At 42.1% G+C, this 122,093-nt stretch overlaps 2 protein-coding genes and 1 non-coding gene across 3 annotated transcripts; 2 read left to right on the forward strand and 1 right to left on the reverse strand.

The window, feature by feature from the left end:
* Nucleotides 1-7,972: 7,972 nt before the first annotated feature.
* Nucleotides 7,973-18,662, forward strand: med7 (mediator complex subunit 7). The gene is made up of 2 exons (XM_039775732.1): nucleotides 7,973-8,120; nucleotides 17,678-18,662. Exon 2 carries the CDS (start codon nucleotides 17,686-17,688, stop codon nucleotides 18,397-18,399), a length of 714 nt encoding a protein of 237 aa, XP_039631666.1. The 5' UTR covers nucleotides 7,973-8,120; nucleotides 17,678-17,685; the 3' UTR covers nucleotides 18,400-18,662.
* An 11,943-nt stretch (nucleotides 18,663-30,605) lies between these two features.
* On the reverse strand, nucleotides 30,606-30,687 carry trnas-uga. Its single transcript has one exon. It is a non-coding gene; the product is annotated as a tRNA-Ser (tRNA).
* A 27,374-nt stretch (nucleotides 30,688-58,061) lies between these two features.
* Nucleotides 58,062-121,693, forward strand: lonrf1 (LON peptidase N-terminal domain and ring finger 1). The gene is made up of 9 exons (XM_039775712.1): nucleotides 58,062-58,730; nucleotides 75,193-75,311; nucleotides 90,556-90,678; nucleotides 93,126-93,290; nucleotides 95,096-95,162; nucleotides 99,145-99,235; nucleotides 114,090-114,204; nucleotides 118,300-118,421; nucleotides 121,424-121,693. Exons 1-9 carry the CDS (start codon nucleotides 58,424-58,426, stop codon nucleotides 121,584-121,586), a joined length of 1,272 nt encoding a protein of 423 aa, XP_039631646.1. The 5' UTR covers nucleotides 58,062-58,423; the 3' UTR covers nucleotides 121,587-121,693.
* The last annotated feature ends 400 nt before the right edge of the window (nucleotides 121,694-122,093 follow it).

Below are 122,093 nucleotides of genomic sequence, written 5' to 3' on the forward strand. Positions count from 1 at the left end.
CTCCGCTCTGCAGCAATATCTACTTGACCTGCCACGCTCTACCACAATCTTATTTAAAGAAGATTTTGAATTAAATTTGGAGTCCACAAGTGTGGAACGTGTTATCCGACAATAAAGTAAATACTGCCGCGTCGGACAATGGATGGATTTTTTACATGTCACTTTGAGACGGCTCGCTATCCTTAAAATGACTGTTTGCCTTTTGCCGCACGAGTTGGAAAAAGCGCGTGTGACTCTGCAGTTGCCGTTTCATAGGCGCTGTGGATGCACCAACGCACCATCAGCGCATGCTCCCAACCTCTCACTCTCTCTCCCCTGCTAATGTAATACCAGCTCATTCTTTTGATGATTCATCCATGGATGATGTTACTTGTCCAGCGCCGTTGCAATACTATTCTTCTGTGCTGGGAACCTACAACGTGTACTGTATTTAATTCCACAGCCTACTGTAATCACATTCTCTAAACTATGTGCTAGGCTCCACAAGCACATTCCCTAAACACAGTTATGATTTTCTTTAACACTTATGGCAACAGTGTGATTGCACCCATTTATAGGGGGAAGGTTTATATTTAGGACTGCTGAAACTACAGTGGGAGCAAGCTGATGTCACACACAATGAAAATATGGGAAAGGGTTATAAAGAGAAGGGTTAGTGAAGAGACCACCATAGGGGAACAGCAATGTGGTTTTATGACAGGGAGAGGAACAACTGATGCTGTCTTAGCATTGAGAGAGCTGACAGAGAAGCATCAAGAAAGAGAGAAAGGTTTGCATATGAAGTTTTATGATTTGGAGAAGACTTATGACAGAGTAGCACAGCAAGAGGTCTGGAGGTGCATTATAGATAGATAGATAGATAGATAGATAGATAGATAGATAGATAGATAGATAGATAGATAGATAGATAGATAGATATGAAAAAGTTTGGGAACCCCTCTTAAATGTTTGGATTTTTGTTTAACATTGGCTGGACTTTCAAAGTAGCAACTTCCTTTTAATATACGACATGCCTTATGGAAACAGTAGGATTTCAGCAGTGACATTAAGTTCATTGGATTAACAGAAAATATGCAATATGCATCATAACAAAATTAGACAGGTGCATAAATATGGGCACCACAACAGAGATATGACATCAATACTTAGTTGAGCCTCCTTTTGTTAATCTAACAGCCTCTAGACGCTGTCCTCCTATAGCCTGTGATGAGTGTCTGGATCTGGATGGAGTTATTTCTGACCATTCTTCATACAAAATCTCTCCAGGTCAGTTCAATTTGATGGACAGCCTGCTTCTAATCATCCCATAGATTTTCCAAGATATTCAAGTCAGGGGACTGTGACGGCCATTCCAGAACATTGTACTTCTCCCTCTGCATGAATGCCTTTGTAGATGTGAACTGTATTTTGGGTCATTGTCTTGTTGGAATATCCAACCCCTGCGTAACTTCAACTTTGTGACTGATGCTTGAACATTATCCTGAAGAATTTGTTGATATTGGGTTGAATTCATCTGACCCTCAACTTTAACAAGGGCCCCAGTCCCTGAACTGGCCACACAGCCCCACAGCATGATGGACCCTCCACCAAATGTGATAGTAGGTAGCAGGTGTTTTTCTTGGAATGTGGTTTTCTTCTTCCGCCATGCAAAGAGTTTTTTGTTATGACCAAATAACTCAATTTTTGTCTCATCAGTCCAAAGCTCTTTCTTCCAAAATAAATCCGGCTTGTCTAAGTGAGCATTTGCATACAACAAGTGACTCAGTTTGTGGCGTGAGTGCAGAAAGGGCTTCTTTCTCTTCACCCTGCCATACAGATGTTCTTTGTGAAAATTGTGATGAATTGTAGAACGATGTACAGATACACCATCTGCAGCAAGATGTTCATGCAGGTCTTTGGAGGTGATCTGTGGTTGTCTGTATCCATTCTCACAATCCTGCTCATATGCCGCTCCTGTATTTTTCTTGGCCTGCCAGACCTGCTGGGTTTAACAGCAACTGTGCCTGTGGCCTTCCATTTCCTGATTCCATTCCTTACAGTTGAAACTGACAGTTTAAACCTCTGAGATGGCTTTTTGTAGCCTTCCCCTAAACCAGGAGACTCAACAATCTTTGTTTTCAGATCTTTTGAGAGTTGCTTTGAGGATCCCATGCTGTCTGTCACTCTTCAGAGGAGATTCAAAGGGAAGGAAGCACAACTTGCAATTGACCACCTTAAATACCTTTAACCACTCATGATTGCACACTCCTGTCTATGAAGTTCAAGGCTTAATGAGCTCATCCAACCAAGGAATCAGCATTGAGCAGTGACAGGCATTCAAATCAGCAAAATGACAAGGGGATCCACATTTGTGCACAGCCAGTTTTTCACATTTGATTTAATTTCATACAACTAAATACTGCTTCACTAAAAATCTTTGTTTGGAAAACACCGCAGTACTCAGATGTTCACAGGAAATGAAAGACATACCACCATTATCTTTTTTGTTGAAAGGAGAGTCAATTATTATGCAGGCTGAGAGGGGTTCCCAAACCTTTTCATATGACTATAGATAGATAGATAGATAGATATACATGAAAGGCACTATATAATACATAGATGCGTATCTGTGAAAAGCACTGTATAATAGATAGATACCCTCAGACCAGACGCCAGACACCAGATAAAAGTCCAATAATTTGACATTTTATTATAATACAGTGCACAACACACCCCACACTCCACAATACCCATACAATAATCACTACAATAAATCAATAACCAATCCTCCTCTCCCAGACACCTGTCCTGTCCCTCTGCCACCAGACTCAGCTCATCCGTCTGGGATCTCTCACAGTCCTTTATAGTCCATGACCCGGAAGAGCTTCTGAACCCTCAGTCCATGTGACTTCCTAGCACTTCCGGGTCAGATCAAAACTCCTCTTCTACATTTCGGGAAGTAAGTCATTTCCCCTGTCGCTGTGCCTAAGACATACTTCCGGGTTATAGGGCAAATAACAGTCCCTGGGCCTCCCTGCAGTATCCTCTGGTGGCCCCCAGGGTATCCAGCAGGGCTGTGAAGGAAAACTCCAATGTCCATGATTCCCTGCTGGCATTCGGGGCACCTCCATGCTGCAGGGAGGGCTCCATCTGGTGGCCTGGGGGTATTGGCCGGGATGATTGGCCGGCCATAGTCCACAACAGACAGATAGATCGATAGATAGATAGATAGATAGATAGATAGATAGATAGTGTGAACGCAGCCTGGACACAGATAGGCGGACATGTTGTTTTCCACCACCACACGTTTATTTATAACAATATATACAATTCAAAGTCAGTGCACAAACCCCAAACACAGTCCTGGCCACACAATGCCTTTCTTCGGGCCGCCTCCACTCTCTCATCTCTTGCCTTGTCCTGCCTCCACCCAACTCCAGCCTCGAATGAAGGGAGACGGCCCCTTTAATATCATCCTGTATGAGCTCCAGTGTGGCGGAAATGCCGGCTGTTCTCCCGGAAGCTCTCCGGGTGTCCTTTTTCTTCTTCCTCCCAGGGGAAGGCATTGGGGTGCCCTCTGGCGGTGACCACGGGTCCCTACAGGGTTGGGCTTCCAAGCCCTCTACCCATGGCTTCCAAAGCAACCAGGAAGGCAGCCCCCACGTGATCCAGGGTGGGCATTGACCCTCTTCCAGCCCCTCAAGGTGTCCCCTGGCATCCCTGACAATAGATAGATAGATAGATAGATAGATAGATAGATAGATAGATAGATAGATAGATAGATAGATAGATAGATAGATAGATCCATGTGGCTGGAGGTTTTTATCATAACTTCTGTTGTAACTGGACCTACACCTTAATTTAGGCAGGCTTTCACAGTATATTTCTGTTTTTATGTTTAGGTGTCTTTCCAAAAATATTAAAGCTAGTTCTGCTGAGGTAAATGGAATGTAGCAAGCAGTTATGTATGTTACATGGGGATCATGTTTTTTATCTTAATCTTTAAGATTTCAAGCATGGTTATTATGATTTCCATTCCACATTTTCAGGTGTTATTTTCTAACAAGCATGCAAGTGGGTTTGACAGTGAAATATTGATAGATTATTAGGATACAACTAAGCTGATGTTACACTACATGGCTTGTAGTTGGAGAAAATATCAAACCTAATGATTACCGTTGTTGATCTCATCACTTGAGGGTATCAAATTGCAAGACTTCACAAATTGCAGCGTATGTCAAATTCGATGGCTCTGTAAAAGCTTTCTAGCACAGTTGCCCACCTCCAAAATATTGCAAACGCACACATTTTTATTAGACAATAATATGCTGCCTGACGGATCCAGTGCCCAGCTGCTATGGATTCAGCCACAATATCATCTAGATAGGTAGGTAGGTAGATAGATAGATAGATAGATAGATAGATAGATAGATAGATAGATAGATAGATAGATAGATAGATAGGAGAGGCACTATATAATAGATAGATAGATAGATAGATAGATAGATAGATAGATAGATAGATAGATAGATAGATAGATAGGAGAGGCACTATATAATAGATAGATAGATAGATAGATAGATAGATAGATAGATAGATAGATAGGAGAGGCACTATATAATAGATAGATAGATAGATAGATAGATAGATAGATAGATAGATAGATAGATAGATAGATAGATAGATAGATAGATAGATAGAATACATTTTATTTATTTGCCCCAGGGGGAAAATTTGGATTTTCATAGAAGCTCTTTAAATAAGCAAATATCTAAATAGCTTGACAAATAAATAAATATACACACACACTTTGGTCTGAACACACACCTGAATGACTAAAAAGTAAGAAAATTAAAAAGAAAGAAAACTTCTGACTTGGCTATCCCAGTCACAGTTTAGATATTATGCAGGTGTGCTGCTGCTGCTATAAAGGAGCTGCAGTCACATTTCTTGCCACACTTCTGTTGAAGTATCAGAGGAGTGTGTGACGATTGTTCAAGTTAAGGAGGAGTGAGGGACTGAGGACTTGTGTTAACAGCAGTGTTGGGTTAACAGACAAGACCCCAGTTAGAGGAGGTCTGCTTCAGGGATCTTCTTGAAGTCCTGACATCTTTGATCTGGTTATGAATGTGTTGAGTTGTGGGATAAAAGGGCAGTGCCCCGGTGCAGTCTTTTGCTGATGACATTGTGTTGTGTGGCACCAGAAAAGTGAAAGTGGAGAGGACATTGGACAAATGGAGGAGGACTTTGGAAGAAAGATAGGAAATAGGAAGAAGAAGACAGAATATCTGAGGGTTAATAATGATCAGGACTCAGAAGTGAGCGTGCAGGGAGAGAAACTGAAAACAGTGGAGAAGTTTACATATCTAGGATCAGTGGTATATTTACATTTATTTATTTGGCTCATGCTTTTATCTAAAGATACAATTGGTTATACTGTATTTCTTTTTGTTTTTTGCAATTGGAGCACAGGCAAGTGAAATGACTTGCTCATTGTCACAGCAGTGTCAGTGGTGGGATTCAAATCCACAATCTCAGGGTTTGAAGTCTAAAGCCTTAACAACCAAGCCACTGCCATGCGGTGCTAGCTCAAGATAGAGAATTCAATGCTGCAATAACCCACAGAGTGCAGTGTGAATGAAACTGTTGGAAGAAGGTATCAGGAGGGCTATGAGTGAAGATTTAAGGTGAGGCTTTTAAGACAGTGGTAAGACCAGCAATGATGACATGGGCAGTAAAGGGGAGTAAAGGAGAAGAAGCTGAATGTGGCAGAAATGAGGATAAGGAGATATGGAGTTAAAAAAAAAGAGACGAATAAAACCGAGATAATCAGAGGTGCAACAAAATTGGGAGAGATATCTAAGAAAGTACAGAAAGTGGCTGGGTGATGAAGAGAGACAATGAAGATGTGGGCAAAAGAGTAACAGGAATGGAAGTGCAGGGGAAGACAAATAAAGGCAGGCCAAAGCAAAAGTGGGTGCGTAAATTAAAAGAAGATCTGAAGGAAAAGGGCTTGACTGGTGAGGAGGTGCAGGACTAAGCTGTGCGGAGAAGGCTGAAAAAGCACATCAACTCCACATAGGAGTAGGAAAAGCTGAAGAGAAGAAGACGATTAATGGAAAAATTGTAATCTTCCATATATCTCACTGCAAAAACCGCCTTGGCGTTATAAAACATAATTATTAATCAGTGGTGGCTTGTAATGTATGGTAACGTCTATCGAAACGCACAACCCGTCAAGCAGTGCTTTTTAAGGTTACTGTGAATGCTCACAACGCATTTACGGCACATTTTCTTGTATTTTTTAACACACCTATGGAATTGTGCTGCCCGAGTTTAGAATTTGCTTATATATATATATATATATATATATATATATATATATATATATATATATATATATATATATATATATGAGTATCAGAGGTGGGTAGTAACAAGCTACATTTACTTGAGTAACTTTTTTTAAAAAAGTGTACTTCTAAGAGCACCATACTTTTTTACTTTTACTTGAGTACATTTGTGAAGAAGAAACGCCACTTTTACTTCGCTACATTGAGCAACACTCGAATCGTTACTTTTTTTCCATTAGATAAAGTCTGACAGACAATTTTCAATCTGCTCTGTAGAGTATGCTGTCAAGTAGCGCACACGCTTTCCATTGCGTCTCAACTGCAACTTTAGTTCCCTCTCCTTTCTCTTTCTCAGATCGCTTTTCGGAAGGAAGTCAGTTTCGTAGTTTTTATGAACAGTTCGAAAGTGCCTTTCCACATTTTCCTTCTTTGGAATAGCAATGATAGAATGACAGATCAGACAAACGCATTTCGATTGTGACATTGTGAGAGAAAAAAATCCTCTTCCAATTCCACATCCAGCCCATAAACAACATTTTTTTTTTTTAATCCCAAACAACATTTTTTTTTTTTAATCCCTTTTTTAGTCGATATGAATTGGGAAAGCTAACTAGATCGCTTAGATAGCCGGAGTTTTGCAGTAGCTGGCGCGTTTGATCGTACGTGCGGGATGACCAGTGTGTTAGAAGAAAAGAGATCTCAGACTGGCCGCCCTGTATGTCAATCAAGTGGCAAATGCCATGGGGAGGATATAGGATAGACGCGATCTACCTGCACTCCGTTTCCGATCTACCAGTCGATCGCGATCGACGCATTGGGCACCCCTGCTTTAGATGTTAACGGCGCTGTCAGGCTCCTTCGGCCTGGGCACGAATCGGCAGTAATACTGGTCGGCACTCCATCATACAATTGAGCAGTTTAGTACCAGCTGCAGGGCGAGGGGGAGTGGGCTATGAAACCGGCCAGCTTGCCAACGTCTCAAAATAATTCCACCTAGTGCGACAGCAGCTAGAGGTTCTTCTAAGGCTATTGGGCTACCTGAAAGAGACACGCAAACAAGAAGTAGCCATTTGACACTTGGCGTAGGTGAGCACCGGCTTGGTGATACAAGTGCAGTATTCATAATGGCAGCAAATGACATCTTGAGGACTAATGATAACATGGTTTTCATAACATCAAAATGAACACACAGAGTGTTCCTGGTATTTTAGCTTTTACGTGCACCTGTCCGATAGTACTTGGGCAGTGTAAACCTCTTGGCAATTATGATTTCTGAAACCCACCACATGTCACTGCAGATGTATTCGAAGCTTCGATTTATTTTACCGGCACAATTAAAAAGATGCTTCAAAAGCTTCACGGGGCTCGACAAGCATCATCTGCCCATCACTATAGCTGACAGATTCACAGTAATTCATCCACCACTCAGCCAGCCCATCACTACTCACCAAATTCCAGATTAGGTTTGTCCCCGCCTATCGTATTATCCCTTTACGGATGGCCCAATCATTTTCAAGAGATTGATTCCTCAGCAATAACGAACACGCACAACGTCAAATAAAAAAATATGTACTTCACGGTGGCCAATAAGATTTTCGCTTCTTTGTCAGTAGCTTTTGGATTGTATTTCCGTTTCCCGTTTTGTGCTAAAGCTGTGAGCCAATCAGTACGCAGTAAAGGTAGCTATCTGAGGAGAGCGGAAAAGGCATTTTCCCGATTTGTTAGAGTTAATGTTAGTCTCACGTTATTGTTTGGACTCCCGCTGGTGGAATACTTAAAGAACAAAAGGTATGCTTTAAAAGTATATTTTGTTTAAGATTATACAAGAAAGCGATTTTTTTCGAGTCTTAGATTTTCTTTTATTGAGTTGGTAAACCTCAGTCGATAGTTGTGCTTCTACGAGTCATTGTAAGAGAAAAGCATCCAAGCGGTTTCCAACGTTGAGTAATTTATCTTTAAACGATTATTAAGTAATTAATCAATAAAACAAATGCCATGTTTAAGGTTTGTGCACTTTATGGTGAGTCGTCCAAATATTTGCGCGGAAAAGCGAAGATTTAAATGAAAGGTAAATATCAGTAAACGCTGAACACTTCGAAAAGGCTCACCAAGTGCGTGTTTGAGGCAGATCACACGAAGAATGCAGTGGAGGAGCAGCCTGTCTTTAATTTAAATACCGAAAATGAATAAATATATAATTTTTTAAAAGGCCGACCACAATTAGACTTAACTATTTGTGTCAGCTTTACTTGCTAAAGTAGAGGGGATCTATAGACTTGTTTACCTCGCTTAATCTGGTTTTATTAATTCCCAAATTTGTAAATTTATCATTTCAGCCATTTTCAAATTTATTTGTAAAAGTAAGACCAAATACGTCAAAAGAAATGAAATGCCTTGGTTAAACGATACTTAGGGGGTGTTTAAGTCCTTGAGTCCTTTTAAGTTTTTTAAATTAATCGAATCAAGAAATGCATCTCAAATGAAAGTGCCTCATGATTTGGATTCGAAAATTATATATTTTTAAAAAACGTTTTTTTATTGTCTTGTAATTTGAAGTTCAGCAAATTACCTACCCAGTTATGTAATGTTTACAAACAAACCCTTGGCTCTTGGAAAATTTAACTTTTATCATTGCTTTTAAAACCACAACTTTTCACTTCACGCGGTTCTCATCTGGAATAATCAATCAATTTTATCTGGGAATATTTTCATACAAGAATATGATAAAGGGATATGCTTTGTGTCTGACCTTTTTATTAAGAGATGTATTTACAGTATTAGAAATTATAGACCAGCATGATGTTATACGAGGTGTGGCAGAAAAGTAATGAGTTTTTATTTTTTTCAAACATCAATGTTATCCTCTTCAAAGTAGTTCCCTTGGGCAGCTACACACCGATGGAGGCGTTGTTCCCACTGTTGGTAGCAGCGCTGGAAGTCTTCAACCGGTATGGTCTTCAGCATGTCTGTTACACTCTTTTGGATGTTTTCTAAAGTCCCAAAATGACGTCCTTTGAGAACATTTTTCAGTTTAGGAAAAAGGAAAAAGTAAGGAAAAAGTCACACAGACTGAGGTCAGGTGAATAAGGGGGCTGGGGAACCACAGGAATGCCTTTTGAGGTCAAAAATTCTGTTATGGAGAGGGCAGTTTTTCGGCACCATTTTGGCACAGACTTTTCACATGTGCAAATGTTCAGTCAAAATTTGATGAACTGTAAATCTGTTCAAATTTAATTGTTCACTCGACATTCTTAATGTTAAACGACGGTCTGATCTCACAAGAGTGTTCACACGTTTGATGTTTTCATTGGTTTTCGAAGTTGAAGTCCTCCTGAACGATGTTCATCTTCAGCGTGTTTTCTGCCTTCCAAAAATGATTTGTGCCAGCGAAAAACTTGAGCTCAGGATAAAGAATGTTCCCCATAGGCCTGTTTTAACTTTTCAAACGTCACACTTGCCGTTTAATGGCACAACATTGCTCCAAATTCCGCTGTTCCATTTTGCGTGACGCACAACCAAAAACACAACTTCGCTAATAGCAGTCACAAAAATCACGTAGTTAACGGAAGGAGTTGAAACTCGCACTGAGCTATGGGAGGGTACTGATACACGTGCTCTATCAAGGACAACAGCGCAGCATTGCCAGATCGCTTGAGTGTTGCCAGTCTCATTACTTTTCTGCCACACCTCGTAGTTAACCTCTGAGAAATCTTTAAGCTTATTTATGCAATTCCCAGTATTTTTTATTGTTATTTATAAAATTCAATTGAGAAAAAGTTACCACTCTTTCAATAACTGGGGTTCCATTTTTAGGCCACAAATATCCCAACTTTCATATCAGGAATGTTGCTCTGATATCGGATAATTTACATCTCTAGTGTTCCTGTAAGTTGGAGTTTCAAGTTAAGTAACGTAAATTGAAAAATTGTCTCTGTTCTCTCTCTCTTATACATACATACATACTCTATCTATCATATAGTGCCATATCTATCTATCTATCTATCTATCTATCTATCTATCTATCTATCTATCTATCTATCTATCTATCTATCTATCTATTATATAGTGCCTTTCATATCTGTCTATCTATCTATCTATCTATAATATAGATTGATTGCATAGTTTACTGTCAAATAATGCAACATGTGTTTCGCCCTCATTTGGGCTCATCAGGCGTACAAACTCTACTGCTTACCTCTCTGGGATCGAACCTCGGATGTCAGCCCCTTTACGCTCCGCCACGGCATGTGGTTCGTTTATTTGACAGCCTGTAGATTTGCTCACCAAGCCCCGGGCTGGCGCCACTTGCTAGCCATTTTAGGGCTCTGCCACTCGCGTAGGGGGATGCGGATGTACAATTTCAACAGATTTTCATTTTCATGGGAATTGTTACATATGCATAATAAAACTATTTTACATTACAGCGAGTAATTAACCATATTAAAAAATAATAAAACGTAATAATTTGACAGTAAATTGTTTCATGTTGCATTAGAGTTTTTCGTTACATTATACAATTTCGTTCTGTTTGGCTTTGAAATTAACACAAATATTTTTTAAACTTTTACTGTAAAACAGTTTTTTTGAAATAAATTTTTGTCAATATCGCATTAAATTTTGATTCTGTGTTTGGACTTTCATCATGACAACGCAACATATAACTGCCTGTGAAAGAATTTCTTTTCTTTCTCTCTAATAAATAAGCAGACTTTTTCGAATGTTTGGCTCTGTGATTTGTTAATTGTCTTTGCAAAAGCTATTCTAACGGGAAACTGTAAATGTTTGTTTTAATACGAATGGCATATCAAGATCTCCTTTGTGGTGTAATGTTATCTACGGAAGATGTACTACATTATCTTTTTCGATACATCCTTCTTTCTACAGTAATTCAGCCGGTGGAAGACAAGACGGTGTTAATGGTTGTAGATATTGTATGGGTATTATAAGGTGATGTTTTCACCAACAACTGTTTCAGGAGAGTCTATTGGTACACATTTAACCAACTTGCTGTGTAACTGATCAACAGTTTTCGCGTTAATTCATTTGACTTCATCCTTTCTCGGTGCTAGGATTGCCCGTGTACTCATTTTTTCTGTTGTTAACCCTTTGGGATGAAATTCTTCAATAAGATTTGGACATAATATTTCTCCTTTAATTGGCAACTTAAAGTGTGGAAAACATAAAAATTTATAAGAGCTGAGAGAGCAGGAACTGTGTCTGACAAAAGCATTCACACGAATGAGAGGTGAGAGGACCGTGTGTGGTTGAGAGAAGGGCGGGACTTGAAAAAAATCTCATGTAAAAAGTCTTGCCTCTGGATTTTTTTTATATAATGTACAGTACAGGTGAAAAGTTTGGACACACCTCGTCATTCAATGTGTTTTATTAATTTTCATGATCAGTTACATTGGTAGATTCTCACTGAAGGCATCAAAACTATGAATGAACACATGTGGAGTTATGTACTTAACAAAAAAAGGTGAAATAACTGAAAACATGTTTTATATTCTAGTTTCTTCAAAATGGCCACCCTTTGTTCTGATTACTGCTTTGCACACTCTTGGCATTCTCTCGATGAGCTTCAACAGGTAGTCACCTGAAATGGTTTTCACTTCACAGGTGTTCAAGAGAATGCCAAGAGAGAGTAATCAGAGCAAAGAGTGACTATTTTGAAGAAACTAGAATATAAAACATGTTTTCAGTTATTTAACCTTTTTTTGTTAAGTACGTAACTCCACATGTGTTCATTCATAGTTTTGATGCCTTCAGTGAGAATCTACCAATGTAAATGGTCATGAAAATAAAGAAAACACATTGAATGAGAAGGTGTGTCCAAACTTTTGGCCTGTACTGTATATAATTTATAATTTTTTTTTTTATACTAAAAATGTTAAGTCCATTTTAATTTAAATATTTTCTAGCTAATCAATTAATTCTGAAGTATCAGATGTCTACTACTGTATATAATAAAACCTTAAAGTCTGTTTGTCCAGTCCCGGTGAACAGTGTGTCAGTTTTTTTTTGGCTTTGGTGATGCAACGAAAGAGGAAGTGTGAGTGTGAGACGCACAAGGAGGAAAAACAGCATGGGGGGGGATGCATGTGAAAAGTCCCCTTCAAAGGCGGCAAGTATAAATCCGGACAGGAGGGGGGAAAGCCGCCTCAAAATAATGACGGAGTCTGAGTAGCAGGCTTTATGGGAACGAGATAGGGAGTGGATGTGAAGAAACATTCACACACAACCCCAAATACTGAGCAAAGTACTTTATAGTGTATGTAGGGCAAGAGATCGCAGATATTTTAAAATTATTCTGTTACCCGTCTAAGGCAGGTAGCGTGGCTAGTAATATATCCCCCATAGTGCTGTTTATGAACAGAATAAAATGAATCTCTTTCACACCTTTTTATTTCGGCGCCTATTCTAAAATATTTTCGAATATTTATATTTTTAGGGATGCTTCAGTTAGCCTCCGGTCTACATCGGCCAATTTTCAGTAAAAAATTACTCGATCGTTAAGTTGGCCAATTGCAAAATCTGATCAACAAAGAGCAGTCAGAGAGCTTAGACTTTAGGTTAAATAAAGTGAGAAAAGAGAATTAGAGAAGTCGTCTGTATTTTTAGACAAATGGCAAGAAAAAAAAACACACTCTGATGAATTCAGGCCTTTTTTATTTTGTCCTTTAAATTAAAACGGATACTATTTCAGTTTGGACAGCAAGATTGTTTTAAGTGCAGCAGCTTACATTTTACATGGATAAAGAAGATGTTGAAATTGCTGCTTCGTAAACAATAGGCATGTTACCTTAACAGCAAAATGTATCTTTTACTTGTTAAGCATGTAAGCCTTGTGACACCTTCTTGACACTGAGGTTCGAACTCTGCAAGGGGAAGCAAAAGTGCGCCAATAAGGGCAGAACACGTCATGTACTCTTTGTATTATTTGGCAGATACAGTACACTATCACTTATCTGTGAGCTGCTTCTCGCCACCAGCGAGGACGTGGCTGATGTTTGCCGACTGGTCGACCAACCGCCAGAGTTACCTGGTAGGTAGGTCAGTCATTATCCAACCTGCTATATCCAAACACAGGGTTACGGGGTCTGCTGGAGCCAATCCCAGATAGCACAGGGCATAAGGCAGGAACAAACCCCTGGCAGGGCGCCACACACGCACACTAGGGACAATTTTAGGATCACCAATGCACCTAACCTGCATGGCTTTAGACTGTGGGAGGAAACCCACGCAGACACGGGGAAAACATGCAAACCCAGGTCTCCATACTGCAAGGCAGCAACGCTACCACTGCGCCACCGTGCCGCCCTACCTGGTAGGTAACCACCTAAATAATCTGATTGTGATTCAGAACTAAGATTGTAATATTTATTTGCACTGTATACTTGCACTGATTGACTGATTGCATTCGGGAAATCAATCATTGGATGACAGAGAATTTTTTTTTATGACTTTAATCCTGATAAAACAGAAATCCTATTGGCTGGTACGTCTCTACCCTTTGTGAGCTAAAAATTGATATTGATGGGATCCTGGTTGAACCCTCAGCATCAGTCTGTAATTTGGGTGTCATCTTTGATCAGCTCCTTGCTTTCCAAGCACACGTTTAGCTCAATAGTACAGACCGCTGTTTTTCTTCCCCACAACATTGCTCATCTGCGTTCTTTCCTCCGTGTGAATGACACTGAAACACTCATTCCTGCTTTCATCACTACCCGTCTGGACTATTGCAGTGCTTTGTTTTATGGCCTCCCGACTAATATGTCAATAGATTACAGTATGTTCAGAATTCTGCTGCTCGTTTACTTACACACACTAAAAAAATCTGCTCCCATCACTCCTGTCCTCTTATGATTTGTATTGGTTACCAGTTTCTTCAAGAATCAAATATAAAATTATTCTCATCACCTTTAAAGCTCTTCATGGTTTAGCCCCTCATTATCTGTCTGAGCTGCTGCTTCCTTAAACTCGTGCCCGTGCATTACGATCATTAGACGCTAAGTTACTCACTCTACCCAAATACTGGTTAGTAACTGTGGGTGGTAGAGCTTTCAGTGTGATAGCCCCTAAAATTTGGAATGCTCTTCCACTCCCATCTTCGCGAGGAAAACTCTTCTTATTCATTTCCAACTCCGGTTAAAAAAACGTCCTATTAACGAGTATCATTCATTTACTTGTATGTAACTTCTACTGTCTTGTTAATGTGTTTTTGTTAAATTGTAAAGTGTCCTTGAGTGTATGATAGGCACTACATAAATAAAACATTATTATTGACCAGTAACGGCGCACTGCATGATAACGTGGAGTGAATCCACTTGACTTACAGTTTCCATCCTCTTTTTCTGTATGTTTTCCATTCATTTGCTCAGAGGTTGACGTGCTTGCTGCTTCCTGAGCAGCTCTTCTTTTCTCCACCCTAGCCGCCCGCTTCTTCTCTTCTTCCGTTGGCATCTTTTCGCGTTAAAACTGATTAAGTCAATGTTTGTGTTGCGATTACTTCGTATGTTTTCTTTAATTTTTTCACTTAAATCCTTCTTCAGGCAGATTGAAGACTTAAGATATGAAGAGTTTGGGGAAGTGACGGAGAAGGTGGTAGGGATGAGAATAGCGCCCATACACACACACACCGCACGGCCACCCTGTTGCCGAGAGTTGATTCTAAAATAAAATAAAAAGAGGAATAACCTTGGGGGTCAATCATCACCCTGAAAACGGATAGTAGACATCACGTAGTATTTGTGTACCAAATTTCAGCTCAATTGGTCAAACGGTTTGCGAGCTACAGGTGATTTTAAAATCCTGGACTGACAAACGGACAGCCATGGTAGCGTATTATAGAAGACTAGCCAACCCGTGGCGTACCATACGCCGCATAATCAGGCCAGTTTTTTAATGATTTTTAAGCATAGGGAGAAAATTAACATTTGAAAAATCGGTAATGTAATAAATCCGAAAGAAAAGCAACATTGTAACAATGCACGGAACAAACCAACACACAATCGTCCATGACTGAAACTGGCGGACCGCCATCGCTCGTGTGCCCACCTCCAACTCGTCACTTGAGTCGTCGTCTTTGCACAGTCCAGATGCACCTGTGACTCACGTAGACTTTCCGTGTTCCCGCAGCAGCATCTAAGAAGACGCATGTTTGTCGCGGATGCGAATTGCTGTATGTAGTGTGTAAAACAGTTTTCTATGGTGCACGCGGTCAGGCGTTGTAACCGAAAACTCAGTTTTTAAAGACTGCTTACTTCATTGTGTTTAACCTCGGTTGTAAAGGATTGTTTTAAGGAGCCCATGGGATACCCCTCACAAACCGTTTTACATGCCGCATATGGCGATTCACCTCCGCAAGAAACATGTCTCTATGAACGTCTGCGGCTTGGTGAATCCACGCCCCTTCCAGCGTGCTTTCCATGGGTTTCTTGCCTTGGTGCCTTGCCTTGGTGAATTATTTATATATAGATGCCATGGAGAACATTATGCTACCTGTAACATCATTCAGCATGAGCAGTTTGGTGGTGGGTTAATGATTGTCTGGGTAGGCATATCCATGGAGGGTCACACAGACCGCTACAGGCTTGACAAAGGCACCTTGGCTGCCATTAGGTATCAGGATGAAATCCTTGGACCCATTGTCAGACCCTATGCTGGTACAGTGGCTCCTGGTGCACGACAGTTCCTGGCCTCATGTGGTGAGAGTATGCAGGCAGTTCCTGGAGGATGAAGGAATTGATACCATTGACTGGCCACCACACTTTCCTGACCTAAATCCAATAGAACACCTCTGGGACATTATGTTTTGGTCCATCCAATGCCACCAGGTTGCACCTCAGACTGTCCAGGAGCTCAGTGATGCCCTGGTCCAGATCTGGGAGGAGATCCCCCACAACACCATCTGTCATCTCATTAGAAGCATGCACCGATGTTGTCAGGCATGTATACAAGAACACAGGGGCCATACAAAGTGCTGCGTACAATTTGGAGTTGCTGCAATTCAATTTTGGCAAAATGGACTAGCCTGCCACATAATGTTTTCACTCTGATTTTTGGGGCGTCTTTGAATTCAGGGCTCTGTAGGTTGATCATTTTCATTTCCATCAAACGATGTGGCATCCTTTCGTTCCTAACACATTACCCAGTCTATATCAGTATAGATATCCAGGAGGATTTCTTTTTCCCATTGAGATCTGTGTTTTCAAAGTGTTCCTTTAATTTTTTGAGCAGTGTTATATATATATATATATATATATATATATATATATATATATATATATATATATATATATATATATATATATATATATATATATATATATATATATATATATATATATATATATATATATATATATATATATATATATATATATATATATTATATTTATTTATTTATTTATTTATATATATATTATATATACACACCCACACTACCAGTCAAAGGTGTAATATTGTCCCAGTAGCACTTCAGAAGGTGTAGTAATACAGTGTGTTTCAACTGTGCTTTAAGTTACAGAAGTTGGGACACCTGTGCAAATTGTTTGCTTTACCTGCTGCAGAACATCTGTAGGTTGTAACCTATTAGTTTTTTTCAGTTTTTGCTAACTTAAATTTTAATGTTAAACGTGTTGCAGTTTACTGCTTGCCTTTTTAGGTCATTCATCGGTTCGGGGTCATGAGGTCACTGGAAAGGGCTGTGTGGTGCTCCTGATATCTATGCAAAAGGACGAAGGTCCAAGTCTTTAGACTCCTGGTGCTTCCTGTTTGTGAGACATGGACGCTATCCAGTGATCTGAGATGAAGACTAGACTCCTTCATGTGTGTCTCTTCAGAGAATCCTTGGGTACCGCTGGTTTGACTTTGTGTTGCTCATGGAGTCCCCAAGGTGGCACTTGACCTGCATTGTGAGGGAGCGTCACTTACGGCACTACAGCCATGTGGCGCGTTTCCCCGAGGGTGATCCGGCTCGTAAGATCCTCGTCATTGGGGACCCGAGTGACTGGAGCAGGCCAAGGGGTCACCCACGTAACACCTGGCTGTGGCAGATAGAGGGTCATTTTCGGAGGGTGGAAGTGGACCACGTGTCTGCCTGGGGGGGTGGCAAACTGGGATCCCGAGTTGTTTCGTCTTGTAGTGGGTGCATGCTCCCCAACTTGACTTGTTCTTTGGGTCAGTATCTGTGTATTGTTTTTACGGTTTGTTCTTTTGGAATTCCCTTTTGGGGATTAATAAAGCATATCTAATTGAATATCTGCCATTTTGTAGTTTAAAAAATTGTCATTTGATCTTTGTGGTGCCCCCACACTCGCTAAATGTATCTGTTCTTTCACCAGATCTTATCATGGCTGAGCCCCAACAAGTCAGTGCCCTGCCCCTGCCGCCAATGCAGTACATCAAGGAATATACGGATGAGAACATTCGCAAAGGTCTTGCCCCCAAACCACCTCCTCCAGTAAAGGACAGCTACATGATGTTCGGCAATCAGTTTCAATGTGATGATCTCATTATCCGTCCCCTCGAAAGTCAGGGCATCGAACGCCTCCACCCGATGCAGTTTGACCACAAGAAAGAACTGAAAAAACTCAACATGTCCATTCTGGTGAATTTCCTGGACCTGTTGGATATCCTTATTAAAAGTCCAGGGAGCATCAAACGAGAGGAAAAGCTGGAGGACCTTAAGCTGCTTTTTGTACACATGCATCACCTGATCAACGAGTATCGTCCCCACCAGGCAAGGGAAACTTTGCGGGTCATGATGGAGGTACAAAAGCGCCAACGCTTGGAGACGGCAGAGCGGTTTCAGAAACATCTAGAAAGAGTCATTGAAATGATCCAGTCCTGTTTGGCTTCTCTGCCGGATGATCTGCCTCAGTCTGGCGGGACCACAGCAGGAGCCTTGAGACTTAAGTCTGAGCCCATGGACATAGAAGACGTCAACGCAAGCTGCATGACGGGACAGTCTGACAAAGAAAAAGAAGTGAATGTTCATTCAAAGAAGGATCAGCCTTTTGATAAGGATGCGGCTATGTGTGCCCTTATTGACGAGATGACATAGGTGGCGGTTTAATGGTGTAATTTTCTTTATTGCCTTAATGCTTTCTTTTCATGAGGATAGAGTCCATTTTTTATTTGGGAGGTTTTGAAGTCTTGAAAGTTGCATACAGTTATGAAGTCACCTCTTATTTATGCAGTATACGTAATATTTAATCTATATAATTCTTGATTGCATTTTTTTTTAATTTATAATGAAGTTTACAATATAATCATTTATCCCACCACTGCATTGAACATTTTTATATATAAAAATGATTGAATTTCTCTTGTGTGCTTGTTCTTGTTATGTTAGTTTGGATATTTTCTTTTGTTTTTCAGAAAATGTTTGGAGAAGAATAGGTAAATGATGTACACGAGGAAGATGTTGACTAATGGCTTTTGAAACAAGATGACAAAAGTATTACCACTCAAAAAAATGAAAGGACCACTTTTTAATGAGAGTATAGCGTCACGTCACTCACAATTGTGGGCTATTGATCTGGTCAGTTAAGTAGCAGAGGGGCTTGTTCATCAGTTTCAACTGTTTTGGTGCACTGGGGAGGGGGGCAACAATGAGACGACCCCCAAAACAGGAATGAATGGTTTAACAGGTGGAGAAAGGCCACTGACATTTTTCACTCCTCGTCTGTTCGGTCACTCATTTTGCGTTTGGCTACGGTCAGTGTCACTACTGGTAGTATGAGGCCATATCTGGACCCTACAGAGGTGACACAGGTAGACCAGCTTCTTCAGGATGGCACATCAATACGTGCCTCCCATTTCCAGAAGGTTTGCTGTGTCTCCCAGCACAGTCTCAGGGGCATGGAGGAGATTCCAGGTTACCCTAGGAGAGCTGGTCAGTGCCCCTCATAGAAGGTCCTTAATCCATCAGCAGGACCCACTGGTATCTGCTCCCTTGGGCAAAGAGGAACGGGATGAGCACTGGCAGAGCCTACAAAATGACCTCCAGCAGGCAGGCAGGTAGGCCACTGGTGTGAATGTCTCTGAGCAAACAATCAGAAACAGACTTCATGAGGGTGGCCTGAGGACCTGATGTCCTCTAATGGGCACCATGGAGCTTGATTGGCATTTGCCATAGAATACCAGAATTGGCAGGTCCACCACTGGCAGGCGCCCTGTGCTTTTCACAGATGAGAGCAGGTTCTCCCTGAGCACATGTGACAGACATGAAAGGGTCTGGAGAAGCTGTGGAGAACGTTATGCTGCCTGTAACCTCGTTCAGCATGACCAGTTTGGTGGCGGGTCAGTGATGGTATCTCTGGGGAGGCATATCCATGGAGGGACACACAGACCTCTACAGACTAGACAACAGCACCTTGATTGCCATTAGGTATCGGGATGAAATCCTTGGACCCCATTGTCGGACCCTATGCTGGTGCAGCGGCTCCTGGGTTCCTCCTGGTGCACGACAATGCCCGGGCTCATGTGGCAAGAGGATGAAGGAATTGATACCATTGACTGGTCCCCATGCTCACGCGCCTGACCTCAATCCAATAGCACACCTCTGGGTGGGACATTATGTTTCGACAGGTTGCACCTCAGACTGTCCAGGAGGTCAGTGATGCCCTGGTCCAGATCTGGGAGGAGATCCCCCAGGACACCATCCGTCGTCTCATTAGGATGTTGTCAGCCACGTTGGGGAGCATACAAACTACTGAGTACGATTTGGAGTTGCTGCAATGACATTTTGCCACAACAGACTCGCCTGCCGCATCATTTTATCCCTTTGATTTTCGGGGTGTCCCTCTGTCAGTTGATCGATTTCAATCCTCACACATCACCATATCAGTAGAGAGAGCCAGCAGGATTTATTTTTCCTGAGATCTGATGTATTTTCAGACTGTTCCTTTAATTGTTTTGAGCAGTTTATTTACAATTTTGAACTGCTTTTACACGTCTGACAGTTACACTGTAAAAGTAAAAAAAAAAAATGTTACATTTACGGTAAAATACTGGCAGCTGGGTTGCCAAAACTTTACTGTAATAAATATGGTGACAATATTTGTAAGTCTACAGTATAATGTTGTAGTAAAAACTATTTGTTCTTTGCAACAAATTCCAACAGAAGGGAGTGTTTAACCATAACCAGAAATTCATGTTGTGTAAGAAATATGACAATCAATAAACAATATGTATTGGCAGGATCAAACCCAAGTATAAAGTAACAACAACCAAATGCAAGCATTTTTTTTTTTTGTGCTAATTGCTTTATTCGATTAAAACCAATTAGTTTTTATTTTCTCTCCCGGTTTCCGTCTGAACTCCACTACTTTTCCATGGCTTCCGTTTTGGATTTACCGGTTTTATAATAAAACATTTCAGATCATTAAAACCCAGTTCATATGTAAAATTTTAAAAAATTTTCACTTACTTTACCTCAGGGATGATCTTCTTTTTCAGGGCCTTGATTCATAAATTTCTGTTTTCTTTGGCCATCTGTAAAACACTTGCAATGTGGAGAAGTTTATCTTTTTTTGTATAAATCTGTCTTCTAACCCAAATTGCTTCCTTTATATAATTTATTCTGACCCATTCTTCCTTACACACATTTTCTTTTTTTGATCTGCCAAACATTACTATTTCTTTATCTATTTGTCCTTTTTTCCCACCCTTACTTTATTCCACACCACTTGTGCCTTTCTACATTCATATAGTACATGCTTGGCAGTTTCGATTTCCTTACACGGTGTGTTAGGGACATTTTGGATTTTTTACTGTTTTTCTTTTGAATAGTTTATTTGTCTGGAGAATATCGTGTGCGGCCTGCCATGCCAAGTGTTTCAAATTATTTGGTAGTTAATTGCAGGACGTAATTTCCCATATTTTCCCTGATTCCACTTTAGTTGTTTCTTTAAGCCACGTGGCCGATTCCTTGCTCTTGCTCTTACCTTCACAACTAGTCTCCAGTTTGCCCACACTTTCCCTGCTTCTTTCCCAAAGTTATTACTTTCTGAGCAGTTAATTACAGGTTTGTAAATTTTAGCAATATTAAAGGCATACGGTCTTGTATATAATTTATATTTTCTTATCGCCCATCCCATCATGTATCTGGCCATGTCCGCAACTTTTCCATTCCCTTCTCTAATTTAATTTAATACAGTATAAGCAAAAGTATACCTGAGTATTAGAAGCTTTCTTAGGTCAGGAAAATCTCTTCCTCCTTTCGTTTTTGTTTTTACCAAGGTTTCTCTTTTTAACCTTTCCCATTTTGATCCCCAGAAAAAATAAAAACATTGTCTTTCTATCTTCTTGAGGATCTCTCTTCTTGGTAGGTATATTTGTTGCCCAAAAAATCAGTTTTGGCAATATGATTGACTTTAGGAGGAGGATTCTCCCCTCATAACTAATGTTCCGTAATTTCCACAGCCCGGTTGTTTGATTTACGTATTTACATGTCCTCTTCCAATCTTTCTCCCCTTTTTTCTTGCTCCCAAACCAGATTCCTAGTATCTTTATAGGTTTTCTATGGGTTTTTATCTTGGAATTTGTGACCTATGACCATTTTCCTTGGACTCGACACTCTGTTTTCTTCCAATTTATTTTCGTACCAGCAGCTTTACAAAACCTCTCCGTTGTTTCTCTACTGATACTCCTTCTCTTGCGACAATTGTAAAGTCGTCTGTACATTATACACTTAATTTCCATTCCTACACTTCCCGGGATTTCTATCCCTTTGATGTCTTTGTTTTTTCTAATCAGTGTTGCTAGGCTTTCTATTGCGAGTACAAATAAAATTGCAGAAAGTGGGCACCCTTGTCGTACGCCTCTCGTGATCTTAATATCCTTTGTAAGATGCCCGTTTATTACTACTTTGCTCGTTATTTCTTCGTAGCATTTCCAAATCACTTTTATAACTTGTTGGGGTATTTCGAATCTTTCCAATGTTTCTCACAAAAATTCATGGTTAATGGAATCGAAAGCCTTCTCCATGTCGATATTCAACAGTCCCACAGATAAATCTCTCTCTTTTGCGTACTCTATAATATCTCTTAACTAAGATCAAATTCAATCAATCAATCAACATTTATTTATATAGCACATATTCATACAAAAAATGTAGCTCAAAGTGCTTTACAAAATGAATAGAAAAATAGAAGACACAATAAAAAATAAACATAAGTCAACATTAATTAACATAGAATAAGTAAGGTCCGATGGCCAGGGTGGACAGAAAAAACATTGTCACTTATGGACCGTCCGGGGACTGCACACACCTGATCTTCTTGAATGATATCACCCAGGACTTCCCTAAAACGATTTGCTACAACCTTAGTTAGCAGTTTGTAGTCCTGACATAAGAGGGTTATTGGCCTCCAATTGGTAATTTCTGTTTTGTCCCCATCTTTTGGGATCAGAGTGATAATGCCGTTCTTCCATGATTTAGGGCCGCCTTCTCCTCTTAATATTTCTTGGAAGATCTCCAACATATCTTCTTTAATTGAAGGCCAGAATGTTGTGTAAAATTCGGCCGTTAATCCGTCTGCACCCGGTGTCTTGTTTTTCTTCATGGTTTTCATTGCTTTTTCAAGTTCGTTCATGTCGAACTCCATTACCATTTCTGTTTGTTGTTGTTTTGTGATCTTCCTATCAATCTCTTTCAGCACTACTTCTTCTTCTTTCTGGATTTCTCTGTTTTTACGGCTGTATAACTCATCCGAAAAAGGTTTCTACAATTTGCTGTTTTTTGTTTTTTTTTTTGTTTCTTCTGTTTGTATGTTCCCTTCTTTGTCTTTCAGGAAGTCAGTACTGCTCTTTTTAATCCTCTGTTTTCTTTTTTTGAAGAAGCAGCGTGTGCACTTCTCATCTTCTTCCAAATACTGGACCCTGCTTTGGAACTTTTAGTTTCTCTTCCTTTCACTTGAAGATGTCCAACCTTTTCTTCCTTTATCTGCTCCACCTGTCTCCCGGTCCCTATCCCTCCATTTTCCAGCCTATATGCTTCTTCCAATTCTTCTTGTAGCAACACTAACTGCTCCTTCTCTCTCATTTTTTTCCTTTCCTTTCCTTTGGGAAAAAAAAGCTTAAATTTAATAATGTCCCACCATTCTCCTCTTGTCCTACACCCATCTTTTAGGGTTTCCCATCTTTTATATTTGTTTTCGAAATCTGCTCTAATTTCTTTGTCTTCTAAAAGTAACGTGTTTAGCTTCCAAAAACCTTTGGCTCTGTTTATTCCTGTTTTCTCCCTCACATTCTGACAAAATAACATTGTGATCAGAAAAACAGGTTGGTTTGATTTGAAAACTTTCAGTTGTATATCTCGCACTACTTAAAATGTAATCTATTCTTGATCTCCAGTTCCCTCCTTCTGCTCTCCATGTATATCCATCTTTATCCTTCTCCATTTCTCTGAAGTGATCTTTTATTTGGAAGTCTTTCATCATATTGATTAAGAACCTAGATGTTTCATCTAAGGATCTTTTCTTTTTAGACTCTATTTGGCAGTTGAAGTCTCCGGCTATTATAGCTTCTTCCATCTCCTGTAGTTCTGTCCTTAACTTCTGGAAGATGTCCATTCTCTCATTAGTTTGTGGGGGTGCATATATATTTACAATAGTATGCTTTCCCCCGTCCATGTTAACAGTTAGGGTGGCTAGTCTTCCCTGGAGAATGATCTCAAATCTTTCGACTTCGATATTTATGTTTTTAATTTAAAAACCCTATCCCCGCACTCTTACTTTCATTTGAACCAGAAAAGAAGGCTTCCCCCTCCTTTCCACGCTTCTTCATATGTTGAATATGACCTCTGAAAGGGGAGGCCACATTTTTGGATACAGATAATGTCTGCTTCTATCTCTTGAAGGGCTCTGAACACAATTTCCCTTTTACTTCCCCTCTTGATGCTTCTGACATTAATTGAAGCAATCCTCATGGGTTTTGGATTATTTAGATGTCGTCTTTCTTTCTTTCTTCTTCTTCTGGTCTCCTCTTCTTGTTTCTATCGCTCTCTAGAGTGCGTGATCTTTTTGTTTTGTTCCTTCATCAGGGTGATTTTCGAGAAGGATTTGACCGATTCTTTTCTTTTCTAAGGAAAGTCGCTTTTGGGTTGGCTATTACCTCTCCGCTATCTTTTAAGTCCGCTTGTTCGTTACTCATTTGATACCAATCCTTGATCCCTGTATTCTCATTGTCTATTGGAGGTATTAGAGGTGAGCTTAATAATATGTTGGTCGTCTCCTCTAGTTCCTGCTGGATATTCCCCAAACTGTTTTGCATTATTTTGTTCTCTGCTACCCAGGGAAGAGAATTTCTCTTCGTCTTCCTTCCTATTCTTCTCTTCCACTGTCTGATTCCCTCTTGGGACCTCACTACCTTCTATTTGACCCTTACGCTTTCCGTCACTTCCAATAGGAGTTTGAAATAGCACAACACTATTTCCCCCTTCGTCTTCGCTTACTTCCTCTTCTTCTTCCTCTTCCTCTCGTCTTAATTGGATATTAACTGTCTCTACCTTTTTGCACTTATTTACATACGACAACGGGCAACTTTTAAATTTCTATTCACCACCTCACCCCTGTTCTCCAGCAGCTCCATTGGCTTCCGGTCAAATATCGCATTGATTTTAAAATACTTCTGTATACATTTAAGGCTATTCATCATCTCTCTCCTCCATATCTCTCTGATTTGGTACAGATCATCATCCCATCTCGGTGTCTCAGATCCTCCTCTTCTCTTTCTCTCTCTGTCTTGCCACTATGGGGAGCAGGGCCTTTCAGTTGCTTTGGAATTCCCTACCTCCAGAAATAAGAAACATCACCTCTTTCTCTCTATTTAAGTCTAGACTAAAAACTCACCTATTCAAAATAGCTTATCCCACATAACCTTCTCCATTTTCCTATCTTGGAACTGTTTTATGTTTTATGATCTTGTAAATTAACTGCTCTTTTGCCTGCTTTTTATTTTCTTACTTTTATTATTATTTTTACCGTGTACAGTGTCCTTGAGTGTTCTGAAAGGCGCTTTAAAATAAAATGTATTATTATTATTATTATTATTATTATTAAAACTGGGGGTGTTTTCCCCACACAGATGGCACATTCTTTTTTTTCTTGGCAGTTCCTTGTCAGGTTTCCCAACTCTCCGCAATGTTTACAGTCAGCCGCTACGTTCCCTTCCTGCTCGCACTTTCTGCACATTTTCGGCTGACCGCTGTAAAATATTATCCCTCTTATAGCGCCAATTTGGATAGTCGGTGGCAGGTGTTTGAGGTCACCTTCCTCACTGGTTCTCAACTGAACTTGAAAGTTTGTAATAGCCGGTTTTAATTCCGTGCTCGTCTCTTCCTGCCATCCCTCTTTTTTCAACTTTACAAAACCTGCCTAAGCAACTGTTGAGTATCTTCTATTCTCATTTTTTCAGATAACATGCCAACAGTGATCGATTTTGTTTCCCGCCGTGCTAGAGACTGCATTGTCATGTCTACTAAAACCAATTCTGTTTCCCTTTTTTTCCTTCCACACCTTAAGACACCTTTCCACCAACATGCTATTTGTAAATACCACCTCGAAGGTTTGTCGATAAATAAAATCAACTTGCCCGGGGAAGAAATCCGAGGATTCCCCAGCAGAATGGTGGTAGTGAACGATTTCCGGTCCATCTTCTTCTCGTTCATCAATTGGAACCGAACTACCTTCTTTCGATCTTCTTCCGGAACCATTCTCGACGTGTGGATTCAGGACCGAGGTTGGGAAACACTGAATGAGGTCATTACCCAAAAAAATAGAAGTCATACATAATCAGAAAACTTTGAACACGATTGGTTACACCCAGTTGCTAACGGGCCATGACAAACGTTGATACCTTAAATGACCACAATGTGTTTAATTCAATTCTTTGTCATGTGTACAAGTTACAAGTACCATGTACAATGAAATGCTTGCTTGCTTGCATATGCCCCCCCAGACAATGAACATAGACGAAAAACACACAATAAAAGAATATAAATAAGTAAATAAATAAAACCAGAATCTTGGGAATAAATGGAGACAGTGGCAGATGTACTGTACATGTGCAGGTAGCAGTGGAGGTGACACAAGGTTACTAATTGTTCATGAGTCTGATTGCAGTTGGGTAGAAACTGTTCCTGAACCTGGAGGTGCCCGTCCAAATGGACTTCAGTCACGTCCCAGAGGGGAGGAGGGTAAAAAGTGACAGTGCAGGGTGGCTGGTGTCCCGCCTGATACGGTTCACTTTCCTGAGACCGTGTGTAGTGTGGATGTCAAGGACCACAGGGAGCTGTGTGCCCGTGATCTGCTGTGCCGGATTCGCCAGTCCTGAACTGAGCAGTTGCTGTACCAGGATGTGATGCCTCCTGTCAGGATGGATTCCACAGTACACCTGTAGAATCTGCACAGGGTTCATCCACTACGTTGATTGATAGTCCTGTTAGCTTAGGGTGTACAGTTGAGGCCAAAATTATTAGCCCCCCTGGAATCATGGAACATTTTCCTAAACGTCTTCCCAAAGTTTGCAACATTGATGAAACTTGATATAATCAAACATCCACCAGTGCTATTTACTAGCCTTTGATACATTTTGTAATATAAAATATATTTTTAGTCTTGCTTTATATCAAATATAGTAAAAAATTAAAATATTAGCCCCATGTTAATGTTTGCTTTCAAAACACGCCTACACTAATTAACCAATCGGCTTTGCTTTCAAAACACGCCTACACTAATTAACCAATCGGCTTTGCTTTCAAAACACGCCTACACTAATTAACCAATCGGCTTTGAAACCAAACCTGTGTAGTCAATTGGCTTCCTACCAACACTCAATCAGCATCAAAAGACTCCCAAGGAACAGGGCTCTTGACCACATGAGAGGGACTTCTGTTACCGACCATGCCAAAGACAAAGGAAATCAGTCTGGAGCTCAGAAAGAAGACAGCAGAGGCTCGTGATAAGGGGCAAGGCTACACTTTTTTTCATGATGCCATGCACCCGAACAAGGCTCGCTGCAAAACAGCCCCACAGCATGATGCTCCCACCACCATGTTTAACTGTGTTCCTAGAAAAATTACGTCTATATAAAACATAAATAGGGTGGCGCAGTGGTAGCGCTGCTGCCTCGCAGTTAGGAGATCCGGGTTCGCTTCCCGGGTCCTCCCTGCATGGAGTTTGCATGTTCTCCCCGGGCGCTCCGGTTTCCTCCCACAATCCAAAGACATGCAGGTTAGGTGGATTGGTGATTCTAAATTGGCCCTAGTGTGTGCTTGGTGTGTTTGTGTGTGCCCTGCGGTGGGTTGGCACCCTGCCCAGGATTGGTTCCTGCCTTGTGCCCTGTGCTGGCTGGGATTGGCTCCAGCAGACCCCCGTGACCCTGTATTTGGATTCAGCGGGTTAGAAAATGGATGGATGGATGGATAAAACATAAATAGTAATAAAATATATGAAACATAAAATAAGATAGATAATAAATAAATAGAAATAATGTTATATGATCACAAAGAGGAAAACATCAGTATTACTGAAGGTCACTGAAAGCAAGTGAAAAGAAGTGAGATTTTAATCTCGTTTTGAACAGTTCAGTTGTAGACGACTCCTTTATATAAAGAGTTGCACAGGCGATGGGCAGCAGCTATAAAAGTCCAGTCTGTCCCCCTTAGTTTTACATTTAGTATGAGGGACAACAAGAGACAACTGACCAGAAGATCTAAGCACTCTGGATGGCTGGTGTAAAACACACAGTTCAGATAAATAGGCAGGAGCGAGCCCATATAAAGATTTAAAAACTAGCAGCAAGATTTTAAAATCAATTCGAAAACTGACAGGCAGCCATTGTAAAGAAGCTAAAATAGGAGAAATTGAGTCTGACTTCCTTGCCCCAACCAGAAAGCGAGCGGCAGCATTTTGGACCAACTGTAACCTGCGTGTCAGAGATTTGTTAATCCCAGCATACAGCGAGTTGTAGTAATTGAGGCGAGAAAAAATAAAAGCATGAGTAGCTTTCTCAAGATCTTTAGAAGATAAAAAAAGGCTAATAGACGAAGTTGGAAAAAGCAACTCTTGACTACAGAATTAACTTGTTTCTCAAAAGAGAGGTTACTGTCAAAGATAACACCAGGATTGCGGACTTGAGGTTTGCAAAAGACAGAGAAAGAGCAGAGAAGTCCAAGACCAGTTTGGGCTTTAGCTGATGGACCCACAATAAGCACCTCTGTTTTATTTTGATTCAGATCAAGAAAATTATTAGCCATCCAGGATCTTAGTTCAGAAAGACAGTTACGGAGTTGATTTGTTGCAGAGTTGCAGACGGGAATATAAACCCGAGTATCATCAGCATAGCAGTGAAAAGAAATGTTAAATTTCCTAAAAATCGCTCCAATATGGTGAAGGTATATAGAGAATAAAATAGGACCCAAAATGGTGGTTTCCTGACTGACTTCTTTCAAACGTCAAAAGTGGTCAGCGACTCGGAGTAACGGTAAGACTAATTACGGCTTGTCCGATACAAGACATCGAACGCTTTACCCGTGGAAAAGCAGCAGGTTTGTCCCAGTAATAGGAGACGATCTACAAGAAATTATCGTAGGGATCCGGGTTCGAATCCCGCTCATAGCACATTGCTTGAATGGAAGAATATATCTCTCAAATTAATTTTAGCACAACGAACGGTGCTTTGAATCCTACATGAATCCAACGTGTAGTTGTTTATTTTTCTTTTTTGATTAAAAAAAACTAATGAATGATTGATTTGTCAAGGAACACATGGGCAACAAGCAAAGTTAAAATCACACTTAAACAAACTCTCTTGCCCATTCTATTGAATCATAATTATAGCAAATAATAATGCATTTCACTTACTTATATAGCACCTTTATCATGGTCTTAGACAGCTGCACAGATAATCAAGATACAACATACAATAAAAATGAAAGCCCAATAAGAATGAACAAATAATAGTGCACAGCCTTGTGTTTGTATGTATTTCCAAAAGTGGGGAAGTACTATAGGAGTGGCGCAGTGGTTAGCGCTGCTGCCTCGCGGTTAGGAGAACCGGGTTCACTTCCCGGGTCCTCCCTGCATGTTCTCCCCGTGTATGCGTGGGTTTCCTCCCTCCAAAGACCTTCAGGTTATGCAATGGCGATCCTTAAATGTCCCTGGGGGTGTGTGTGTGCGTGCCCGGGCTGGGGTTTGTTTGTTTCTTAATATATATACACAGTATTTATTTTTACTGCAGTAATTCATTAAAAATTATTGGTCTTTATATACCAGAAAGACTTTCCTAGGGTCTTTTGTAGGAAATATGTACACATAGTTCATCTGTCTTTTCAGATAAAAAGGAACTCACCCAAACAATGAATTAAAAAAAAAAAGTTTTTAAATTGGCAAAGATGAAGTCAAGAAAAAAAAAGTTTTCACTTTCTATGATTTGTATTTTTATAATTATACAGCACTTTATATAATTATTTTTAAAGCTCGTTCTGTAAAATGAAACTATGATTATACAATTCAATGTTTTATTATATTTATGCGTTATTATATCTTTCTTTACACGTTTTGCACACATATTTAATAAATGTAATAAACTGCACCAAGAATGTTTAAAAAATCATTAAAAAATGTGTACGTGAATGTAAATCTATCTGCACAAACCGACACTCGTGACTAACATTTTTAGAAAGTTCAAAAATAAACGTAAATCGCAAAGCGTCTGTGTGCCGACTCGAATAAACGTTTGCAGAATTGGCCCGCCCTTTCCGAGTTTTGGTAGCCAACAGGAGTCGTGATTCGTCAATTCTTTGTAGCCGGCCGAGCCGTCATTGGCCAATTCTTGGTAGCCGAAAGGGGTTGTGAATGGTCAATTCTTGGTAGACTATTGGTTGCAGAAAGCGATCTGATTGGTTCTCGCTACCAAGACTTGCCTCGACTCATGGCTGCTCGCGGGTAATATATCCTGTGGCTCTGCAAGTGGATGATATTCGGTTTGTTTCACGGATCGCTACTCGTAACACCATGTGAGGTCGCCCGCTGGCACTTTCGTCCTTTTTGTCAAGTAGTTGCATACAGAATTGCCGACAACTGTGCGCCCTCTACTGGAATTCAAAGTATCTTAACTAGCAAAAACTGTATCGTGCGAATAATAGTTAAGAGTTTCAGCGTATCTGTATTTTCTTACGAATCCAGCTGTGCAAGTTTAATAAAGAAGCAAAAAAGAAAACAAGTGAAACACGCATACTGTAAACGAAAAGAAAAAACAATTCGCTGCGAGCAGGGTTCGAACCTGCGCGGGGAGACCCCATTGGATTTCAAGTCCAACGCCTTAACCACTCGGCCATCACAGCTATTACAGATGGGTGCCGTCTTTTTTGCCCAATTCATTTAAATCACTATTTTAAGAGTTTTTTTTTTCTTAGATTCCTATTGTTTTCATTATGGAGTTTTATAACAAAATACTTATAACATTTATAACAAAACCAATGCTGCACTTTTATAAACATTGCGTGGATCTTTGGAACATAAGTCGCTAATATTACCTGCTTTGGGCTTTAGCTGACAATCGCTTATTGACTATCCAAATAAACGATCTTCCCACTGAAAAGTAACTCCTTTATACTACTGAATGAGAAACACGGCGATCATTAGTGTGATTTGAATCGGTATTATATATATTATAACAAAGATCTAGAGATTCAGTTATTTTAAATGTAATATTGCTATCTGTAACCTGAGTAGTTTTTAATAGCAGAGACAAAATGCATTGGTTTTATTTTGGGTAAAGGGTGAGAAAAGGAAGAAGCGATGACATGAGTTGGATGAAATCATTTTTCTTATGTGTGTGTATATAAATATATATACTGTATATATTCTACAGGTATACAGATAGATATGTAAAGGCACTATTAGATAGATAGATCGATAGATAGGAAAGGGACTATATAATAGATGACTGATAGATAGAGTGACAAGCAGGGGGCGCCACTGATCCCTAAACCTTGGGACACAACTACACAGCGCCATCCTGTGTTCAAACAGAAGATATTTTTCATTTACAATACCTTCAGAGACCTCCAAACCCTTTTCCACAACAGCATAATCCAGTGGTTCTCAATCTGTGGGGCGGGCCCCCCTAGGGGGCCATGAAGTAACAAAAAGGGGGGCGCGAATATGTGAAAAAATGGAAACCAGAATCAAAAATATGAAAAATACATCTATTGTAACCAAAACAAATTAACTTAAACTTCATCCTGATACTAGAAAAATATAGAGCTAGATAAATGTCGATAAAAGTTAAGTAGGTATAATAAAATATGCATCTATGATATATCATTAATTAAAAAAGAACAAATTGGTATTAGTGGGCTCCTTTCAAAAAAAGTTACGGGGGGGGGCACGATTAAAACTGTTATGAAAACTTAGGTCGCAAATACCTAAAGGCTGAGAAACGCTGGCATAATCTATATATATATATAATTCACTAAGGCAAGACAACCATGGAAAGCACGCCGGAAGGGGCGTGGATTCACTAAGCCGCCGACAAGTGAGACGCCTATCGCGCACGCAGGGAGGAGCCACGCCCACCAACTCCAAGACCACTGGATACGACGACCACTCGCAGAGCCACGCCCACCAACTCGGACGCGATGACACAGAAAAACCGGCGTCATTTATATTCGTCTGTCGTGAGGCCTCATGTACTTTCGAGCCACGTTGACTGTTCATAGAGGCGTGTTTCTCGCGGAGGTGAGTCGCCATATGCAGCGTGTAAAACGGTTTGCGAGGGGTATCCCATGGGATCTTTAAAACAATCCTTTACAACTGAGGTTAAAACACAATGAAGTGAGCCGTCTTTAAAAAACGAGTTTTCGGTTACGACGTGCACCATAGCAAACTGTTTTACACGCTACATACAGCAATTCGCATCCACGACAAACATGCGTCCTCTTCACTCACGGACAATTATATGTTGCTCTCTCCAGAGTTCCATCTTTTCATTTACTTTCTGTTGTATCCTCAAACCCTCCCTTTTTAGACAACTGTGTCTTTCCAGAAGTGTTCAACCATCAATAAATAATTATGCGGTGTTTGTTATGCCGCGGGTTCACTATTGTGTTGTATTTTGCTCTCTCCAGAGTTCCATCTTGTCATTCACTTACTGTTGTATTCTCACACCAACCTGTTTTAGACAACTGTGTCTTTCCATTGAGCGTGCGTCTACCCGGCGTGGGTAAGCCGTTGAACCCCATTCGTGCGACTCATACGCTCCCACTGGTTGCGTCCCAACCCTTTGTACACACCTCGCTACTACCGTGGTCGGGTGTCTTGGTGGATTACAGTGGTGTGAAAAACTACTTGCCCCCCTCCTGATTTCTTATTCTTTTGCATGTTTGTCACACAAAATGTTTCTGATCATCAAACACATTTAACCATTAGTCAAATATAACACAATTAAACACAAAATGCAGTTTTTAAATGATGGTTTGTATTATTTAGGGAGAAAAAAATCCAAACCTACATGGCCCTGTGTGAAAAACTAATTGCCCCCTTGTTAAAAAATCACCTAACTGTGGTGTATCACACCTGAGTTCAATTTCCGTAGCCACCCCCAGGCCTGATTACTGCCACACCTGTTTCAATCAAGAAATCACTTCAATAGGAGCTGCCTGACACAGAGAAGTAGACCAAAAGCACCTCAAAAGCTAGACATCATGCCAAGATCCAAAGAAATTCAGGAACAAATGAGAACAGAAGTCATTGAGATCTATCAGTCTGGTAAAGGTTATAAAGCCATTTCTAAAGCTTTGGGACTCCAGTGAACCACAGTGAGAGCCATTATCCACAAATGGCAAAAACATGGAACAGTGGTGAACCTTCCCAGGAGTGGCCGGCCGACCAAAATGACCCCAAGAGCGCAGAGGCGACTCATCCGAGAGGTCACAAAAGACCCCAGGACAACGTCTAAAGAACTGCAGGCCTCACTTGCCTCAATTAAGGTCAGTGTTCACGACTCCACCATAAGAAAGAGACTGGCCTGCAAAAACGGCCTGCATGGCAGATTTCCAAGACGCAAACCACTGTTAAGCAAAAAGAACATTAGGGCTCGTCTCAATTTTGCTAAGAAACATCTCAATGATTGCCAAGACTTTTGGGAAAATACCTTGTGGACTGATGAGACAAAAGTTGAACTTTTGGAAGGCAAATGTCCGTTACATCTGGCGTAAAAGGAACACAGCATTTCAGAAAAAGAACATCATACCAACAGTAAAATATGGTGGTGGTAGTGTGATGGTCTGGGGTTGTTTTACTGCATCAGGACCTGGAAGGCTGGCTATGATAGAGGGAACCATGAATTCTACTGTCTACCAAAAAATCCTGAAGGAGAATGTCCGGCCATCTGTTCGTCAACTCAAGCTGAAGCGATCTTGGGTGCTGCAACAGGACAATGACCCAAAACACACCAGCAAATCCACCTCTGAATGGCCGAAGAAAAACAAAATGAAGACTTTGGAGTGGCCTAGTCAAAGTCCTGACATGAATCCAATTGAGATGCTATGGCATGACCTTAAAAAGGCGGTTCATGCTAGAAAACCCTCAAATAAAGCTGAATTACAACAATTCTGCAAAGATGAGTGGGCCAAAACTCCTCCAGAGCGCTGTAAAAGACTCACTGCAAGTTATCGCAAACGCTTGATTGCAGTTATTGCTGCTAAGGGTAGCCCAACCAGTTATTTGGTTCAGGGGGCAATTACTTTTTCACACAGGGCCATGTAGGTTTGGATTTTTTTTCTCCCTAAATAATAAAAACCATCATTTAAAAACTGCATTTTGTGTTTAGTTGTGTTATATCTGACTAATGGTTAAATGTGTTTGATGATCAGAAACATTTTGTGTGACAAACATGCAAAAGAATAAGAAATCAGAAAGGGGGCAAATAGTTTTTCACACCACTGTATATATAGAAAAGCAGCCAAAACCGCACAGAGCAATGAGACGTCTACGTGAATCACATGTGCATCTGGACTGTGCAAAGACGACAACGACTCGAGTGACGAGTTGGAGGTGGGCACATACGTAAGCGGGCAGTGCATACTGAACGAGAAATCAGCAGACTAGCATGACAGAGGAAGCTGAATGGACGTCCTTCTCCTCTCCTCCCGTTCCACACTCCGCGACTGAGTGGCGTGCACCCCCATCCCTCCGTCTGGGAGGAGAAGGCGCGATGGCGGTCGGCCAGTTTTCAGTCACGGACGATTGTGTGTTGGTTCGTTCCGTGCATTGTTACAATGTTGCTTTTCTTGCTGGTTTATTACATTACCGATTTTTCAAATGTTAATTTTCTCCCTGTGCTTAAAAATTATTAAAAAACCGGCCTGATTATGCGGCGTGTGGTACGCCGCGGGTTGGCTAGTCCAATATATTCTCTTGCCTCCTTCCACTCTCCTCCCAGCTCTATCTACTCATTCCAGAATCTCAGGCTTCTTTTCTGCAGGACCCTGGAGTACTTCTGGTGTCACATCATTGCCAATCTGGAAGCTTCCAGGTCAGGTAAAAACCCTTCAAAGAGGGTATAATGATTCCCTGCAGCTCCCCCTGGTGGCACACAAGATCAACAAAATGGCTGTTCCATGGGACTACAATATCTAGACTGCCTTCCCTATGGGAGTTCTAGCAGTGGGATGCTACAATCATGTGCACGTTCGGGTAGTGAGACATAATCCCCTGCAGCACCCAACTTCTCAAAGGAACTGGCACCCATCCTGGTTGGGAACACCTTGTCCTTCCATTATGGTCTCCCATTCTGTTAAGGAACCTGCCTCAGTCCTGTATATACACTGTTCAAAAAGATCATACATCGGATCACAATGAACAAAGTGTTCAAGTGGAAAATCTTTACTGAGTAATACTGTGTAATTCATTGAGAACAAAATATATATATATATATATAATATTGTGGCAGATGGCCAGGGCCCTTGCCTGGCCGGGAAGCCTCCGCAGTGGAAGAAGAGAGTGTGCTCAGGGCATAATCTCTCCAATAGAGGGCAGCCTCACTGGGTTGCTGAACTCTCACAGGGCTTCATGAGAGTTGGAGTTTGGTATAACCCTGTTGGGTCCCATGGGTGCCACCAGGGTGTGATGTAGGAACTGTGGAGCCCTTTGTTGCAGCACTTCCACCACACCTACAAGTGCTGCCAGAAGGAGGCTACAGGACACCTGGAGCACTTCCTATAAAAGGAGCACCCGAGCCAGAGTCAGAAAGAAGAGGGATGACGTCTGCTCGGAGGAGTGGCGGCGGAAAACTGAGAGACAAAGACAGAGAAGTGAAGTGCTTTACAGTGCATTGGTGCTCTGCTGTACTGTGCTGAGAAGGTGGGAAATGAGGGAAGCATTTCCCACAGCCAAACTTAAATAGTGCGTGTTGTTGAAATTGTGTTCTGCATCTGTCTGTGTTAGGTTTGGGGAGCTATATATATATATATAGGAATTTGTATGTTCTCCCCGTGTCTGCGTGGGTTTCCTCCCACCATCTAAGGACATGCAGATCAGGTGCATTGGCGATCCTAAATTGTCTCTAGTGTGTCCTTGGTGTGTGTGTGTGTGTGTGTGTTTGTCCTGTGGTGGGGTTTGTTCCTGCCTTGTGCCCTGTGTTGGCTGGGATTGGCTCCAGCAGACCCCCGTGACCCTGTGTTCGGATTCAGCGGTTTGGAAAATGGATGGATGGATGGATAATGGATGGATGGATGGATATATATATATATATTCTAACAAAAGGCGCTATATTGGCTCCTGACCTGACACAGACTCACACCGGAGGCACGTATAAAAGCCAAATAAACTTTTATTTTTCTTCACCTGTGGGACACGTCTTCCCCGTGTCCCACAGGCAAAACGCAGTCCCAAAACTGACCACAACAACACAAACACTCTTCCTGTTTGCACCACCACTCCTCCTCCAAGCGTAGTCCTCCTCCTCCCGATTCTGGCCATTGACTGGTGGTTGCTGGGCCTTTTTATAGTTCACCCGGAAAGTGCTCCAGGTGGTTGATCGCTGAGTTCCGGCTGCACTTCCGGGTGTGGCGAATACGCTGCCCATACGGGCTCTGGAGTCCCAGCTGCAGCACCCCCTGGCGGTGCCTGCGGGACCCAACAGGGCTGCACCCAACTCCAATTCCCATGGAGCCCTGCGGGAAACCGAGGCACTGCTGCAACCCAGGGGGGGCTGCCATCTAGTGTCCAGGGGGAGGGATTGCACCGTCCAGGGCTGCTCCCCCTGAATATACAGTGAAGGGGTGTCCCGGCTGGTCGTGGACCCCAGCCGTCTGCCACAATATATATATATATATATATATATATATATATATATTGTGAACGGAACCCGGGCACAGACAGGCAGACATGTTGTTTTCCACCACCACACGTTTATTTACACAACTATTTACAATATTTACAAGTGCACACAAACCCCCACAAAGTCCTGGCCACACAAAGCCTTCTTCTTCGGGCCGCCTCCACACTCTCTTCTGCTTCGTCCTGCTTCCACCCGACTCCAGCCTCGAATGAAGGGAGGCGGCCCCTTTTATCCTCACCCGGATGTGCTCCAGGTGCTCCCCGGCAATCACCCGCCGACACGCCCCAGTGTGGTGGAAGTGCTGAAGCATTGTCCCTGCTTCTCTTCCCCCCAGCACTTCCTGGTGTGGCGGAAGTGCTGAGTTCCAGGGCTCCAAAGGCATCAGGCGCCCGGCGTGACCACGGCCCTACAGGGTTGGGCTTCCAAGCCCTCAACCCGTGGCCCCCAAAGCAACCAGGGTGGCGGCCCCCATGTGATCCTAGGTGGGTGCACGCACTCTTCCGGTCCTTCATGGCATCCCGGCCGGGTCGTCGCCCCTGGCATCCCTGACAATATATATATACTGTATATAGTAAGAGACAGGATATGGAAGGAAGGGAGAGGACAATTTCTTTAGAGCACTGCCTCCCCCAAGACGCTAGATGGCAGCTCCTCAGGATTACAGCGGTGCTCCGGATTCCCAAAGGGTAATATGGGACTTGGAGTTCTTTATCTCAGCCCTTTTGGGTGCGGCCAGGGGTTGCTGTGGAGGACTTATAGGAGACAAGGTTTTTGTCTAACCCAGAATTACTGGCAGGCCATGCAAGCAGAAGAACAGAAGTACATTTGGGTTGGTTAATATAAAAAGGAACCACGTCAAGCCCAGTCGAAGAGCCAGAGTCGGGTGGATGGTGGACGAAACTTGCTGGGAGGAGTGGAGGAGAAAAAGAGACAAAGAAAATCATTTGTGTGCCTAATTACTTGCGGCTGTGGTGGCGGAAGGCATTGTGAAGGGGTTCCTCGCAATAACACAAATCACTGTGCATTTAACTTGTGTCCTCAGTATCTGTCTGTCCTGTTGGGTTTGACGAGCGACAGTGCCCCCTAGCAGCCACAATATCACCATCACCATCGGGTTATATTGCTGAGGCACTACCTCCCCTGGGACACTTGATGGGTGCCCTTCTGGGTGACTGTGGTATCACAGATTCCTGCAGGGTGTGCTGGGAGCTGGAATTTGGTGCAGCCCTGTAGGGTTCCATGAGAGCCACCAGGAAGAGCTGCAGAGCCACACCTGGGAGTAATTCCAGGTAATAGTGATAAACCACCTGGAACACTCTCAGGAACTGAATCAAAGGAGCCGCCTCACTCCTTTCAGGGAGCCAGAGTCGGGATAATGTGGACGACGTTTGCCCGAGAGGGAGTGGAGGCAGAAGGACTGATTGTGCTGTGCTTTATGTACTGTGCTGTGGGGAGCAGGGGGAAACGCTCCGCAACTGTAAATGAACGTGTCTGCTGTGTGGATACTTGTGTCCTGCCTGTCTGAGTCAGGGATGTACGCCCCCCTGGGGTCCACAATATATATAGTATATAGTATAATTGTAAATGTGTGTATTATTGTGAATTATATGAAAGGCTCCGCAGTGGTTGGGTTGCTGCCAGCCCTGCCACTCTGCTTTATTTATTGTATTTTTTTACTGGTTATCCAGTCTTTCCCAGTCCTTTAAAAGTACAGTTAGGAGGTACTTTGATCTCCATGTGCTTACAAAACAGGACACGTTGAATTGTTGACTGGCGCAGAATGTGTTTGGCAAGAAGCGGCTTCCTTGTAAAATTTGTATCTAATTGGGTCAAGTGTTACTTAACCGGCCTGCAGGGAAGCCACGTTTTGTAACACGGCTGATATTCTGCCACTCCTTCAGTTTAGTACACACATAAGGCCGCTCAGTTAAATATATATGTATATATATATATATATATATCTACCTATATATATATATATATATATATATATATATATATATATATATATATATATATATATATATATATATATATATATATATATATATATATATCTATTGTGGAAGACTGCGGCTTCCCAGGCGTCCGCACCCCAGGCCGACAGGAGGAGCTCTCCCGACAGCGGGATCGTGCCCGAGGTCCAGCAGGGCCTTATGGACTCTGTGGTGTTTATACACAGCCCTGCTGGATACCTTGGGCGCCACCAGGAGTCGCTGTGGGGGGACTTATGGGCTCTGTTGGGCCTTATGACCCGGGAGTACGTCACGGTCGCGTGACAGGAAGGTATGGCGTGCTCGGGTTGAAGTAATAGACTGATTGCCCTGACCCGGAAGGAATAGCAGACTGCTGGGACAGGAACACCTCCGGGTCGGGGCCTATAAAAGGACGGTGCCTCAGTCCAGACACTGAGCTGAGCTGGGAGGTAGAGGAGCAAGTGTCTGGGCGAGGAGGAGTGTTTATTGTTATAGTATTGATAGTGGTTTGAATGAGTAGTGTGGAAGGTGCTTGGTGCACTGAGGAAAAGATAAATAAAAGATTATTGGACTGTTACCTGGTCTCCGGAGTTGTACCTGAGGGTTCAAGGGTGCACTACTGCCCCCTACTGCCACACTATATATATATATAAAACCAGTGGGATTATGCAAAACATCAATCCATTCATTCTGTATCCCACTGATCAAGACCCCAATGCCTAATTTGCTGTATTTCTTTATTTCCATTTGACTTTTGTTAACCTGAAATCCTTTTTCTGAAATTGCTTTTACTGTAACTGGGTTATGCAGAGCAAATGGGTTTCTCTGTGTGAGTGAAATGGAGGTGGAAACGGAGACCAATCCTGGGTGGAACACCAGTCCATTATGAGGGTTTATAGGGTCATTCATGTCACGTGCATCAAGCGCAAGGAAATTCTTGTGACATGAAATGAAGTCAGCACTCTGTGGTGCCACACTTAGTGAGTAGAAGAAGCGCATCGTCTTCCTACCCTGAGACATCTCAAAGCACAATTTAGGAAACCGATAACAGTAATAATAATCATAATCATCATCCATCCATCCATTTTCCAACCTGCTGAATCCGAACACAGGGTCACGGGGGTCTGCTGGACCCAATTCCAGCCAACACAGGGCACAAGGCACAAGGCAGGAACCAATCCCGGGCAGGGTGCCAACCCACTGCAGTAATCATCATCATAATAATAATAATTCTTATTAAGGGTGGGGGGTTGACTTGACTTGAACTTAGTTCTGTAAAATTTGACTTGTCTATATGTAAGGTTATTTGCCTTTAATAAATTCCATAAAATGCTACAAATAATAATAATAATAATAATAATAATAATAATAATAATAATAAAAATACCAATAATTCTTATGGGTGGAGGTTGATTTGACTTGAACTTAGTTCTTTAAAATCTGACTTGTTTGTATGGAATGTTATTTGCTTTTAATAAATTCAATAAAATGCTAAAAAAATAAATAAATATTATTATTATAACATTTTATTTATATAGCACCTTTCCAATTAGCAAAGTGCGCATGACTTTAGGATGTGGATTTAATTTGGGGCAAACCCACATAGACAGTCACGGTTATCTGTCAATCCGAGAAGAACACTGTCCATCCATTTGTCCCTTTCTGTCACTCCCCCTCCTGTGTGTGAACACTGGTGGAAGAGCAGCCCAATTTGAGAAAGGCAGACCTGTGTGCACGACAGTCAAAATAATTGCCCCCTTGGGTACAGTAGGTTGGCATCGATGTCTTGCTGCTCTCTTTTCCTCTCATTGATGGGTCCTATGTTGTTCAACGTGATCTATCTATTTAGTATGGAACAAACCTTGATAGAATGCCTCAAGTGGTCCTTCTGGCAGGACCATCTCAATGTATGGGTACCATGGGCACTGGCTGGGGACCCCAGGAGCATAGGGGCCCACAATGTTTCTGATGCTTACATACTGTAAGCTTTCTAAACAGGGGACCCAGCGCACTACTTTGCCTGGGGGCCTGTGATGCTGTTAAGATGGTCCCGCCTTAAAGAGTTTCTTCTGGCCTTCTGGAGGTCTGGATCATTTAGAGAACTCACCGTCTAGGGGTGAGCCGATTCTCGGGTAATGTGCCCAGTCCAGTGTAAGACACAGCTGAGCAGCATGGCCTCAATGCCAGTCGATTAGCAGCATTTTATAATTTTAGTGTGATGCCCAGGGTCTTCCGGAGGCAGCAGATGCAGATTTACTTGACACAAGGAGAACATGTAGACACCGTAAAGAGAGTCGCCAGGCTGGGGATTGATATTATGGTTGTTAGGCTGTTATGGTTCAGCTGAGATTTTTCCCTGTCTTATAGATCCTTCAGAATCCTTCGCTTTTTACACATTTTGTTATGTTACCGCCCTGTGCTACTCTAAATGTCCCAAACTGACAAAGTAAAAGCAGAATTTTCAAAATGTCTGCAAATTTACTATCAATAATTAAAAAAAAACCCTAAAACCTCACATTGATATAAGTATTTAGACCCTTTAGTCAGCACTTTTTTGCACTCTGGCAGCCTGGAGTCTTCTTGGGTCTGACACGACAAGCTTCACCCACCTGGATTTGAGGGTTTCTGGCAGTTCTTCTCTGCAGATCCTCTCCAGTTCTGTCCAGTTGGATGGAGACCCTTAATGGATGGTAGTTTTCAGATTCCTCCAGAGATGTTCAATGGGGTTCAAGTCTGGGCTCTGGCTGTCATGTTTTGATTACATACCGTTTGTTTTGTGGGTGGATCCCTGAGGGGCGGGGCCACCTGCCACTCAACACTAGGAACTGCCCTCCACACTTTTTATTGGAGGGCCTTCTGTAGTTCCTGGGGGTTCGTTTCAAATGTGCTAGAGAGTGGAGTGTTTATTGTGTCGAATTACTTTCTTCCTTGCTGTTGCTTTTTCTTTGCTATGTGGATGTGAGACATGGACGCTATCCAGTGACCAGAGATGAAGACTGGACTCCTTTGGTACCGTGTCTCTTCAGAAAATCCTTGGGTACCGCTGGTTTGACTTTGTGTTGCTCATGGAGTCCCGAATTAATAATGACATGCATTGTGAGGGAGCGTCAGTTTCGGCACTACATCCATGTGGCACGATTACCCGAGGGTGATCCGGCTTGCAGGATCATCATTGTTAAGGACTCAAGTGGCTGGAGCAGGCCAAGTGGTCGCCCACGTAATACCTGGCTGCGGCAGATAGACGGTCATTTCTGGAGGGTGGGACTGGACTCACTGTGGTCTGGTCTGTGTCGTTTAGTGGGTGCGGCAACGCACTGTACCAGTGCATGCTCCCCAACTTGACTTGACTTGACTTGTTGCTTTTGGATTTTTTGGATTTGTTTTTGAACCTGTGTCTTTGTATTTTGTTTTGGGTCTTTCTTCTCTGTGGATTGGCTTGCCTTTTCAGGTAATTCCTTTGTGCTATTTGGAGCTACAGTTGAACAACAACAACACATAGCACATTTTCATACAAACAATGTAGCTCAAAGTGCTTTCAGGTCAGATTGGGGGGCATGCACTGGTACAGCGCATTGCTGTGCCCACCATACGACGAAACAGCTTGGGATCCCCAGACAGACACACGGTCCAGTCTCACCCTCCGGAAATGACCACCTATCTGCTTCAGCCAGATGTTATGTGGACGTCCCCTTTGCCAGATCCAGCCGCTTAGGGATGAGGACCCCGTAAGACAGAGCCAGAATTGACTTGAAATTAGTACATAAAACATAAACAACACCAGGCAATAATATTATACAGTATATAACAAAGAAAAAGGTAAGGTCGGATGACCAGGAAGACAGAAAAAAAAAGCAAAAACAAAATCAGCAGGGGTTCCAAGGCCTAAAGACTGCCCAGCCACCATTGGACATCCTACCTAACATTCTTCTTCTTGTTACGGCTGCTCCCATTAGGGCCGCAGCGGATCATCTTCTTCCATATCTTCCTGTCCTCTCCATCTTGCTCTGTCACACCCGTCACCTGCATGTCCTCTCTCACCACATCCATAAACCTCCTCTTAGGCCTTCCTCTTCTCCTCTTGCCTGGCAGCTCTATCCTTAGCACCCTTCTCCCCATATACCCAGCATCTGTCCTCTGCACATGTCCAAACCAACGCAATCTCGCGCCTCTGACTTTGTCTCCCAACCTGAGCTGGCCCTCTAATGTCCTCATTTCTGATCCTGTCCATCTTCGTCACACCCAATGCAAATCTTAACATCTTTAACTCTGCCACCTCCAGCTCTGTCTCCTGCTTTCTGGTCAGTGCCACCGTCTCCAACCCATATAACATAACTGGTCTCACTACCAGCCTGTAGACCTTCCCTTTCACTCTTGCTGACATCCATCTGTCACAAATCACTCCTGACACTCTTCTCCACTCACTCCACCCTACCCGCACTCTCTTCTTCACTTCTCTTCCACAATCCCCATTACTCTGTACTGTTGATCCCAAGTATTTGAACTTTCGCCAACTCTTCTCCCTGCATCCTCAACATTTCTCTGACCTCCCTCTTATTCACACACATGTATTCTGTCTTGGTGGTCCTACTGACCTTCATTCCTCTCCTCTCTAGAGCAGATCTCCACCTCTCCAGGGTCACCTCAACCTGCTCCCTACTATCGCTACAGATCAGCAAACATCACACTCCACGGGGACTCCTGACTAATCTCATCTGTCAACCTGTCCATCAATACTGCAAATAAGAAAGGGCTGAGAGCCGATCCCTGATGTAATCCCACCTCCGTCACTCTTACTGCAGACCTCACCACGGTCACACTCCCCCGTACATATCCTGTACAACTCTTATGTACTTCTCTGCCATTCTCGACTTCCTCATACAATACCACAGCTCCTCTCGAGGCACCCTGTCATATGCTTTCTCCAGGTCCACAAAGACGCAATGCAACTCCTTCTGGCCTTCTCTCTACTTTTCCATCAACATCCTCAGAGCAAACATCACATCTGTGGTTCTCTTTCTTGGCATGAAACCATCTTGCTGCTCCCTAATCATCACCTCCCTTCATCCACTACTTTTTCCCATAACTTCATGCTGTGCCTCATCAATTGTATCCCCCTGTAGTTACTGTAGTCCTGCACATCCCCCTTATTCTTAAATATCAGCACCAGTACACTTCTTCTCCACTCCTCAGGCATCCTCTCACTTTCCAAGATTCCGTTAAACAATCTGATTAAAAACTCCACTGCCATCTCTCCTAAACACCTCCATGCTTCCATAGGTATGTCATCTGGACCAACGACCTTTCCATGTTTCATCCTCTTCAAAGCTGTCCTTACTAGATGGTCTAAATCACCCTCCTGGTTTACAGATTTCACATGGAAGAATTTAATGATGATGATCAGGTGGACATCTGGGACACCTGACATTCAATCCATAAACACAGTGGGCAGAGTGGTACCTTGATCAGGTGGTGGTGGTGGCGCAGAATAACCAGAAAAAGAGCAGAGAGAAGTAGAGATTAGAACCCAGAGGAGAATGATAATTCAGTGCCCATACAGACTATTAGGGATATAACTAAAACGTAGCTATGAAAAAGACATTTTAAATTATTTTATATTATTAGCAGTTTTTTAAATTATTCTACAGTATTAGCCTGGCGAATTTCTGTTGGTAAAGCATTCCAGATCTTAGGTGCATAACAACTAAAGGCCGCTCCATCTTTTCTTTTCAAGTTGGCTCTTGGAATTATAAGCAGACTTTCATTTGAAGATCTGATGTCACAGTTTGGAGTGTAAGGGGACAGACATTTTAAAATATAGGACGGGGTGAGATTATTTAAGATTTTGTAAACAATTAGTAGTATTTTAAAGTCAGTTCTAAATGACATGGGCAACCAATGTAATGACGCTAAGACTGGTGTGATGTACTTGGAGTTTCTTTTTCTAGTTAATATTCTGGCTTAAGAGTCTTACGCCTCAGAAATCTAAGAAGTCTACCATTGACCGCATCCTGGAACTGAGGGTTCTCATGGAGCGCAAACGTGAATATTGGCAGAGTTTCTTGACAGCCTTTGTCGATTTTCATAAAGCGTGTGACATCCTGAGATTTTACGGGATTCCCCTGAAGCTGCTGGATGTCATGTTCGGCCTGTATACTGGTACTGTGAGGAAGAACCTCTGGGATTTTTCCAGTTAATTCTGGGGTTCATCATGGCTGTGTTTTTGCTCTTTCTCCGTTCAGCGCTTGCATGGACTGGGTGTTGGGCAAGATCGTGGGGTCCAGCGGCTGTGGGGCATCTGTTGGTGAAGAAAGATTTACTGATCTTGACTTTCCTGACGATGCTGTGATCTTCAGATTGTCAATGGAGGCTCTGATCAGGGCGCTCGAGAGACAGAGTGAGGCGTCTGAGTGTCTGGGCTTGTGAGTGTCCTAATCAAAACCAACATCCAGGCCTTTAATGACCTCTTGGGCAGGGCCATCAGCAGTGTGTCTGTCTGCAGAGAGAGTGACGACCTCGTCAGTGACCAGCAACGACATTCATGTCTCTGGTGACTCTTCCTATGAAGTCAGTAGACGCATTGGGAGAGCATGGGGGGTCATGAGGTCGCTGGAAAGGTGTGTGTGGCACTCCTGATATCTCTGCAAAAGAATGAAGGTCCAAGTCTTTAGAGTCCTGGTGCTTCCTATTTGTGAGACATGGACACTATCCAGTGACCTGAGATGAAGACTGGACTCCTTTGGTACTGTGTCTCTTCACAGAATCCTTGGGTGCCGCTGGTTTGACTTTGTGTCGCTCATGGAGTCCCGAATGAGGCACATGACCTGCATTGTGAGGGAGCTTCAGTCACAGCACTATGGCCATGTGGCGTGTTTCCCCGAGGGTGATCCAGCTCGTAGGATCCTCATTGTGAAGCCTCACTGTTTCCACAGTTCATTGAAGCCCCTTTGGCTATTTCACCAGTCATGAGGTGCCAATTTAGCATCACCAGTACACCCAACATGCATATCTTTGGATGGCTGGATGAAACTGGACCATCTGCACCCATGAGGACTTGAACCCTGGTCTTCTTACTGAGAGGCAACCAGAAAAAAAGAAAAGCATTTAACAGAAAAGTTTACGTAATGTACCAGGGTGTGTTATTAATTCAAAGTATTTTTATTATAAACAGAGTCACACTTGGCAATCTATGCCTCGTTACACAATGGCCTGCCTAAAGCAGACACACCCGCGCTGAAATAATTGTTTCGTAAAGGCCTGATGTTGTCAAAACAGGGTCTATCTTTCTTTTTTGTGCTGGCAATTTGGGTGACTCCTTCATCACTTTAAATTACGATTGTAGAATCCACGGTTTGAAAAACATTCAAATGAACTCAAAATGTGTATGAAACCAAACCATTTAAAATCATAAAGACGTCCAGCTGTCTTGTTGGGGCATTTCTTGTGAGCCTCATGTTTGCTGGAGTTGAATCTGTTTAATTATTTTACATTTTTACCTTTTCCGTTTGGGCGGCACGGTGGCGCTTCCCACAGTCCATTGCCAGTCCTAAATTGTCCCTAGTGTGTGTTTGGTGGGTGGGTGTGTGTGTGTGTGTGCCCTGCGGCGGGCTGGCGCCCTGCCCAGGGATTTTTTCCTGCCTTGTGCCCTGTGCTGGCTGGGATTGGCTCCAGCAGACCCCCCGTGACCCTGTGTTAGGATATAGCGGGTTGGGAAAATGACTGACTGACTAATTAAGGGAGATTCTAATCGGAAGGGCTACGAGTTATGATGTGTTTACTCACTTAATAATGAAGCGATATAAATGAAATAAATACACTGCATACCTTGATAGACGTGTAAATTATCCAAGTACATTTGGTTTTGGAAATGGTCGCCTTCTTCTTGCAAACTCCATATTGCTCCATATTGGCAAAAGGGTATCCACAGGCGTTGTAGGGGGTGATGACAGCAATTTCCTCTTCAGTGTTTCACAGTAATTGTTCCAGTGTACGAGGCTTGTTCTTGTACGCTTTTCCTTTCGGCGCTCCCTAAAGGAAGAAATCCAGAAGCGACAGGTCTGGGGACCGAGGTGGCCATAGTCCCTTTGAAACAACCTGACTGCCAAAAACTGATTCTGTAGCTGTGTTTACTCAAAATGACCAAAGTTCTGCACCTTTAGTTTGCTTCGAGGCATTCTGGTAATATCCATATGATTCCACAGACGAAATGTTTTTAAAAGCTTTAGTAAAATTTCAAAGTAAAACAGTTCACACCAAAATTGAGAAAAAACTTGATATTGCAAAGAAAAGAAAAAGTTCTTGTTCGAGAAAGTTCTGTTTAAAGCTTATATATCTTGTTTGTTTAATGCTAGCAATGGGACTAATCCAGACGTACACGTTCTCCCGACTCTTGGCTCCTCGAATGGAGTGCGGCAGCCCCTTTAATGTTGTTCCTGGGAGTGTGCCAGGTGGCTCACTAGCATTAGCTGGAATCAATCCCGGGTGGGATGGAAGTTGCTAGGCCCTAGTGGCCTCCCCACGGAACCCAACAGGCCTGCACAAAACTCCAACTCCCAGCATGCCCTACGGGAACTCGTGGTGCCACAACCGCCCACGAGGACTGCCCTCTAGTGTCCCAGGGGAGGTAGTATTGCATTGAATTGTATTTACCCCCTTTTTTTTGACACCCACTGCACGTCCAACCCACCTGGAAAGGGGTCTCTCTTTGAACTGCCTTTCCCAAGGTATCTTCCATTTATTTTTCCCTACAAGAGTTTTATTTATTTTGGGAGTTTGTCTTCTTAGAGAGTCAAAGCTGGCGGGGGCTGTCAAAAGGCAGGGCCTGTTGTGTGATTTTGGGCTATACAAAAATAAATTGTATTGTATTGTATTGTATTGTATTGCATTGTATTGTATTGCGTTGTAGTTCAGAAGTTACTCAGCTTGGCTGGACGGCCAACACCAAGAAGTGTCCAGATGATTCCAAATGTCTTCACTTTCACAATTATTGAGGCCGCTGCGCTCTAGCAAACGCCCAAAGCTTTAGAAATGGTTTTACCTCCTCTGCCCTGGTCTATGCCTCACCTCAATTTGATCTCAGAGGTCTACAGAGAGTTCCTCTGACTTCATGGCTTGGTTTTTGTCCAGACGTGATCTACGCCTCACCACAATTTGATCATGGAGGTCTACCGAAAGTTCCTTGGACTTCACATCCTGCTTTTTGTCCAAACATGCAGTGCGGATTTTGGGACCTCCTATACACAGGGACACGTGTGTCTTTCTAAACGATGTCCAGTCCTTTTGATGTGGACTTTAATCGAATTCTAGAAACATCTCAGGGAGAATTAAAGTAAACAGAAGGCACCTGGGCACAATTTGGGGTGCCACCTCAAAGGGTCTGAATACTTCAATGAAGGAAGTAATAATTTGGCAAACCTCTCTGAAAACATCTTCACTTTGTAATTATGGATTTCTGAAGATTGATGGGCTAAAATGCAAATGTATTCATTTGAATTGAAATCTACAATACAGTAAGCTGTGCAGAACGTGAAGGGATCTGAATACTTTTTGAATCCGCTGTGCGTATAAGCAGATTGTTTATTCCAATAATTGCCTGCTAGCAGCAATAAGCCAAATGACTGCAGAATCGATTTTTTTATTGCTTGCAATGGAGGCCCTCGGTTTTTGGACAGAATGCAAGACACACAAGGTTGTGTCACAGAGTGTCAAGTAAAGTCTACAAGGACTCATCTGAAGAAGCAATCTGTTATGCTGTGGCACTCTTTATTTTAGACTAGCAAAATACCCGCGGGGTGGCACAGTGGGTAGCGCTGCTGCCTCGCAGTTATAAGACCCAGGTTCGCTTCCTGGGTCCTCCCAGCATGGAGTTTGCATGTTCTCCCCGTGTCTGCGTGGGTTTCCTCTGGGTGCTCCGGTTTCCTCCGACAGTCCAAAGACATGCAGGTTAGGTGCATTGGCGATCCTAAATTATCCCTAGTGTGTGCTTGGTGTGTGTGCCCTGCCCGGGGTTTGTTTCCTGCCCTGTGCTGGCTGCGATTGGCTCCAACAGACCCCCATGACCCTGTAGTTAGGATAGCGGGTTGGATAATGGATGGATGGAAAATACCCGCGCTTTGCAGCGGAGAAGTAGTGTGTTAAAGAAGTTATGAAAAATAAAAGGAAACATTTTAAAAATAATGGAACATGTCAATGTAATGTCATTTAATGTCAATGTAATTGTTTTGTGACTGTTATGAGTGTTGCTGTCACCAAGGATTTGATTATCATTATTTCTTTCAATCAGGTTCGCATTTGGAGGACGTGTTGTGTTCAAGTTACATTCCGTGTTTGTCAGCCGTTGTAAAGATAACAGGTTTCATTTTTAACTTTGTGACCACGTTATCACAGTTGAAACATTCCTAAACATCGAAGTGTCCACTACCCAAATCGCTACCCATCAATCTTAGATGTTTAACAGGCATTCCTGGTTGTCCAAAGGTGTAAAATATTTCTCCATTTCTATACACTTGAAAGTGACAACGAAACAATTCCGTGGCAGCTATCAGTTGACATGCAGAACCATAGGTCGAGAGCAGAAGCATTTCACTGCTCTAGTTGGTCCTGTGTAGTATAATTGTCTCCCGTACCGTCATCAGTCCACACCTTGAACCTGTCCCAGTCATTCAGTACATAAGACACAATGTATCTGTGGATATCAAGGCTCAGACTGATACGTCAATGTCAATTTATTTATATAGCACATTTAAAACAACATAGGAATGCTGTGGTCAAAGTGGTTTACAATAATAGAATAAAAGAAATAAATACAATGAACATGAATAACATAAATAGAAATAAAATAAACGAACATAAATAATAAATAGAAGTAATGTTACATAATCACAATGAGGAAACCATCAGTATTACAGAAGGTCACGGAATGCAAGTGAATAGAAATGAGTCTTTAATCTCGTTTTGAACAGTTCAGTTGTAGACGACTCCTTTATGTAAAGAGTTTCACAGGTGATGGGCAGCAGCTCTCAAAGTCCTGTCTGTCCCCCGTAGTTTTACATTTGATACGAGGGACAACAAGAGACAACTGACCAGAAGATCTAAGCACTCTGGATGGCTGGTGTAAAACACACAGTTCAGATAAATAGGCAGGAGCGAGCCCATGTAAAGATTTAAAAACTAGCAGCAAGATTTTAAAATCAATTTGAAAACTGACAGGCAGCCATTGTAAAGAAGCTAATAGTGGAGAAACAGAATCAGACTTTTCTTGGCCCATCCAGAAAGCGAGCGGCAGCATTCTGGACCAACTGTAACCTGCGTATCAGAGATTTGCTAATCCCAGAATACAGCGAGTTGCAGTAATCGAGGTGAGAAAAGATAAAAGCAGGAGTAGCTTTCTCAAGAGCCCTACAAGATACAAAAGGCTTGATCTTACCTGGAAAAAGCAACTCTTAACTACAGAATTCATCTGTTTCTCAAAAGAGAGGTTACTGTCTAAGATAACACCAAGATTGCGGACTTGAGGTTTGCAAAAGACAGAGAAAGAGACGAGAAGTCCAAGACCAGTTTGGGCTTCAGCTGATGGACCCACAATAAGCACCTCTGTTTTATTTTGATTCAGATCAAGAAAATTATTAGCCATCCAGGACCCTTAGTTCAGACAGACTGTTGTGCAGTTGATTTATTGCAGAGTTGCAGACAGAAATATAAACCTGAGTGTCATCAGCATAGCAGTGAAAAGAAATGTTAAATTTCCTAAAAATACCTCCAATAGGGTGAAGGTATATAGAGAATTAAATAGGACCCAAAATGGATCCCTGAGGAGCACCACATTTAAGAGGAGCAGTAGACGAAAAAGAGGAATGTAAAGTCACTGAAAAGTGTCTACCAGTTAGATATGACCTGAACCAGTTAAGAGCAGCACCTTTGAACCTGACAAGATGTTCAAGCCGCAATAGCAACATCTCATGGTCAATGGTGTCAAAGGCAGCAGACAGGTCAATGAGGACAAGGACTGCAGTGCCACCTGAGTCAGTAATAATAGAGATATCATTTAATACTTTCAGGAGGGCCGTCTCAACACCATGATAAACGCCTAAAGCCTGATAGGCAGATCTCAAATAAATTATTGGAGTTAATGTGATCAACCAATTGATTATAAATACAAACCGGATTCCAAAAAAGTTGGGACACTATACAAATCGTGAATAAAAACTAAATGCAATGATGTGGAGGTGCCAACTTCTAATATTTTATTCAGAATAGAACATAAATCACGGAACAAAAGTTTAAACTGAGAAAATGTATCATTTTAAGGGAAAAATATGTTGATTCAGAATTTCATGGTGTCAACAAATCCCAAAAAAGTTGGGGCAAGGCCATTTTCACCACTGTGTGGCATCTCCCCTTCTTCTTACAACACTCAACAGACGTCTGGGGACCGAGGAGACCAGTTTCTCAAGTTTAGAAATAGGAATGCTCTCCCATTCTTGTCTAATACAGGCCTCTAACTGTTCAATCGTCTTGGGCCTTCTTTGTCGCACCTTCCTCTTTATGATGCGCCAAATGTTCTCTATAGGTGAAAGATCTGGACTGCAGACTGGCCATTTCAGTACCCGGATCCTTCTCCTACGCAGCCATGATGTTGTGATTGATGCAGAATGTGGTCTGGCATTATCTTGTTGAAAAATGCAGGGTCTTCCCTGAAAGAGATGACGTCTGGATGGGAGCATATGTTGTTCTAGAACCTGAATATATTTTTCTGCATTGATGGTGCCTTTCCAGACATGCAAGCTGCCCATGCCACACGCACTCATGCAACCCCATACCATCAGAGATGCAGGCTTCTGAACTGAGCGTTGATAACAACTTGGGTTGTCCTTGTCCTCTTTGGTCCGGATGACATGGCGTCCCAGATTTCCAAAAGAACTTGAATCGTGACTCGTCTGACCACAGAACAGTCTTCCATTTTGCCACACTCCATTTTAAATGATCCCTGGCCCAGTGACAACGCCTGAGCTTGTGGATCTTGCTTAGAAATGGCTTCTTCTTTGCACTGTAGAGTTTCAGCTGGCAACGGCGGATGGCACGGTGGATTGTGTTCACTGACAATGGTTTCTGGAAGTATTCCTGAGCCCATTCTGTGATTTCCTTTACAGTAGCATTCCTGTTTGTGGTGCAGTGTCGTTTAAGGGCCCGGAGATCACGGGCATCCAGTATGGTTTTACGGCCTTGACCCTTACGCACAGAGATTGTTCCAGATTCTCTGAATCTTCGGATGATGTTATGCACAGTTGATGATGATAGATGCAAAGTCTTTGCAATTTTTCGCTGGGTAACACCTTTCTGATATTGCTCCACTATCTTTCTGCGCAACATTGTGGGAATTGGTGATCCTCTACCCATCTTGGCTTCTGAGAGACACTGCCACTCTGAGAAGCTCTTTTTATACCCAATCATGTTGCCAATTGACCTAATTAGTGTTTATTGGTCTTCCAGCTCTTCGTTATGCTCAAATTTACTTTTTCCAGCCTCTTATTGCTACTTGTCCCAACTTTTTTGGGATTTGTTGACACCGTGAAATTTTGAATCAACATATTTTTCCTTTAAAATGATACATTTACTCGGATTAAACGTTTGATCTGTCATCTACGTTCTATTACAAATAAAATATTGACATTTGCCATCTCCACATCATTGCATTCAGTTTTTATTCACAATTTGTTTAGTGTCCCAACTTTTTTGGAATCCGGTTTGTAATTCTTTCTAATATTTTAGCCAGAAATGGCAATTGGGAAATCGGACGAAAATTGGCTAAAACCCCAGGATCTAATTCTGCCTTTTTAAGACAGGGACGCACCGCAGTATGTTTAAAAAATGAGGGCACAACTCCCTCACTAATAGAACATGGCCATGCAATAAGTAAGAGAGAGAGTGGAAGAGGCAGGCGCAATCTCGGGGCATGGAAACCACTGGGTACAGGTGTGACGATGCGGGTTCTGGCTCCACACTCCCATTGCTGTTTGGAAGCACTTGAACCCAACACCGTCGGTAATGTCACCGATGAGCTAGTCAGTGGAGGCAATAATTGAGCAAGGGGATGGTAAAAAGTGCAACCGTGCTTTTATTTAAAAGACAATCAAAAACAGCGTTCAAATAAATAAAGTGCAGTGCTTCAAAGGTTCAATAAATAATCCAATAAAAGAACGTGGAGGTAAAATCAATAAATCCTTAAAACCAGAGGTTAAAATGTTTCTTAGGCAGCAGTCTTTTAAAAAAACAACAACAAGAAGCCCGGTGCTTCTTCTGTGCAAGCGTCTCACCTGCTTATCCTGCTTGGGCTTAGCAGCAGGCGAGACTCTCTCTGCAGCTGCCCTCTTCAACACTCACACACGAGACTGGAGACCTCCCGATCCCTGGCTTCGGTCTGGCACTCATCCCAGTCCCCGAGACTTGGTTCACACCAACGGCCAGAAAGGACATGATTCCTGTGATCCTCCATGGGGACTCCACCACCAAACCTCCCGACTCCCGCTGCCTTTCCGGTCTTCTGTGGCCAGTCGCCTGCCCCTGGTCACTCCCGCTACCTGCTCGCTCAGCGGGAGCAAATTCCAACTCTGACTCCTGGGTGTAGGCCTAACACCCAGGCCCTCGCAGCTGCCCACGAGCGCACGTTCTCTCTCTCGCACCGTCCTGCGTCCTCTTTCCTTTCGTTCTTTATCCTTCAATCCCCCTTTCTAACCGACCCGCGCTTCTTATATAGCGAGGGGCCGTAAGCAGTTGCAGCAAATTAGCCACAGGAGCAGTCATGTATGTTGGACAGTCCCTCACCTGTGCACTCGGTGAGAAACGCCCACACCGCAGATCGCCCCATGGCTTTCCATGGCCCAACGCCCCCTCGCTAAGCCGTCGCGTGAGCGGTGATTATTTATTTTTAAAAAATGGCCTTTACTAAGCAAGCTGTGGACCCGCTATACCACAACAGGTCGGTGAAATTGTGATCAACGGTGATCACCGGAATAGACATGTTATTCGGGGTAAACTTGCACTCATTGAGAAAGGAAGTACAAAGGAAGATGAGAATCGGTGGAGCAGGGAATGAAAAGTAGAAGTCAGCACCAGGAAGACGTACGTGACCAAGTAAGGAAACCAAACAATGTCAGCCTTGAAGCGCTGGAGTAAACGAAAAGGCAGGAGTCACCAACAGGAAGACGTGAAGCAAAGCCAACAATAAAAGGCTTGAAGTGGTGGAGTTAAGAAGAAGGGAGCAATGAGCCCGACAAACAGCTGAGGAAAGTAAGGAAGCGAGTGAGGAGGCACATGAGCGTGGGATGGCATTAATGTATATAGGCAGGGAGCCAACCACGTGGAAAAGGAAGGGGGACCGGGGGCGTTTCTGTCACGAAATAAATCCTCTGTTAACAGAAATAAGGAATTAAACCGCCAAAAGGAGAGGTCAGTTCCGAAAGTTCCTTACGGCATAATGGTGAGAACCGCCAAAAAGAAGACGTTATTTTCGAAAATTCGTTACGGGGCACGGCGCGAAATGAAACATACTTAATGTGTGTAAGTAAAGTGTAAAGGATGAGCGTGGGAAATTTAGGCTTCCTACGTATATTGGAAGTCGCAGAAATAGTCAGGAAGGTTTCCCCTATCTATACACAGTTTAGGGGGTACACCCGTTTCTCCCCCCTTGGGTGTTGCAATAGGACATGAAACATACCAAACTTTAGTAAGTACACTGCAAGGAATGAGCACGCGAAATGTCAGCTTCCTACCAATATGGAAAGTGGGAGAATCAGTGAGGAGTCAGGGAGGGCTTTGCCTTTTATATGTAGAGATACTGTCACACACGTGCGCATGGGAAGCAGCTGAAGCAGCAGAAGGTAATTCCATGCTGAACCAGGGGGTGGCAGAGTGTACTAATCATTTCTCTTTTGTCCTTGCAGACCAAACACGGGAAATTCCGCCCGAATGCAATGATGTCACTTCCTGTTCCGGGCCCGACGACATCACTTCTGGTTCCTGCCCAGATAACATCATTTCCCCTGTCCGACTTTAAAAAAACGTCATATTCCTTCTGCCGGTTAGCTCTGTTTTGGACCCTTGTGTGTAAAAGACTTATTGCTTATTTTGGCTTTTTCCAGACAAACTTCAAATATACGGGGTGGCTGCCCCAAACCTTTTTGTGGCGTCAAGGTGTTTCATTCCACAATACGGTGTCAAACTGCTGAAGTAAAATAAAGAAAAAATAAAGCAGGTGCAACACACAAAAGATGTTCTGCCACGCGCTCTTCTTTATCACTCAATTAAACTGTCATGTAGCCAGCAAATAGATAATCTTTATTTTTGTTACTTTCAAAAAATTACTGTCATTCAAACAGTAAAAAAGAAAAACAATGGGATGTGCCTCATGTTAAGAATAAAACACTTTTACACGTCATAACACTGGGACGTGCCGGCTAGTTGTTCTATTTGTTTAAATTCCTTTATTATTTAATTGCAAAGGCAGCAAAGTGTCCCTTGTTTATGTCTAATTTTATGAAAAATCAAAAAGGAGACCTGTTTATATTTTGTCACAAACAGCAGCCAACATTTAACAGGTTTATGAGGTCATTATTGTCACAAGTACAGAGAATATAAAGCGGGGAGAAAGTTAAAGGGGTCTGAATACTTTCTTTATCCATTGGGACTCCATTATATACCAACAGCAATGGGCCTGCATAGTGCCTCACGAGGACTGGGACTGCCAAGTCGGAGATTTTTCTTTTGAATTTTTTACATTTTTAGTCAGTTTGGTGTGTGTTCAGAACATACTGTATATATTTATCTATCTGTTGTCACACACGTGCATTGGAGGATCACAATCCCAGATCATCTGAGTTATGTAATGCCACCATGGGGTGAGAGGGGGTGCTTTACCTAACCATGTCATCTCCTCCACAATCCAGAGGAGACGCCCACTAAGGGAAACTGGCCCCGCCCCTTCTGGCTTGGGCTCCATAAATCCCGAATGCTCCAGAAAGAGATGAAGTCAATGACAGAACTCCATAAAATCGAAGAGCAGAGAACATGTTAGAGCCAAGAAGAACTCATTTTCCTGTTTTAAATTTGAACTTGCCTTATCACTCCAACGAGTACTTCTTTTATGTATTTAGTTTAAAAAGGGAATTAAACAGGGATGACTGGGTTGGCGCTGCAATATTTACTTTGTATGCTCCTCCCCTCGCACAACCACACTATCTATCTATCTCCTTTCATTTATATCAATCTAATAAATATTATATAGTGCCTTTCATGTTTTAAATTAGTTCACGCGTTTGTTTTCAGTCGACTAGATTACTGTAACGCACTCCTCTCTGGACTACCCAAAAAAGACATAAATCGTTTGCAACGAGTGCAGAATGCAGCTGCTAGAATCCTAACTGGGAAAAGAAAATCCGAACACATTTCTCCAGTTTTAATGTCACTACACTGGTTACCTGTGTCATTCAGGATTGACTTTAAAATTCTGCTTATGGTTTATAAAGCCTTAAATAATCTCGCCCCATCTTATATATCGGAGTGTCTGATATCTTATATTCCAAATCGTAACCTCAGATCCTCAAATGAGTGTCTCCTTAGAATTCCAAGAACAAAACTTAAAAGAAGTGGTGAGGTGGACGGCCTTCTGCTGCTATGCACCTCAAATCTGGAATAGCCTGCCAATAGGAATTCGCCAGGCTGATACAGTAGAGCACTTTAAAACACGGCTGAAAACACATTACTTTAACATGGCCTTTTTATAACTTCATTTTAATCGTAATTTAACTTAATCCTGATACTCTGTATGTTCAATTCATCATAACAACTATTCATGGTGGCTCTAAAATCGGTACTGACCCCTACTCTCTCTTCTGTTTCTTTTTCCGGTTTCTTTGTGGTGGTGGCCTGCGCCACCTCCACCTACTCAAAGCTTCATGATGCTCCATCAATGATGGACGGATTAAAAGGCAGAAGTCTACGTGACCATCATCATCATCAAGCCCTTCCGTGAGAACCCTAAATCCAAAGAGGACTGTTTCATTTATGTTAGGTAGATTGCCCAGAGGGGACTGGGTGGTCTCATGGTCTGGAATCCCTACAGATTTTATTTTTTCTCCAGCCATCTGGAGTTTTTCTGTTTTTTTCTGTCCCCCCTGGCCATTGAACCTTACTCTTATTCGATGTTAATGTTGATTTATTTTGTTTTTAATTGTGTCTTTCATTTTTCTATTCTTTAATATGTAAAGCACTTTGAGCTACTGTTTGTATGAAAATGTGCTATAGAAATAAATGTTGTTGTTGTTTAATGTCTATTTATCACAAAATTATATAGTGCCTTTCATATATCATTCTAATATATATATTTTGCCTTTCATATCTATCTATCTATTATATAGTGCCTTTCATATCTATCTATCTATCTATCTATCTATCTATCTATCTATCTATCTATCTATCTATCATACAGTGCTTTTCACACATATGCATCTATGTATTATATAGTGTCTTTCATGCATATCTATCTAATTAGTTTCAGTAGAAAGTGAAATTTCCACCTTGGGACAATATTTATTTATTTGTTTATTTTATTACTTTCAAGCATTTATTGCATGGACTGAAGAAATAAGGGCGTTCATTTTGAATAAAGTTGGGTCTGTAAACATTCATAAGCTCAGGTTTATGTACATACTCTAAACACCCATCTCCCACAGTAACCCATCTTAAATCCAGTCTTTGAGCAATCAGGTCATTGTGTGGACCTTTATGAACTCATATGATGTGATGTCCTAAGGACTCAACATACCCGAGGGCCCTGTCCAACAGGGGTACACTAGTCAAATTCACTGGGAAATTTGAATGCACTACATAGAGTGATCAGACTCACCAATCAAACTAATCTGCACACTTTCGGGAAAATGTCCCTAAAGGAAAAACAACATGTATACAGGGAGAACAAGCAAACTCCACACGCCCAACGAATTAACACGGAATCTGAGCCCAGAACGCTTAAAACATTTAAGACATTTCCAGGCAGGCTGTGCTTTATCGAACACGGTATGTCTCCTCCTATGCGCACTATACGTTTTATAAATGATCGTCTTCCTCCTGTTGCATAAGTGTACCCAGCTGATTCCCTTGCTTTAAATGACTCAGATACCGCCATCTACACAAACATTTTCCAGGCTTCCAGTGTTGCTCGGTTATGAAACGAAATACGAGCGGCTTGCTTAACATCAGGGCGGGAGAAATCGGTTTTTGGCCAATCATCGGGAAGATTTCTTGGCATAAGGGCGGAATATTTATTTCTAACCAATGAAATGACGGTTCTAATCGTCACATGCTAATTTTACTTTTATGTAACCTCGCTAAAGGCAGGGGGCGGGGCTATGTGGAGTGTGCCTTTTGTTTGAACATCGAAATGGACTTTTAAGCGATAGAGGCAGGTGATCGGTACCAGCGGGCGCTATATATGTATCTGAAACTATGCAGTTACGAGGATGACAATAAACTGTATGTAGACGGATGTTTGTAAACAAGTCTGAAAGGGGCTTATTCGAAAACGAGTTGATAAAAGGAGAAAAAAAAGTTACATGCTCATTTTTATTTCACCTTTGAGACCTACGATTCTTGGTGTAACTTTTTAGATATTACACTTCGGAGCAAAAAAAAAAAAAAAGCTGACTGCGAACGTGCGATGATAACTTAGATATTTTTATTTTTAAACAGTTTGCTGGCCATAAGAAGGAGATGGAATTGCTCCTGTGTCCCGCTTGTCGGTTCTGTTTGGCCGAGCCCGTAACAGTGTGCTGCGGTCACACCTTCTGTAAGCGCTGCACGGATAAGACGCTCCGGTCCAGATGTCCAGCCTGCGCCGAGACCCTGACGTGGTGGGACGTGAGAAGCCCAAGAAACTGCGTGGTGCTCAGCGACATCCTGGAGAAATGTAGTCCAGAAGGACCTGACCTAAAAGAGAACAAGTGCCGAGCAGGGGACTGCCTGCAAAGGGGGGAATTTCAGAACACCCTGCTGTATGCAGATAAAGGCTTGCGGCAAGGTAAGCTGACTTTGGCATGGGTGGGGGGTACTTGCGTAACTAAAAGGTGTTACAACACATTGGTATTAAAGAGGTCTAGGAAGGGTCTGTTTGTTATGGGTAATCTGAGGAGAATGGGGGGTCCCTTGGTTATGCTAATGCTTATATGACACGCATGCATTATCTTGTTAGTTGAAGTTAGATGAAAGAAATACTGGGTGAACACCACCTAATGATAAGTTTTATAGTGCAGTTTCTGTATTACTTACACAGGACAGTGTTAGCTGGGACATCCGTCCAATAATAATAATATTAGTGCTTTATTTATATAGCACCTTTTCCAAAATCAGATTTATAACAGGGCGGCACGGTGGCGCAATTGGTAGCGCTACTGCCTCGCAGTTAGGAGACCCGGGTTCGCTTCCTGGGTCCTCCCTGCGTGGAGTTTGTATGTTCTCGCCGTGTCTGTGTGGGTTTCCTCCGGGCATTCCGGTTTCCTCCCACAGTTCAAAGACTTGCAGGTTAGGTGGATTGGCGATTCTAAAGTGTGTTTGTGTGTGTCCTGTGGTGGGTTGGCACCCTGCCCAGGATTGGTTCCTGCCTTGTGCCCTGTGTTGGCTGGGATTGGCTCCAGCAGACCCCTGTGTTCGGATTCAGTGGGTTGGAAAATGGATGGATGGATTTATAACAATGCAAAATGAACAACAAGGCATGTGCAAATAATATCTCTAATAAATGTACTTTTATAGCACTGCTCACGTATCTGTGACACCAAGTAACAAAGGTATATCAATATCAGTTTAACACACTAAGTAGAGATAAATAATAATATGTCATTATCCAACCCACTATATCCTAACTACTGGTTCATGGGGGTCTGCTGGAGCCAATCCCAGCCAACACAGGGCACAAGGCAGGAACCAATCCTGGGCAGGGTGCCAACCTGCCGCAGGACACACACAAACACACCAAGCTACTTTAGAATCGCCAATCCACCTAACCTGCAAGTCTTTGAACTGTGGGAAGAAACCGAATGCCTGGAGGAAACCCACGCAGACACGGCGAGAACATGCAAACTCCACGCAGGGAGGACCCGGGAAGCAGGAACAAATCCCGGGCAGGGTGCCAGCCCACACACGGGACAATTTAGGATTGCCAATGCAGCTAACCTGAATGTCTTTGGACTGTGGGAGGAAACCCACGCAGACACGGGGAGAACATGCAAACTCCACGCAGGGAAGCAAACCCACGTCTCCTTACTGCGAGGCAGCAGCGCTACCACTGTGCCACCGTGCCGCCCTAATAATAATAATAATTAGGTTTATGGTAGGGGACACTCGGGTTAGGGTTAGGGTTATACAAGGTGCTTTTCTAAGAACTCAAGGACACCAAACAAACAATTATAAACACTTTAAAACATCAGAAAATATAAAAATTAAAACCAAACAAAGCCACTGTAATCATAAGAGAAAAAGCCAATTTTAAACAGATAGGTTTTAAGTTTGCATTTTTAGGATGAAAATGATTCAATCTTTTTAAGTTCAGTAGGTAGCGATTTCCAGAACGGCTGAATGCTCCGCTCCCCATGGTGGTTAGATGGGCGAGAGGGACGGTCAGATGGATGGAGGAAGAGGATCTAAGGTTACGGGAGGGAATGGCAACATGAAGGAGGTCAGACAGATATGGAGGGGCGAGGTTATGAATGACCTTAAATGTTAATAGCAGAATCTTAAAATCAGTTCGAAACTTAATCGGGAGCCAATGGAGCTGCTGCAAGACCGGAGTAATATGGTGAATAGATGAGATTTGAGTAATGATGTGAGCAGCAGAATTCTGGACCAGCTGAAGCTTATGAAGAGATTTATTAGAGAGACCAAAGAGGAGTGAATTGCAGTAGTCCAGACGAGAAGTAACAAGACTGTGAACCAGAATGGCAGTGGTATGGGGGGTGAGGGAGGGGCGGATGTGATTAATATTACGTAGGTGGAAATAAGCAGACCGGGTGACGTTATTAATGTGAGATTGGAAGGATAGAGTACTGTCGAGGATGACACCCAGACTCTTGATCTGAGGTGATGGGGAAACAACAGAGTTATCAATAACAAGAGAAAGATTATCAGCTTTGGATAATGATGTTCTTGTACCAATGAGGAGAACCTCAGTTTTGTCGTCACTGTTTAATTTAAGAAAATTCGAAGAGAACCAGGATTTAATTTCAGCAATACAGTCAATAAGCAAAGATGGTGGAGAAGGAGAAGGTAGAGCTGGGTGTCATCAGCATAACAGTGAAAATTAATGTTATATTTATGAAAGATATTGCTAAGGGGATGAAGGTCAATAAGAGCCCACCTGAAGTAACAGCGGCGGGTTGCGATGTGAACGTTTCAAGCTGAATGAACTTAAATACAGGAAGCACAAAGCTTAGATAAAAAAAAAGAGTCGATAAACCAGAACAAAAATACAAAATACTTCAACAAAAACCCCAAATGACATCATTTGTGATACAAATGCAACACGTCGGGACACAGAGGGTCAACTGAAAGTAGGGTCAGAACGCCAGGGTCATTGAAATGCCAACCTAAACAAACACGTTTTAAAGTTTTTTGAAGTACTAGGTTGTTAGCCATTATGGAAAACGACACCTTTAATTGGCAAACTAAAAAGATTACAACATGCAAGCGTTCGAGACAACTCAGGCCCCTTCTTCAGGCAAGAGGTAATCAGATTTTTGAAAGAATGAATTTAGTTTCAGGAGGTGGGCGCTATAGAGCTGAAGGCCTTGTCACCCATAGAGGTTAGTTAGGGGCACAGCGAGATGGCCAGAGTCGGTGGCCCTTAGTTGGGCAGACAGGAGCAGAGTGAAGGATGAGGTTACTGTTCTGGTCCGCTGTCCGGTCGTTTTAAAGTTTTAGATCAGGGGAGTCCAATTTCAGTCCTGGGGGGCCTCAGTAGTAGCTGTTGATTTTTTAGTCAATCCATTTTCTTAATTTGTTGCTAATCATCTCTTTTGCTTTCATTTTAATTGACGTGCTATTTAAGACTCGGACCCCTTAACTATTTCTATTTTCCTCTATTAGCGGCCAAACAGTATTAAGATACAAAAGCGCGCCTACACGTGACCAGCAACCTGTGTCCATCCTGCAATAGCTGGAAATAAAGAAAGGTGAAGGTCTCAGCAAAGTTCATCTGTGTGATGGTGCTCTTGGAATAAAGAAAACTGGCAGTTTTGGAAATGTCTGCTCTGGCCGAATGAGAGCGCCAGCAAGCCGTTAAGGTTAGGTAACGGGTTAGAATCTGGGCCGATGTCGACTTTTGTCAAAAGGACAGAGAGAAATTAGGAGCACGCACCACAAACCACCTCAGGATCCAGATTAGGACCCGAGTGCAGCCGTGCAACGGGTGACACCTCAGCACCACGCTAGTTCAGATGGAGTGGACCAGTGCGAGGTTTTTTTTATGGTGGCTGGAGTGCCAATTCTGCCACCAACCCTGCAGGTTGGAGGGCCTACATGCAGTTTAACGTCATACCCAGGATGGAGCAATTGCAGGTTAAGGGCCTGACAGAGCAGAGTCCCTGTTGGCATTTAGGGGATTCGAACCGGCAACTTTCCGATTGCCAGTGCAAATCCCTAGCCTCAGAGCCACCACTCCGTCAAAAGGAGTAGCTGACGATAATCGGTAATCAACTGTAAACTGTGACAAAACCAGTGGTTACGTTTTAGTTAGACTCTCATTGCTAGAAGGAAAGTTAGCTTCATTGGTTTTGACCGAGATTTCCTGCGCTGCCGTGGGTAGCAAGGCGCAGGCAACGGCAAAAATGGCACTGGCATCTGGCGAGAGATCAAAGTGGACGCGTAAAGCAAAACACTCCATGGACGACGTTTTGCCTGTTCTCTTTGAATTGGACTAAGACTTGTCGGACTCTGACTTTGATACAAGCAATCGAAAACGAATATGAGGTTTTGCAGCTAATCGTGGCGCTGAACAGGTTCATGTAGCTGACCCAGCCTGTGGCACTGTTCACCTGGGTGGACTGCCACTTAACAATGGTAAGAGGTAGAAACCAGATTGTAATCCACTGTGACCGTGACCACTGCTGCTGCCCCGTGCAGCCACGTGAACATAGCCTGGCAGCCTGCCTGCCGTACATTCTTGGCAAACTGGCAGTCACAGCATGCAGCAACAGACATTTTATGTTGATATTCAGCCCTCAAAGAGTTAATGAACCAGAATCGGCTTCTAAATATTGGAACTGGTTGAAGTGAAATTGGTTGGGATTTGAGGCACCAACTTAGCTGGTCATCTTTTGGTCAGTCAAGTCAGTTGGTCAGTCATTGCCCAACCTGCTATATCCTAACTACAGGGTCACAGGATGTCTGCCGGAGCCAATCCCAGCCAACACAGGGCGCAAGGCAGGAACAAATCCCAGGGCAGGGTGCCAGCCCACTGCAGTCATGTTTTGGCTGCCATTTTTAGGGAAAAATGAAACAATTAAGAGGCCTGAGTCTTAAAAAGCATTTAGTATAATGAAGGGAAAAGAAGTCAATTAACAACAGAAATTGGTCAGTGACTGCGGTGGGTTGGCGCCCTGCCCGGGGTTTGTTTCCTGCCTTGCGCCCTGTGTTGGCTGGGATTGGCTCTGGCAGACTGTGACGATGTAGGTTCTGGCTCCACACTCCCATCTGATTTTGGGAACCCTTGAACCCAACACCGTCGATAATGTTACCGAGTGAGCTAGTCAATGGAGGCAAATAATTCCAGCAAGGGGAAGGTAAAAAGTGCAAAAGTGCTTTTATTAAAAACAGTCAACAAAACAGGTGTTCAAATAGTGCAGTTCAAAAGTTCTTTAAATAATCCATAAAGTGAAAACGTGGAGGTTAAAAATCCACAGAAAAAACAATCCTTTAAAACCAGAGGTTAAAATCTTCTCTAGGAAGCAGTCTTAAAAACAACAAATCCGGTGCATCGTTTCTATTAGCGTCTCACCTGCTTATCCCGTTTGGGCCAAGCAGCAGGCAAGACGCTCTCTGCAGCTGCCCTCCTCTACACTTTCACGAGACTGGAGACCTCCCGATCCCTGGCTCCGGTATGGCACTCATCCCAGTCCCGAGACTTGATGTCCACCAATGACCAGGACGCACACATTGGGGACTCCACCACCAAGCCTCCCGACTTCCGCTGCCTTTCCGCGGCTTCTCTGCGGCCCGTCGCTTTCACTTGATCACTCCCGCTACATGGTCGCTCAGCGGAGCAACCTCAACTCAAGCGCCTGGGTGTCGGCCTAACACCCAGCTTCCTTGCAGCTGCCCATGAGCGCTCGATCGCGCGCTCACCACACGCACGCTCCACGTGTCTGTCTCTCCTGCACCGCATGCTTCCTCGCTCCCTGTAACCTCCGTCCTCTTTCCTTTCCTTTCCTTTTTCTCTCCAATCGTTTCTTACACCTCCACAACCGACTTGCGCTTCTTTTTTATAACGTGAGGGGCCATCACAGCTGTAGCATTAGCCACGGGAGCAATCACGAATGTGGGCAGTTCCTCACCTGTGCACACAGTGAGAAACGCCCACATCGACGACCGCTACAACATCGCCCCCCCTCCGAAGCCGCCTCGGGTGCGGTGATTATTTAAAATGAATGGCCTTTGCTCAACGAGCTGTGGACCCATAACACCACACAGACCCCCGTGACCCTGTGTTAGGATTCAGCGGGTTGGAAAATGGATGGATGAATTGGCCAGTGTGGCGCAGTGGATAAGGCGTGGGACTTCAAACCCGAACATTGTGGGTCCTAATGCTGCCACTGACACTGTGTGACCCTGAGCAAGTCACTTCACCTGTCTGTGTTCCCAAAGGAAAAAAAGAAATGTAACCAATTGGATCTCAAAAACGTGTAAGTCGCTTTGGATAAAGGCAATATTAATATATGTAAATGTTAACAACGACAATTAAAAACAAACCTAGGCAAACAACACTGAATTGTGAAAGGCTGCAACTCTTTTAACGTCAGACCTACTAATTAGTAAGTAATGGATTCATTAAGGGTGGCGCAGTGGGTAGCGCTGCTGCCTCGCAGTTAGGAGACCCTGTTTGACTTCCCAGGTCCTCCCTCCCTACGTGGAGTTTGCATGTTGTCTGCGTGGGTTTCCTCCCACAGTCCAAAGACATGCAGGTTAGGTGCATTGGCGATTCTATATTGTCCCTAGTGTGTGCTTGGTGTGTGTGTGTGTCCTGCGGTGGGCTGGTGCCCTGTTTGTTTCCTGCCTTGCGCCCTGTGTTGGCTGGGATCCAGCAGATCCCCGTGACCCTGTGTTAGGATACAGCGGGTTGGATAATGGATGGATGGATTCATTAAACCAGGGGTCCCCAATCACGGTCCTGGATGGCCACAGTGACTACGGGTTTGAATGAAAGTTGGTGTTTAACTCTACGCCTTGTTTGTGCCTTTATTCTTTAAAGACAAATTTTAGTTACTTTGTAGATCAGAGGGTCCTCAATTACAGCCCTGGAGGTCTGCTACGGCTGCAGGTTTTCACTGTAACCAATTTCTTAATTTAGAGCCCTTTTATTTACTACTAAAGCATTACGTTTTTTGGGCTTCATTTTAGTTCTTCTGCCTATTAGCATTCAGAACCCTTAGTTGCCTATTTTAGATTTTAGCACCTGGATTTAAATTTTAATTGTTGCCCGTTTTCTTAATTTTATACTATTTAACTTTTGAACGCCGTTAGTCGCCATCTGTCACCAAAGCTCTCCAAATCTCTCTCTCCACACAACCCAACATTGTTGAATGAGAACGATGCATAAGGCGAAGTCAGGCACGGGTAAAACGCGTGTCAAAGAAATCTCACAGTCCAAAAGTTCGTTTTAAAATATTTAGTGAAAATTAAAAGCAAATAATCCACACAAGAATAAAAGGAAAAATAGTTATACACGTAGAATAAATGCAAAAAAAAAAAAAGGAAAAAATGTATCTTCTATAAACGTAGCTTTTCTTGAGAAACTTTAGTTATTTCTATACTTAAACGTTCTTTATTTCTTTCTATACTTAAAGGTTCTTAATTTCTTCTTCTGTATGCCTTAAGCATACGGTTCAACACTTAAATAAAAGTGCTATTTTGCGAGTTACTTCACACTCAAAAGGCCCGTAGACCGGTTGGCACATAGGCATGTGCCCAGGCACGGTCACGTGCGCAAGCACAAACGCGGTTAAAAGCCGTATGGCTAAACACTAACACTGTTCACTCAAAGCTGTTAGAAAATGACAGCAAAATACCAATACAATTCTATTCACGGGGGTTATAGGAACCTCTAATAGATTATGTATTATCATCTAGCAAAATATTCCTGAATCTTATAGAACTGGCTCTTACAAAGCATTTTATTATAGGCTACCTGTTAATTTAGCGCCAAGGCTGTCAAACTACGGAAGCGTATTACTGCCACGACATAATAAAAAAAATATGCTCACTATCACGTTATAACGTGAAAATATTACATTATAACGTGAAAACATCACGTTAAAGCGAAATCGTATCATGTGATAACGTGAAAATATAAGATTATAACGTGAAAACATCACGTTAAAACGACAAATAGTATCACGTTAAAACGTGATACTATTTCACGTAATTACGTGATAAAGTTTCATGTTATAACGTGAAACTTTTTTGGTTATCCAGTGAGGAGTGCACGTCTGCAAATGAAATGGCTCATTTACACGACTTGATCAAATTCTACTTTATGCTTGGGGTCAGACATGGAGAGATTCTGCTCCTGCTGACTAAGGTGGATGGTTTTGTAATAAGTATGCGTACACTGAGAAGAACTTTAAAAGACATGGGGCTTTACAGAAGAAAGAATCAGTCCGACATTTTGGAGGTAGCATCATTTCTCATTGACCAGCTGGAAGGGCACGGAAGGCTCCATGGATACAAGCTACACCATCTCAGCTGCATTCAAGCTGGGCATGTTGTGACCCAAACCACGGTGAGGCATTTAATAAAGTTTCTAGACCCCCGTGGTGTTGAGCAAAGACAGAGGAATCGACTGATGCAACGCGTGTACATTAATCCTGGACCTAATTTTATGTGGCATGTTGACTCTTATGACAAACTAAAGCCGTTTGGAATATGTATAAATTGAGCGATTGATGGTTTTTCAAGGCTCATGATATGGCTTCATGCTTATTCAACAAACCGCGATTTTACGTTTTAACGTGATACTATTTGTCGTTTTAACGTGATGTTTTCACGTTATAATCTTATATTTTCACGTTATCACATGATACGATTTCTCGTTTTAACGTGATGTTTTCACGTTATAATGTAATATTTTCACGTTATAACGTGATAGTGAGCATATTTTTTTATTATGTCGTGGCAGTAATACGCTTCCGTAGTCAAACCGACAAAACGCTGTCAAACCAATAAAGCGCGCCGGGAAGCACTGCTGACGCTCAATGCTTCAAACGTCACGGGTCACGTGACAGCGGTGTTTTGGCACAAGCGCTCCGACACAGTGATTCGAATCACTACGTTTCCGATTGACTGGCACCAGCTTCGATGCTTCGGTATCGTTTTCCAATCTCTAGCAACAGGGCATGAATCACATCCAGAAAATAAAAGCCTAAAACTCGCACGCACCGCACTTCTCTTCACTGGCAAGGTGACAGACTAAGGAATTTGTGTGAGGCAGAAGACTAATTGGACAATCAGCCACCTGTGTGTGACCTGCAGCCCATTTCGGTGGGGCAAACGTTGCAGAATCTATGAGTGGGCAACTGAACAAAGTAGATCCACCAAGTCCACGATTTAAAAATCTGTCATATCTGAGAGTCTCTGAAGAACTTACACGTGTTACATAAGCAAGTACACAAATGTGCAAAAGTAAATACCCCCTGGGGAAGTTGTTGACTTTTTCAACACAAGTAAAGAGATTGGGAGAGAGAGAGGTTAGGAGCAGGCGCTGATGAACCAATTTTGGATCCCAGATTGGGACCCAAGTGTAGCCATGCAGCGGGTGACACCTCAGCACCACACCAGTTCAAATGGAGTAGAACAGTGTGTGTTTTTTTTATGGTGGCCGGAGTGCCAATTCTGTCACCAACCCCCAGGTTTTTCCCTGCAGGTTGGAGGGCCTTCATGCAGGACTGGATGCAGGTTAACGTCACACCCAGGACAGAGCAATTGCAGGTTAAGGGCTCTTCATGAAAACAGTGCCTACAGATGAACGTGATATCTTTGAACAAATGACACATCAAGTCGACTTGGTGCATTCATTCTCAAAATCTGAATTAACCAAAAAAGGGATTTATCCCATGCAATAAGTAAGCCCACCTGTACATTTATCACCACTTCAAAACCCATCCAGTTAGATTCAGTAATGAAAATAAATGTAATTTGTTCCCTTTCCAACACTGCTGACATTAATCACGTCTGTTTATTGTTTTGATGCTCGATTAGCACGTTTGAGCTTTCACTCCGAGTTAGGATTGTGTTTTGGCTTTGGTCTCAGGCATGATTTATTTTTACATTAGTAATCTTTTTGGTTTCATGACTCCCATCTTACTCCTGGTTCCTTATCTTTTTGTACTTGTGGCCAATATGTTGTGCCAGTCTCACCTCAGGCACACTATATGACCCCTCAGATGATATCCGTCCATTGTTATTTGCCGAGGATCACTACAGTCGCATCTACTGGTTTGAGTGGATCGAGATAACCAACGCCATTACAATCCATATCGCTAACGTGTCAGGGGACAGAGATTGTTAACATTAACAGAAAGTGGAGTTGGTTTACAAACAATATTTACTATTTATTCCTTTTCTAAGACATGTTCGGTGCAATACAACTTTTGACAAGCACCACTGGATATTTTCCATCCATCCATCCATTTTCCTAACCCGCTGAATCCGAATACAGGGTCACGGGGGTCTGCTGGAGCCAATCCCAGCCAACACAGGGCACAAGGCAGGAACCAATCTGGACCACCGCAGGACACACACAAACACACCCACACACCAAGCACACACTAGGGCCAATTTAGAATCGCCAATCCACCTAACCTGCATGTCTTTGGACTGTGGGAGGAAACCGGAGCGCCCGGAGGAAACCCACGCAGACACGGGGAGAACATACAAACTCCACGCAGGGAGGACCCGGGAAGCGAACCCGGGTCTGCTAACTGCGAGGCAGCAGTGCTACCACTGCGCCACCGTGCCGCCCTTACAGTATTTTGTAATGCATATAGTAATAAAATGCATTGCATCTTTCATTCCAACAGATGGTGCATCATGACCATTAACACTGCTTTTACAAATCCCATACCAAATGGCATATAACAGAAATGTGTGCATTACATTGGCCATTCCAACAGATGGCACATCACAACCATTAGCACTGCTTTTATAAATTCCATATTAAATGGCATATAACAGAGGCATAGCAACCCGATACACAGACACACAAACACACCCACACACCAAGCACACACTAGGGCCAATTTAGAATCGCCAACCCACCTAACCTGCATGTCTTTGGATTGTGGGAGGAAACCCACGCAGACACGGGGAAAACATGCAAACTCCACGCAGGGAGGACTGGATATTTTACTAAGTCTAAATGCCTCTTTGGATGGTTGAAAATATGTTATCAAAATTATAGTTTAAGTTGTTTGCAACATTTGTTCAACAAAAAGGTTCTATATTTTGACTGCATTTGTCATGCAATGCGATTCCTTCTCTTCATTAGTGCCACCCCCTTAAAATTTTTAAATCACTTTACAGGGCCATGCAAACCTGTAATAATACTTGTGTGCACATTAAAATGTACAATTCTCATGACAGTGGAATACGTTATAATTAGGCAGTCGACTGAACGTTTCCTCACCGTGATGATATGTCGCACTGCCACCTGGTGCAATCTTCCAGATTTACATAAAGTATAAACAGTGCAGGGTGGTACGGTGGCGCAGTGGTGGCGCTGCTGCCTCGCAGTTAGGAGACCCTTAAGGGTTCGCTTCCCGGGTCCTCCCTGTGAGGAGTTTGCATGTTCTCCCCATGTCTGCGTGGGTTTCCTCCCACAATCCAAACACATGCAGGTTAGGTGGATTGGCGATTCTAACTTGGCCCTAGTGTGTGGGTGTGTGCGTGTTTGTGTGTGTCCTGCAGTGGGTTGGCACCCTGCCCAGGATTGGTTCCTGCCTTGTGCCCTGTGTTGGCTGGGATTGGCTCCAGCAGACCCCCGTGACCCTGTGTTCGGAGTCAGCGGGTTAGAAAATGGATGGATGGATGGAAATTGACCCTAGTGTGTGCTTGGTGTGTTTGTGTGTGTCCTGCGGTGGGTTGGCACCCTGCCTTGTGCCCTGTGTTGGCTGGGATTGGCTCCAGCAGACCCCGTGACCCTGTGTTCAGATTCAGCGGGTTAGAAGATGGATGGATGGATAAACAGTGCACCGCTTGCATAACAGTAGTGTCCACCGGCGTACGCGTCCACGTCGCATGAAGTACAAACCTGGCCTAAGAAGTGTCCAAGAATCTGTGGGTAACTCATGAAGAAGTTGGTGTCAAAGTGAAAATGATTGCGTAAAATTGATAGGAGGAATCCTTTGCTACACGAATAGAACATTAAAGCAAGGCTACAGTTTGCCATTGAAGATCTAGGCGTTCAACGTGACAATAATCAGAAGCACACTAGCAGACTGTAAGAGGGTCAAAAAGAAGAAATAGAAGGTTATGGACTGGCCCAGATCTCCTTCTCGTACCTCCACACTGGTCATTGTAAATTCGGCATGTGGACTCCGCAAAGGCTTAATTCCCATCTTGATTTACAAGGATAGACTATGACCCCCCCCCCATAGCCCTGTGTCGGATTTGGGCCGGCGGTCCATTTTCTCCTTGGGCTGATTCAGGGTCACAAGGGACAGCTTTTTTTTATATATATAATGAACAGTAAATTGCTGGCAATTTATGTAATCCAGTTTTCAGCAGTCAGTACTTGGAAAAAGTGTTTGACATCACTGAGTCCTTGGGCAGCTTGCCAAAAAAACAGCTAATTTTATGGAAAACTTCCTTCTTAAAAGGTTATCTAAGAAGAAGTTGGAAACCTCGAGTCTGGAAAACGGCTGCGTGCAGATCAGTGTATCCTTTAAAAAGAGCTTCTCAGGCAGACATCTTTTTAGGGAGACTTTCAAAAAGCCTTCTTCACCACTCACACACACACTCACACGCACACACGCTGTCATTTTATATGTTTGCCTTTATGGGGCGTAACCCTGGAAGCCTTCTGTGTCCTCTCAGCCGGTGCTATTCAACACTGAGTCGTGTCTAATGAGCCATTACAGACGTTTCCCCAGACGTCTGTGCTGTTATGTATCTGTCACTCTGTCTGTCTTTATCGTATACTAGTAAAACGTGTACATTTATGGAAGTAAAATAAAAAACTATTAATCCTGTAGTTTTTTTTAAGCAAAAAATGACTTTAATCTCAGACCATGAAAGTGTCTGCCAAAGAGCTTCATCAAGATCTATTCTGTAAAGGTTGCCATAGGCTAGAAATTGGCCGTGGCATGCGTGTGGTCCACCATCTGCTATGGAAAGGTTGACATAGGCTAGAGCTTTGCCATGGCATGGATGGTCTCCGCCATATATTAGGTAAAGGTTGGCATAAGATGGAACTTGGCCTTGGCATGTGATGTATTATTATTTATTTATTATTATTTATTTATTTATCTATCAAGTACCTTTAAACAACTTTCATTGACCAAAGTGCTGTACAACTAAAAGACAAAAGGTTAGCAGGTACTACACAGTGTATATATACTCAATATACATTGCACACTACTATACTAAACCGATCAATAAAATCAAAACAAAATAATAATAATAATAATAATAATAATAATAATAATAATAATAATAATAATAATAATCTGCGGTGAGTTGGCACCCTGCCCAGGATTGGTTCCTGCCTTTTCCCCTGTGTTGGCTGGGATTGGCTCCAGCAGACCCCGTGACCCTGTATTCGGATTCAGCGGGTTAGAAAATGGATGGATGGATAATAATAATAATAATAATAATAATAATAATAATAATAATAAATAAGATTAAACTAACTTCATAAAATCAAAAGAATTAAATGCACATGAAAACAGATGTGTCTTAAGCAGGCTTTTAAAATGATTAAGATTCTGGGCGCTCTCAACTGCAAGGGAGGCTGTTCCACAAACTGGGGCTATTACGAAAATGCTCTGCCTCCTCTGGTTTTAAGCTTTATTCTGGGGATATGGAGTAACTGAAGATCAGAGGATCGCAAGGTTCTGACAGAGGAATACGGAACAAGAAGCTCCGACAAGTAGACAGGTGCCAAGTCATTTAAGCTTTTAAAACAAGCAGTAATATTTTAAACTGGATCCTGAAATGACCAGGAAGCCACTGAAGGGAGGCCAGTATACAGTGGTGTGAAAAACTATTTGCCCCTTCCTGATTTCTTATTCTTTTGCATGTTTGTCACACAAAATGTTTCTGATCATCAAACACATTTAACCATTAGTCAAATATAACACAAGTAAACACAAAATGCAGTTTTTAAATGATGGTTTTATTATTAAGGGAGAAAAAATCCAACCCTACATGTCCCTGTGTGAAAAAGTAATTGCCCCCTTGTTAAAAAATCACCTGACTGTGGTGTATCACACCTGAGTTCAATTTCGTAGCCACCCCCAGGCCTGATTACTGCCACACCTGTTTCAATCAAGAAATCACTTCAATAGGAGCTGCCTGGCACAGAGAAGTAGACCAAAAGCACCTCAAAAGCTAGACATCATGCCAAGATCCAAAGAAATTCAGGAACAAATGAGAACAGAAGTAATTGAGATCTATCAGTCTGGTAAAGGTTATAAAGCCATTTCTAAAGCTTTGGGACTCCAGCGAACCACAGTGAGAGCCATTATCCACAAATGGCAAAACATGGAACAGTGGTGAACCTTCCCAGGAGTGGCCGGCTGACCAAAATTACCCCAAGAGCGAGAGCGACTCATCCGAGAGGTCACAAAGACCCCAGGACAACGTCTAAAGAACTGCAGGCCTCACTTGCCTCAATTAAGGTCAGTGTTCACGACTCCACCATAAGAAAGAGACTGGGCAAAAACGGCCTGCATGGCAGATTTCCAAGACGCAAACCACTGTTAAGCAAAAGAACATTAGGGCTCGTCTCAATTTTGCTAAGAAACATCTCAATGATTGCCAAGACTTTTGGGAAAATACCTTGTGGACCGATGAGACAAAAGTTGAACTTTTGGAAGGCAAATGTCCCGATACATCTGGCGTAAAAGGAACACAGCATTTCAGAAAAGAACATCATACCAACAGCAAAATATGGTGGTGGTAGTGTGATGGTCTGGGGTTGTTTTGCTGCATCAGGACCTGGAAGGCTTGCTGTGATAGATGGAACCATGAATTCTACTGTCTACCAAAAAATCCTGAAGGAGAATGTCCGGCCATCTGTTCGTCAACTTCGATTTTTTCAAGACACCATCGTGTTTGAGACACAGCAATGGCAAGTCCATTAAAGTCATCGTATTTATGCAGTGAGTGCTTGAAAAATGTGATTGACAGACATCAGCTGGTACTGGGGGTCTTCTCTGCTGATTTTCAGCCAAGCCTGTCATGTAGCCATTTTCAGCTCCTGCTTGTTTTCGGGGGCTTTGTCCCCTTGAGTTTTCTCTTGTTTTTCACAAACTGTAATCTGGCCGTCCTGTTTTTGTGATCTCCATCTTGCAGTGTGGTCTCTGTCTTTCTGTTCATAACGTCTTCTGCTGATAGTCATCTCTGATAGACACACATCGTCCCCCTGAAGACTGTCTCTGATCTGTTGGACAGGCATTTGGGGTCTTTACTTTACCATAGTGAGGATTCTTCTGTTTTCAGCAGTGGAGGTCTTCCTTGGCCTACCAGTCCCTTTGTGATTACTGAGCCCACCAGTGTGTTTCTTCTCCACTTTGATCGTATCCTTTTGTTGCTTCCTCATAGGATTCCAGCATGTTGGTAAAAAACCACTTTGTGGTTGTTGAGTGATTTTTGCCATGTTTCGTGTCTGGGGGGAAGCGCTGCAGTGTGGTAATATGTATACTGGGGGTTTGTTTGTTTTGTATCTTTTCTTATTTATAATATAGTAACATTTCTCATTTAACTTAACATTTATTTCCACTGGTGTGCATCTGTACTTGTGGTCTAGTAGGACAGTAGTGCTGGCCGCTCACGCACCGGATCATTTCTTTATTTTTTCTTGTCTTTGCTGCCTCTCTAGATCGGCAGTGCATATTATAGTCGTGCCGGCTCGGGGAGTGGAACAACTTGACAAGGTACTTGAAACCTTATGCTTGATGCAGCTGCTCACCATCAAGGATTACAATTGCTGAGGAACTGTTGGATGTGAGCACGTTAGTATTAATTAGTGTTGATGGACAAACTGTATGGATTTGTAGCAGCCTTCATTTCCTGGAGTATTACTGAATCTTTCTTTTCACTTTCTGTGAGAACTAATCATGCTGCCTGTCTGAGACAGGACAAAAATCTAAATAATTCTCATAGACTGACTGCAGCGTTAACAGCTGCAGGGCACGGTGCAATGCGTATGTCTCTGTTATATGCCGTTTGGCATGGGATTTGTAAAAGCAGCACTAATATTTGTGATGCATCATCTGTTGAAATGACAAATGCAATGCATACGTCTCTGTTATATGCTGTTTGGCATTGGGATTTGTAAAAGCAGCACTAATATTTGTGATGTGCCATCTGTTGAAATGACAAATGCAATGCATATGTCTCTGTTATATGCTGTTTGGCATGGGATTTGTAAAAGCAGCACTAATGTGTGTGATGTGCTATCTGTTGAAATGACAAATGCAATGCGTATGTCTCTGTTATATGCTGTTTGGCATGGGATTTGTAAAAGCAGCACTAATATTTGTGATGTGCCATCTGTTGAAATGACAAATGCAATGCATATGTCTCTGTTATATGCCGTTTGGCATTGGGATTTGTAAAAGCAGCACTAATGTGTGTGATGTGCCATCTGTTGGAATGACATATGCAATGAATTTTATAAAAATGTTTGTGATGCGCCATCTATTGGTATGACAGAAACATAGCAGCAGGATGGATATACAGACACATATCCGTTTATTAAGGTGGACTGTGCTGTCACGTGAACACTTCAAGTCCCTGAGAATCCTTCACTGGACAATAACCTTCAAGTATATTTTTTACTTCAACTACGAGTTTCTTTGTCGTTAAAGCATGTCATTGTTAGTCGGGACATCATAAACCGACTGTAAGCCAGTTAAGGTTTGCCATCATTCTCCTTTCTTACTCCTATTTCAATTTTTAAGATTAGAGGTTTTGAAAATTGTGAAGTTTTATATTATGTTTGTAAATAATTTATAAATGTATGTTGCTAATTGGCCTAAAATAATTTTATCCAATAGCACCTTACGATGCCAGTCTGTGGATATTAAAGGGTGAGGCCTACATGGGCATGCAGCTATACTCCAAAGCACTGGAACTCTTCACTTCTCTTTTAACTGGAAGACCTTTGTGGATGGAGGTACGTAAAGTCTGGAATGTTCCAGCTAAGCAGTTGATGTGCTGTTCATTTCCAGTGCAGGTCATCGTTACGCTGCCTTCAGAAAGCGTTCAGACCTTCACTTTGAACACATTTTACAATGTTTCTGTCTTGTGCTAAAATGGTCTGTGTACTTTTGGTATTTGAAATTTCATTTTAGAAGCAAAAAGCGAAAAACAAAAATGAAAGGAATTTTCAGATTTAGATTTTTGATTAAAGAATAAAATGAGGAAAATAAGGTATTTTTCATTCTTTGGTAACAAATAGCAGTCATAAACTTAAAATTACACATACTTTTCTGGATTTGTTTGTGATTCAAATAATGAAAGTGTAATAGCTGAAAAACAACAAAACAGATGCATTTTGTTGTCTGAAACGGAGGTACTTCTTCTTCTGCGCAATTTTGGCGACACGTGCAAACAGTCCTCCTCACAACACATCGTTTGAAGTTACACTGCATGGCATCAGCAGAGGATGGACCATTACATTGTTTTCCAGAACAGTAAAAGAAGCGACACTCGGGCGAGGGCACTGAGTGCATCTTTCAGGTTAAAATACAAGCTTTGCAGACTTTGCTTCATTGATGTAGCAGCTCTTTTTATGAACAGTATTGTTATTACTTACTGTGAAACAGCTAACATTTGGTGATTTCATTTACTAACACTAAGTCTGGAAATTTTTATAGGGCTAGCAATTTGAATACGTATAAAATGGTTGCTCATTGACAAGTGTAACACATGTTAAGAAAACTTTCTGTAAATCCGTTGCTCTCCTACTTGTGCACGCTGTTAATACTCGAAGCGTTTACTACCATTCAAATTGCTAGCACTCTAAAATTGCCAGACTTAGTGTTAGTAAAATGAAATCGCAAATGTTAGCTGTTTCACAAGTAACAACAATAACGTTCATAAAAGAACTGCTACATCAATGAAGCAAAGTCTGCAAAGCTTGTATTTTACCTGAAAGATGCGACTCAGTGTCCTCGTCCTGAGTGTCTTTACTGTTCTGAAAACAACGTAACGGTCCATCCTCTGCTGATGCCATGCAGTGTAACTTCAAGGCGCTTGATCGATGTGTTGTGAGGAAACGTTGGGAGGTTCGCACTTGTCATCAAAATCGGCGCAGAAGGAGAAGTACCTCCGTTTCTGTTTTGTTTTTTGTTGTTTTCAGCTATTACACTTTCATTATTTGAATCACAAACAAATCCAGAAAAGTATGTGTAATTTTAAGTTTATGACTGCTATTTGTTACCACAGAATTAAAAAATACCTTATTTTCCCTCATTTTATTCTTTAATCAAAATCTAAATCTGAAAATTCCTTTCATTTTTGTTATTTCGTTTTGCTTCTAAATGAAACTTCAAATACCAAAAGTACACGGACCTAAAATCATTGAAATCGCTCTTTTTCTGGTTTTAAGTATTATTTTTAGTTTTATTTCGTTTTTGAATGTATTTTCTTATTTAGTTGTTAAATGTTAGTTTCCATTTAGTTTTTCATTTTGTAGTTTGTATGTAATTTTAGTTTTGTACCATTTTTTTAATTTGAGATTTTATTTAGTTCTTCATTCTTTCTTTTAGTTTTTATTTTGTTTGAGTTTTCCAACATTTGTTTATTTTAGTTTTTATTTAGTTTTTCATTTTTAAGTTCAAGTTTTTTTTGCCATTTTTTTACTTTTAGTTTTATGTTCATTTTTTGTTTTTCAGCGATTAACTTTCATTTTTTATTACATTTTTTACATTTTGTATCACTCACCAAAAATGTTTTCTTTATACTGTTTATACTGGCGGTAAAGTTCTCCTTCTAAATCGGTTTTCTTTTTCGATCTGAACAGCAGAACCAGCCAGAAACATTTTCTTTTATCAGGGATCAGCACAAGCAGTCATATCTTCAGTAGCAACTCTTTGAGGGCTCATATTTATTCCAAAAAAATAAAAGGGCACAAAGCAATGGCTTCACACTTAAATCGACATAAAACGTCTGCTGCTGCCTGTTGTGCCAGCTGTCGGGGCTGGCTGCCTGGCTGTCTTTGTGAGACGGGTGCTCTGGGGGTGGCAGTTGCAGTGAGACGCAATACGGTTTGTACCTCCTGTCATCGTAAGTGTCTGTCCTCCCAGGCCAACGTTGCCATCGGTGCCTCAGCTACACAAACACGTTCAGCACCACGATCAGCTGAGGACCGATTAGCAGATGCCGCTACCTCAGTTTCGTTTTCGATCTCGAGATCACGTGCATCAAAATCGGAGTTCGACAAATCAGAGTCCAATTCAGCGATAATACGAAAAACGTTTTGCTTTGAGTGTTCACTTTGGTGTCTCTCCACATGCCATTTTAGAAGTTGTTTGCTCTTCGCTACTCAGGCACGGGCAGGGAGTCGAGGTCAAGTCAACAAAGCTCACTCTCCTTCTAACAAAAGCATATCGAAAAGCGATGTAACGAGAAAATCTCTATCGATCTGAGGCTTTCAGAGTAATAATAATAACACAAACTGCATTAACGCATGATAAAATAATTGTCGGTATTAATTAATTAATGCGTTAATGCGATAATAACGCATTAACTTGCCCAGCCCTAATATATACAGTATATACACTAGCCATCCCCTGCGGCTAGTGAAACAGGACAGCGAGGAGCGGCCCGCCTGACTCCCCACTCCTGACGTCACTCTTGCCCCTCTCCTCTTGGCCCGCAGCCTCTGTCTCTTGTTAGCGTGAATATATCGCTCCTGCAAGCAAACTATGATACTTGGTGCAATGGGAGAAGTCGCAAAATCAACCAGAATGTTCAAGCAAATTCTAAAAAAAAAAGAAATATCTAAATCCGTTAAGTAGTCCACTCATTCGCTAACTAATGGAGTTAAGGTTACGCCCCGAGGCAGACGCGTGAGTGAGGAGGGCCCCAACGCCATCCCCGCAGCCCGATGAGTCTCTCTCAGATTTGCGCTAATAAATCAGCACCGCAAGCAAACTATGATTCGCTCAGTGGCTGCAGGCTCCTCTTATAACCCACCCGGAAGTGCTTCAGGTGATAATTAACCTAATTCAGGCTGCACTTCCTGGTGTGGCTGCGTTACCGCCCACACGGGCTCAGGAAGCCTTGCAGCTCCCCCTGGTGGTGGCCACGGGCCCAATTGGGATGAGCTCCGGTGTTCCAGGATAGTGGCCCCGATGCAACCCAGGGGGGCTGCCGCCAAGCGTTCTGGGGGACGTAGCGTGGATCCCATGGCTGCTCCCCCAGATCTAGTGTTAAAGTGGCGTCCTGGCTGGGCATGGGTCTTGGCCATCCGCCACAATATATATGTATCTATTATATCAAAAAATTTTGGGTCGAGACGTGATCATCTCAGAGAGACACTTTGGAGTCCCGCGTGACTTCTTGCACATCACGCCCTACTTACAAACAATTCCTCGGAGACACTTTAACGTCCCACGAGACAAGGCAGTGAGACAAAAGGACAGCTGCTGTACGGGCTTTTAAATGATCAACGCGTAGCAGAACACACAGCTCAGCAGCAGCAACGGTAGCAGCAAGCCAGCAACTGATCTGTCTTTAACGTGCGTTCAGACCCCCCCCACCCCCAGTATATATATATACTGCTCAAAAGAATTAAAGGAACACTTTTTAATCAGAGTATAGCATAAAGTCAATGAAACTTATGGGATATTAATCTGGTCAGTTAAGTAGCAGAGGGGGTTGTTAATCAGTTTCAGCTGCTGTGGTGTTAATGAAATTAACAACAGATGCACTAGAGGGGCAACAATGAGATGACCCCCAAAACAGGAATGGTTTAACAGGTGGAGGCCACTGACATTTTTCTCTCCTCATCTTTTCTGACTGTTTCTTCACTAGTTTTGCATTTGGCTACAGTCAGTGTCACTACTGGTAGCATGAGGCGATACCTGGACCCTACAGAGGTTGCACAGGTAGTCCAACTTCTCCAGGATGGCACATCAATACGTGTCATTGCCAGAAGGTTTGCTGTGTCTCCCTGCACAGTCTCAAGGGCATGGAGGAGATTCTAGGAGACAAGCAGTTACTCTAGGAGAGCTGGAGAGGGCCATAGAAGGTCCATAACCCATCAGCAGGACCAGTATCTGCTCCTTTGGGCAAGGAGGAACAGGATGAGCACTGCCAGAGCCCTACAAAATGACCTCCAGCAGGCCACTGGTGTGAATGTCTCTGACCAAACAACCAGAAAGACTTCATGAGGGTGACCCAAGGGCCCCATGTCCTCTAATGGGCCCTGAGCTCACTGCCCAGCAGCATGCAGCTCGATTGGCATTCGCCATAGAATACCAGAATTGGCAGATGCACCACTGGTGCCCTGTGCTTTTACAGATGAGAGCAGGTTCACCCTGAGCACGTGACAGAAGTGAAAGGGTCTGGAGAAGCCATGGAGAACATTATGCTGCCTGTAACATCATTCAGCATGAGCAGTTTGGTGGTGGGTTAATGATTGTCTGGGGAGGCATATCCATGGAGGGTCACACAGACCGCTACAGGCTTGACAAAGGCACCTTGGCTGCCATTAGGTATCAGGATGAAATCCTTGGACCCATTGTCAGACCCTATGCTGGTACAGTGGCTCCTGGTGCACGACAATTCCTGGCCTCATGTGGTGAGAGTATGCAGGCAGTTCCTGGAGGATGAAGGAATTGATACCATTGACTGGCCACCACACTTTCCTGACCTAAATCCAATAGAACACCTCTGGGACATTATGTTTTGGTCCATCCAATGCCACCAGGTTGCACCTCAGACTGTCCAGGAGCTCAGTGATGCCCTGGTCCAGATCTGGGAGGAGATCCCCCACAACACCATCTGTCATCTCATTAGAAGTATGCACCGATGTTGTCAGGCATGTATACAAGAACACAGGGGCCATACAAAGTGCTGCGTACAATTTTGAGTTGCTGCAATTCAATTTTGGCAAAATGGACTAGCCTGCCACATAATTTTTTCACTCTGATTTTTGGGGCGTCTTTGAATTCAGGGCTCTGTAGGTTGATCATTTTCATTTCCATCAAACGATGTGGCATCCTTTCGTTCCTAACACATTACCCAGTCTATATCAGTATAGATATCCAGGAGGATTTCTTTTTCCCATTGAGATCTGATGTGTTTTCAAAGTGTTCCTTTAATTTTTATGAGCAGTTTATATATATATATATATACAGTGTCACAGATGACTGGGGACACCGGGGGGCGCCTGGATAGTCCCCGAGTTGGACAATACGTTTCCTCGGCCACTAGAGGGTAGCCGGCCGGGGCTATTTGGGGGCCACAGGGACACAGCTGGGGCGCTCTTTATGAGAGGACGTGGTCACCACCAGGGGGTGCCCGGACAGTGAGAGAAGCTCAGCTTGGATGACGGCACTTCCGCCACACCAGGAAGTGCTGTCGGAAGTAATTCCAAGGTCACCCGGAGGGCTTCCAGGTGCTTTCCTGAGACTTCCGCCACACCAGGAAATGACGTCAAGAGGAGCACCTGGGGGTCATCCGGGTCATGATAAAAGGGGCCACCTCCTTCTAGTAGTCGAGCCAGAGTTGGGAGGAAGAAGACAAAGCTTGTGAGGAGGAGGAAGGAGGTTGAGAGAGAAAAGAAAGAAAGAAGAGAAAGAAAGAAGAAGAAAGGAAAAGAGAGTTGGTGAGAGAAGGCATTGTGGTGCATTGAAAGAATAAAATAAAGGAATGTGCTTTAGACATCCTGGTGTCAGTCTGTCTGTGTTTAGGGGTGCGTTTTCCACAACAGTTAGGTCCATAAATATTTGGACAGAGACAACTTTTTTCTAATTCTGGTTCTGTACATTACCACAATGAATTTTAAATGAAACAACTCAGATGCAGTTGTAGTGCAGACTTTCAGCTTTAATTCAGTGGGTTGAACAAAACGATTGTATAAAAATGTGAGGCAACTAAAGCATTTTTTGAACACAATCACTTCATTTCAGGGGCTCAAAAGTAATTGGACAATTGACTCAAAGGCTATTTCATAGGCAGGTGTGTTCAAGTCCGTCGTTATGTCTTATCAATTAAGCAGATAAAAGACCTGGAGTTGATCTGAGGTGTGGTGCTTGCATGTGGAAGATTTTGCTGTGAACAGACAACATGCGGTCAAAGGAGCTCTCCATGCAGGTGAAAGAAGCCATCCTTAAGCTGTGAAAAAAGAAAAATATATATACACACTCACCTAAAGGATTATTAGGACCACCATACTAATACGGTGTTTGACCCCCTTTCGCCTTCAGAACTGCATTAATTCTGCGTGGCATTGATTCAACAAGGTGCTGAAAGCATTCTTTAGAAATGTTGGCTCATATTGATAGGATAGCATCTTGCAGTTGATGGAGATTTGTGGGATGCACATCCAGGGCACGAAGCTCCCGTTCCACCACATCCCAAAGATGCTCTATTGGGTTGAGATCTGGTGACTGTGGGGGCCATTTTAGTACAGTGAACTCATTGTCATGTTCAAGAAACCAATTTGAAATGATTCGAGCTTTGTGACATGGTGCATTATCCTGCTGGAAGTAGCCATCAGAGGATGGGTACATGGTGGTCATGAAGGGATGGACATGGTCAGAAACAATGCTCAGGTAGCCCGTGGCATTTAAACGATGCCCAATTGGCACTAAGGGGCCTAAAGTGTGCCAAGAAAACATCCCCACACCATTACACCACCACCACCAGCCTGCACAGTGGTAACAAGGCATGATGGATCCATGTTCTCATTCTGTTTACGCCAAATTCTGACTCTACCATTTGAATGTCTCAACAGAAATCGAGACTCATCAGACCAGGCAACATTTTTCCAGTCTTCAACTGTCCAATTTTGGTCAGCTTGTGCAAATTGTAGCCTCTTTTTCCCATTTGTAGTGGAAATGAGTGGTACCTGGTGGGGTCTTCTGCTGTTGTAGCCCATCCGCCTCAAGGTTGTGCGTGTTGTGGCTTCACAAATGCTTTGCTGCATACCTCGGTTGTAGCAGTGGTTATTTCAGTCAAAGTTGCTCTTCTATCAGCTTGAATCAGTCGGCCCATTCATTCTCCTCTGACCTCTAGCATCAACAAGGCATTTTAAGCCCACAGGACTGCCGCATACTGGATGTTTTTCCTTTTCACACCATTCTTTGTAAACCCTAGAAATGGTTGTGCGTGAAAATCCCAGTAACTGAGCAGATTGTGAAATACTCAGACCGGCCCGACTGGCACCAACAACCATGCCACGCTCAAACTTGCTTAAATCACCTTTCTTTGCCATTCTGACATTCAGTTTGGAGTTCAGGAGATTGTTTTGACCAGGACCACACCCCTAAATGCATTGAAGCAACTGCCATGTGATTGGTTGATTAGATAATTGCATTAATGAGAAATTGAACAGATGTTCCTAATAATCCTTTAGGTGAGTGTATATATATATATATATATTATATATATATTAGTATATATCTATACTAATAAAAGGCAAAGCCCTCACTCACTCACTCACTCACTCACTCACTGACTCATCACTAATTCTCCAACTTCCCGTGTGGGTGGAAGGCTGAAATTTGGCAGGTTCATTCCTTACAGCTTCCTTACAAAAGTTGGGCAGGTTTCATTCGAAATTCTACGCGTAATGGTCATAACTGGAAGCAGTTTTCTCCATTTACTGTAATGGAGATGAGCTTCAATGCCGTGGGGCGGAGTTTCGTGTGACATCATCACGCCTCCCACGTAATCACGCAGTACATAGAAAATCAGGAAGACCTCAAAAAAGCGCTGAAGAAAACATGCATTATATAATTGAAAAGGCATCAAAACAATAAGAAGCGAGCGAGTGACATATACAACCATATTGATGAGTTCTGCTACTTCGGAAACAAAGCACGATGTAAACCTACACTTTAAATTAAGTTCATAGACAGGCTGCCGCTGGCGTTTGTAATTTAGTGCCTGCCCATATAAGGCCGTCCGTCAGCGGAAATCCAATAGCAAACTGCCACGGGTAAATATTCACGGGTGAAGGACTGTGCTTATGCAGAGGAAGATGAGATGGTCAGGTGGTGTTTGGCACAAACTCAGCGAAACTGCGAGAGAAAGTTTTAAGTGCCAGGACTAAGGTAACATTAAATACAGCCATGGACATAGCACGAGATGGCACCAGCACAGCTGGGAACCTTCGATGCATGTACACTGAGCGGCTCACGTGAACTGACGCAGTGCACAGATAAAAGCAACAGTTCCAAAGAGCTGAACAAAACCGAATTACACAATTGAAAAGGCAGCAAAAATATGAAGCGTCTGATAAGCATATTCATAAATCCAGCTACTGCGGAAACAAAGCACACGGTGGAAAAGTCAATGTCCGCTAAAGGAAGACAGTGTAAAAAAAACCCGCGCATGCAGTGTGTCAGGTCTCAGATAAAGAAGAAGACGAGCTGTTTATTGATGTAGTAAGAAACGAATCGATGAATGAAACCTGTCATCTTTACAACGATTGACAAACACGGAATGTAACTTGAACACAACACATCCTACAAATACGAACCTGATTGAAAGAAATAATGATAATCAAATCCTTGATGACAGCAACACTCAGTAACACTCACAAAACAAATACTGTATATTGACAGTCATGTTACGTTATTTTTAAAATGTTCCCTTTTCTTTTCTACCTTTTTAACACACTACTTCTCATGATACGGGTATATATATATATGTATATATATATATCCCGCTCTACATACTCGAATAATGGATACTTTATTAGCCATCAATAATTGTTTTGGTAAAGCCATACTCAGTGTATTCATTAGATGAACTGTAAAAAAGTAAGAGCGAGGGGGAGGATGCAGGCTGTAGTGCTTGGCGTCAACTCTATCTGAATTGCGATCACATTTGAAAAATATATCTTTTCAAGTTCTATTTAGTCCATATGTGTCAAACTCAAGGGCGGGCCACATCCGCCCGCGTGTAATTATATCCGCCCCGAGATCATTTTATATACTGTATTATTGTTATTAAAGCCCGGGTATATGAAGCGCTGATAACACAATAAACTACAGATCCCATAATGCAGCGCTTCAGCTGCCTTGCCAACACTTACGCGTTAATCAAGTCTACCTTATGATGCTGCAAGTTATTGCGAAGCTACAGTTATTGCGCACTGAGTTTGCACGGCGCTTTGGTGACTCTGAAGAACAAAAAAAGTCCTTCTACATGCGGCTCGAACCTTGTGCATGTTTGGTAGCACATATCTGTGTGAGAAGCTCTTCTCAGTGATAAAGACTAACAAAACAGCACACAGGAGTCGCCTCACTGATGAGCACCTGCAATCCATCCTGAGAATCTCCACAACACAGAACCTCACATCAAACAGAAACGAACTTGTGGCCAAAAAAAGATGCCAGGCGTCCAGCTCTAAAATTACATCTGAGCAAAGACAACTGAATGATTTGATTTGTTATTGCACGTAAGAGCGGCAGTCAACGTTTTAACAAACAGCGTATTGCACTGATACGAAATAGCTGTGTGTGTATATATGTAGATATGTATGTATATGTATATATATGTGTGTGTATGTATGTATGTATATATATATATGTGTATTTGTGTGTATATATGTGTGTGTATGTATGTATGTGTGTGTATATATGTGTGTGTATATATGTAGATATATATATGTATGTATATATGTGTATATGTATAGATATGTATATATATATATGTTTATATGTGTGTGTGTAAATATATATATATATATATATATATATATATATGACAACAACACTCAACACTCACAACAGTGACAAAACAATTACATTGACAATCAGGTTACGTTATTTTCAAAATGTTTCCTTTTCTTTTCATTGCTTCTTTAACACACTACTTTTCCGCTTGGCCTTGGTATTTTCTATACTATATAAAAGAAAAAGGCAACTTTCCTTTCTTTACACCTTTTTTCCTTTTATCCCAAACCAAAGCCTTTCTCTCTTAACACTGCAGAGGACACAAAACTAATTTTCTTTAAATGCCGGTAAGGCACATTACCAGAGGCACAAATTTGAATGTTCACATAGAAAATGTAATTTCAATGTACCTGTACTTCTTAAAGCGTTAATGTTTTACTGTTTAATAACTTATAGACTATAATTTATTATTTTTCCCTTGCACTCAGTGACCAAACCTATACACACACATATAGACACATACAAACATACACACAAGTATATGTATGTGTATATATACACACACACACACACACACATACATACATACATACATACACACATGTATATAATTTGTGTGTGTGTATGTATGTATGTATGTATGTGTGTGTGTGTGTGTGTGTGTATATATATGACAGCAGCAATCCAAGCTGTGAAAAAACAGTAAAAAGGACGCGTGTCAGGCGCGTGGTACATTTTCTGATGCAGCTACGAAAACAACTTGGCGCTGCCGCCAAATACACAAAACAATTACATTGACAATCACGTTACGTTATTTTTAAAATGTTTCCTTTTCTTTCTCTTTCCTTCTTTAACACACTACTTCTCCGCTGCCAAGCGCGGGTATATATATATATAGATAGATAGAGAAATATATATATAGATAGATATGAGAACAACACTCATATCAATGACAAAACAATTACATTAACAATCATGTTACGTTAGTTTTAAAATTTTTCCTTTTCTTTTTCGTACCTTCTTTAACACACTACTTCTCCGCTGCGAAGCGCGGGTATTCTGCTATATATATATATAGATAGATAGAGATATATATAGATAGATAGAGATATATATATATATATAGATAGATAGATAGATAGATAGATAGATAGATAGATAGATAGATAGATAGATAGATAGATAGATAGATAGAGGTATATATATATAGATAGATAGATAGATATATATATAGATAGATAGAGATATATATATATAGATAGATAGATTGATATATATATATAGATAGATATGAGAACAACACTCATATCAATGACAAAACAATTACATTAACAATCATGTTACGTTATTTTTAAAATTTTTCCTTTTCTTTTTCGTACCTTCTTTAAAACACTACTTCTCCGCTCGCGAAGCGCGGGTATTCTGCTAGTATACTAATAAAAGGCAAAGCCATCACTGACTGACTGATTGACTGACTGACTCATCACTAATTCTCCAACTTCCCGTGTAGGCAGAAGGCTGAAATTTGGCAGGCTCATTCCTTACAGCTTCCTTACAAAAGTTGGTCAGGTTTCATTTTGAAATTCTACGCGTAATGGTCATAACTGGAAGCTATTTTTCTCCATATACTGTAATGGAGTTGAGCTCAAAAGCCATGGGGGGGGCGGAGTTTCGTGTGACATCATCACGCCTCCCACGTAATCACGTGAACTGACTGTCAACGCAGTGCGTAGAAAACCAGAAAGAGCTCCAAAAAGCGCTGAAGAAAACATGCATTATATAATTGAGAAGGCAGAGAAACAATAAGAAGCGAGCGAGTGACATATACAACCATATTCATGAGTGCTGCTACTTCGGAAACAAAGCACGATGTAAACCTACACTTTAAATTAAGTTCATAGACAGGCTGCCGCTGGCGTTTGTCATGCCCACAGGTAATGCGGGATACAAGTTTAATGAGAGGACGCAGGATATAAATGAGAGTTTTGATCACTTTGTAACTAAGTTAAAATTGCTGGTGAAGGGCTGTGATTATTAAAATTTCGAGAGACTGTGTTTGTGGGGGATTGACAGTTAAGGCGGGTGGGGAGTCACGTCATTATCTCCCCTCCCATTCACCTCATTTCGCTCTGAGCTGAGCTCCGCAGCTAACGCACGCAGTGTTACGCAAGCGACTTTGTGACGCTGCCACCAAATACTCACAGAAAAATCCACAAGTTAATACACACGCTGTCTCTAGAGTTTCTCCACACTCTGAATTCTCCAGGCACTACTTACAAAAGGTTACATTGACAATTGTGTTACGTTATTTTTAAAATGTTTCCTTTTCTTAGCACAAGCACAGCTGAGAAGCTTCGATGCATGTACTCCATAACGCGTTAAAAAATCACGCATTTAATCACACTTTGCATTCCAAGCAAAGGGGAACTTCTCTCAATGCATGATTTCCTGGTACACCGATTACATTGATCAGAGCTTCCTGATTCATTTTAGCCTCGCACCCCCTTGGTTTGAGAAGAAGTATGAAAAAATATGAGGTTAACACAGAAAAGCAGATCACCAATTGAAGCTTTATGAATAATCGATTCGCCATCAATAATTGTTTTGGTAAAGCCATACTCAGTGTAATCCTCCTTCCATTTTATAATTTTTCCGCGACTAGCCATGATTAAATGAATGGTGAAAAAGTAAGAGCGAAGCGAGGGTGACTTATTCAGGCAGGCAGGCGACAGCTCAATAGCTCGAATTTGGATATAAGTAGGTTTTATTTAGTCGCCAGAAATATCTTTGGTAGGAATGGAAGTTGAATTTAGTCTTTAAATTTCTATGGTAAAGAAAAAGTTATGCAATGATGACTAAATTTAACTATATAAAGTCAAAACTTGTATATATAAAGTCATTCCCAAATATATAAAGTCAAAACCTGAGTATATAAAGACGGCGTTGGAATATTTCAGAATATATAAAGTAAGCGCTGGAATATATAAAGTCAAAACTTAAATATATAAAGTCAGCGTCGGAATATATAAAGTCAGCGCTGGCCAATCCCAGCCAACACTGGGCGCAAGGCAGGAACCAATCCTGGGCAGGGCACATGCATCATTTTCAAAACATTAACCGAACAGTGATTTTTTAATTTATTTTTCTGAATACGTTTTTGTTAACTTAGTTCAGTTCAGAGTCGTTTCAATCAATAGATTTTGACTTTCACTTTATATATTCAGGAGTGAGTGAGTGAGTGAGGGACCGAGCTGGGAAAGATGTTCAACAGGTTAGGGTGATAAAGGATAAAGATGGAAACGTACTCACAAGTGAGGAGAGTGTGTTGGGCAGATGGAGGGAGTACTTTGAGAGGCTGATGAATGAAGAGAACGAGAGAGAGAAGAGGTTGGATGATGTGGAGATAGTGAATCAGGAAGTGCAATGGATTAGCGAGGAGGAAGTAAGGACAGCTATGAAGAAGATGAAGAATGGAAAGGCCGTTGGTGCAGATGACATACCTATGGAAGCATGGAGGTGTTTAGGAGAGACGACAGTGGAGTTGTTAACCAGATTGTTTAATGGAATCTTGAAAAGTGAGAGGATGCCTGAGGAGTAGAGAAGAAGTGTACTGGTGCCGATATTTAAGAATAAGGGCGATGTGCAGAGCTGTAGTAACTACAGGGGGATACAATTGATGAGCCACAGCATGAAGTTATGGGAAAGAATAGTGGAAGCTCAGTTAAGAAGTGAGGTGATGATTAGTGAGCAGCAGTGTGGTTTCATGCCAAAAAAGAGCACCACAGATGTGATGTTTGCTCTGAGGATGGTAAGGGAGAAGTTTAGAGAAGGCCAGAAGAAGTTGCATTGCGTCTTTGTGGACCTGGAGAAAGCATATGACAGGGTGACTGAGAGGAGCTGTTATACTGTATGAGGAAGTCTGGAGTGGCAGAGAAGTACATAAGAGTGGTACAGGATATGTACAAGGGAAGTGTGACCGTGGTGAGGAGTGACAGAGGTGGGATTACATCAGGGATTGACTCTGAGACCTTTCTTATTTGCAGTGGTGATGGACAGGTTGACAGACGAGATTAGACAGGAGTCCCCGTGGACTGTGATGTTTGCTGATGACATTGTGATCTGTAGCGAGAGTAGGGAGCAGGTTGAGGAGACCCTGGAGAGGTGGAGATCTGATCTAGAAAGGAGAGGAATGAAGGTCAGTAGAACCACCAAGACAGAATACTTGTGTGTGAATGAGAGGGAGGTCAGTGGAATGGTGAGAATGAAGGCAGTAGAGTTGGTGGAGGTGGATGAGTTTAAATACTTGGAATCAACAGTACAGAGTAACAGGGATTGTGGAAGAGAAGTGAAGAAGAGAGTGCAGGCAGAGTGGAATGGGTGGAGAAGGAGTGTCAGGAGTGATTGGTGACAGACGGGTATCAGCAAGAGTGAAAGGGAAGGTCTACAGGATGGTAGTGCTGGAGACATTGGCACTGACCAGAAAGCAGGAGACGGAGCTGGAGGTGGCAGAGTTAAAGATGCTAAGATTAGAGTTGGGTGTAACGAGAATGTACAGGATTAGAAATGAGGTCATTAGAGGGTCAGCTCAAGTTGGACGGTTGGGAGACAAAGTCAGAGAGGCGAGATTGTGTTGGAGGAGAGATGCTGAGTATATTGAAAGAAGGGTGCTAAGGATAGAGCTGACAGGGAAGAGGAAAAGAGGAAGGCCTAAGCGAAGGTTTATGGATGCGGTGAGAGAGGACATGCAGGTGATGTGTGTAACAGAGCAAGATGACGAGGACAGAAAGATATGGAAGAAGATGATCTGCTGTGGCGACCCCTAATGGGAGCAGCCGAAAGAAGAAGAAGGAGATATTTACAATATACAGTACTAATATGCAGAGCGGTTTTAAACCTAAGTTTCAGCTCGCCTAGGTTAGCCATTTTCTTAAGAGGATAATCCTGTAGGCAGATAAGGACTATTGTTACTATTGTTAGACAGGTGCTTTAGGTGCTAGAAAAACAAACAAACAAACAAAACAAAGCATGCCTGGGATGAAATGTCCTGCCTGTCAAAATTGACAGTCCCCAGTCCATCTGATTCAGATACATAGAAATGGTATACCTATTAGAAGCCCAACCATATGTCTAATTCAAACTGTGAATATTCACTAAGCCTGGAACTGAACCTAGGATTTTACCAACAGCATATAAATGTAATGATTTCTCTGCATTTTCTTTGTGCTGTGTTTTCTGTGATACGCTGATTGTTTTGTGCTTGCCTAAAGTTGGATCTTATTATCCAATTGAATATTTTTCCAGCTGTCTTTAGAGTCTCCCATGTGTGTGATTTTTATTTTTTTTTTTTTTGCAGTGGTTTTCTCTTTGCCACTCTCCTGTAAAACTATGAATGGTGAACCAACTCTGCCAGTACATCTGTGTTCACAGTTAGCATCATTAACAAAATGAAGCAAAGAGAATTCCACCTTTTAAAAGGAAAAGCAATTGCATTATGCAATAGAGACTTGTTGAGATGGGTTCAGCTGCCAGGTAGTTTTCATTTTCTACTCCTTCATTTAGGGAATTTTTGAAAAAGGGAAAATCTTCTGGCAAATTGGACAGAATGTAGATGCTTTGCTTCAGTATCGTCATTGTCTGATGCTGGACCCTGAATATCAACCTGTAAAGGAGGAGATTCATAAAGTAAGTGTGTTCAGTTGAACTTTTTTTTTTGTCTGGTTCTGTTTAATCTTTCAATGAAGTGCAAAATAGTTCTGTTTCTATAGAGTCAATTCAAAAAGTATTCAAATCCCTTCATTTTCTGCATACTTTGTGTTGTAGGTTTAATTTTAAATGGAGAAATCTGCCATTTTTGCCCATTAATCTACAACAACAACATTTATTTCTATAGCACATTTTCATACAAAAAGTAGCTCAAAGTGCTTTACATGATGAAGAATAGAAAAATAAAAGACACAGTAAGAAAATAAAATAAGTCAACATTAATTAACATCGAATAAGAGTAAGGTCCAATGGTCAGGGTAGACAGAAAAAACAAAAAAAACTCCAGATGGCTGGAGAAAAAAATAAAATCTGTAGGAATTCCAGACCATGAGACCGCCCAGTCCCCTCTGGGCATTCTACCTAACATAAATGAAACAGTCCTCTTTGGATTTAGGGTTCTCACGGAAGGACTTGATGATGATGGTCACGTGGACTTCTGGCTTTTAATCCATCCATCATTGTTGGAGCATCATGAAGCTTTGAGTAGGTGGTGGTGGCGCAGGCCACCACCACAAAGAAACTGGAAAAAGAAACAGAAGAGAGAGTTGGGGTCAGTACGGATTTTAGAGCCACCATGAGTAGTTATTATGAGGAAATTGAACATACAGAGTATCAGGATTAAGTTAAAGTCCATCCATCCATTTTCTAACCCGCTGAATCTGAATACAGGGACACGGGGGTCTGCTGGAGCCAATCCCAGCCAACACAGGGCACAAGGCAGGAACCAATCCTGGGCAGGGTGCCAACCCACCGCAGGACACACACAAACACACCCAGCACACACTAGGGCTAATTTAGAATCGCCAATCCACCTAACCTGCATGTCTTTGGACTGTGGGAGGAAACCCACGCAGACATGGGGAGAACATGCAAACTCCACGCAGGGAGGACCCGGGTCTCCTAACTGCGAGGCAGCAGCGCTACCACTGCGCCACCGTGCCACCCTAAGTTAAAGTGAAGTATGTTAAAGTAATGAGTTGTCAGCAGTGTTTTAAAGTGCTCCACTGTATCAGCCTGGAGAATTCCTATTGGCAGGCTATTCCAGATTTTAGGTGCATAGCAGCAGAAGGCCGCCTCCCCATTTTCAAGTTTAAATTAATCTACTCTCAATAACCCATAATAACAAAGTGAAAACATGTTTTAAGAAAACAAAAGCTGAAGTCTCTCATTTCTATAAGTATTCAGACCCTTTTCTGTTTCACTCCAAACTGTGGTGAGCTGCGTCCTGTTTGCTTTAATTCTCCTTGAGTTGTGTCCAGAACGTGATTGGAATCCACCTGTGGCAAACCGAATTGATTGGAAATCATTTAAAAAGACGCACGTCTAACTGTGCAGAGAAGGTTAACATAACTTTGTGTGGCATGTTAGGACAAAAAAAAAATCTCTGTAGACCTCACAATCAAATTCTCAAGGGGATAAAACCATTTGAAGTGCAGCATGATGGTAGAACACACGAAGGAGGCCATGTCAGGACAAAACCCAATCCGTGAACTCCAAGGAACTCTCGAAAGTCCATCCATTATCCAACCCGCTATATCCTACCTACAGGGTCACGGGGATCTGCTGGAGCCAATCCCAGCCAACACAGGGCGCAAGGCAGGAACATACCCCGGGCAGGGCACACAAACACACTCGGGACAATTTAGGATCGCCAATGCACCTAACCTACATGTCTTTGGACTGTGGGAGGAAACCCACGCAGACACGGGGAGAACATGCAAACTCCACTGGGAAGTGAACCCGGGTCTCCTAACTGCGAGGCAGCAGTGCTACCCACTGCGCCACCACTCTGGAAAGTGGCAGGGTCAAATTCCATTATTGCCAGAAGTTATCCTACTCTGTTAGGCCCTTAACCTAACGATTGCTCTTGGGACACCATACAATGGTTGACCCTGCTCTCTGACCTCGAAACGCTCATATGAAAAGACAGTTTCCCCTCAGGGATTAATAAAGTACAGTATATCAAATCCAAAATAAAAAAAATGATCAAGAGTGCAAAGCTTGTAGGGACTTTCCCAATAAGACTCAAAACTGTAATTGCTGCCAGAGGGGCTTCTACAAAGCACTGAATTAAGAATTTAAATACTACTATGGACGAGAGATTTCAGTTTTTGATTTTAAACTAATTTGCATGCCTTTCAGAAAGCATGTTTACACTTTGTCATTATGGGTTGGTGAGTGTAGACTGATGAGCAAAAAATGGCAAATTCATCCATTTAAAAGGAAATCCACACCAAGTGCAGCGAACGAAAGGGTGTGAGCACTTTCTATAGCCACTGTATGTTTTTTTTTTCTTGCTGGTTATAATTAAAATGCACAACTCGGGCCTTCTCAATTAAAAGCTCAGTCATTTTTTATGTTTTTAGATTTTGCACAATGAGATTTCTCCTTTTCCTGAAAACACTGAAGAGCTGCTCAGAGTCCTATCTGTGTACATAAGAAAATTTGGCTGTGAAACTGAGGGTGCCACCAGTGGAAACAAGTCTGGTTTTGCTAAGTCCTCGGGTGCCGAGCAGAAGCACCAATTACAGGTACTCAACAACACAAATGTATTCAAGATGAGAGGCTATGTTTTCAGTTTGGATAGAACAAGATCTAAATCTTACTAAGCTTTCTAAGCTTACTTACTGAGCTGCCTCGAAAATGCTTGTATATTATAATCTCTTTAGTTAGCCAATAAAAGGTGTCATTTTGCTTCTCATTGCATCCATAATGGCTAACACGGTACAACATCCTACTAATTTAAAGCCTGTAATGACGTGATCTTGACTGTGCTGACGATGCTGTGATCTTCATGGAGTCAATGGAGGCTCAAGAGACTGAGCGAGGAGTTTGAGTGTCTGGGCTTGTGAGTGTCCTGATAAAATCCAACATCCAGGCCTTTAATGACCTCTTGGGCACGGCCATCAGCAGTGTGTCTGTCTGCAGAGAGAGTGTCGACCTCATTGAGAGGTTTACTTACCTCAGCAGTGACATTCATATCTCTGGTAACTCTTCCTATGAAGTCAGTAGATGGATTGGGAGAGCATGGGGGAGTCATGAGGTCACTGGAAAGGGTTGTGTGGTGCTCCTGATATCTCTGCAAAAGGACGAAGGTCCAAGTCTTTAGAGTCCTGGTGCTCCCTGTTGTGAGACATGGATGCTATCCAGTGACCTGAGATGAAGGCTGGACTCCTGTGTCTCTTCAGAGAATCCTTGGGTCCTGCTGGTTAGACTTTGTGTTACTCATGAAATCCTGAATGAGGCACCTGCATTGTGAGGGAGCGTCAGTTACGGCTCTATGGCCATGTGATGCTATTCCCAGAGGGTGATCTGGCTTGCAGGTATATTCTGTGTTGTTATTTTACAAAGCAAATGGAGTTAAGGCCTTAAATGACCTTTAATGACCTCTTGGGCACAGCAATTGCAATGTGTCTGTCTGTGGAGAGAGTGTCGACCTCATTGAGAGGTTTACTTACCTCAGCAGTGACATTCATATCTCTGGTAACTCTTCCTATGAAGTCAGTAGATGGAATGGGAGAGCATGGGGGAGTCATGAGGTCACTGGAAAGGGTTGTGTGGCGCTCCCGATATCTATGCAAAAGGACGAAGGTCCAAGTCTTTAGAGTCCTGGTGCTTCCTGTCTTGCTCTATGGTTGTGATTCATGGACGCTATCCAGTGACCTGAGACGAAGACTGGACTCCTTTGGTACTGTGTCTCTCCAGAAAATCCTTGGGTACCGTTGGTTTGACTTTGGCACATGACCTGCATTGTGAGGGAGCATCAGTTACGGCACTACGTCCATACAGTATGTGGGGTTTCCCTGAGGGTGATCCAGCTTGTAAGATCCTCATTGTTGGGGACCCGAGTGACTGGACCAGGCCACGTAACACCTGGCTGCGGCAGATAGAAGGTCACTTCACTTCAGTTGTAGAAGGTGTGAAGGATGTCATTTCCCACATTGAAGGAACGCAGTCTCCTAAGAAATAAGAACCTGCACTCCTCTTTCTTGTGTATCTCCTCCTTGTTATGAGACCAGTCCCACCTGTCATTAATGTGGACCCCAAAGTACTTGTTGGAGTGGAGTGGACCACCTCTACATTCACTCCTTGAATTGTGACCGGACATGGAGGCTTTTTGCTGGGGCGAAAGTCAATAAGCAGTTCCTTGGTTTTGCAGATGTTAAGATGCAGGCAGATCTCTTTGCACCGAGAAGCAAAGTTATCTTTGCTTTCTAAATCAATAAATACATACATACATTGATACATTAAAAAATATAAATATATATATTCAGTGTCTATTTGCCTATTCTTACAATTATTATTCAAGCATAATGTCACTTTCTTTTTTCATCAGCTTTCATTCTCACAAAATGAGGTGGCAGAAGAGGGGGATATACAACATGTGCCACTGAAGAGCTTTGGTAAGAGAGATTACTCTACATACATACTTGTGATTTGGAATATGAATATTATGATTTGGAGTCCATGGTGAAAAGAGTGTGAGACCTCAAAAAGGTGGCAGCCCTAGTGTACCCAAAATAGAAATCACCTCAGGCAGCTTGTCCCCAAAATCTACTGGCCTGCTTCGGCCTACACTGGCCTAAAAATGGGTTTTTGGCTTTTACTTTAAGTCCTCTGCCCAGAGTTAATATCATCCCGGGCAGCTTACCCCAAAATCTACTGGCCTGCTTTGGCCTACACAGGCCTAAAAAATGGTTTTGGCTTCCACTTTAAATGCTTTAAATGTATCAAAATATCCTGAGGTGCCTCTCTGGGGAAGGAAAACCATTATAAAAGCTTTTGGTTTGAGAAACAATCCACAGAAGGAATCTTTATAGATTACGATTATTGATTATTGATTAAAAAAATAGAAACAATGACAAAAATCTCAAAAAGGCAGTCCTAGGTGAACACGTTCCGATAATCATTCCAAAGTTGTAGTCCAATAAACAAAGCATAAATAAGATTAAAAACCAGTAAATCCAATGCAAAAACAATACTCTATAACCATATACAGTACTGTATTATCTCACTATTATAATAAAAAAAATCCTAGGACGAGACGAGTCTTTTTAGCCCAGGACGAGACGTGACTTTTTCAGAGATACTTTCAAGTCCTGCGAGATGAGACTTTGTGCCAAGAGATTTAACCAGGCCCGGGGCCGGAAATAAAAGACAAAGAGTAGATGACAAAGCAGAATGTCGTAAAGAATTCAAAAATGTTGGCGCGATACACATGCAGAGCAGGTTAAAGATTATGAAAGTGCAAAAAGTCTCAAAAAAAATGATAGTAAAGATCGCATTAGCACAAACTAACGGAAATTATGTCAGTGAAATAACGGAACAGCGAAAAGAGATCCATATTGTTCAGATTTAAACTTTAAGTTGGAGACTTGTAGATTGTCAAATTCGTTTTGCCATCTGGGAAGAGTAGTGTTTCTTCCTAATGAAGAGGCGTATCCGTGAGAATTAAAAGATTTGTTGTTTGGTGAAAGTGAAATCCCGTGAGAGAAAATTTCAAGCCCCGCAAGACAAAACTTTATGCAAAGAGATTTGGAAAAGTCCCGCTCACATCTAAAACATTTACAACCAGGTACACGGTTCAATCTTTTCTCATTTGTGTGAATGCTATTGTCAGACACAGTTCGTGTAGAGAGAAAGAAACGATATTCACTCACGGGTAGTTATATGTTGCGTTGTCACAATGCAAGTCCAAACACGGAATCAAAATTCAATGCGATAGACGAAAAGGTAAAAGTGAAAAGAGATCGAATATACGGACATAAGTGATAGGACAGAATTGTTGTTTGGTGAAAGTGAAAACCACATATGCAAGTGGCAGAGACCCGAAGTGGCCTGGTTTGGCGAGTGAAGCAAGCAGGGGGTAAAGCCCCCTAGTATACTATAATAATACTCTATAACCTTCAGTGTACCACTCCTGAGTTCCTCTTCTATGTCTCTTAAATAGCCAAATGGAGGTCCCTGGAGTGGTGACACATCCCTGCATCTTGGGGCACCACCCACAGAATACAAGGAGTCGACTCACCTTTAGCCATTTAATACACAATTAGTGAAAACAAAGAACAGTAATAACATGAAAATGTGATAAATAATAATTCAAATTGAATAAAACTCAAAATAAACATAGGCCAGGGAATACACCCTGGCTGTAATATAATATTGATAAGGGCATAAATATTCTTAAATGATGTGGTAGTTTTTGTCTGACTACATGCTATCAAAAGGAGCTCGAGTCTATATGGACAGGATCAGATGTGAGGCAGGACCAAATTGTGCCAGTCTGTCGCAGGAGGCTCCTACTTATGCACCCAACTATCCACTTACTCACTTATAGTACACTGGGCTAATTTATAGATGTCAGTAAACCACACATTTTCTATGCCAGAAGGCCAATTATCTGGTCATGAAAACATACTGTAGATACTTAAATTTTCATATTTTATTATCATAGTATGGGATGTAAGTATATTACTGGATTTTTTTTTATATATCCAGGACCTTAAAACACTCGAGACATTCTCATGTGGCCCTTTTGTAACAAAGGTTTGGTCACCCCTGCACTAGGCGGTAGGGGATACTAGGGGATAATCAACAGCACTCTCAGTGTCACTTCCTTCTGTGTCTTCTGCCAGCTCTAAATCCGTATCTGACTGTACAGAATTTGCATCATCAACAATATGCAAAACTTTGCTTGCAGATTGATTCTTTTGATAATAGTGCCGGCCAGTTATTGATACCATACTGTAAAGACAAAGGAGGCTTTGAAATACCCAACACTAAGTTCATGCCATGTTGTGGAAAAACATCAGCACTGATGTCAGCACTTATGCAATAGCAGGTGGAAAATTGTTAATACCAAAAGCAGCCTTGAAAGTGTCAAGGTAGACCTTAGTTTGGTTAGTAAGGTTAGTAATTTTAAGAACATACTTGTACTATTGTTATGATGGGAAGCATTGTTTAAAAATACAACTCTTTCCTTTTTGAATAAATTCCTTGCAACTTTGCACAAACATAGCAAGTTTCAAAAAACATGATTTATCAAACTAGTACTTGTCCAGCTAATTAATTAGCAAAATAATTTTTACAGGTAGTCCCCAGGTTACGGACATTCGACCTACGACTTACGAACGGGGCTGCAGCTGCGACACATGCGCCTCAGTAACTGCCACTCTGTCATCTTCAGCCTGGGGACACTGCAAGCGGTGGCTGGAGGGGGAGCGATTTTGCTGCTCGTGCAGTGTAGTGTCCCTCGGGTGGCTCCTAACGGCAAGTGGTGACCCGTGGTCCATAGTCACCGGGGCCATAGCTATCGCTCGTGTGCAGGACGGAGGCTTGATGGGGCAGTTCATTTTCCGCCCACTACGCTGCCGCAGCTACTGCTCCTGACTGGACGGAGGCTGGATGAATCGGAAAGGGGACGTTTCACTGCCCGCCCACCACACACGGCTGCCCCATTTGTTCTCAGTGGGCGGCTGGTAATGCTGCAAGCAGTAAACCGGTTGTGGCTGAACAGAGGCCATTAAGGAAGAACGAGGCGGCGGGGGGTGGCATTGTAGTGTGCCTCAGATGGCTGCCTGTTGAATGGGGGTGGTAGTGGGCGATTCACTACCCGCCTTTGGCAGCACCGTGTTCGTTCTCGGTGGGAGGACGCTGCAGGCAGCATGCTGCAGTGGAGGTGACTGTGTGGTGGGCGAGTGATGAAACATCACTGCCCCCATTCATTCACAATGGCAAGCCTGCTTGTACTGTTACATACATAGCAGAAAGTTGTCTGTCATTCAGTAAATCTGACGTGTTGACGACGGGTGCCTTCCTGTTGTGATAGCGTGTACAGTGCTGCGCAGAAGAGCTCATCTTAATCTTTTGTCTTCACCCTTCAAGAATGTCTCTGAAACACAGATCTGATGCAAGTGCTGGTGAGACAGTAAAGAACCCATCACCATGGAAAATAAAGTGGAAATAATAAAAAGGTCAGAGAGAGGTGAAACTCCATCATTCATTGGCAGAGCACTTGGTTACAGTCGGTCAGTAATAGCATTTATTAAAATAATGTACCTGTCCTGACTTACATACAAATTCAACTTAAGTACAAACCTACAGTCCCTATCTCGTTCGTAACCTGGGGACTGCCTGTATATGTTTTTTTAACAATTTAATCACAGAGAGATTAGAAAGCATTTTGTTCAGAGTCTCACAGTAAGAACCATGGACCAGACTACGGTTATTAATAGTGACGGAAGTGTATGCAAAGCTGCAACTGGTCTTCCTACTAGAATTTAATATTTGGGTTTTTTTTTAATATACATATCATTTGTTTAAAGCTACATGTTTATCAGTGTTTCTGGTACTGACAGTAATTTAACGTCTAAATCTCCAAATTAGATACGAATGATCAAGAGGTTTTCAAGCAGATGGAGGATTCTCTTCTTAGAAGTATAATTCTGTCAGATTTGGAGTGTCCGCTCTGTATAAGGTAAGACTTTATTTCACCCTGCAAAGTTGTGTTGTGTAGTGGTTAAGCCATTGGACGTCAAACCCTGAGGTTGTGGGTTCAAGTCCTGATACTTGACACTTTATGACCCTGAGCAAGTCACTTGACCTGCCTCTGCTCCAATTGGAAAACCAAAAGAAATTGAGCCGACTTTTATATATAACTAGCAGAATACCCGCGCTTCGCAGCGGAGAAGTAGTGTGTTAAAGAAGGTACGAAAAAGAAAAGGAAAAATTTTAAAAATAACGTAACATGATTGTTAATGTAATTGTTTTGTCATTGATATGAGTGTTGTTCTCATATCTATCTATCTATATATATATCTATATATATATCTCTATCTATCTATATATATATACCTCTATTTATCTCTATTTATCTATCTATATTGTTCTATACATATCTATCTATATATATATATATCTATCTATCTATCTATCTATCTATCTATCTATCTATATATATATATATATATATATAGCAAAATACCCGCTTGGCAGGAGAAGTAGTGTGTTAAAGAAGGAAAGAGAAAGAAAAGGAAACATTTTGAAAATAACGTAACATGATTGTCAATGTAATTGTTTTGTCACTGTTATGAGTGTCGCTGTGATATATATATATATATAGCAAAATACCCGCGCAGGAGATGTCATGTGTTAAAGAAGTTATGAAAAGAAAAGGAAACATTTTAAAAATAATGTAACATGATTGTCAAAGTAATTGTTTTGTGTATTTGGTGGCAGCGTCACAAAGTTGTTTTCGTAGCTGCATCAGAAAATGTACCACACGCCTGACACGCCTCCTTTTACTGTTTTCTCACAGCTTGATTGCTGCTGTCATATATATATACACACACACACACACATACATACATATATATATAATATACATATATATATACACATACATATCTTCATATCTACATATCTATATACATATCTACACACACAAATTATATATATGTGTGTATGTATGTATGTATGTATGTATGTATGTGTGTGTGTGTGTGTGTGTGTGTATATATATATATATAATCTAGATAGGGGTGTGTGTGTATATATATATATATATATATACATACATATATATATACACATACATATACTTGTGTGTATGTTTGTATGTGTCTATATGTGTGTGTATAGCTTTGGTCACTGAGTGCAAGGGAAAAATAATGAAATATAGTCTATAAGTTATTAAACAGTAAAACATTAACGTTTTAAGAAGTACAGGTACATTGAGCACTACTGGAGTGGTTGGGTAAACTACATTTTAAAGACTGTGTAACACAACAGGTAAGTAACTAACAGCAGCTAAAATGTATATGGATCATCTCTCGGTAGTAGATCCCTTTTGAAAGGCGCTACACGACGGCTGTGGTATAGAAATTACATTTTCTATGTGAACGTTCAAATTTGTGCCTCTGGTAATGTGCCTTACCGCAATTAAAGAAAATTAGTTTTGTGTCCTCTGCGTGTTAAGAGAGAAAGGCTTTGGTTTGGGATAAAAGGAAAAAGGTGTAAAGAAAGGAAAGTTGCCTTTTTCTTTTATATAGTATAGAGATGTGTTCGCTGACGTTATGATCGCCTTTTGGGGACAGTCGCGTGGGTCTTGTGTAGACTGGTGAGACGCCCCGCCATTAATCAGCTGTGATGGCACTGTCAATCCTCCACTCGTGTGCGTGTCTTCATAATCCGAGCTGAGGACCTGATAATCGTATATCGTGCAAAAGAAAGTGTGAATCGCCTTAATATTATTTTGCCGTGGTGTAGAAAAGGGGTCCCGTGTTTGCACTTGTCTGGGCTATAGCTCAGGGGGAGGATGAAAAAAATTAAAAGTGCTCACTTTGACTTAAGGCAGAAGCGCAGTCAGCGCCTCAAAGGCCGGCACAGCTATGCACGCGCTGGCTGCTCGACTTTTGCTGGGCAGGAGACCCAGTTTTGCAGACACGCTCATGATATCAAAAGTCTCAGCGCTCTTTGGAGGTAATTCATATATTATATATATAGCAAAATACCCGCCCCGCAGCGGAGAAGTAGTGTGTTAAAGAAGTAATGAAAAAGAAAAGGAAACATTTTAATAATAACGTAACATGATTGACATTGTCATGAGTGTTGCTGTCATATATATGCCTGCCTAAATAAGTCACCCTCGCTCTTACTTTATTTACCGCTCATTTAATCATGGCTAGTGGCGGAAAAATTATAAAATGGAAGGAGGATGGCTTTACCAAAACAATTATTGATGGCAATCGATTATTCATAAAGCTTGAATTGGTGATCTGTTTTTCTGTGTTAACCTCATATTTTTCATACTTCTTCTCAAACTAAGGTGGTGCGAGGGTAAAATGAATCGGGATGCTGATCAATGTAATCGTGTACCAGGAAATCATGCATTGACAAAAGCTCCCTTTGCTTGTAATGCAAAGTGTGATTAAATGCATTATTTTTAACGCGTTATGGAGCACATGCATGAAGCTTCTCAGCTGTGCTTGTGCTAAGAAAAGGAAAGATTTTAAAAATAACGTAACACGATTGTCAATGTGACCTTTTGTAAGTAGTGCCTGGAGGATTCAGTGTGTAGAAACTCTAGAGACAGCGTGTGTATTAACTTGTGGATTTTTCTGTGAGTATTTGGTGGCAGTCTGACGAAGTTGCTTCGAAGACGGCGTTAGCGCTGAGCTCAGCTCAGAGCGAAATGAGGTGGGAGGGAGATGATGACGTGACTCCCCACCCGCCTTTAACTGTCAATCCCCACAAACACAGTCTCGAATTTGCATAAGCACACCCTTCACCTACAATTTTAACTTAGTTACAAAGTGATCAAAACTCGTTTATATCCCGCGTCCTCTCATTAAACTTGTATCCCGCATTACCTGTGGGCATGTGAAACGCCAGCGTAGCCTGTCTATGAACTTAATTTAAAGTTTAGGTTTACACCTTGCTTTCTTTCCGAGGTAGCAGCACTCATGAATATGGTAGTATATGCCACTCGCTCGCTTCTTATTGTTTTGCTGCCTTCTCAATTATATAATGCATGTTTTCTTCAGCGCTTTTTGGAGGTCTTCCTGGTTTTCTACGCACGCGCTGACAGTCAGTTCACGTGATTACGTGGGAGGCGTGATGATGTCACACGAAACTCCGCCCCCCACGTCTTTGCAGCTCAACTCCATTACAGTTAATGGAGAAAAATACCTTCCAGTTATGACCATTAGGCGTAGAATTTCGAAATGAAACCTGCCCAACTTTTGTAAGTAAGCTGTAAGGAATGAGCCTGCCAAATTTCAGCCTTCTACCTACACGGGAAGTTGGAGAATTAGTGATGAGTGAGTGAGTGAGTGAGTGAGTGAGTGAGTGAGTGAGTGAATGAGTGAGGGCTTTGCCTTTTATTAGTATAGATACGCTACCGTGGCTGTCCGTTTGTCTGTCCAGGTTTTTAATTCACCTGTAGCTCGCAAACCGTTTGAACTATTGAGCTGAAATTTGGTACACATATACTATGTGACGTCTACTATCCACTTTCGGGGGGATGATTGACCTCCAAGGTTATTCCTCATTTTATTTCTATTTTATTTTATTGTAGAATCAAGTCTCGGCAGCAGGGCGGCTGTGTGCTCTTGCGTACGGGCGCCGTTCTCATCCCTACCACCTTCGTCGTCACTTCACTACCTCTTCATATCCTAAATCACTCTTTAGGCAGATTGAAGACTTAAGTGCAAAAATGAAAGAGAATGTACTAAGTAAGTGCAACACAAACACTGACTTAATCAGTTTTAACACAAAAAGATGCCGACAAAAGTAGAAAAGAAGCAGGCCGCTAGGGTGGAGAAAAGAAGAGCCGTTCAGGAAGCAGCAAGCACATCAACCTCTGAGCAAACGAATGATAAACGTACAGAGATAGAGGAGGAAAACTATGAACGCTCAAGTCAAGTGTATTAACGGTACATCATTGTGCAGTGTGCCATTACTGGTTATATCATAAATGCTGTAAGTTGCTTTGGATAAAGGCGTCTGCCAAATAAGCAAATGTAAATATGCTGTTAGTTGCTTATATTATCAAGACATTTTACTAGAAAGATACAATCCTTTACCAAGATTTTTAGTACTTATTGAACGTCAAAGAAAGGTTGAAAAAGAAGCTGCTGCAGCTAAATATACTTTCATTATAGCCCAGTTGTTGGTCAAGTGAATTATTGTAGAAAGATGTGTATAGAAAACAAAACAAAAAAATAAAGCGAAATGAAACCAAAGCTCAATACGAGAGACAATAATCAGAGTCGAGAGAACAAGAGGGTTAAAACCTAAAATACATGTGAAAAGAGCACAGTGATAAACTATGAATAATTCTAAGATTTCATATCCACAGATTGGATAAGGTTGGATCGATCCTGCCGTATCGATTAAACATGGCTCCTGACTTCAGAGGCCATGCCCCTAGCAATGCTGGAAGTGGACCTTCTTCTTCTTCTTTTTATGGTTGCTCAAATTTATGGGGTCTCCACTGCGGATCATCCGTCTCCATCTATCCCTGTCTTTTACCTCATTTTCTGCCACATCGACTGCTTTCGTGTCCACCCTCACCACATCCATAAACCTTCTCTTTGGCCTTCCCCTTTTCCTCTTGCCTGGAGGTTCCATCTTTAACATTCTTTTCCCAGTATATCGCTCATCTCACCTCTTCACGTACCCAAACCACCTCAGTCATGCCTCTGTCACTTGGTCACCAAACTGTCACACCTGTGTTGTCCCCGTCATGTACTGATTCCTAATCCTGTCCACTCTTGTTACTCCGAGCGAAGATCGTAACGTCTTCAACTCTGCTACTTCCAGCTCTGCCTCCTCCCTTTTTGTAAGTGCCACCGTCTCCAAACCATACAACATAACTAGTCGCACTGCCATTTTATAGACCTTCCCTTTCACTCTTCCATGTACTCACAGATCACTCCTGTCACTCTTCTCCACCCAGTCCACCCTGCCTGCACTCTCTTCTTCACCTTTTTCTCTCACTCTCTGTTGCTTTAGACTCTGGAAGCCAAGTATTTCAATTTGTCTACCTTCATCACTTCTTCTCCTTGCTGTCACACCCTTCCACCACTTTCTCTCTCATCCACACACGTGGTCTCCATCTAACACCTACTGACGCTCATTCCCCTTCTCTCCAGTGCATACCTCCACCTCTCCAGGTTTGTCTAATCTCACTGCAGGACATAATGTCATCCATGAACTTCATAGTCCACGGAGACTCCTGTCTGACCTCATCTTTCAACCTCTCCATCACCGTTGCGAACAGGAAGGGGCTCAGAGCTGATCCTTGGTGGCCAAAATCATACCAGATCATGACAAGTTGTGCCAGCCGCTACTGGCTTTAGGAGGAAAGGAAAAGGAGAAGGTGGAGTGTGCATGTTTTCTTACATACCGCTTAGTTTTGTCCAGTGCTATTTACAATTTCCATTCATGAATTTGTTGTCATCTGAGCATCTTTGTGGTCACGGAGAGAGGAAGGATAGAGTACAGGTGCCTGTAACACCTCACTTCTACCACCTTCCTCTCCTTCAAATTCACTATTTTAAATATACGGCTCCACATTTGCATTGTTGTGTAGGTAGGAAAAATTCTGCGCACAGCTTTTGGCGAAAACTTGATGCACGCAAACCGTGCGAAGGAGCCTGTCGTAACGTCATTTTTGCTAGGCAGCCTTTGTGACACGCATATAAAGCAGCCTTTACACACTAAGAAGTGTTTAAAAGAGTTAGAAATTATCTGTGGGATTATGTGTGCCTGCTACGTGAAAGTTCTGCATGGTTTAATAAACTTAGTAATGCGGGAGAATCCGATTCTACTTTAAAGGAAACACAAAGGCTTTCTTTACTACCTCGTTTATTTTATTTTAAAGTTAGAAATAAAAAGTATGTGATTTCTGCTTGCATTTAGAGTGCTGCGTAGTGTACAATCAACTGTCAGTTTAATGAGTTTAACAAGTGGTAGATTATTCACATTTTTTTTAGTCCTGCGCCATATACAGCCTTGAAAAAAGAAAGGAAGCTTCACAGATGAGATTCAACCTTGGGCTGAGCTCCAACCTTGCGCACATCCGACTACACATCAATCTAAAATAAAATGTATTTACATAATATTTCAGAAATTTCAGACAGACATTCATTAATATTTAGAAACACATGGCAAATCTCTGTAATCATACAGCATCTAATGTGCTAATGTGCAAATTTCCCCTTGGGATTAATAAAGTATCTATCTATCTGTCTGTCTGTCTATCTATTATATAGTGCCTTTCATATCTATCTATCTATCTATCTATCTATCTATCTATCTATCTATCTATCTATCTATCTATCTATCTATCTATAGTGCCTTTCACATCTATCTATCTATCTATCTATATCTATCTATCTATCTATCTATCTATCTATCTATCTATCTATCATATAGTGCCTTTCATATCTATCTATCTATCTATCTATCTATCTATCTATCTATCTATCTATCTATTATATAGTGCCTTCACATCTATCTATCTATCTATCTATCTATCTATCTATCTATCTATCTATCTACAAACCTGATTCCAAAAAAGTTGGGACACTAAACAAATTGTGAATAAAAACTGAATGCAATGATGTGGAGATGGCAAATGTCAATATTTTATTTGTAATAGAACGTAGATGACAGATCAAACGTTTAATCAGAGTAAATGTATCATTTTAAAGGAAAAATATGTTGATTCAAAATTTCACGGTGTCAACAAATCCCAAAAAGTTGGGACAAGTAGCAATAAGAGGCTGGAAAAAGTAAATTTGAGCATAACGAAGAGCTGGAAGACCAATAAACGCTAATTAGGTCAATTGGCAACATGATTGGGTATAAAAAGAGCTTCTCAGAGTGGCAGTGTCTCTCAGAAGCCAAGATGGGTAGAGGATCACCAATTCCCACAATGTTGCAGAAAGATAGTGGAGCAATATCAGAAAGGTGTTACCCAGCGAAAAATTGCAAAGACTTTGCATCTATCATCATCAACTGTGCATAACATCATCCAAAGATTCAGAGAATCTGGAACAATCTCTGTGCGTAAGGGTCAAGGCCGTAAAACCATACTGGATGCCCGTGATCTCCGGGCCCTTAAACAACACTGCACCACAAACAGGAATGCTACTGTAAAGGAAATCACAGAATGGACTCAGGAATACTTCCAGAAACCATTGTCAGTGAACACAATCCACCGTGCCATCCGCCGTTGCCAGTTGAAACTCTACAGTGCAAAGAAGAAGCCATTTCTAAGCAAGATCCACAAGCTCAGGCGTTGTCACTGGGCCAGGGATCATTTAAAATGGAGTGTGGCAAAATGGAAGACTCTTCTGTGGTCAGACGAGTCACGATTCGAAGTTCTTTTGGAAATCTGGGACGCCATGTCACCCGGACCAAAGAGGACAAGGACAACCCAAGTTGTTATCAACGCTCAATTCAGAAGCCTGCATCTCTGATGGTATGGGGTTGCATGAGTGCGTGTGGCATGGGCAGCTTGCATGTCTGGAAAGGCACCATCAATGCAGAAAAATATATTCAGGTTCTAGAACAACATATGCTCCCATCCAGACGTCATCTCTTTCAGGGAAGACCCTGCATTTTTCAACAAGATAATGCCAGACCACATTCTGCATCAATCACAACATCATGGCTGCGTAGGAGAAGGATCCGGTACTGAAATGGCCAGTCTGCAGTCCAGATCTTTCACCTATAGAGAACATTTGGCGCATCATAAAGAGGAAGGTGCGACAAAGAAGGCCCAAGACGATTGAACAGTTAGAGGCCTGTATTAGACAAGAATGGGAGAGCATTCCTAATTCTAAACTTGAGAAACTGGTCTCCTCGGTCCCCAGACGACTGTTGAGTGTTGTAAGAAGAAGGGGAGATGCCACACAGTGGGGAAAATGGCCTTGTCCCAACTTTTTTGGGATTTGTTGACACCATGAAATTCTGAATCAACATATTTTTTCCTTAAAATGATACATTTTCTCAGTTTAAACTTTTGTTCCGTGATTTATGTTCTATTCTGAATAAAATATTAGAAGTTGGCACCTCCACATCATTGCATTTAGTTTTTATTCACGATTTGTATAGTGTCCTAACTTTTTTGGAATCCGGTTGTATCTATCTATTTATCTGTCTATCTATTATATAGTGCCTTTGATATCTATCTATCTATCTATCTATCTATCTATCTATCTAATCTATCTATCTATCTATCTATCTATCTATCTATCGCCTTCGTATCTATCTATCTATCTTATCTATCTATCTATCATCTATCTATCTATCTATCTATCTATCTATCTATCATATATATCTATATCTATCTATCTATCTATCTATCTATCTATCATCTATCTATCTATCTATCTATCTATCTATCATATAGTGATCTATCTATCTATCACTGATATCTTACTTTGATGCAGTGTTCAGTTTTGGACAGAGCTCGTTGTCCTCAGCCAATAAACCTCACAGTTTGGATCATATGGCGCTTCCTTACTGGTCCAAGTTCTCTAAATTTGTACCTTATTACTACAATCACTGTGGATATAAAGACAAAGTATAGAAAGTTAAAAGCAACTTGGTATTTATTAAAGAAAAATAATAATAGTAGATGATAGTATTCAAGAAACTGTAGGTAGTAAAATCTGGATATATAAATAGTCTTTAGAAAAAGCTTATGAAAAGAGTCAAAGATGAATGTCCTCGGGTGGCTTTTGATCTAGCCGTTAGTGAAATGCATCCTCCGACGTTAAGATGAAATGTGTCACATGTGTCTTGGTCTCTTCTGCCGACGTTGCCTTTTTGTTATCTGTTTCTTGTTCTGATGTTGCTCTCAGACAAGGCATATTTATTTTAAGGTTTCACGTGGGATTCCGGAACATGTGATGCTACACACATATGATTGGCCTTATGATAAATGACTTTGCTTACAGTCTTTGATCTTTTAAGTATGTCCGAATTGCTTCCTTTTCCAAGCTGTAAACCAGTTTGGCAATTCTTAGTCCTAGGGGCGTCCATCTGTTCACATGTTATAAAGTAGTCAGTTCAGCCTGAGGCATCATCCTGGTCTTTTACTTTATTTGCACAGATGTTTTAGAAATTTGAGGTTCAATTTGGGAAGAGGAGATGCTGTGATTTTAAATACCTCCCTTTAAAAATAAAGTTAACCTTTGTTTATGTGGGCAAAAAAAAATGTAAAACATAAAAATGTAAAATTCACGACATTCCAATCAGTTTCAGTATCCGTGTCAACGTCTGATGGCCCATTCCATTGTTATCACCATCGCATGATTCAGCTAATGGTTCAGTTTCAGTTTGTTCTAAAACTGGCTTTACTGGTTTTTCTTTACACACCATTGTGTGTTTTGCTTAAAGGCACCACCTCATTCATGAACATTGATGAATTACCTAGAATGGCAAAATGCATTTAATTTTTTTATTTTTTTAATGATAGCATGTTATTTATCTAATATGCATAGCAGGAGATTTACTATCCCGAGCGTTATTCAGGCTTCATGTTGTACATTTTTATTCTAGCCCTAGAGATGCTTGGAGTTAATATTGCTATACCTCAGCCAGAGTTACTCCCCTGGCTGGGGTTCAAATTCATGTTTAATATCATCACTGATTCTTTTGTATGTATTAATTTTATTTATATTTATTTATTATTGATTGTGTTCATGTTCCACGCCTCAGCAATGTTCCCTCTATATCACTGGTCAACAAGCATTTTGCTACTGGGAGCCTTTCATCTGTACTTTAACAGGTTTCACTTGCTGACTCCAAATCTGAAAACCGTTTTTGGCCAGCAGCACGTCCCATTTTTTAGTTATGATCTTCCAAGTCTTGGACAATTAGGGTGACTGGACAGTAAAGGCGATGCATTTCAGCGTTTAAGAAATAAATCGAGAAAAGTGAAGCCAAAATTAACGAATTTGTTTTTGTTGGCCCTGAAATACGTGAACTGATGCTTGACGATGAGTTCAAAAAGAAACTGAAGCCAAGTGAATCAGCACCCTCATTCGTGTTGTTTGTCCAGAATTCTCTTGACAAGCACAGAGCAGAGAATTATACTGAGCTTGTGGAGAATATTCTGAAAGCGTATCGGCTTACGCGAGCCCGAATGTCACTAAAGATGCATTTTTTACATTCTCATCTCGACTTTTTTCCACCAAATCTAAGCGATGTCAGCGATTAGTATAGGGAAAGATTTCATCACGATATAAAGGTAATGGAAAATTGATATTGGGGAAAATTCACTCCAGGCATGATTGGGTGACTACCGTTGGTTCTTGCAAAGAGAGATGGATGTGCAGTACAAGCGCAAAAGCAAATTTTGGAGCACGCTGACCTCACTTTTATATTGAGGTAAATTAACATAAATATGCTTTAACGTGTCTCTGGTAACGTCTTCTGGTTTGTTTTCAGAATAAACAGTTTTGGTGGGACAGAGTCCAAACTCCAGATATCGTGTTGATATATTATATTGATATTCAAAAGTGTCAAAAACTCAATGATGTGTATTTCAAAAACCTGACGTGCTAGCTTTATTCCAATTTCATATATGAAATGAGTGTTAAAAACTTAATAAAGAGCTGCTCTGAAGTTCTCAGTAGCAAACAAAAAATATAATTTTGTAGACCAGTGTAATGAATAAATAAAGTAAATTAAAAAATATTTACCGTGACATCTTTATGGCAATAATATTTGGGTACAGTAGAACCCTGATGCCCCAATTAACTGAGGTTCAGCATTACCTTAGGTCAGTGTTTCTCAAATAGTGGGGCGCGCCCCCCCTGGCTCCATCAAGGGGAGCGCGTTTGACCTCGGGAACATGCTTTTTTATTTTTCTTTTAAATTTTTTTTTAATTTAGAATGCACTTTAAATCTTTTCTGTTACATTTAATAAAGCTATTCTTTGTTGTAAATTTGTCCATATTTCTTTCTTTTTTTATTCTGTGTAGTGTTATGCAGAGGTGTACTTATAACAATTTTATAGACAAATGATACTATTTATAGTCGCGCGGGGGGTGCGAGATGTTTTCTTCTTCCTAGGGGGGGCATGACAGAAAATAATTGAGAAGCACTGCCTTAGGTACACCTGTAAGTGTAGTACACTGCGTTATGTTTCTTAATTCATAAAAGCTTTGCCATGGTATAGGCAAAGGTTTCAGGTGTGCCACTGTGATCTGTGAGTTTTATTACCAACACAGTCATTCATTATCCATCCATCCATTATCCGACCCGCTATATCCTAACTACAGGGTCACGGGGGTCTGCTGGAGCCAATCCCAGCCAACACAGGGCACAAGGCAGGAACAAATCCCTGGGCAGGGCGCCAGCCCACCGCAGAAAAATTATTCATTTATTCCAAAGTTGAAGATACGTACACCAGCTGACAGGGTGAAACTGGATAGAAGATGGACAGAAACATGTGAAAGACAATCCAGGCAGACAATTTTGAATGGCTGATGTTTGCGTAATCACTATATGGCCAGAGTGACCAATGGCTACTGTCTGTAGAAGCCGTGAGAACAGGGGAAGGTATTATATGGGCACATTCCAAAAATAGCACAATCAGCTCAGATGGCAGTTGCCCATACCTGGCAAATATGTAAATATGTGAGTGTTTATAATGAACAGGATCCGTCACCAGACCAGGAGCCTAGCAAATCTTGCTCCCCACCTTGCTGGACTGAAGACTGACTGTATGTTCCTTTTGGCTTCTGTCTAGCCTGGATGTGTATGTATGAATGAATTACGCATTGTATTACATTTTAAAGCAAGTAAAATACACAGATCTCTTTTTCTACCATATTTCTATTGTCTGAATATTTTCGCCATGGTTACAAAAGGGATGGGTGAGGCGCATCAAGAAAGGATACGATCCCAGGGAACAAGCACCCCTTGCTGAATTCAACTCATAAATATTGTACTTTTAGCCTTGACTGTACCGAGCGAGGAGTTATGAAGCTGGTGACTGTGGGAAGGTGGGTGTAAGTCACTCACCCCTCCACATCTGCACCCCACGCTAATTTGTCAGTGTGTCGTCAGCGTTGCCTGTGTACACATACTCTACTATTTCATTCACCTTAGGATTTTTCTTTTCATACATTTCAGGGCACTATAATGATCTGCCTATTGAAACTAAGAACCCACGTTCTCTTGGTTGGAGGTGAGCGCTTTGCAGCGTGAGCTGCATGGAGACCTCCGTTCGTAAGCCGTGCAGACTCTTTGTTCGACCACTGCAAGTGGTGCACTTCCCTGGTGATGTCAGCTGATCTCTCTTTCTCTCTGCACAGCGTCACCACTACACTCCACCCATCCACAGTGCAAATCCCACCCTTACCGCCAATTGATTTGCTGTGGACTCGCACCACGAAACATCTCAGTATGAAGATTTGTGCTGTCGTGAAATGTCGGTAGTGAGATGGGAAACTGCATCTTCTGGCTCAGAGGCATTAAATGGTTTGCAGCATGAACTGCACAGAGAGCTCCTTCCATCCGCCGTGCGGAGCCCATCTCTGACCACTGTGTGAAGTGCGCTTTCCTGATGACGTCAACTGATCTCTCTTGTCTGTGTCAGACCCCATCTTCTATGTACAGCATCGCCACTACACTCCACTTGTCTACAGTGCAAATCCCATCCTTATCACCAATTGAATCACTGAGGACTCGTACTATAAAGCATCTCAGTTCAAAGATGTGCGTTGCGATTTAACTGCTGGTGGTGAGCTGCGAGATCACGTCAACTGGCTCACAAGCGAGTGCTTTAAAGGGTGAACTAAATGGAGACCTCCATCCGTTATCTGCGCAGGGCTCGTCTCTGATAGATAGATAGATAGATAGATAGATAGATAGATAGATAGATAGATAGATAGATAGATAGATAGATAGATAGATAGATAGATACTTTATTAAAATTCACATAATCCAGCAGCAGTATACTGATACAAAGAAACAATATTAAATTAAATAGTAATAAAAATGAAAAAAAATTTAAATAAAATTAATGTTCGTCATTTACTCCCCCGGGTGGAATTGAAGAGTCGCATAGTGTGGGGGAGGAACGATCTCCTCAGTCTGTCACTGAAGCTACTCCTCTGCCTGGAGATGATCCTGTTCAGTTGATGCAGTGGATTCTTCATGATTGACAGGAGTTTGCTTAATGCCCGTCTCTCTGCCACAAATGTTAAACTGTCCAACTTTAATCCTACAATGGAGCCTGCCTTCTTAACAAGTTTGTCCAGGCGTGAGGCGTCTTTCATCTTTATGCTACCACCCCAGCACACCACCGCGTAGAAGAGGGCACTCGCCACAACCGTCTGGTAGAACATCTGCAGCATCTTACTGCAGATGTTGAAGGACGCCAACCTTCTCAGAAAGTATAGTCGGCTCTGTCCTTTCTTACATAGAGCATCAGTATTGGCAGTCCAGTCCAATTTGTCATCCAGCTGCACTCCTAGGTATTTAAAGGTCTGTACCCTCTGCACAGTCACCTCTGATGATCACGGGGTCCATGAGGGGCCTGGGCCTCCTAAAATCCACCACCAGCTCCTTGGTCTTGCTGGTGTTCAGGTGTAAGTGGTTTGAGTCACACCATTTAACAAAGTCTTTGATTAACTTTCTGTACTCGTCCTCCTGCCCACTCCTGATGCAGCCCACAATAGCAGTGTCATCAGCGAACATTTGCACATGGCAGGACTCGAGTCATATTGGAAGTCTGATGTATATAGATTGAACAGGACCGGAGAAAGTCCAGTCCCCTGCGACACCCCTGTATTGCTGCACACAATGTCAGACCTGCAGTTCCCAAGACGCACATACTGAGGTCTGTCTGTAAGATAGTCCACAATCCATGCCACAAGGTGTGAGTCTACTCCCATCTCAGTCAGCTTGTCTCTAAGGAGCAGAGGTTGGATGGTGTTGAAGGCGCTAGAGAAGTCCAAAAACATAATTCTTACAGCACCACTGCCTCTGTCCAGGTGGGAGAGGGATCGGTGTAGCATATAGATGATGGCATCCTCCGCTCCCACCTTCTCCTGGTATGCAAACTGCAGAGGGTCGAGGGCGTGGCGGACCTGTGGCCTCAGGTGGTGAAGCAGCAGCCGCTCCATGGTCTTCATCAGATGTGACGTCAGAGCAACAGGCCGGAAGTCATTCAGCTCACTAGGACGTGATACCTTTGGGACAGGAGTGATACAAGATGTTTTCCAAAGCCTTGGGACTCTCCCCTGTTCCAGGCTCTGTGCTTCCCTGATGATGTCAGCTGATCTCTCTTGTCTGTGTCAGACCCCATCTTCTATGTACAGCATCGCCACTACACTCCACTTGTCTACAGTGCAAATCCCATCCTTATCACCAATTGAATCACTGAGGACTCGTACTATGAAGCATCTCAGTTCAAAGATGTGCGCTGCGATTTAACTGCTGGTGGTGAGCTGCGAGAACGTGTCAACTGGCTCACAAGCGAGTGCTTTAAAGTGTGAACTAAATAGAGACCTCCATCCGTTATCTGTGCAGGGCTCGTCTCTGTGCTTCCCTGATGATGTCAGCTGATCTCTCTTGTCTGTGTCAGACCCCATCTTCTCTGTACAGCATCGCCACTTCAGCAGCCCACCTGTTTCGTCAGCTCTCCAAGGTAGCATCAGTCCACATTACCTCAGATAATCAGGGTCCTACTGTATTGTTTATTGACAGTGGCCACAGACACCTGACAGGAAAAATGTGCGTATGAAGTGCGACAATAATAGTCTGTAGTATTTTTAACAAGTTTTTTTTTTTCTTAGGTTGTTTTATGAGCCGGTCACGACTCCCTGTGGTCATACATTCTGTAAAAACTGCATTGAGCGAAGCTTGGACCATAATGTGCGCTGCCCACTTTGTAAACAGAACCTCAGAGAGGTATGATAGTAGTGAAGCTCTTTAATTTTTAGTTTTATATTCCTCTTTAGTTTCCTAGCCTGTGCCATATGTACTGTATATGTTTTCAAATTTTTGAACACCCTTTTATATTATGACAGTTTCAAATCTTATTAATCCAAAACAGGATCTTGAAGGGCTATTGCTTACCTTGGCAGCACTACACCGGGACAAGTTTGATGTCAGTAATTGTAACGTAATTATACATAGGAAGTAAAAATGTGAGGTTTGAATACACAGTAGTGTGGTGTTATGGGTCCAGAGCTCGCTTAGCAAAGGCCGTTTTTTTTAAATAAATAATCACCGCACTCGCGGTGGCTTAGTGAGGGGGCGCGGTGGCCATAGCAAGCCATGGGGCGATCTGCGGTGTGGGCGTTTATCACCTAGTGCACAGGTGAGGAACTGCCCACATCCGTGATTGTTCCCGTGGCTAATGTGCTGCAGCTGCTATGGCCCCTCGCTGTATAAAAGAAGCGCAAGTCGCTTGGAGGGGACGGAAAGATCAGAAATGAGTAAAAAGAAAAGGACGGAGGTTACAGGGAGCGAGGGAGCAAGTCGGTGCAAGAGAGACAGAGACAAGGAGCGAGCGAACGAGCGCTCGTGGGCAGCTGCGAGAAGTCTGGATGTTAGGCCGACACCCAGGAGCTGGAGTTGTAGTCGCTCCCGCTGAGCGATCAGGTAGCGGGAGTGACCAGGGAAAGGCGACTGGCCGCGGAAGGCCGGAAAGGCAGCGGGAGTCGTGAGGCTTGGAGTTGTAGTCCTTGGTGTGGGCATCCTGGAGACTAAGGAGTCCAAGTCTCAGGCCTGGGATGAGTGCCAGACCGAAACCAGGATCGGGAGGTCTCCAGACCTGTGTGTGAGGGTTGAAACGGGCAGCTGCAGAGAGCGTCTCGCCTGCTGCAAAGCCTAGTCGGGAGAAGCAGGTGAGACGCTAGCATAGAAAAGCACCAGACTTGTCATTGGTTTTTAGAAGACTGCTTCCAGCGTCATTTGAACCCCGTTGATTTTAAAGGATTGTTTTTTCTATTGTTTTTACCTCCACGTTTTTTTTTCTGATGGATTATTTATTGAACTTTGAATGAACTGCACAGCACTATTTATTGAACACTTTGTTTGTTTTTTTGACTATTTTAAATAAAAGCACTTTGCACTTTTTTGAACCATCCCCTTGCTCAATTGTTATTGCCTCAACTGTCTAGCTCATCTCGGTTATAACTATCGACGTTGTTGGGTTCATGGGTTCCCGAACAGCGATGGGAGCATGGAGCTGAACCCGCATCGTCACAAGTAGGGGGTCTGAAAAATCAAAAGTACACTTTGTGAGTAGGATTTAGGCGTCGTAGTGGACTCGACACTATCAACTGCCAGACAGTGTTCAGAAGCCATTGAGAAGGCTAACAGACTGTCAGGTTATATAGCGCCTTGATGTTTAGAGTTCAAGTCTAAGAAGGTTCTGCTCAAGCTTTATATATAACTTTATACTGGGAAGGCCTTATAAAGTTATCCCTCCTCGATCGCGGTGATTATGTTCCAGAACCCCCCACGGATGGTGAAAATCCACAAAGTAAAAACCATATGTTTATATGGTTATTTTTATACATTTTAAGCCCTTATAATCTATCCCACACTTTTATAAACATTTCCTGCACAGTTATACAGAATAAACCCTATATATTCACTTAGATATTAGGTAAGATTCGTTGGAATTATTTTATGTAATCACACTGTTTATATACAGTAAAACCTAAATGTTATTTTAAAGATATCGAGCGTCTCCGATATCACATATGTTACAGCCATTACGATAGACAGGCCACCAGCGATAAATACTGTGGAATGTGGCCCGGACACAGACAGGCGAACAACGGTTTATCACCCAACACACACATTTATTATTTATAATATTTACAATTTAGTTAGTGCACAACCCAGTGCCTCCAGCACCGATCCCCCAAAGTCCAGGCCTCACTCTCCAGTGCCTTCCTTCTGGCCGCCTCCACTCCTCTCTCTCTGGACTCCAGTCCGCTTCCACCCGACTCTTGTCTCCGAATGAAGGGAGGCGGCCCCTTTTATAGCAGCCCGGATGGGCTCCAGCTGCTCCCCGACACTCCTCCGCGGACACTCCCCTGTGTGGCGGAAGTGCCGGCTGCGCAACCGGAAGCCCTCCGGGTGTCCCCAGTCTTCTTCCCCCCCAGCACTTCCTGGTGTGGCGGAAGTGCTGAGGTCCAGGGCTCTTCAGGCACCGTGGCGCCCCCTGGTGGTGACCACGGGCCCCTACAGGGTTGAGCTTCCAAGCTCTGCACCCGTGGTCCCCAGTGCAACCAGGGCGGTCGTCACAATATGTACAATGCAAGAAAAATTGTATATGTGCGTACAGTTACACTAAACGTATGTACACGTACTAAGTACGTAGAAAATTAGTTACGGGTACTCACCAACAATGACACGACGACTTGTCCGATAACGATGAGTTTAATTTTAACAAAGGAGAGCGTTACAGTTCTTCTAAAGGAGCCTCTTCAGGCGACTGTGTAGCACCGCCATTGTCATCTGGAGTTTCTTCTTCCACTGAAGACGTACCAGGCGGGTAAGGGACATTGTGACGGGCAGTTGCTGCTGCTGCTTTTTCATTTGTGTAACTTTTTATACACTTCCGTGGCGTCGTCAAGAGCATTTCTAAATTGCAAAGAACTTACTTGCACTATAGTTTTTATACTTCCTCTTGTTATACTTCAAGCAGTAATTTCTTGCGAGAGATAGGCGACAAAGTCTTAAATATGATGACTTTAATAGACCTGCCATTGCTGTGTGCCAGACATTATGGGGCCCTGAAATGGAGGTATCACTGTTTTGGGGTTTCTGTGTAGAAAAAGAATTGTGTGACCTTAAATGAAAGTCTGCAAAGTGAACTTTAATCACGTCCGAATTGTTTGAGTTGTAATTTTAAACTGTAGAGCGGAGGTTCAAATCAAGGAAAAATGTCTCTTTGTCTCAAACATTATGGAGGGCACTGTAGTTGGCAAGATAAGAGCTTATTAAAGATACATTTTGCACAAATGTTAGGAAATATTTGTTCATGCTAAGAATTATACATTTACAGAAAATGTATTACCATTAGGGCGGCACGGTGGCGCTGCTGCCTCGCAGTTAGGAGACCTGGTTTGCTTCCCGGGTCCTCCCTGCGTGGAGTTTGCATGTTCTCCCGTGTCTGCGTGGGTTTCCTCCGGGCGCTCCGGTTTCCTCCCACAATCCAAAGACATGCAGGTTAGGTGGATTGGCGATTCTAAATGTGCGCTTGGTGTGTGGGTGTGTTTGTGTGTGTCCTGCGGTGGGTTGACACCCTGCCCAGGATTGGTTCCTGCCTTGTGCCCTGTGTTGGCTGGGATTGGCTCCAGCAGTCCCCCGTGACCCTGTATTCGGATTCAGCGGGTTAGAAAATGGATGGATGGATGGATGGGTATTACCATTAGACGGCACGGTGGTGCAGTGGTTGCAAACAACACTGAATTGTGAAAGGCTGCAACTCTTTTAACGTCAGACCTACTAATTAGTAAGTAATGGATTCATTAAGGGTGGCACGGTGGCGCAGTGGGTAGCGCTGCTGCCTCGTAGTGAGGAGACCTGGTTTGCTTCCCGGGTCCTCCCTGTGTGGAGTTTGCATGTTCTCCCCGTGTCTGCATGGGTTTCCTCCCACAGACCAAAGACATGCAGGTTGGGTGCATTGGCGATTCTAAATTGCCCCTAGTGTGTGTGGGTGTGTGCGCCCTGCTGTGGGCTGGCGCCCTGCCCGGAGTTTGTTCCTGTGTTGGCTGGGATTGTCTCCAGCAGACCCCCATGACCCTGTTTTAGGATATAGCGGGTTGGGTAATGGATGGATGTATTACCATTAGTGTTTTAACTTACCTTAAGAAGTCTTTTTGAGACATTGTAAACTGCTCTTTAATCTGTATTTTATAGAAGAATTACAATACATATGGTTTTTTTTGGGTTCTCTTAGCTATGTTCTCATGCAGTGGATAAACATACGGTCTGCAGACTCTTGACACACTGTTTTTTTTTTTTTCTACCAAATTACAGTACCTCAAAAACAGGAAATATAACCGCACCCTTTTACTAGAGGAGATCATTTCCAGAAGCTTCCCACTGCCGCTGGAAGAGAGGAGGCAGGTGCATGAAGCAGAAATTGCTGAGCTTTCAAAGTAAGTAGGTCTGCTTATGTAAAACTAGTAAAGCTCATAACATGTATATGAAATAAACAACAAGACCAAGAAACATTTTATATAATGTTTAATATTTTTTAGATATTTTCTTACAAGAAGGGTGCATACCAATTCTCTCCACTAAATCTTTGCCAAAAGGCTGCGATGTTGAAGCCTCATCTGAGTTCACCTCTGTTATAGCACCTCTTTATTTGAAAACAGCAGTGTCAGATTGGGGGGACCATGAATGTAACTGAGAGAAAAAGCTGAATAAAAAAAAAAAATGATAACCTAAATTTACAGACTCAAATAAATAAAATGTATGTTTTTATTCTATAATAGTAACAATAAGAGCAGCTCACTACTCAAAACAGTATTTCTAGGGAGCGCCCGGAATCAAACCGTCAACCTCTGGATTATGAGTCAGCAGTTATTACCACTGCACCACCCAAGCAGTCGAGTCAGTGTCGTACCCTAACCCAATTTCTTTTTCTTCGAATATTTTCCTGAATAAAAGCACACTTGTTTTGTTACAGTATACAGTTGTGCTTGAGGTTTGTAAACCCTTTAGAATTTTCTATATTTCTGCATAAATCTGACCTAAAACATCATCAGATTTTCACTCAAGTCCTAAAAGTAGATAAAGAGAAACCAGTTAAACAAATGAGACAAAAATATTATACTTGGTCATTTATTTATTGAGGAAAATGATCGAATATTACATATTTGTGAGTGGCAAAAGTATGTGAACCTCTAAGATGATCAGTTAGTTTGAAGGTGAAATTCGAGTGTTTTCAATCAATGGGATGCCAATCAGGTGTGAGTGGGCACCCTGTTGTGATTTAAAGAACAGGATCTATCAAAGTCTGCTCTTCACAACATATGTCTGTGGAAGTGTATCATGGCACGAACAAAGGAGATTTCTGAGGACCTCACAAAAAGAGTTGTTGATGCTCATCAGGCTGGAAAAGGTTACAAAACCATCTCTAAAGAGTTTGGACTCCACCAATCCACAGTCAGACAGATTGTGTACAAATGGAGGAAATTCAAGACCATTGTTACCCTCCCCAGGAGTGGTCCACCAACAAAGATCACACCGTGTAATAGTCGGCGAGGTCACAAATGACCCCAGGGTAACTTCTAAGCAACTGAAGGCCTCTCTCACATTGGCTAATGTTCATGTTCATGAGTCCACCATCAGGAGAACACTGAACAACAATGGTGTGCATGGCAGGGCTGCAAGGAGAAAGCCACTGCTCCCCAAAAAAACATTGCTGCTCGTCTGCAGTTTGCTAAAGATCACGTGGACAAACCAGAAGGCTATTGGAAGAATGTTTTGTGGACGGTTGAGACCAAAATAGAACTTTTTGGTTTAAATGAAAAGCGTTATGTTTGGAGAAAGGAAAACACTGCATTCCAGCATAAGAACCTTATCCCATCTGTAAAACATGGTGGTGGTAGTATCGTGGTTTTGACCTGTTTTGCTGCATCTGGGTCAGGATGGCTTGTCTTCATTGATGGAACAATGAATTCTGAATTATATCAGAGAATTCTAAAGGAAAATGTCAGGACATCTGTCCATGAACTGAATCTCAAGAGAAGGTGGGTCATGCAGCAAGACAACGACCCTAAGCACACAAGTCGTTCTACCAAAGAATGGTTAAAGAAGAAGAAAGTTCATGTTTTGGATTGGCCAAGTCAGAGTCCTGACCTTAATCCAGTCGAAATGTTGTGGAAGGACCTGAAGCGAGCAGTTCATGTGAGGAAACCCACCAACATCCCAGAGTTGAAGCTGTTCTGTACGGAGGAATGGGCAAAAATTCCTCCAAGCCGGTGTGCAGGACTGAGCAAAAGTTACCGGAAACGTTTAGTTGTAGCTATTGGGGGGTCACAGCAGATACTGAAAGCAAAGGTTCACATACTTTTGCCACTCACAAATATGTAATATTCGATCATTTTCCTCAATAAATAAATGACCAAGTATAATATTTTTGTCTCATTTGTTTAACTGGTTTCTCTTTATCTACTTTTAGGACTTGAGTGAAAATCTGATGATGTTTTAGGTCATATTTATGCAGAAATATAGAAAATTCTAAAGGGTTCACAAACTTTCAAGCACAACTGTATGTGTACCTTTTGTGAAAGTGTTTATTTGATATTTGCACTTCAGTCTTCACATGTTATACACTTCTTTTCAAAATTTTGTCATTAGTAGTATAACATAAAAGTTTGTTTTAGGTACGTTTTCAACATTTCTTGAATTTCTCATATTTTCTGTCATCCTAGACTTACATAGATCGTTGAAGACATGGAACACACATGAAATGCATCTGTTCCAAATATCAATTTATTACCCTCTACATCTCCAGGCCCCTCACACCCATGTAAACAGACTTTTTGCCCAAGTTGAGCTGCGTCGGTGGGGGTGATGGGATAGCAGGTTGCTTGCGCTGATTGAGACATTTACAAAACAAAAGACGCTAATGGAGAGGTGCAGAGCAATTTAAGGTGTCCTGGGATTACAAGTTTTTTCGCAGGCTCCAGGGATTCTAGTGTTAAAGAAATTACTTTAATGTAGAACACCAAAAGGGAAAAGCATGTGTTTTTTTCATAGCACTTTTTAAATATGTTTTTTATGCACAACCACACATTTCTACTGGGTGTTCATTTTCAGAAAGCTGTAAAACATGTATTGCTTCCTTTAGGATGGTGGTTGACATAGCGCAGCTTGTTAAAAATGATTCCGCAGAATCTGTAGGTTTATAATAACCTCCAAACAAACTGAGAAATGCCAGATGTGAGTAAAGGAATTATCAAGGGGGTCTGTACCTACTTGTAGAGTTTTGTTGAAGAGATAAACATTGTAAATTTATTTAAAGCATTTTTCTAGTTCCATAACCCTGTGTGTAATTCCTATATTGTTTCTATACCTAGATGTACAGATTATATAAATAAGAGCTTATTTAACACATTTTTTTCCCAATTATTGTGTTTGCATGTAGTTTAACAAAGAATATTCCAATCTTTGTGTGCACTATGGCCTACCCTGGAATCCCCTGCCCTCTTCATATATTTGAGCCTCGATACCGCTTAATGATGCGCAGATGTATGGAAACTGGGACAAAACGGTTTGGGATGTGTACGTATCAGCACGGAAAAGGGTGAGTGATTTCCAGTTGTGAGAGAAGTTGGAGTGCTTATACCAGATTTCCAAATTGTTGCATTAGGGTACTATTCCATGTTAGCCATTATGAATGTATTGAGAAGTCAACCAAAATGACACCTTTTATTGGCTAACTAAAAAGATTACATTATGCCAGCATTCGAGGCAACTCAGGCCCCTTCTTCAGGTAAGATCTGCCTGAGTTGCCTCGAAAGCTTGCATGTTGTAAATTGTAACAGTGGATTGAGACTGGGACTTTAAAATGAGTTCATCAAGAGCACAGGAACAAAGTTGGAAACTTGTTAAGGGGAAATTTCACACAGACATAGAGACATGGAATAAACTACCAAATGGTGTGGTAGATAGTAGAACTTTAGGGATTTTTAAAACTCGACTTAAGTGGATAGGACTGGTGAGCTTTGTTGGGCTGAATGGCCTGTTCTCGTCTAGATTGTTCTAATGTTGGTGTTAAAGAACCCCAGTAGCTCAAGGGTATCACAAAGATATCT

The sequence above is a fragment of the Polypterus senegalus genome, chromosome 13 (genome assembly GCF_016835505.1).
Source record: "Polypterus senegalus isolate Bchr_013 chromosome 13, ASM1683550v1, whole genome shotgun sequence".
In the NCBI taxonomy this organism is placed as follows: Eukaryota; Metazoa; Chordata; class Cladistia; order Polypteriformes; family Polypteridae; genus Polypterus; species Polypterus senegalus.

Bases quoted from the DNA above. Each gene is read 5' to 3' on its own strand.
- lonrf1 (XM_039775712.1), top strand. From the start codon at position 58,424: ATGGAATTGCTCCTGTGTCCCGCTTGTCGGTTCTGTTTGGCCGAGCCC. The intron at 58,731-75,192 runs GTAAGCTGACTT...TTTATCCAATAG, and splicing joins AGATAAAGGCTTGCGGCAAG to CACCTTACGATGCCAGTCTG. The intron at 93,291-95,095 runs GTACTCAACAAC...TTTTTTCATCAG, and splicing joins AGCAGAAGCACCAATTACAG to CTTTCATTCTCACAAAATGA.
- med7 (XM_039775732.1), top strand. From the start codon at position 17,686: ATGGCTGAGCCCCAACAAGTCAGTGCCCTGCCCCTGCCGCCAATGCAG.